Raw genomic sequence first — 144,179 nt, 5'->3', positions numbered from 1 at the left:
TTTTTTCTCAATTTAGGATTTTTTAAACTGTGTTCATTATTATTGTAACTATATATTTTAGTATTGTGAGATTTTATGTTTCTTTGCTTGTTTTATCTTTCTGGATCAATAATATACTTACATATAAAGGTGTAAAACTATCTTCAGTTGCATCAGTGGCAGAATTTAGTCTGATATTGATGAGGGACCACAGTATGCAAGGAGAAAAATGACCCTGGTTAGCAGGAGCCACAGAAGAACAAAATATTCTCACCAATAAAAAAAAAAACAGAGAGCAAGAAAGGAGAAAGGAAATGAAATAAAAAAGTAAATGGCTGAACCCAATTACTCATGAGTCAGCTGTTACTCTCATATATAAAAGCTCAGTGAGATTTCTAAGTTCAAGCAAACCTGTAGATATCTGCATGAACACTCAAGCCCACAGAAGGCAGACAAGCTGCAAATAATATCTATTTCAGATTAAGAATGCTCCTCCTTTGCCCTTGCTGATAATCTTTATATCCATTGTGTATTCACAAGCAAGTAGATTAGGTTCCTTAGTCCTCTAACACATCAGATATCAACCTTCTGCAAGGCTGGTTTAATTAATCATTTTCTCTCCTGGTCATAACTTCCAGCATAAAAAGCCTATCCTCACTTTTTTCTATAGACTAAATGAGACAAAGTCTTACTAATAATTGCTTCTCCCCCAAGACTCTCTGCATATAGTACAGATTCTATGGCTGTAGCAGCTAAAAATGAGTGAATGAGCCTATGTCTCCTATAAAAAGTTCTTGTGGAAACACAAGTCCTCAATTTTTTTTGAGTTTTTGGGGGTATCAATGGGGTCTGATTTACAATGTAACCAGGACTATAAGAATTGCCAAAGAGAAGGGCAAGCATATAATTCCAGCTATTTTGGATGCACTCACTCATTGCCACTCTTTCACGGACTTCCTTTCCAATACTTCTTTATTCATCTTATTAGGGGATTTTTCCCTTGAAATGAATAGTGCCTGTCCATGTTCTATGATATGAGGGAACTTTGATGTAAGGTTCCTGATTTTGGTGTTAAGAGGTCTGCCACCCTGCCCCAGTGTTTTGTGTTTCTTTTCTTTTTTTTTTGGTAGACTTAAAAGCATTTTCTTAATCATTGTGTCTGCAGTGTGTGAATTATTTTAATCTGAAACTTCCCCACTCTCTGCACATGGCGGAGACGTCTATTAGTAATTACGACCCAAAATAAGATTTTAAGTTATCTATTTTTAACAAGGATAGTAGAGAAGTGTTCTTGAATCTCCAGAGCATCTCATCTTTGCACCTCTTTAGTGAAGTGATGTCACCATGGCCGTATTTATTTCAGGTCTCATTCAAAAGAGACACATTTTCTGCCCATCAGATTATGAAGCACTCACATAGAGAGAAAAGAGATGCAACAGCTCTTAAAACATTGGCAATAATGAGCAGGTCAGGGTAAATAGGTCCTAGGTGGACATCTCTGTGGGACTGTGTACAACCTGGTGACATCCTGCCAAGCCTAAGCCACCACGGTTCCTCAGGAAGTCCAGAAAGGTACAAAGAGGTTTTGTTCTCAGCCTCTCCCAGTGAGAGGACCTCCCTCCTTATCAGATATAACTCAGCCTTACATCCCTCACCCCTCTTTTTTGTGCATTGTTTCAGAATAGCTCCAGGTCAGTGAGTTCATTACATCACCAAAACAGCGGGAGCCAGGAAGGATGCACAAGAGAAAATCAGAGAAACTGAACGAAAGCCCTAAGTTTGCAAAAGATTTGGCATTGATTAGAGACTGTGTGGGTGGACAGTATCTCTCTTTATACACCAGGAACATGGAGTAATGATTAAGCTTCTGTTTTCCCCACTTGCTTATGCTGGCTTGTTGGTACTGAACATGTGCTAAAATACTACAGTGATTAGCATGTAGTCTTGTCATGGCACAGAGAGCAGGTAACCTGAAATCACCCACTCAGAGTGCACAACCAGCTGAGCTAAAACAGACACTTAAAGGAGAAGGTTTTCTCTTTTTTCCTCTAGCAGAAATATTGGAAATAGCCCAGAATATTGAAGACATAGTTGATACTATGAAAACAACAGAGTGTTTTCTTAGTAATAAATTCTTCTCAGGCCATCCAGAAAAGGCTTTTATTTTAAAATGTTTCTTCAAAGAGAGCTGGGCTAGGGAAGAAGTTTGACTCTACTCACTCCCTTGAACTTTGGGCTGAGCCACAGATCTAAACCACTCCCCAGATTATGGGCTAGAGAGCCAAGAGGTGTCTATTTTCTAACCATCACTCCTCTGGACTGTGGGTAAAATCCCACAAAACCCATCCTAAGCTTTCAGCGTAGCAGAAATCTAGGAGCAAGGGTGATAAGCTTCAGAACCCCAAGAAGGGGTTTGCGAATTAACTTCTTGGCATCTTCTGAATCTTCAGATAATCTGTCTGATGCTGGAATTTACTGTATTCCTAAAGCTGACCAGAACCACCTGACGCTGGGCCTCAGATGTGTCCATGCACAGCTGGAATGTTTGGTCACAGCAGGACTCTCCTGCCTTGTTTTTCCCTGTGCAATTTTTGTTCAGTGTTATTCCAGGTTGCCATGAGAGCTGAATATTAAACAAAGGGGTTGACTTAAAATATTCAGAGCTCTTGACTGTGCTAATTTCAGCCATTTTCCCCCCTTCATCTGGGAGAACTGCTGCATCTCCATAATGGATAGGGCATCACCGTAGTCTGTGATACGAGCCAATTTTCCTAATTCCTCAGCTGGCCTCCACTCTCTGTTCTTGAGTCCTGCACACTAAATACATGCAGCCTTGCATCCAATTCTCCTTACAGGTACAGTTTGGTTGGTGGTATTGTAGCTGTGCCCATTTTTCTCAATGTTTGAGAACAGATCTTGCTGCAGGCAAAGTGGTTGTGAGAGGAATAAGGCCATTTGCATCTTTTCTGCTTAAATCACCTCATCATACCTGTTTACAGGTAGATAATAGCATTCTTTAAAATGTCAGCATTTGAGTCCAAGGAACATTTTGAGGGGCCTCCAATCTGAAAACCAATAGCTAGCTGTGCACAGAAGGAATTAATCCTGCTTTCTTTGGAACTTTGTCTTACAAGTGGTTGGTTCTGGCATGCATGAAACACAAACCCAGCTGAAGCAAGCTCTGTGTTTGGGGCATTTACAGGGGCCCTTTTCCCACGTGGCTGTTCTAGTGCCTGATGATGTGGGATACCACTCAGCAGCTTTTCCCACAGTAAGGGCATTTACAGCATCTGTATCCTCTACCCATTTGTCTATTTTCATGGCATTTGTTAATTGTCTGGGAGAGCTTTAACCCTCTGTCACATTTGGTTGAAATCTGCCACTGGAATAAAAAAAAAAAAAAGAGACAAGAGACAGACATCCAGGCAAACCCCATGCCCCTGTATAATTTATTTCCTTAAGAGAAAAACCTGGAAAACAACAACAATGCCACCAGCAACAGCAAAACCATGCAGTGACAAAACTCACACACTTTGAAAAGCAATCCTCATGATTCTTGAGTAAAGCACAGGGAAAAACTGTTGGTGCTGAAATGCCAGGCACAAGGGACCAGGGCAGCTGGTCTGGGAAGTGCATGGGAGGGCACCTGGTTTGGGAAGTGTGTGAGAGCAGCTCCATGGGACTGCTCAGCCCTGGGCTTTGGAAGGCGAGCAATTTCAACTTCCCTCTCCTCTGGCAGCCCCTTCCCAGGCTCACACCAGCTGAAGGTCTGGGCTTTCCCTGCCTCCAAACCCAGGGCTCTATCACTCACTGAACTCTACCAAGGGCATCCTGCTCTCCCAATGTGCCAAGGGCCAAAGGGAAGAGTCTTGTGCTGGACCAGGCTTTCCCTTATCAGTCCCCTTCCAGCCATGCTTCATCCACAGCAGTTCCAGTGCCCTGCAGGAGAAGACATGGGGATGGTGGCTCTCATGGATATCCCCAGAGCTTGTGGAAAAGTACAACATGTATTGGGTTGGAAATCTATAGGTTACCTAATTTTCTAAGATGTTGCATATCTGCTGAGAATCCCTTCCCTCTTCTCAGGCTAGGTTCTGAGCAGAAAAATTCCCTTTTAATTTAATTAATTCTTCAGAAATTTCCACCAATGGCTGCTTAGCTAAGGCAAGGCTGAGAGCTGTTCCTTCATTTGTTCAGGGGGCTGAGATCAGAGGAGCCCCAATGATGTCTTCCAAAGTCAGCCATTCTGTGATTCAGTGAAAATGCTTGTTAGCTACTTCAGTCTGCCTGACATGAGAGATATTAGACCAACATATATTTTTTCTTCTATTTTAGAAAAATTATTCTGTAGATATTTTCTCTTTCCTTTTGTGCCTTTCACCCATGCAGTGTGACTGTTGTCTGCAGCTTTCCTGTCGCAGGAAGTGAGATCCTTGTATTAGCACAAAGAAAAACAAGCCACCTCCCACCAGCTACAGCAGAAGTGTAAATTACCATGTTGATAGTTGAGAACTCAACATTTATGCCTATTAAAATATTAATGAAGAGTTCTATCTGATTTTTCTATTTTAAAAAGGAGGAAATTCTGTAGTACGTGATTACTGTATAATATGCAATTTTAAAAGATCTCTGTTGTTTAGTGCTCTAAATCACATACCTTTGAATATTGGTTTGGGGTTTGCTCCTTGATCTCTCTGATAGGCAGAACAAAAGATAAAAGCATAGGAAAGAAAAAGTGCAAGGCAGTCCAACTTCCCTGAAGGGATGAATTGTGTGGGTGGTAGCTATTTGTCAAGGAAGTTCATCTGGTAAATTCCCAACTGACTCCATGTCAAAGGGAATAACTGAATTTCAGCTCCATGTTAGCCAGGCAGATCAGCATTTCAGAGATAACTGGACTGCAGTAATATTTCACAGCACCCATACTTTCCTACATGGGAGAGTTATTCCAAAGAGCTCACCTGCCTGCAAATGCACTAGCTGGGCTGGAAGGGAAACAGGAAGGAAATAATGACAAAGGATTTTATAGGCTGGTTTTGTTTCTAAGGTTCTTGTTTATAAAATGCAATCAAGACAAGGAAAAATAATTTCACTGTTTCTCCACATTTACTTGTTTCCAGTCTGAACTGATAACAGCAGGTATGCACACTTGCCTTCTTCAGCTGGTGATTTGCTCTCTGATCAATAGTAAGTGTTGAGGTGTTATTGATGTGCCCTGAATGGTGCCTCCCAGCTCTGCCAGAACTCTGCAGAATGAGGCAGATCAACTGCCACATTAACTGTCACGTGCCAGAGCTTTTCTGCTTGCAGAAAGACTTTTTTCTTCTTATATTTGTATTGTTAGCTCTCAACACAAACTACTGCATCCTACACAGGCGTGTCTCCACTTGCCTTTGAGTTTTATGGAGAAAAGGAGGCAACTTCCAGGTGTGTGTAGGGGTGGTTCAGACCCCTGGCTGTAAGGACAGCCACTGAATGCTTTGCTGCTAAATGGTCACCTTGAAATATTTCTTCACTGAAGTTAGGGGAAAGTTCAAAGCAGATTACTTAGACTTACAAAATCCAAAGCAGAAACCCGATTGCAACGACACAGATTATATAGATGTAGATGACAGAAATAAAAGCAAGCTGCACTTAATCTGTTTGCACTACGGATAAACTTTAAAGACAGCTCTTTACTCCCTCCTATCCATTTGACAGGCTACAGATGTTTACCTATCCCATTTGCTAAGGAAATACATCCTTTTGCATACCTACATCTTGCACTGCAGCCTCGGAGTTCATTCTCTCTTGGAACCACGTGCTGGCTTGGGTTTTGGGTTCCTGCCTTGGTGTCCCAGCCTCCTCCACAGACTGAACACTGAATCTCATGTCAACATGGAAAATCACAGTTATGCTCTGTATAAACAGAGAACCAGTGCAGGCAGTGTATTTCTGTTTCATCACTGAAACTGAAGGCATGGACTTTACAGTGACACTGGATCTGGGGTGATGAAATCCTACTCCTCCCTGCAAGTGAAACCATGATAATGATGTATCCAAAAATCCAGCTTTGGTCTCTTAGGAATGTCTTTAGTTAGATGCTACCAGTGTTTGCAAATGAACCAATGTGTCTACAAAAAAACCCTGTACCTAGAAAAATCCAAAGACTCCGCTGCTAAGAAATATGGATTTTTGGCCACAAAATAATTCACAGGAACTATTTGAGAAGTAAGTTTAAAATTTATCCATGATTAACTGAAGCCTCCCTTTGGCATGTAACAAGAAGTGAAATCAAATCAGGGGGAACGAAAAAAAGGAAAGAAAAAAGTAAAACAGCAATTTAGAAAATCAGAACATACAAAGCAGTAACTAAGACAGCAACAGTTACAGTGGCAGAATTATCAGCAAATTGAAAGGCAATCTGTGAATTATATTTATATCATTAACAACTTCAGTTATATGGCCTTGAAAATGCAAGACTGGATCTGCAGCTCTCTACTTAGAAACCAGCTTATTAACTTCACTGGAGATCATCTCACACCAACTTAGGGTTTGCCCATGTAAGTAATGAAAAAAAAAAAAAAAGGTTAATATAGTGAAATGTAGCTTTCAGCATGAAATAGGTGATTGATTCTTGTCCTTTGGTGAAGGGTACAGAAACACTCAGATAAGGAAGGGGGAAAAAGGGAAGAAATAGGTGGCTTGATTTTGAGAAAAAGCTGTACTTAAGGGCTTTTTCCATAAATGTATCATGTTCTTTCAATGAAATTGAAAAATGCATTTTACATTAAAATCAAATGGACTAATTATTTTAAAATACTGAAGGAACAGAGGATGCCATTTTGCCTGTCTGCTCCTTTTGTGTGTTAATCATGTGAAAAATGACTGCTTCTTGCAAAATTTTGAAGCCTTGAGCTCAAAGAGACCAACTGGGGAAGAAGCTATCTAGTAAATTAAAACCATACTAAAGATGGAGATCTTACATAATTGCTTTCAGGACCTTTTACTTATTAAAAACCTAGACTTTTAGGCTAACAATGTTAGACATAAATAAGTTTCCATCTTTTTCCTAGTAGATACAAACCCAACCTTTAATACAACTATCTGAGATTTTATCTCATCTGTGGGCTGCCAGTACATGTTCCCTCACTGAAGATCATATGTGTGTGAGCAATTTTTACTTGTAAATGTATTTTCGTTGACTTCAAGTAACAATGTGGGTCCTAGCCTATGCTGAAGGGATTCCTTTTAGGAATATGTTCCCAAGGGTTGGTTCATCACACTGTAAATACCCACATTGATTTATTTTATTCAACAACATGAAGACAATTTGGGTGGTATTACTGAAATATTTGTTTATTTTTAATGGTTCTCATGCACATCTACATTTTTTAGGAGTCCACATTTTCTAAACATGGGACAAATTAACTCAAACAAAACAAACAGCTCAAAAAAACTGGCATAAGAAGCCTGCAGGTCTACACCAAAATCTTTTCTCCAGCTGTTTCCTCTGGGATATAAAGAAAAAAAATCAAATACACAAACAAAACCCTCAAATAAACCAAACAAAAACGCATCAAGAAACCAGACCCACCAATAAGCCTCCCTGGCTGTTGCATGCAGTGCTTGAAAGAGGTGCTGCCACACATATATACACAAGCACTCAATAAAATCCCTCCACAGGGAAAGCACAGAGCAGCTGGAAACCCTTTCTGTGTGCCCAGATTAGCCGCAAAACTGTTTAGCAGAGGGCTAAGCTGGCAACAGGATTCTAGTCCCAAAGACTATTTTATTCCCACATAACTTTCTTTCAGTAACAGAGATCATTCATTTCAGTCTTCGAAATAGAGAAATATATATTCTTTTCAAATGGAAATACTCAGCACTTAATTGCCCAGCAACATTCTGGTCCACACATCTTCAGTGTCATGGTATTTTTGTGATTGATTTCAAATGAGGTCAATGTCACCCCAAAGAAGAATAACCTTCTCTTCTCCCTCCTTGCTCTCTACTCCATCCCCTCCTCTCACAACTGACAATCCCCCTGGACACCTTAACCACAGTTCAATAGAGTTTGGCTGCAGTTAAAGGTCAATGAGCAATGATGAATGAGGGAGCTGCAGGAGCTCTAATTCCTGTCACAGTCATTCGGGTAAAATGGTCATCTGGTGAAGCTGCTGAAATGGAGGCATGTGTCTGAGTGGCCAATTCACTTAGTCCTTGAGCCATTAATAAAACTTTTGGGCTATTAGATCAAATAGTAGTGGCATGAAACGACAACATGATCTGAATCCCAGACAGATGCATGAGCAGACATTTGGAAGAGACAATTACATGAAATACAGAAAAATTAATATTATATGATTATACTAATTATTGAATTTAGATGTATCTAGAATCTATCTTTTCTTTGGCTGCATCCTTCATTGCTTTTGTTTGCAGCATGGATTATACATCTGGATGTTGGGGGATGGAGGAGGGGAGCACCTAGAGTATATTTTCCCCAACCTTTTATTTCACAGATGCTGGATCTAAATTAGACCTTTGCCTTTTTTTCCTGGATGGCTGTCACAGGACTTTTAGGATTACTCAAAAAGGGGGTTACCATCACTCTCATTTTTTGAGACCATTAAAAAGGCATTTTTTCATCCCCAGAAGACAGATATTGGGAGGTAGGGAAGGAATGAGAAGAAGATTCTTCAGCTTTGACTCTTGCAGTCTCACAGCAGGACTTGGAAAAATATACCTTATGTGTTTGCTTTTTTCTGCCTTACTTTTTCCTTCACTCCTCTGTCCGAGTAACCATTAGTAACCACTAAATCTCCAGAATACTGACCCCAAGTGTGTAATAAAGGCAAAATCTTGACTAAATATGACTCACTTGGTGGGATGGCAGCCAAGAAAAGAATTTAGCAGTAGTTCCACTTATCACACCTTGTGTATTGGAGGCCTATTTTTCTATTGATACTCAAGGACAGCATTTATCTCATAGGGATAAATAATTCTAAATTTGAAGATAAGTTTTTCAGGTTTTCAAACTCAGAATTAAAAGCAGATGAGGACAAGCCAAGTCTCATTAGGGAAATAGGAAAATGTAAGATAACATGGTTTGGCTTTTTTTGTTTGACATGTATTAAAACAACATTATTTTAGAAGACTAAAGGCCAAGCAGGGATTTTGCTTTCAGCTTGCATAGTTTTCCTTTTCTTATCCTTTTTCATATATGTATTTGCACATATTTTCTACTTTTACCAAAGGACAACACATGTTCCATGTACAACAGAAAAGATACTCAGTCTTAATATGCACCAGGGTAATGTTATGAATTCACTAGTGCTGTTTGAACTAAACTATTACTTTTGTGTAAAGGTATTTCCATATGTAAATTTCTGTAGCATCAATCTACATTATTCCAGTTAATAAGCTAAAAAAGAAAAGTTACTCAACCATAAACAATGAAGATGTTCTATGATTGCAAAATTTTGTGATATTCAGTACTCAAAAGCAATAAATTACTTATCTTTGAATGAATGGAACTTGTTTTTTGGTTGTTTTTTGGTTTGTTTTTTTTTTTTAAATACTGTGCTTTATTCTTTACTGTATTCCTTGCTCTTAGCACGATGTACCTCTACATGCATAACTTATATACATATATTTATGTAGAAACATAGTGGTATATGTTAGTGGAACCTGATGGAGGAAAAAAATAGCCTAATTTTTTGTTTGTGACTACCAAGAGGTTATTGATTAAGGAGAAAGAAGAATTAGACAAATGCCAATTGAAATCTTGGCTGATAAAAAGAAGGGCAGCATATTTGTAACTACTTGATTTGTAATGAAAAATCACTGTTCATTTTACATCAGGAATAACATCTGTTTTGTCTATATTTTTCCTTCTGAATTAATTAAAACAAGTGGAAACATGAAACTCGATAGGTCACTTCATATAATAATCTATATAATTATATGTGTGTATATAAAATTATATTTTATTTTGTTTTATATATAAAGGAGTTCTTATTCCACTCCAACAGATGGCAAAAGTGAGTAACCAAGGCTAAGATCTGACCCCATCCATTTCAAGAATGACTGAAAAGCAGGGTCCTAAACACTCTTACTCAGCTGTTCCCCAATGCTGCAAATGACCATACTGGGGTTTTCACTTAAATGTGCCCAGGGTACCTCAGGCAGCTCCTCTGAGCATCCTGCTCTTGCCACTGTACCTCCTCTGATCCAAGCCTCGAGGGTTCACTCTTTCATGGATCATTTTGGCACACTGTAGATAGGTCCTCAGGCTGTCAGTGTTGGGGACTCACACTCTGTAGCTCTCTGCTAGGCCTGGGCTTCAGGGTCCAGACTCCAATCAGTGGAAAAAGCTGGATGTATAAATCAGAACCTCTCCTCTCTGTGTATTCTTTAAACTTCATGCTATGCTCCATTTAGAAGCTTCAAATGTGGCCAGTTTGATGTAATACTCACAGAAACCACACCACAGAACCCACTGGGCTCATTGGGCAATTAATGGCTTCTGTGAGGGTATATGAAGATGAACAAAGTGAACTGTATTTATTCAAGAATTTCCCAATTTAGCAAGCAAAAATTGAGTAAATGGCCCCAAAAGTGCAAGTACAATAAGGCAGAAAGGTAACCATCATGTCTGAGGTGTTCTGAAAAGAAGGCAACTACTGATCCTAAATTACTCACCATCAATATTTACAAGATAATATATGCTTGGTAATGTGTGGCCCACCCCACAAAGCACACAGGGAGCATTTTCATAGTCAATGAGGTATGCAACTATTCCTATGTGATTAAATACCCAATTGTAGCATTCAGTCATGTTACTTAATTATGATGCCCAAATCTTTGTCTTTTAGAGGCATGTATGACCCATGATTTATGCAGAGAAAATTGGTAGCAGTATACAAGAACTGATTTTATTCACACATCTTCCACCCTTCTGTCTCAGTAGAAAAATTAGGTGGGACTTCACAAGGAAAACTAAAGAAATGAGGTTATAATCAAACAAGGGAAGAAACTACTTAAAAAAACCCCTGGTTTTCAAGTGTAAGCAATTTGACAGCTTCCTCTTCCCTGTTACAATGGTGCTTCAGCTCCTTCATGGTGTAGTTGCAATGTTTACTGTCACCTTAGAGAGGCTGTGTCAGACAGATGCAACACAGGTCATTTGTGTTCTCCTCATCAAAACATCTTCCCGCTGATCTGAAAACCAAGCAGGAGCCAGCAGCTGACAGAGTACACATTTTATAAACTTCCAGGTAACATATAGCCCAATGACCTCAGCACACCTTATGCATGTGATAGTGATGTGATATTAAGGCCTGGAAGTTATTTATGGTGTTTCTTATTTATTTAGTTAGTTAGTTAGTTAGTTATTTTGTGGCTGTGACTAGAGACGCTGTTCTGGATGCAACTGAAAGCTATGCTGTGCACACATGTGTTCTTTCTGGCCATTTCTTGAAACCCTTTATACCATCCCGAGCATTATATCAGCTGTGCTTTGTTGAACAGCGCCTTCCAGATAACATTTTTGTATAAGGAAATGGAATTTATCAGTTCCACTGCATTCAACATAATTTTTACTCAACATCCACTCAGATGCCTGCTTCATTCAATCCCACCACTGCCAGCAAGGAAGTAACGTTGGAGGAACAAGCCAGAGAACTTCAGTCATTTAACATAACCAGAGCCTGCTGGAGACCAATTCAAAACTTGGATGCAACTTGTACATCAATCCTAAGTAGTAGAAGAAATGGATGTGTTCAACAAATACAATTCCTCTACAATTCCTATCACAAATGGCAACAGCTACAAATTTTACAAATGTTAATACTGCCATCAGATGAAAGATGAAAAAAGGTAGAGCTTCTTGAAGAATGGCATTTGAGCTGGGTGAAAATCTCTGCTAATGATTTCTCTTGCAATTTCTTTCATAGCCAAAAAGAAGTTTTATCTTTCTCAAATGAGTGGAAAACCAAAACTTATAACTGAAAAAGGAAAGCTGCTCTTCTGCTTTTCAGGTGTTGATAAAGACATGAAATTTCCAATGTATTTTCATTGGAGCATTTCATTTTGTAGAATAAACCAATACAAAAAGCAGACTTCTTCCCGTTAGCTTTACTGTCCAGCTCAGCAAGAGGAACTTTAGTCGCTGCTCTGCTTCAGTTTCATGAGAGATCAGGTTTCTAAAATCCCAACTCTGGCTACAGCAGAATACTGATTGGAGAACTGTAGAAGAATAGAAAATGTTAATCATATGAAGTCAAGCTCCTTGTGCTGTCCAGTCACCACTCTGCAGCAAGGACCTTGGCAAGACTGCTTCATTTGCACTCTCCTCTGCCCAGGCAGTGCAGAGCACAGATCTCTGAACAGTCTGACGCCACAGAGGTATTCCCTCGAGCTCCCGGTGAATGAAAAGTGAGAAGGGTTCATGTAACAAGGGATTCCAGAAGCATCCAAGCCTGTCTGCTACTCTACCTTAACAACAATGTCCAGTCAGTCTGTGATGCTGCTGACACCTGAACTTGTTTGTCTCCTCTGGTACATGAAAACTAACGTCAAGAAGCACCAAGTCATTTGTTGTGACAGCGCCGTATTGTACCATGAGTATCCCTCTGGTGTGGCAGTCTCCAAGTGCAGCAGGATAGTGCACAAAGCACTGCTACAGAAAAATACCTCTCTGGCTGATGTGTAAATAGCTTTCTTCATCAAATGATCTTCTATTTTGAGGCTTTTCTTGAAGCTCTTTTATTATAGTTTCTGGGAACAGTGGTTTGTGTGTCAGTGTTGAAATTGAAATAATAGCTGTCGTATTTACTCTCAGTTGAGAGTCTTCATATTCATTGCTGCTATGGGGAGCTCAGCTGAGCTAGAGGCATAACTGTCAGGCTTTGCCCGTGCTGGCCACAGTCTGAGAATGCCCACCATCAATTAAAAACATGGTGCAACCCATTGCCTTTTTTGGTTTTCAGGATTTTTTGGACACCATCTTTTTAAGTATTGGTAGTCCAACATGTGCAAGCTGCCATGTTCTCATTTTGATCCAGGACAGCTCTGCACACCCTTTTACCTGGAGGATTTGGGATTCTGGTGACTTCTTCACATAGCAAACCAGTCCTGTGTCAAAGAAATATGGAGTTTACTCTGCAGACTCTGCCAAGTGACCTCCTTCCTCACTAACATGCATTAACCAGCATTTTATAAGAGTTTTGTTCAGCTTTACTCAGGGTTTTCCAGTAGTTTCTCTTAAGTTTCTCTTAAGTTTCTTCCCAGATCACATTAAGGTACATTCTGCTGTAAAACAGTCCTCAAAATTACAAGACTCCGCTTACTCTCAGCCAATCCTAGACATATGTTTTCATTTTTGCATGGAATTCAGGGTTCTGCACTACAACTTCACAGTCAGCCTCTGTTCTGCTTAACAGGAAATTATTGACTGCAACAAGCTTTGGATAACCAGCTGCTGTTAGGAACGGGGCTACCTTCAGAATTTCTTCATTCCTACTGGCACTGCCTCCTCACAAATGCAGGGAAAAGTACCTCCTGAATTTCCTTCTGTTGCCTTCCATGTTTCTGGAGAGTTCTGGCTCTGAGAAAGATCCTGAAGATCCCCATTCTGCTTAGGTTGTTTTTGGTTTTGGTAGCATGTGGTGCTCAGCAACTAATTGGAGATAAGGTGCTTCACCCATCTCTATTCCATTCAGTGTCTCTGTTCTGGCTGCCTCTGGTTTATAGCATGACGCCTTCACAGATATTATTCCGTCCATGTTTAATAGATCACTGTGGCAATTCCCTGCTCTTGTTGTGTGATTTAAGATAATACAGCTCTTGCCCACAGCTGTCGCTTCAAACCTTTTTAGCCCTTGGGCTTGCTTTTTGCAAGAATATGCAAGAAACTTCAGATTTTACAAGGCAGTTTGCCATACCAGCTTACATCTTTGCAAACAAGATCCTGAGAACTTTACTGGAAAATACAATTAAAGATGTTGGAGCCGTAGTTGAAATAAATCCAAGTTATTCAAATGGATAGCTGCAATCTTCTTTTTTGAAACACATTTTTGCAGCACAGGTTAGCACACAGCTCTTATGTTGCTCTGGGAAAAGTGAAAGAAAATACAGGGATATTTTCGACTGCAAAGATAAAAGAGAAATCCCAATGGAATTTGAATCACACATCCTTCAGGAGCTGTAAGAGCAAAGAGAAGGAAGCATCCTTAGCTGGTCCAACTGGCAAAACGACATTGAATTTTAATAGTTTTTCTTAAAAACTAGTGACCAAAGCCAGTGAAAACTATCTGCTTTTTAAAAAGTCAATGCAGTAACTACCATGAGATGAAAGCAGTGACTCCACAAATCTTCCTGCAGCGATAAAGACTGATTTCATGCAGCCTTATATCCCCTGCCAGCAGCTGAGTTGCAGGTTACATTGCATTACCCACCCGATGTGTTTACTGACAACTAGAACTTTAAGTTTTTAAAAACTGTTGAGCAATTTGAAGGGACAAAGTCTTTTAAAACTGGCAGGCTGACATAAATGTGCACTTGGGCCATGCTTGTATGCAGGTGAACATTTCAGTGCCTCCTGGCCAGCAACTGTTCTGAACTGTAAGTACGAGAATCATAAGGAGATGTCCACTGAATGTCTGGTTATCAGAGAAGACCATGACTGCTCTAATGCCAGCTCATGGATTCCCACACCAGAATATTACTAGGCAGGACTCTTAACTTCAAAAAGACAACTACAGATACCCCTGAGCAAGTTTTTTGGGACTAGTCAGAATAGGGAACTTTCCATGCACGTTTAGCTAGCAACTTCCTTTGTGAGCCCTTATATCACACTGAGTTGGATGGCATAAATATGGTCTATGCTTCATAATTGTCTTAAAGGGTTTATACTTTTCTTTTTTAATCTCCTTTTGCAATATGCCTTAATTTCCATTGTTCATAACCTAATTCATTAGTGCTACTTTATGTTTTTGTTTTATACATTGAGCCCAGTGCTCCTGTACAATGAAATTTTGGTGTTAAGTGCAGCCTTTATATTACATGTGTTACCCACTGAAAAGGCTAAAAGAAAAGGGATTAAGAGGGGCTAGATTGACTTGAAGGGGAAGTGACAAACTGCACATTGAAAATAAAGATTGCAATTACCTTGCCTGAGCTGGAAGGTAGCCATTATCAATTTTATATTCAGCTCAGCTGAATATATTCAGTATTTACGATATTCAGTAAAAATCTGGAATATCATACTATCATCTAGCCCATCTCATCCTGAGCTGGTTTGCGGTCCCAGCTCTGTCTTGAACGTAACAAAAGAAATGCTTCAGCATAAATATGTGACTATTCAGGCTGATTGATTAGAGAAACTGCTGGAAAGCACATTATCCATGTGGTCAGACCAGATTGCCCTCTTTGTACCCAAGAGCAGGTTGTTCACACTGGTTGATGGCCAAAGAGGAAGGTGGGGTAATGCTTGGTTGGTTCTTTGCCAGGACACTCTCCAGGATGGTGGTAGCAGCAGGGACAATCTCAGTGACCTGTGAGGTTTGAATAGTCTTCTCTTAGCAAGATGTAAATGGTCAAGCTGCCTCAATGAGTTTAGATTTGGTTTCCATGGGATATAAGAGGTACTGAAGCCCCTCCTTAACCTATGTAGATTTGCCACTGTGGTGGGCAAACCCCCTAATTTCTAGGGGTTTACACCTTTGCAAAACTGAGGGTATTTCTTGCTCAGCTGCTTCAAATGGTCACAAGCTTACTTAGCTGAAGCATTTTTATTTTAGCTAACAGTACAAAAGAGCTGAATGTTCTCCCCTCCCTCAAATTAAGGTTTGACCCTTTTCTCAGCCAAGTCAATAACAAAAATCCTAATGTGCTTCAGTGAGAAAAGATGGGAACCTCCCCTTGGCAAGTGAGGATCAAATCCTTTTCACTTCTGATTTGCATTCTCTCCATTCTTAAAGAATTTGGCCTCCAAAGAGAAAAAGCATTATTTCCTGATGACTTGAAATAGAGAGATATTCCCATTTTCACAGTTCTATTGACTCACTAATGCTAATAAACCCCCACAAAAAAAAATGAACTTGAGTGGAATATGCAGCATAAATTCAGAGGATTCCTGCCTAGCAGAGAGACTTAGTAGTTCAGTCACATTTTACTTCACAATGTTGTTACTTTTAGGGTATATCAATGAGAGACATCACCAAAATTGGATGGAGCCACAGAAATTGTGGCAGGATATTGTTACAAGGTCTTCTTTCCTACAAGTTTTCAATGTAATTTATTTTGGATGAAAGTCAGTGAATTTGGTACGCAGTTTATAAGAAATTATGAAATAATGGGGAAAGACAACATCCTCTCTCACTATTAAATCACGTGGAAACCTTTGGTAATGATTAAAGCTTTTGTTCATATCTTGATATCAGCTAGACTTAAATATGTTGAGAGAAATTCTGAATATAAATCATATTGAAAATCTAGGCCAAATACCTTCATTTTTCATGAAGTGGAGATTAAAAAAACACTGGGCAAAGAGTATCTGTCTATTCGTTTAAAAATGTCGCATAGAGTAAAAAAATACATCCATTTATCCCCCTGCAAGAGGCTTATAAAGAATGATGGTTTTATAACCAAAGACACATTGCCCTAAACAAAAATGGGTCAGCTACGCAGCTGCAAATTGGAGAGCTCCAGCAGAGATCTCAGAATTTCCCCTGATAATGTTAGAGCCAGCTCAAAGGAGTGTCTACCAAAGAGTTATGAGATGAGCATGTTGAGGGTTGAAAAATACAGAGTAATTACAAGTAATTTCCATGTACTGAGGCCCAGGGTCATTTGTGTGTCAGTCCTCAATACCACAGCAAATGGGTTTAGGCTATCATAATGCTGATACATTTAGAGCACTTGGCTTTCTGTTCATAAGGTGCTTGGGTGAAATGCTAGACTTTTATAAAAAGTCATCTTAAATGGGTTCACCTCAAGTACCTATTTTTGAAGGGTTACTGTAAACCATTAGGCTTGTATAGATAACCATTTGCAAGTGATGCAAATGGAAAATAAAGACAGGCATTTATAGAGAAGACTTGCATCAAAAGGGCTGAGAATAAACATTGCATCAGACATCCTAAATGTCTTCTGGAAAGATCATGCAGAACAATAGATTAATGACTTAAAATGAGCTTAATTAATTATTAGCCAGTAGGCTTCATGAAGGCTCATAACTTTCAACAGAATATAAATCATAAGTAAACTAGATGTAGGGTCTGCATTGTGCTGAGAAATAAAACCAGACTTCCTTTAGGAGCAGACAAAGCTGAAAAGACATTGCCTGCAACACCAGTTATTTAATCAGGGACAGCAACAGAGTTGAAGCTACACAAAAAGTGAAGCCCAGTGACAACGTGGCTGTAATCCAAGCTGAAAAACTTGCAGGATCCCCTTCAAAGTCTATGGCTTCTGCTTCATTGTTCACCTACAAAAACAGAGACATGGAGACTTAGCACAAGGAGAAGAAACTAAATCTCAGGCAACAAATTTCACATAATAATAACTTCATATAATAATAGCATAATAACAACTTCTGGTTGAGGCTGAAGTGTGACTGTTGGGTCACTCAGCATGTAGTGAAACTGCCACTAAGTCACTAATCCCCAGCAGTGCTGGGTTTTGTCACAAGTTGCAGTTGTGAAGATGTAAACTGCATGGCTGGTTAAGATACAGACCCTCAGGAAGCTTTCTCAGGCTCCACGTGTCAGGTCTCTTTCAGCCATGCAGGGGCTTGACTGGCATTGATATCTAAGATAATTTGGGGAAAAGTGTTGAAAATATTAAATTGTTCATCTAAGACCTGTGAATACAGCTCAAGATTCTCTTGAGAAATAGCCATGCACAATGAGAGCCAATTCAGGGAAAGAGCACTTAGTCCCTCCTTTATACAAACAGCTTGACCAACACATTAACAAAAAAAAAACCAAAAAGAAAAAAATACAGTGCATGAACCACTTTTATCCATCTTTCAGCATCAATCTCCCATTGCTAAGGAAGGTGACAGACCCAGATCCTCAGCCTCATTGCTAGGTAAAGATTGCATCAAATTCCTCTAGCTGATGCTAGCATGAGATGTGTTCCCTTTTATCCCTTTTATTTCTCAGAGGCTTTGTCTGTGCTTCAAAGGTTCTCCAGCATACATATGGGTATGTGTACTTGCCATTTTCCACTCAGATGTGAACTCCAGCTGCCTGTGCCTCTCTTTGGGCAGATGTGAAACAGCTCCAAAACAGGAGTCATGTTGCTGTGGTTAGTGCAGAGCCCAGGCTTTTGTACCTCTGGAACATATTTATTCCCAAGCTAGCTGCTGCTATGTCCTTTCTTCTTCAGAGAAGGCTCACATCGTGCCACTTGCAGGACAAATGGAGAAAAAAAAAAAATCATGATTTCCCACAAAGACCAGTGTCAGCTTTCTTTTCTTTTCCAGTTATTTCTCTCCAGCATGAAAAGAAACTGTCTTTATTCAGTGATAAATCTCACCATAGCCAATTGATAAGCAAAGAAAGCCTTGCTGCAGATGTAGGTTATCCTGATGGGTGTTCAAGTTTGCCTGGCAGCTTTCCAGCTAGCAAGGTTGGCTTCAGGGTATGTACCCTCAGGGATGGCTGTAGGCGAGCAAGATCAGCACTGTTCCAACAGGCTTCCTGCTTTGTAGGACCCAGGGCAACGTGTCCTCTCATGTGAGCCCACACTTCAGACATCTCAGTTTAGAAACTGCTGCAAATCCACCCTGACACCCCCCTTGTTGATGATGGTAAATGCTCTCCTGTGAGGTAAATCCACTAACAGGCATCACTTGGTCTGCTCAAGCAGTCTCTTAAAAGGCAAAGCAAATTTGTGTTGTTCTGCATGGCTCATCTTAAAAAGAATAAATTGAATAAATAATAAATAGCAACAGGGCTTAGAGTGCAGCTGCTCTGACTTTCCAGGTCTTGTCAGCTGTCTCTTCCTACACTGCCAGCTGACCCACTTGGTTGTAGTGCAGGTACTGTGGACATGTTTTATGAATGATGTTTTGTTTGCTTTTCTGTCATCAAACCTTGTCAGACTACAGCTGGAAGACCTGGACACAAGGTCTTCTGACTATACCCCCAGGAAATAATGGTCAGTGCAGTTCAAATAAAAGTTTTCCACAGTTGCCTCTTCTGTCCCTGCCTTTAAGTAGCTGTTTGTCTATCCACCTACTTGCCCATCCACCTATGTGGCTCCTTCCTGTGCACATGTTCCAGTGACAAACATTTGTGAGTGATCTGCACTAACACTTAGCATCAAACACCATTTTTCTATTGAAAGTATTCCACAAAAAAAAAAAAAAATCTAACAAAAAAACAAAGGGAAATGTGTCTCCGCTTGCATGCAAAATAGAGCTATTGTTGGGGGGAATTGTGTTTGCTTGCATACAAAACAGAGCTATTACAGGGTGGGGGTCGTGTTTTCCTTTTATGTAGCAAAGGAAAATGCTTTTCCATCATAATCAAAATGCTTTTCTAGAGTTATTTTCCACTGAACTTTAACCTGTATAACCCCTCTTGTCCAGTGTTTACTGTTTGCCACAGGGACAGTGGAGTGCAAACACAGAAGCCTCTCCCACCCAAGAAGCAGAAAAGGACAGCACAGACACTTAGCCCCAGACTCCCTAGACTGAGATCTTCCACAGACTTGCCAGGGATGACCTTCATGCGCCACAAAGAGTCTTCATAAATTTTGGATTCCATTCTGGGGAAAGGAATGGGAAGGACAAGACAAATTCTACTGTGTGGGAAAACTGTTTCCTTGTCAGCTCAAACAAAGGCTGACGAAATTGCATCTCTCAGGGATTAGGTCTCCCATTTGCTGGTTCTGCTTGATGGTAGTTGTGCATCTAGGCAGGTTTGAGAATGGAAGCATTGTAATAATTTATTTCATGTTTTCTCTCTCTCCCTGAATATTTTAAGTTTTCCCTGTGATTCTTACTGTCTGCAACATATAGAAGTTAGGAGAGTGATCTTTCATGACTAAACTAAACCTACCTTTTAGGTTTATCTGGGCACGTTCCTGCAAAATTATTATTTTCTGTCTCTAACTGACTTGACAGGAATATGTATGTTACCAGTAGTGGTGAAATTTCTTGACTCTGGCTATAAAATCCTGATCACAGAAACCTCGGGGGGTTTGTCCTAAACATAAAAATGAATAGCCAAAGCTTCAGTTATAATTAACTCTAAACTTCAGTTATTATTAACTCCAGCTGCTGGTTAAAGAACATATATACATATATTTATATGTATTTTTATATTAATTTCATTTTTTTTGCTAGATTTGTATCAAAATGTAATTTCTGTAAATGTCTTTGCATTCCTTTACTTCCATAGCATGGCAAATAACAGATTTGCTTTTAAGGCTAACTTAAACATAAAGGAGTGGATATTATGTCAAGCTCGCCATCTGCAAATTTGCAGCAAAATATTTTTAGTTTAATAATGAGGGCAAATGGGAGAATCTGGTCTAATCCACTTAGTATCCAGTTAAATTCAAAAAATGGTCATAATCATCTTTGTGGCTCCCTGATCTTTGCTCATTACACAGCAGGCTGGACCCGAATTTCAACTTGAAAGACATCTGAGACTGTTCCTGTATGACTTTTACTGCCGGAAGACCATTCTGGCGCCACAGGAGAGCGCACAGTACAACAGCAAGTGAGCTACTCCCTCTTTTCTATAGGTACACAAAAGGAGTCCTGAAAGAAATGGTTTAAGGCAGCTTCAAGCTTATTTTGACTCCTTAAGACCTACTGATTTAGTTGTCCTGACTGTGATTCTTGCTCTGAGGGTTCATGCTGGCTGTTGTCCTTTTTTTCTGTGCATAGCTTTTTCCAAGACATCAGCAGCGTTGAGTAGTATTTCCAGACAGCCTTTGATTTTATATTTTCAGTAACCTGGAAGCATCTTGACAAGGAATAGCCTTATCTCAATCTGTCAGACAATCACTGATCCTGTGTCAGCATGGAGCCAATGTGCTGCAGTCCCTCTATGTCCGGCAAATGCCACCAGCTGCCATAAGTCATCTTTATTCTCCCCATAGTGAATGGGGTATAGCTGAAACATATCACTGCTCACTGAAAGTAGATAATGATGTTCAAAATGGGCTCTTAACTTGACCCCTGCTCTCCCAATGCAGGTTGTTGCCTGGTGGACTTGCAGCCAAGTTGGCCCTGTGCTGGGGAGCAGCAGGAGGTCCCTTCTTTTCTTATCAAATGTGAGTGGGTGGGTCTGAAAAAAAGCCTAGAAGGAGTTACCAGCTCTCAGTAAATAGATTTTAAACTGTGGGGCCAGTTTTCCTGTTGAGCTTTGCCAGCAGCCCTGTAAGGAGTGAAGGAAGTGGATGCTAAGCACAGGCTGGCCGCAGCCCCACAGCACTGAGGTCGAAGGTGTGGGATGGCAGAGTCATAGAATCATTTGGGTTGGAGATGACCCCTCAGATCATCAAGTCAAACTGTTAACACAGCACTGCCAAGTCCACAACAGAACCATGTCCCCAGGTGCCACATCTACATGTCTTTTAAACATTTCCCAGCCTTGTGACTCCAGCACATTCCTGAGCAGTCTGTTCCAGTGCTTGACAACCCATTCAACGAAGACATCTTTCCTGAGAGCCAATCTATACCTCCCCCACTGCCACTTGAGGTCATTTCCTCTCATCCAATCATTTGGTACCTGGGAGGAGAGACTGACCCCAACATGACTACACCTGCTTTTCTGGCAGTCATAGAGAGTGATAAGGTCTCCCCTGAGCCTCCTTTTCTCCAAACTGAACACCCACAGCTCCCTCAGCCACTCCTCATGGGACCTGTGCTGCAGACTCTTCAACAGCTCCCTTGCCCTTTTCTGGACATGCTCCAGCACCTTGATGTCTTTCTTGCAGACAAGAAATTCCCTGTGAGAGAAGCAGGGCCGGGCTGAACAAGTGCATGGCCAGGGCTACTCCTTCCCCTTGCTTAGCTTGGGCTTTCACTTAGACATCTCTTTTAATCCACTAACCATCCATGCACAAAAAGCTCTTATCCAAGGTTAATTTGGTCCTTTCAGGCTAAGTTAGTTGGTTGTGCACAGCTACAGGCAAGATTTCCCCTCAGACTGTGAACATTCGCTCTGCTGAGAGGATTTAGGCTAAGTCATGCAAGTGCTGACAGACCTCCAATATTTTTACACAGTCTCCTTAAGTGCCCCAAAAGTGATTTAACTTTTCCCACTGTGGGAGGACTCATGGCTTGGTTCAATGTAGGTTGAGGACTCAGAGGCTCACAGATGTCCTCAGCACTGGCAGTGGCTGGATGCACCAACCCTGCAAGGGTCATCTCAGTGTGATTAACACTGTCATCTTCTAATGTAATGCTCTTCTCCAGCTCCTGAATGCAAAATAGCTGGGTTTGAAAAACTTCAGACCTTGGTCAAAGCCTCTGGATTGGTACCCTTTGTCAAACCTGCTTTGGAACAAAACCCACAGTTCCACTGCAATTGTCCCAGCGACTGTACAATCAAGATGTGACATGCACCACCCTGTTGCCAAGGATCCAAAAGTGTGGTCTATACTCTGTGGTGTTTTGGGATACCTTTGCTGGTAGAGGGAGTGTCTTTGAGTGCCAAATGAGCAGCTGATCTTCTGGATCTTTTTTTTTTGATGCACATCCAGCCCTGTCCTTGTGCAGGAGTGCCTTGATTCATTACTAGCTATTGAAACTAAGTGCTCAGCCTTAGCTCTGAGGCTATCCTTCAGAACATGGATTTGCCCTTACAGGTGTTGCATTTTAGCTCTTCTTTGGTCTGTAGCTGTTTCTGGTCCCCTTTCCCTCCCAGGCTCAGTGAGCAGAGGGCACAGAGCATTTGGCTGTTCGCACCAAGGGGCCTAGTGACTCAAATTCACATGGATTTCCAAAATATTTCTAGTAATTTTTGGCATCTGTGTTGAAGTCTGGATTACTTGTAAGTGTTTTAAATTCCTTGCATAACTTAGAGCAAACACAGAGCTAATGTTTCCAGGATCTGCTTTGGAAAGTTGAGGGAAACATGAGGAATGCTGCAAAAAAGTGGGAGTAATTTCAAGCTCCATAGGAGTTAAAGCCTCTACCACAGCCAGGAAATTCTTTAGGCCAGAGCCAAATTTTTTCCTGCATATCTGCTACCATATAATAATATAAATAATGTATTGAAAAAGGAAAATCAAAATCCTGTCTGGAAAACATCAAAAGAGTTGTGATGTGCAGAACAGTGCGGGACAGGCTGGAGTCTGGGACTCTGGAAGGGACTCACAGGCTGCATAAGCCACAGCAGCAGTTGCTGGTTTTTTGTCTGATCATGCCTTTACAGAAGAAGCATTGAACCCAAGTCTTCAGAGATTTCACCCCAGATTTCTGACCCTAGATTCCATCTTCCCCTACACTTGTGGAAAATAAGTGGCCAAAATCTTTTTGCGCTCTCGAGGCAACCAGATTCATTTTTACCAGCACTGCCAGGAGGTCACCCTGGGCCACCCCTAGATAAGGGTATGGGTTAATGCCTACCAGTGGGTAGAGCCATGGCCATAGCCTTTAGGGAAATAACTGGACTGAGATCCAGCTACTAATGTGACCCAAATACCATGACAAACTGGCTATTAAAGCAGTTTGCCAGCTTCAGATCTGCTGGATCGCCACAGAAAACAGTCTGGTCACAAACAGTGAGGACCCAACGCTTCAGGGATTGCCACCCTGCCACCACAAACCCTTGCACAGAAGGGATGCACAAGGCCACTGCTCAAACCAGCTGTATTTTCTACTCTGAAGTATTTTAGAGGCTGCAGAAGGCAAACTGCAGGTCAAGCTACAAAGAGGCCTTTCCCTTCATTTTTGAGGTCAGTGATGACTATGTGGTCAGAACCTGTACATTTAAATTTACCTTTTAAATGCTCTTTTGCTCATCCAGCCAGAAGCCTCTCATTCTGACATCATAAAGCACTGCTGCAGGGCACATTTTCCTGTCACAGTGGGAAGATTAGAGATGAAAGAGGGCTGTAAAAAGTAAGAATTCGATGCAAAGAGGATGAATTTTCTCTGTAACTTGAGTGATTAGGAGAGATATCTATAAGTAAGACACAGAGGTTAGGATTCTTTCTTGGACCAGGAGCAAACGAGATAAAAAAGTGGAACAGAGACAGTGGCAAATCAAGACACACATGATCACTAAATGCAAACAGGCATCCTCCCATCTTTTCCACTTCTCATTCATCTGACACAGTGGAGAGCCTTGAGTGTCACAGCTTTACTCTGCCCACCGCTTCTGCACAAATGCCTGAAACGCAGCTAAAGAGCAATGAGACTGAGCCCTAACCTTTCAGACACGGGCAAAACTCCTATTCCATAGCCTTGCCTTTGTGCCCTTTTGACTGTGCATGAGGGAATGCCTCTCCCTGTTTACCCTTCTGTTGTCATGTGAGTAGCCCTGCTGGGCTCATCACATATTTATTCAAATAAGCCTTCCTCGGTAGAAAACACATTGCACTTTATTGTTATTCTGAAGACACTTGCATAAACATTGTGTCATTTCTATAATTACACACCTAAGTAGTTAGGCTGCCTGATTGAGCAGATTGTTTACTGTTATTCTTTAAATCTTTTTATTTCAGTAGTTTTCTTTTTAGCAACATGATAATATGTGCTTTCACTCTAATACCATACAGGATGCATGCTAGGAGGAGCAGACTGTTGACTGTTGTTTTAATAAATATTTTTATTGAGCTAATTTGTGTTAAAGTGATCTCTCTACTAGCAGGGAGAAAAAAGGTTTCTAGGATGGCTAGCCAACATCAACAGACAATAATAGCCATCATTTGCAGCAGTACCTTCAAACAATTACAACTGGAAACACATGTTGTTTCACAAAAAAGCATGTATTATGAAATATAAAAATTGCATCATGTTTAAGGTATCCTGCCTACAGTACATGTTACTCAAGTCAAAGGGCACATCTGTGCTGTACTTATTCAGATGACTGTTTTATTCACTGGATGATGGCAATTTATTCATTGATTTCTGGATCCCAGATTGCCAAGAAGATATCAGATATCTGGTTGATGTTAAAGAACAGTTGGACTATTTATTTGACTCTCATTTCTTGTAGCTGTTTAAAAATGATAACTAAATATCAAGTAAATGAAAAATAACAAGGAAATGCAAATAAGCCATCATATATTGTTGAATCCACTGTGATCCCTCAGAAAGAACAATATGCACAGATTTACTCACAGGACATTTCCCACAGTCTGTAAAACTCACTTGGCCTGTGCAGAAACAGAAGTTAAGGTCTGGATCACAACGTGAAGATGTTTCAGGGGATGGTCACAATTCACATTTCTGCCTTGTGGTACCAAGGGCAGGTTGCCAGCACCTAACAAGCAAATAATAGACATGGTGGAGCCTTTATTTTATCTTGAATTTCTACCTTTTGCTGGCAGTCCAGGAGAGGGGAGGTCTCATGGTTTCCTTTGCGAGCTAAGTTCAGGAAGATCAGTGGACACATTCTGCCTGACAAACAATGTGCAAAACATGTGAGAGTTGCCAGAGCACCAGTATTTCATCCCAGTTTCACTTACAAATCTGTGGGCTAGGAAGGTGGGGAAGAACTAAGGCTGGCACTTCAACCATCACGTGCCAGTGTCCTCCTCGTCTGCTTTGCCTCTATGGCTGACTGTCACCTCCCAGGAACCATATCCAGCCACCCAACCTTGCAACCTGAGAAGCAGAGTTCCAATTACAATTTTCACCTCTGAGGGATAACAATCACAAAGGAAACAGAACTGCCCAGAAGAATAAGATCTTGTGTTTCTATGCAAAGTATTCCTTTCCTTGTGGTAGAAAACACCAATGTTTGCTCAAGCTATTTTATTCCTCTCCCTCTTGGGAAAAGACCATACAGAATTACAGCTTTTCCACCCCAAAATAATTCTTGATGGAAATATCAAAGGTAGAGGAATTGTTTCTTCTGAGGCAGCATACGACATTCTATTTACTTTTGCCTGATGAGCTCCATAGAAAATACTGGTCATGTTTAGACATACAAAGCCAAAATGGAAAATTTTTCTTTATTTTTTCTTTCCTGGCCTGTGTGGTTAGGGCAATCTCAAAGTCATAGTGGCTTGTTTCAATTAAAAGGAATGAAGACTGATATCAATCAGATAATGTGGAAAACAGTGTCGTTACCACACTCTTCCTTCTGCAAAGTCAAAGCAGCCCATTTGCCACCAATGAGTTTCCAAATATACTCACAGCTGAACAAACACGGAGGAAAACAAGGGGATGCAGGGAATCGCCAGACATCCTGGTTGGCCCCCACGTGTGCCAGCCTGTGTCATGGATACACTGCAGAGAGGAGCCCCTGGGAGAGGGGTGGCACTGAAGGGCAGAAGTAGAGGGGAACCTGCAGCTCCAGAGCAGGCAGCCTCTGCCTGCACCACTGATTAAGGGCAGAGTTGCCAGCCTCAGCCAAAAAAATTTGTTGTTTTCTCTCTCCCTCTCTCTCCCCCCTCTGTGTGTGTGTGTGTGTGTGTGTGCATGTGATTTAGCTCCTAGCTGCTCAGACCACAGCAGGCTTTGCCTTGAGTTGTGGCTTTCTCCACTACCACCACTCATTGGAGAGTTTGGCTGCCCTGAACGAAAGGTTGCTCGTTCACTTTAACCACATCTTTGACTGCTCCTAGGCATGTTTATTATAAGCCATTGTCTAAGAAGAGGGAGAAACATAAACCCCCTCCACCTCACCATGGAGGGTTTGTCAGAAGTCATAGCTACAAGTACGCAATCAGTGCTGTGCCACTATCAATGGCCTTTGCCCATTTCCCTAGGAACAGTGCAGTGATTATTAAAAACATTTACTGGAGGGGAATCTTGAGGGTGACCTATCCAAGCTCTTGTGGCTCTAGCTCGGGTCAGCCACACCTGTGCCAAGGCAAGATTTGAAAATCCCCAAGGACTTCACAGTCCCCTTGGATGCTATGATACAGTACTGGCCCCCCCTCCCAGCAAGGAGTTTAACTCTTACTAATTTCTTTCCAAAGTTAGGCAAAACAAGGTATGAAAGCTATTCCTGGCACAGCAGACACTGCCTCTTCCAGGCACTGCACATTCCTGGTGGTACCAAAAATCAAGGAAGCCAGGGCAATGACCCCTCAGGGATGTGCCAGCATCCTCCCCCTGGTGCGACTGCTGGCATGGCCAGCCCACACAGGAACAGCATAGGATGCCTTGCAGCTGCATGGTTGTGATCTTGTGAGTCTATTTGAGAGAGAGAAGAAAAAAAAATTGGCATCATACAAGGAAGAGTGTGGTAAAAGCCATAATTTGGCTGGGATTAAAGAAACCACTGGAAGTTCCTTAGTTTTAAATTTTGCACAGATGTCAACTATACTTGTTCCTACTGTCTTTAATTTAACGTCTGGAATATTGTGGTAATGTAATTCAGATGACACATGACTGGGAACCAGCCAGACCAACAGATTTGTGAAATTTTCTTTTTATGTTTAGATTTAATAAAAAAAAGATCTCTCATGTGTGGCTTTTCTACACAGCAGTGAAAGAAAATGCTTTAGAAAGCTATGAAAAGTATCTGCTAAGTGCACTTCAACATGCCTGCAGACAGACCAAAAAGCAGGGCACATCATGGCATTGCTGTTTTACCAGCTCAGCACAACATGGCACTTCCCCTGCCCACCAAAGAGAAGATGAAGAAAATACCAGCACACTCTTCATTTCCTTCAGTCCCTCAACCCATTTTTTGCCAGGAACTGAGGTGAAGAAACATATGGGCACCTACCCTTAGTTGCTCCAGCTATTTCTAAAGTGATCACCCTTGCAGAATGCTGCATGTTTTGCTCCATATTATATATAGCAAAGCAGTTTGGTAGGGTACAAATGCCCTGAATATGGTGTTCGGTGGTGGTTTCGTGAATAAAGACTCAGGGAAACTAATAGGCAGGTCAAACAACCATGATCAGATTTTTGTTTAGGAGACATGCATGAGCTAAAGTCAGGGTCATAGTTGGTGGTGCTTAGACCTGTCTGTTGAGTTTCCATAGCAAACAAGAGCTGTTGTCATCTTAACCTCATAGATATCTAAGAATTTAGCTCCCTTTATCTGCCAATACAGACAAAACAGATTCAGAGATTGCTTTTTAACAAATAAAGGTGTCTGGCAAGGACCAGTTATTTCCTAGTTCACTAGTTATTGAAAAAATACTAAATAGTTGGGGTTTTTTTTAAAAAACCCATTGTTGGAGTTACTCTACTGAGTTGTTTTTAGCCTTTTATCTTCTTCATGATGTACCACAAAATATATTTGGAGGACATTATGCTTTTGGAAAAATAATGCTAGTTTAAAAAAATCTTTCAAATTTAGTTATGATCTTTAAATTTATATCCTTCTATAAATTACTTTAAAATGCCAGGCTGGTCTCATTGTGGACGCAAGAGACTTAAATTGTTTGGGATATGTTTGCATTCTTGCATAATGCAACTACAATAATATGAATTTCTCCTCAGAAAACATCTTTGAGCCCTGCTCACATGCAGAAATAGGCTATGAGTCCTTTTCCTCAGCTTTCTGAGTTAGCGCCTCTTTCACTTTCTTTAAATGATAACTTATTGGCATATTTGTTGTCAAATCATCCTCTTTGATTTAAAAATATACAGTAAATTATATGGTTCAAAATTTAGCTGCCAAAAGAAAACCGTGGCAATCTTCATGTATCTTTCTGCTGATGGCTTTCAAGAAAATGTAACACACACAATGACCTCAGCACCTTTGAGCCTGAAACTGTTATTTCCAGAAATTTACCTCTTTACTGTATTAAAGCGCCTACAAGCGCCTACATTTTTTCACTGGAAATGTTGACTCGACTTTAATCTTGAAACATACGGATGTCATTCTCTTTTTGCTCAGAGGCACTGATGCAACTGAAGAAAGACATTAAGTTTCTGGAGGGAGGCCAAGCTGAATAGCATCAGCATAGAGTATACAGTGCTTCCATTGACATCAGATCTGGAAGCAGATCAGATGTGAATGGGAGACCCACAGTGAGTCAGGTTTGCATGTAAACCTCCAGTGAGGCTGGATTGACTCCAGCAGCAAATGTGATGTCAATGAAAGAACTGTATCCACTTTCAGATACTGCTGCTGCAAAATCAGTTTGGTTTTAGCTCATGGATTAAAGTTCAGCCAAACTTTGGGGTTAATTTTTTTTGATCCATCAAAATTTCATTAAAGGATTGTTAAGATATTAAGCAAACCAATTAAAGCTCAGAAATACATGTTTAAAGAGGCTGCTGGGTCTCTTAAAGAGCTTTAGTTAAAAATAAGAAACAAAAAAAAAGAGATATCTTGAACTGCAATACCAGTTTTACCTTTCTCCACTTGACAAATATTTATTTTCAGCAGAGGTTTCTTGTTATTATCTTTTATATCCTATTGGCAATTCCAGGTGTTTTTATTCCTTGGTTTCTGATTGATGGATTTATTAGTTCCTGAAATCCAGGAAGATTTTCATCATGGGATTAGAACAATTTTGACTGAACAAAATGTAATTCCTTCCTGAACAGCTTTCAATTATAAATATGTAGGCTCTCAAGTATTCCCCTGATTTTTAAAATCCTTTTTCTTTTATTGTTTTCTGAAATGTATATTTTATGATTAGATCAGTGCTCTTCTCCTGATCTTTGAATTCTTGCACCAAGTCCTTGAAAAAGAATAAAGCAAATGGAGAAGCCAGGAAGAAAAAAAAGTAGCTGAATTCCCAGTAATAAAGCACCACCTTGTCTTTGTTTTGTGGTAAGAAACATGCATATCATGTCATGTTCTGCAAACTCAAAGTACATAAATATAACCAGATCCTCAGTTCTACTGGAAAGTTACAGCTCTTCCTTTTTATAACCTTGCAGTCTCAGAACTTCCTCCTTACTGATTTCTTTCTGTTTCTGCTGAACATGAGGAAAGAAATATGAATCCATTCTCATTTCAGTGTGGGGTTTTAAAGGTTCTTCTTACCCACCTGGGAATAATTCCTGCTCTGCAACCCCATCCTAACACAACAAGCTGAGAGTCTGTCTGGGTATGAATGTCACATTGCAGAGCACTGTGAGCTTGATATTTGCTTTCTTGTGTGTGCTTTACTGTGTGTCAGTTACATAATATCAAGGCATTGCAAAAATCTATTACATTTCATGACATCAAGTCAAGCCCAGAATAATTTTTGTTGCCTTTGCAAGATCCCAGTACAATTTAAGTCTGGTTAATTTGGGTTATATTTGCATCCAGTACGTTAGATGAGAGCAGAAGGTACAAACTCAATTGCTTGTGCCCTAGATCAGCAGTAAGTGGGTGAATTCTACATTAGAGGATTCCTCTCTGCCAATAATTATTTATGCCACTGTAACAAAAATTTTAGGCTTACAAATAATCATAAGATCAAGCATCTCATTGAGGATGTAAGACATTTGAGGCTGTGAAGTCAGAGATATGGTTCTTTTCATCAAGACCACAAAGCCGACATATTATTCTGTCCCCTCTTCTCAAGTTTCAGGTATACTGTAGGTACCCCCTTCTGTAGGTTTATCTTGACCCCAGCTCTGGGGCGCTCCAGAGGTTTTGCTGTTTGATGTCTATGTTGTAGCATGGTGGCATCCTCAAAAGCATAGAGATACAGTATTTTATGAAAAATTTTGGTTTTCATATTTTTGTAACATGCAAAAGCTTCCAATAACAAACAGAGATGAATTCTGCCCTCAGTAGACATTCAATACCACATTCATTCAGTCACTTCTTTGTTCATCCCATGGCTATGATAGAATTGACACCCAAATATTTAAAATGTGCTAAACCCTAGCCATCATCCTGGTTTCAGAACCATGCTCATAACCTGGTACCTGAATTCTGCTGAGATCCCTGGGGAAACACCCACTTCAGACTCTTTTTGGGAATCAGCATGGCTCTCTGCTCCTTCCAGTTTGTGAATTTACTCAGTTCTTCGTTCCCATCCACCTCCTCTGTCTTCTCCAACTGTTATGGATGAACCCAAGGGATCACACCTGATGTGCCAGTTGGATGAAGCCTTCTCTTCCCTTCCTTGAGAGGGAACCTGATAAGCTCTTGTTACATGCCTGGCTGGAAAGAATTTATGGTGCTTGAATTTCCAGGCTCTCAGCAAATGCCACACCTTTTTGTCAGTACATTTGTGAAATTCAGCTTACTGGTTTCAGAACGCAGCATAGACAGTGTCTGACACTAGAGTCTTTGTATGTGTGATCTCTCTAGGTAAATGCCAGCTTGACTCATCCCATAATTAAAACTTGTCAGAAGGAGATCCCAGTCTATGTATTTGAGCAGTGTTATTGTTCAAGGGACAAGCATAAGCCATTCGTCTCAATTTGATTGAGATGGCAAAGAAATGAGTGAGAATGACGAGCAACAGATGCACTTTTGTTTTCTTTGTGCAGTGGATAAACACAACAGAAACTGAATCCCTGAGTTGTTATTTTTGTATGCATATGAAGAAAAGATATTAGACTTCAGTGAAGTTCTATCTACCCAGTACATTTCATGCATTAGCCCACTCCTTCTATGCCCTGCAGGGTAAGTGATGTCTCTCTGCAGTCATTCAGGAGCACTGTATGCAGGGAAAATGGTTACAGCTTCATGGAATCAGAGAGTGACTTGGGTTGGAAGGGAACTTCATCATTAGTTCCAACTCCCCAGTTTCCCTCTTCCCTGTGCAGGAGCCATCATTCAAATCCAAATATAGGAATGACTACCTGCTACTGATGACCATACTGCCAGAGAGGGAGTTATGAACAATAAAATTCAAGGATGGTTCTACAGCTCAAATGCTATCCTACATACACAGGAATGTCTGTGAGTACATAATCCAAAACCGGGTCCTTTTTTATCAATTTCCCTATGCACACCCTGGAATACCCTATGTGGCAAAGGAATAATGCCTTGGGAGTTACACCTTCTTTCTGTGAATTGGAAATCAGGCCACCATGTACACCCCCTGCACAAGAGGCTGATGAGTTGTATAATAACCTTCTGGCTGTGTCAGCTTTAGGGTGGGTGCAATCTGGATTACTGGTCCTTTAATGCACAGTTATTCCCATGTAGTTTTTATCCCAGAAAGTACTGGTAAAGGTGCATGTGGTCTTTTTTTCTGGGTTACTCTGAAGTAAAATATATCACAATATATCTTTCTAATACCAAAAAAACCCAAACCTGGTTGTCTAATTCAAATGCTCTGTCCCATTTTCCCTGCCTCTCCAGTGCCTCTTCTACATCCCATTTTTCTTTCAGGGAAGCAGCTACTGGACTCCTTTTTTGAGGCTCTCAGCTAAGCTCAAAAGCCAAAAAAAATACACAGAAATCTCTGAATTGGTTTATCATTTTTTTCCCCAGTGCTCTTGACCTATTGGTCTCCTCAGTCTTAAGGGTCAATCACCACAATGATTAGCTCCTACCCTGTAACCCAATTGTGACCCTGATTGTAGACAAGCTATCCCTTGTCACCATTCTGGCAAGCACACAAAAACACTTTGATATTACTTGCATAAATTCTCACATTTGTGGATGCTTATGGGGTGACAGGCTCAGGGTGGAAGGCATAGGTCCTGAATTCACCTCTCACTGCAAAGAACTTGGTCCATGAGAAGCAAAAAATTGCTTTTTATAAATGCTTCTTATGTACTCTTGATACAATGCAGTGTAAAAGCATGTCCTGGTATCACCAACTGCTGCAGCCTAAGTCAGAAAGCAGTTGTAAAAAAAAAATTGAAATGCCAGTCTGCACATAATTGGTGTGTCTCCAAACAAGTGTGTTTGTCATTAAATGAACGTATTTTCACCAGTGAAAGAGTATTAGCATATTAATTGATGATACTGGTAACATCATGCTCTTTTTCATACATGGGTGGAGCACAGAGTGACCAGGTGGCTGTTTTTGAATGGAGGTTTGTGAACACTCACAAGAATGGTGAGATTGCAACACCAGCTGTTGATTCTGTTGACTCCTCCAGGAAAAAAAAAAGGAGGAAAAAAGATGGATCCAGGCATCAGTCCCTACAAACACAGTTTAAACAATGTGATTTCACAGTTGCTTAAAAGTCACAGAGCAGCTGCGTTGAAATTTTAAAATCTGCAGTTTTATTATGCCAATGACTTTCTATTGGCCTCAGTCATAAAACAACATACTCTTCACTGAAGTTCTCTGCTAAACAAAAAACACATCCAGACTGACTAAAAAGCAAATCCAGACAAGCAAAAAACAGTTTGGCCTTCATTTCTCTGGGCCCAATTGGTCCAATAATAAACAATTTTATTTTTCTTCCTCCCTGCTACTCCTACTGATAATTACCTTTGTCCCAGTGGAGAATATAAAGCATTGAAAAGTGACTATTGCTGGGAGGAATTCAAAAAGAGTATCTTGTCCTCCTGCAGGAGTTAATGGCATGCTGAAATTCTTCTAACTTTCTCTACTACTATTTTCGCACAAATTTTAAATTTGCCGACTGGAAAAGAGGATCTGCTGAGGAGGTTTCTCTCCAGCAGAGAAGACAAGTGAGTCCTAATCATTCACTACTGCTTGGGAATTCAGGTGACTGCTTTCAAACAAATTATTGCTTCGAGAGTAATAACTATTTTTAGCCTACATCCTCTGTGCCCATGTCTGGAGTTGGAGGGTACATTAAGGTCTAGTGTACTGTTTACTTTAGGCAGAATAAAAATAGGTTCTAAATATAGCACTAACTTGAATGCAAAATAGATGTTCTGGATAATACTTCTGGCAGTGAAATTACTACGACACCGTACAGCTTATAAAGTCAGAGAAATGGAGAAAACAGCCTTTTTCATTATTTCTGTGATGACAGGTAATGTTTGATTCTCATACTTCAAAACAAAAAGGATATGGGTAGGAGTATTGCCCTTTGTTCAGTTAAAGCTGATGATCTAAATCTGATTTCTTTGTGCTTTTTAACCTCGATTTTCTTATACCACATGTAGGTTTTTTCCTCCTTTGTACCCTCTGACAGCAGTAACTTGTCAAATATTGGAAGGACTGCATGCAGGGATAGATGGGGTACAAAGTCTTCTTGAGGAGTCTGTAAACATTATAATATGACTTGCATCAAATTATACTTGTATGGGATTGAGTCTGTTAATTTTGTATTTGTAATGGCATTTACCAACCATATGACAGCATAAAAAAGAACATGATACACTGTGGCTATGATCAGAGTATCAAATATTGAATCAGCAGGAAGCCCCAAAAGACATTCTGATTATCCATTTACATTTCTTAGATTTAATTCAGACTGGTGTTATGCATACCCTTAGATTTGGAAAACAGTGAATATTAATCTTCTGAAAGTATAAATAAAATTGATCTCCATGGACATTATCTGATGACTCATTTGTTGGACTATGTAGAAATTCAGTTACTATCAAATAAATTTTATTTTTGGAACAGCTACAGCTAATGCAGTCATCATGCTGACAATGTGTACCATTTAACCTTAGGGCTTTACATTAATTTTACAGTGGAACTAAAACCAGAGACCACGATCATTTAATAGACTGCCTAGGTACACAAGCCTTGAGCTGAATCTAGATTTCTATGCACTCAAAAGGACCCTGAATTGCTACTGTTCAGCTTCCAGGGTTAGCAGCCTATTGAATGAGAAGGGGCCTTTCGTACATCTCAGAGATAAGATTTCAGATTGCTTGCAGACTCAGCGTGATCCTCTTAAATTGTTTCTGCTTTTATATTTGGATGACAATGGCAAATGGATTACCTCATTGAAGTCAGCCAAAAGGATTAAGTCTTCTGTCTACATCCCAACTTGACCTTCCACTTCAGAACTGCGAGCACTGAAAAAATCTCTGCTCTGAGACCCTTGTCACAGACAGGTTGCTCTCCACCAAGAACCAGAAACCCCTGCTGTGTAAAAAACCTGACAGCTAACAAAATTGATTTTTCTTTTTAATTACCTGATGCAAGGTGTCACATCAGTTCGCAGACAGTCCACATCTCCCAGAGCTGTTGTTTCAGGTGTGTGAAAACATGACCATGGATACATGAATTGTCTGAAAATTAATGACTAGTGCTGTTCTTCCAAAGCCAGAGTTTCCAATACCAAAGCCAACTGGGGAGAAATGCTGGTAGGGTGTACCACCATGTGTCTCCATTTGATCTCTGTACAGATGGATAAGGAAGTGATCACAAGGAGCACAGGATGATTCCTGGAAAGCTGTGATAAATCACACGCAAAAGTATTCAGAGCACTCCGGTTCTTGAAATTGATGCTTCACTGAGTTGCCTTCTGGATTCTCCATTAGCTATACAGGCAACCAAGGTTCTAATTTAAGTACCCAGGCTCTCATGTATAATATTTATATCGGGCATGCAAATTCTCTTGGGCAAAATTACCAAGCTCAGATTACACAGACCTCAATAAAAGGCATAAGGTTTACCACAATCTTTTTTTTTTCAAAATCTGTAAAACTTCCAAAACATTCTGGATGTTAAAAAACTGACAATGAAGATAATACTAAAGTATTAGTTTGATGAAAAATAATATTTTTTGAAAAACTGGGTGTTCTAAAATTTCAAAATCTATACCAGAAATGCTGTATGATTTGCCTTTCTTAAAACAAGGGACCAACATGTCTGAGCCTAATCCTGCTTCATTTTCCTTTTTTCTTTCCCAAAATATGACATTCTACAGAATTAACCTCTCTTTTGTTTTTTCATTTTTAATAATCAAAGAAAAAAGATGTCAAACAGGAATGGACTGTAAAGCAGGCTGTTATCTAACACAGTGAAACAAAATGCATGTTTTGGATTTTCTTTTGCTGATTTAAATCAGAGCTGCATTGCAAATTCCTCCTTGTCAGAGAGAATGTAAGGTCTGGGCAGCTCCAGAGTTCTAGCAAACCTGAACGTTGACCTTGCACATCTTTTCTTTCACTTTTTGAATGCTCATGAACTTAATTTGAGTGTAAATGTTTCAAGGATCAGTCTGAAACTGTGTTTTTGAACTCAGCTGGGTCATAGGAACTTTCTCAGCACTCCATTCTAATTTGCAGTTTCACTATAATAAAAGCCCCAAATATATTGCTACTGTCTAGACATTTTATCTGAAACAAGTGTCCTTTGTAGTCTCAGAGGACTTTTCTATTTTATTTCCAGTAAATCAAAGTCTGTGAAGAGCTTTGGTTCTTATTAAGACATACCCTTCACAGTCCAGCGACTGCCAACAGAGACAAGTCATTGACAGTTCATTTACATATAAGTGATGACTTCCATCAGGTAGCTGGCTCAAAAATACAATGGACATTTAGAGCATATCCAATATTTCTTGTTCTTTGATGAGCATCAAGTGCCAATTTATACATAGAAACTGACTATTGGAAGGTGAAGTCTTCTCTTCACTGACCTTACATTGCCTTTTGCAGATCTGGAGTGACATATTGTCATTCCACTAAACACCATTTAATTCCTCCAAAGAGGTGTGTAAAGCAAGCTGGTACCAATAAATAACAGAACAACTGTAAATTTCACAGGAAACATGTCCTGGCTGCAATAATTGGCAGCACAAGTCACCAGATTTACCATTAAGTAGCCAGTAAAGTTTGAATTTAGGGAAATGGGAGGAGTTGAGCCCCAGCACCTGGACCAGGCAAGGCAGAGGTGTGGGGGCTGCTGCTCCCTGAGCACAGCTGGACAGGCAGCTGTGGGCTGCAGCTGGCTGGGGATAATGCAGAACAGGGTTCAGTCCTTGATATGGCATTATTTACAAGGTCAAGTGTACAGCAGAAGAATTTTTAGAAAAAAAATTGAAATATAATAATAGAAAATTTTAGTTTGTAATAAAAATAGTAAACAACAAATATTAGAAAATAAAATAACTAAAATAATGAAAAAGGCTGGAACAGGCAACTCCTTTTAGTAGTGGAACAGAGCCAGATTATGTGACCCAGAGCAGCATCTATTCACAAAATTGAATTTTGCATTTCTTTTGAAAAGGATGGAGGAAAACAAAAAAGAAGCTTTCCAACTACCTCTTTCCACTGAGAGGAAGCAGGCAGAATCCAAGCAGCAGCAGCAGCAGCAGTGCTTCAGGTCTTCCCCAAGCTTGCCTCTGTACCCAGGTTATTCTCAAAGCTGAAGCATCAGTTATTCATATGCAGCCTGCTTGTGCCTTCAAACTGGCCAGCAGGAGGGTGGTTAACTGGTAACCTGTTGGGTCATTTTTAATCTCAGAAATGATAATCGATTGATTTCCTTCTGCCAGGTGCTTAAACATCTTGTTTTGGCAGGATGAACATGAACAGCAGGGGATGGACAGTTGGAAACTCCTAAAGGGCAAAGGATGGACACTCATCCCTCAGGAGCACATCTATTTTAGGGAGTTCCCATTGCCTCACACCTCCAGGTGGGCTGGGTGTTGAGCCAGCTGCTGGTGTGCCTGTGTGGCAGTGGGGAAACATACTCTGTGAAAACAATATCCCTTAACAATTTTCTTGCATCAGTCATGAGCTGTGCATGCAGGAAGAAACAAACTCGTCCTGCCTGCAGTGCTCAGTACTCGCCTCCATGCTGCACAGCAGACAGGCCAGTTGCAGAGACTGAGTAGAACTGCACCCATTGAGAAAAATTAGAGGTGCCATCTCCTCTTTTAGGCCACAGATTCTGAAATATTTCCTGCTTTAGCACAGAAGGATGACTGTCAGAATAAAGATTTGTCCCTTATATGACTTAAAGAAAAAAAGACCTAAGTAAAGTGATTCACTGACTTATATGTTGCTCTAGGAATTGTATATTTTCCTTAACAATTCATTATGAGAGTTTGATCTTTGACCCCAGTATGTACATTGCACACTGATTCACCCTATCATATGCAAACTGATACATATGGGGCTTTTTAAGTGCTCTAATATTTTGTAACCTGCTGGATTTTCACTTTTATTTTTATGTCCTCATTAAGCAGGTCTTCTGCATGAAGGAGTCCTGTGTCCTGCTCAGTCTCAAATATAGTATTTTTTCCCTGCAAAGAAATTTCTCTACACAGGAATTGATTTCTAAAGACTTCACCAGTTACTTTTCACACAATGGCACCAGAAATCCTGATAAGAGAGGTGATTTTCTTCTCTCACTGAAGAAGTTGATAATGCAGCTGACACTTCAGCTTTCTTTGACTTTCAACTGGAAAATGCTGTGGTAAAGAAACAATAAAAAACTTATATTAGTTAGAAGAAAATCAGAAGTTTAATAACTAGAAGTTTGACAACAAAGGTCAATAACCTTTCAAAAGCAAAACCCCAAATCCTATGTTATTTAGACAAGGTAATAAAGTTTTTTTCCCAGCTGAGATTATTTAGAAAAATCAGGATGATGCTTTGGGCTGCTTTCAATAAGATGGAGCTCATATTCTAAATAAAGAAATTATTAGCTAAATTGATGATTTGACTTCTTTTATAGAACCATGCTGTATTTGCAAGCAAATCTCATTTCCACTGGCCAAGATGTGAAATTTTTAAGTTATTCCTAGTTTCAATTACTGGATTCTTCCAGGTCAGTAAGTTGTCAGGCCATTTAGAGCTCTTTTTCAACTGTTCAAAGAGGAAATATTTCTGTTTTGAATTGCTCTTAATTCTTTATAAAACTTTTCTTTTTCACTTTATAAACACCCTAACACATCCTTAATTTGGCCATGCTATAACAATCAGTTTATTCAGTTTTAGCATTTGCTAACACAGTTGCTCTGTAATGTTATTGACTGCTTTTAGAAAAAGAAAATTGGAGTCAGACATGTAAAATGCAATCCTTACAAAGAGAAAAAGAGAACATTTTAACATTTTATGAAGCAAAATAATGAAAAAGGAAGCTATTTACCATGCGGTCCTGTAACTCCAGAAGTCTCTCTCTTTCATTTAATCTTGCCTGATGTTCAATCTTACTTTAGTGTATAGTAAAGAAATGGGAGACCTTGTGTAGGAAATATTTCACATCCTGATCAGGTCAAGGAAGAAAAATATTACCAGAACATGAAAGAGAAAAGACTTATTAGTACCCAATGAGAGGGAATAAAAAATGGGACCAAAATACAACATTGTACATCAGCGAGTCACCTACAGAATGATATTAGAGTTGACACAGATCAACTCCAAAGTGCTAACCTTTTATTTTCCTCCAACTGAACACCCTCTTCCTTATGTTTCCTGGAGAAGCACTCCTAAAATTCAAGTGGAAAGGGAGTGCTAGGGAGCCAGGTACAATCACGTTAAGTACATCAGGTCATGCTTCACACTCTTCCTCAAAAGTAGCAAGAAAATCCATATTTTTACAATTAAAAGGTAAATTTACAGCAAGAGGAGGAAGAAATACTGCTTTCTGCTTTGCATTCATAAAGCAGCCCCTTACAAACTCAGCTTGTTGCACAGAAGTGCCTCACACAGTAAATACTCACTTGAAAATAAGACCAATACCATCCAGAGCTATGTTCTTGGTATGCATTTTGGCTCACTTTAAAGTAAAATAAAATAACATATATTTAGCTTTAAAATGGCACATATTTGGCACAGTTCTAATGAATAGGAGTCTACCATGTGGATATTACTTTCTACAGAAAATAGACTATTTAAAAGGAATAACGAGAGCAGGATGCTTTCTAATATGTTCCAAAAGTAGAGAAAACAAACACACACACAGAGAGGCAAAAAAACAAACAAACAAAGGACTTCTTTCTGCAAATACTTTCAGATGTGGGAAAACAGCATTTTGCTGCCTCCATGACAGTGGTTATTTTTGCAGGAGGAAGGACCAATTCCCTTCTAACAGGACTAGCATTAGTGCCATCAGACTAACAGGTGGTCAAATGACTTTCACAGATGCAAAATAATGTAAATGAATGGGGCGGGTTTTGTTTGCTTCTTTGTTTGGGGTTTTTTGTTTGGTTTGTTTGTTGATTTGTTTGTTTATTGTGGGGGCTTCTTTCGTTTGGTTTTGGTTTTTTTACTATCTGTCATTACTGCAGCAGAGAATTCAAATGATGCACACAGGCACATGCACAGTCCTATTTCATACTTTCACCCAGTAGCACCCCGTTGGAGCAGGTTGGGCCAACAAGTCCCAAAAATCCCATGATTGCTGATGGTGATCTGTCAGGGTGAGTTTGGCAGGAGGTTTTGTGTTACAGACAGACTTTGTGCCACAGGTTAAAGGCTAAGCAGGAGACGTAGAGCCGAATAAGAAGTTTTCCCTCCTGCATCACTCATTGACACAGCCAACACCATTTTGGCGACTGTGTGACTCCTGCTGTGTCTCAATGTCAAACATGTTCCTTATGAGCCCTCTCAAAAGATTATTTGCACCTTTAACATTCTGGCTGAGCAGCACAGCTCTCTATGATGGTCTCCAACTGGAAAATACAATTGGAATTGCCGGAGAATAATTATAAAGAGTATAGAAAGAAACAATTGCCAAGAACATTTATTTTATGGTTTCAAAGTCTAAACAAGCCTCTCCTCCATCAGTAGTGAAAACAAGGAGACAGGAGGAGAATAACAACAGAAGGGATAAGAAAGAGAAGCAGCTGGAAGAAATAAGCAGGAAGCCCCAGAATGGAAAGTCTCTTGGCAGGATCTGTGGAAAATAGACCAATATCCATAGAGTTGAACTGTATAAAATAATCCCTTACCAAATAAAGATTTAAATAATACACATATTTAACTTTTCTATTACCTATTCTGCCCAATTAAAAAAAAAAAAAAAGAAAAAAAAAGAACCTTTGATAATTTGGAGAATAGTCCAAAAAAAGAAGTGTCATGTGAAAATGATTTCTTCCTCTTCAGGGTACACTTAGTCTCTTCAGATTTTGTGCATGGAGACTCTCCCATCAAAACTCCCCTTGTTGGATACTGTCCTGGTGACTTCTCAAAGTCTCATCAACACTGGGGTATGTCAGAAGTGGGGCTGGGTAGTAGGAAGCCACAGGAGGCAACAACAGAAACATTTCATTAAAGAAGACAAAACCAACAGGAACGAACATGTTATTAAATCAACAAAAGAGCTGACCACTCAAAATATTCCCAATTACTCCTCAAGGTGATTATAGAACAAATAAAGAAAAATCTGCCATTATCTCTCCAAGATAAATCCATGCTACCTAAAAATTGATTTGTAGCATTCATACACATAGCTGTACAAGAACACCACTCAGCAGAGGCAGCCATTCTACAATGGTGGCAAATTTGGATGGGATTCTGATGCCAAGTATTTTTCTTGTAGGCAAAAAATTTAGGAAAGTCTAAAACAGATCATTTATTGGTTTTGAAGTGGCCATTTCTGTGACCCATTGTTGCTTTTGCTAAATGCCTTGAATATGCTTTGTGGAGGGCAAGGTAACATTGCCTTGGTCACCTGCCTCAGTTTCCTTATCTTGAAATTTAGGATAATAATGTTTGGCAAAAGTTAATTAACTACAAAATTAAATTTAAAAAAAAATGTAATTGGTGTTAAAAGTGCAGCAGCAAATGCACATCTTGCATTTGTCAGCATCAGAGATACAGCAGCCTAACTCACCCTGATGGTTGTTACCTTAAACTAAATAAAGACATAATTGTATGACTTTGTCACACAGTCATCTGCAAACCTAACCAAAATTTGTAGCCACAAAGACAAGACAAAGAAATACAGATTATTTGTAAAGGAAAGGATTTTTAGGTAGAAACAGGAATAAAGGTATTCAGGTTTCAAACAGCCAGCCACTAAAAACTGCTGAGATTGGATATAAAATCAAGTATGACCTGGAACACTGGAAGGCAAAGCAAACAGAATCAGCTGGAATTCTTTAATGAGAAGGGAGCTGTAGGCTGAGGTCTTTAGTGATACTTGAGATTCCTGGCTAAGTCTTGTTAACATGAATGAACCATATTTGCTGCTTTTCAACTTTAAGGCATTATGTACAATACAGAAGCATAAGTCACCTTGTGTATTTAGAAGGATGCTGTTGCATCTGTTTACTGCCCTTAGACACTAAAAGAAAAGTTGAAGTCATTAAAAAGGACAATGAAGACATTTTAAACCACTGGTATTCCTGTAACTTTTTAGGATAAAAACTCTTTGTTTTTAATAAAAAATAATTTCTTGTTTGTTTGGCTTTGGGTTTTGGGGGGGGGGGTTTGGGGGTTTTGGGTCATTTTTTTTTCGTTTTGGGTTTTTTTGGGTAGTTCTTTCCCTTTTTACTTCAGGTCTTTGCAGAAGTAATGAGGATATGCGAACAGCCTCAGTCCTAGTCTGGCTCAAGGAGGCAGCAATATTGTAATGTAAGTTACTTTTGCAAAAAAATCACTAAAAGCAAGGATGACAGCTTGACTTTCAGATCACAGGCAGAGTTACAGGGCTGGCATGTAAAAAAACTATTAATAATATTCTTACTGGATATAGAATTCTCTGAGATAATAAATATGGAAAACTGTACTGACATTTTCGGTCAGTCTCCTGAATATAACTAATAACCAGATACTTTGTTGTTTCACAACCTTGGCTGCAATTTACAGCTATACATAGGCAGATTTCCCAAATCACCACACTGGCAACACAAATAAACTATGAGATATACAGAGGGATGTGAGCAGTGGGGAAAAAGCAAAGAATTCTAGTACAAAAGCAGAGGTGTGGGAACAATAGAAATCTTAGACCTTTTGTCTGCTTTTGTTAGCTAAATTTGAGGTTTAGAAGCATGAGTGTTGGGGAAAGGCTGCCAGCCCATGGAGACACAGCCTCACCTTGACTTCAGAGCAGCACCAATGACCAAAAGTTCAGGAATGTTCCCTGCCTCCAGAGAAGAAACATTCCAATACCTTCAGCATGTCGTTTAAAGTCAGTAAATCCACTGGAACAGCACTTGGAGAAAGACAGCTGAATATCTGAAAGCTCCTGAGAGACAAATACAATAATTTTAGAGGAAATTGATACTTAACACTATAAATCAATTTCAGATCCACAAAGTTTGGATATATGCATTGTTAAATGTATGTGGCATATAATGTTAGTCATTAGGATCTTCCTAAAATACGTAATGGGATCTTCCTAAAACATGATTCCCTTAAAATCCAGGCATTTGAGTACCTATACACTCACTGTACAAAGAGTTCAGTAATTACTAGGTATATAATATTGCACTGTGATCTAACAGCTTGGAAAAGCTGATGTTTCAAATAATCCATTATGATTTTAAATCCAGAAGCCCAAAATGTGAAAGAATGCAATTTTAAAGTGAGTAGAAGTGAAAAAAATCAATAAACAATAAAAGACAAACTATACTGAAATATTAGCTAAGTTACAAACTTGAAAATAATCTATTTTCTTTATATTTAATTTGAAGCAACATCATGTCTCTGTTAGCACTTCCCAGACTTAGCTACAGTATATGTATGCTGATATGGGATTATGCTCTGTGCATTATGACTGGTTACATATTTCTCAAAACTTAATCCACTCTGAAATTTATTAAGCAGTAAAACTAAAATTCTATTAACCTTAATGGTATTTACACAAGGGAATTCACACTTAATATGGATGCAACACTGACACTTAAAACTGTTGCCAGGGGAAAAAAGACAGGCTTAGTGTAGTTGAAGCAAAGCCATCACATTTTCTATTTATGTAGTCCTTCACAAGGGTAATCCTCCGTGTATTAAAGAGAGAGAAGAGAGAGCCACAGCCTGGTTGGTTTTTAAGCTCCTCAGATGCCAAGTGAGATAACTGCATTTGCCAGTTAAGGGTGGTCTTACTGTTGTGGGACCAATAAACATTGGTAAGAGGATGGGAGGGCATTATCTTTGGTTTTCTTTTGGGTCCTGAAAGTGCTATTGCTTACATTTTCTGTGGCACAATTCTGTACCATCACACTGCTGTTCAAATATGTTGCCTGTATTATAATATACATGGAATAGAATAGATACAAATTCACGTTCCCCTGTACCAGCCATTCCTCAAAACCTAGCTAAAGTAAAACTCCTCAGATTTCTCTCAAGAGAATATTGATCCTTATGGTTTCCAGGGTAAAATTCATTGTGGAGCAGCCTCTAAGTCATGTAGTGGGAGATGATTGAGTTGATTTTGAAAGGCTGAATGTTACTCGAGTATGTGATCCTGAATTCAGTTTTCCAAGAAGAAATTTACCAGACCAAATGCAAGCTTGCCGAAGAGATGAGATTTCAATGGAAAGAAGAGGAGAATCTTGAGTTTTGTTCAAAGGGATTCCTTAATGATGAGTACATCGGAATGAGGGCTGCAAAGAGAAACATAGGGTCCCTGGAACTTGATGCCTTACCTGTGTGAAGGAGGAATGGCATTTGGACACATCCAGGAGTCACAGCAGAATCAGGAGAACATTTTGGGTCCTGCAGTTACAACTGTAAGGCTCCCTCAGCTTTCAAGCTTCCCTGGCAGCCTTATATACCAGTCCCGATGAAAATATTTGTGATATTTAAGGCTAATCTTCTGCAGAACCAAGTCAAATAAAAGACCCTGAGCCAATTATGAAGGAATTAGAAAAAGAGAATGTTGTGTAAATTAATAGAAACCTCTCAGACTTCACAAGGTTCCTTATTTGGATTCCCTGATATAAAAATAACAGTCTGAAAGAAAACTACTGAAATAATACTTTAGTAAAAATAAATTGGTGCTTTTAGAATAAATCACATTGTAAATGCACTTGGGTATGTTGACATATAAATGCAGTCTGAACTGATGAAAAAGAATCTCTTCCTTTTCTATGCTACTTTTCTTTCATTAGGAATTAAATATTCACCAAATAAAGCCTTTCCTATTCTCCTAGCATCTTTGCCCTTCCTTGACAATGCAATCCTGATATTCTAGCACTAACATAAAGCTTTCTAATATAGATTTTGAGCTGGAAGTAGGTTTTGTTATTCAGTTCATGTCATTCTGCCCAGAAGGGTTTGGAAAACAACCATTTTAAAGACAGTAAAGTTGAGTTCCCCTCTTCACATCATGGTTTGCTGTGTCAACATTCTTCATTAGCTAAGACAAACTATGCAAAAATCTGAAAATGAAATTAGATGGTGCAGAGATGAATTTAATGTTAACTATCTTCTGAACACAGAGATCATTTGATTTTGGTCTTACAGTAAGCTGTCTCATACATAGAATAAGAGCCAGGCTGTGAATCTGAGCCTGGATCTTTTCTCTCCATGTGGGCAGAGGGTTCATTTGCAAGAGCATTTGCATTTGAGGATTTTGGGCTTCTGTATTTTGGATTGCATTCTCTTTTTCATCACATAATTGCAATAATAGAAGCATAACAGAAAAGGCTTCATCTTTCCTTATGCATGCCAGGAATCTTAAAAAGGGGATTGAGCTTGGTCATAGCAAGTGGTCTGGAAGAACAGGAACTACAGGAAGAAAGTCCTGAGCCCTGAAGAAATCTTGCAATAAAATGTCTGAAACTGGACAGTCAGGTACCCAAATCTTCACTTGAAATCCTCTTGATGCAGCATGAAATAGAAGAGATTCTTCCCATAAGCCCACCAAACTTAGTAGAACCTTTCCCATTCAATAACATGGATGCCTGTGGGGTGGGGGGAGTCTCCCCTCCATTGGTGCTCCCACAGAAGAGCGCTCAGGCTCCTTTAAGGTTCTTTAAATCTCAGATTAATACCTCATCCAGCGGTGGATGTGAACAGTAAGTAGTTCCCCACAGTGGTTGAACTCCTCAGCCAGGGCTTAGAAGTGGTGTCTACACACCAATCTGGTTTGAAAAGCAGATTAATCATCCCATAGAGCTTTCTCTTGAACTTTCTCACATGCAGGGTGAAAAAACTGAATGCTGCTGAATATTTATGCCATAGGCCCTTGTGGTGCACTGAACTTCATTCTAAGATCATTGAAACAAATACCACATTGCTCATCTTGTATTTCCATTTTCTGTAGTGATATTGAGGACTATTTTACATTCAAATGCTATCTGTCTTGAATTAATGAGGATAAGAAGCATGCAGTACATTGCTACATATTTTCAGTAGCCCTTATGTTGTTTTCACCCTGTGAATGTTCTTGAAGGGAAATATACCACAGGAAAAGACATATATGAAAAGAAAAAGTAGTTATACTGAGTTCTCTCTCCCTTCCTACTCATATATCTGTCATTATTCTTTCAGCAAAATATCCACATGGCTGACAGGCCACATGAGAAAGGATAGAGAGAAATATTGAGCAAGAAATAAATAAATTGAAAAGGTTTATTTCCCTTAAAAAACTGTGCATCAAGTGGACAGCAGGCACAGTACTTCTTTCCTAATATTCTAAATTCTTTATTGTCTTCAATCACATTCAGCAAGGAAACAGCCACTACATCTGTACTTCCTTGCTAATTTATTGTGCTCCAGTAACCAACTTCCCCAAATACTCAGATCAGGCATTGGCCTGGTTAAACACATATCCAGTCATGATTCCACGCTGCTAAAAATCCACATACAAGGAAATGGAGGTGCAAACAAGTTTGGGCACCTGGATGCAGAAATTAATTTATCTGACTAAGCACAGGTAGGACATCTGAAGGCTGTCTGTCCAAGATTATTTAATTTCTGCTTTATTTACTGGCTCACCACTCATACTTCTATATATAAAAATATAGAAATATATGTGTATGTGTGTAAAAACTACACATCCAGACATATATATCCACATATGTATATATGTTTTTTTTCCAGTTTGTACCTGTATTATCTTTAAATATGCAATTAAATGATTGTACATTTCACTGTATTATTTAAAATAATAATTAAAAATTTCTTTACATTTCATTGCAGTACTTGTAAAATAAATTAATGAAATTAATTTTACATAACATTGCAATTAATTTTAGTTGAACATTCAACCTTAATGTAATAATTATTTAACATATTTCTGCAATCTGTCCAAGACTGCTTGCTAACGAACAATATTATTCCTACTACTGCATTTGGAGCAAGAATTCCTTCAACTCTGAGAAACTGAGAAAGTTAGTGGTTCATAACAGAATATTACATCATGTCCTTGTACAACACTCCTGAAACATTCAAACATACCCACACATCTGGAAAGTTGTTGCTATAAAAACTCTTTCATACAAGTAATCCTTACTCAGCCTTTAGTCAAATTCCAAACATTCAACAAAGCTCATCATTTCCTGAAAAGTCAACATTTTCTTTCAGAGGAAGTGGCCGGGGAGTCAGGGGTTGAAATAAAAATGCTAAATCAAGAATTTCGGAGATAATACATTCAGCTCATTTATCTAAGATGTATTTTTCAATATTTCTTTTTATATCTGGGAGAAAAAAACTCCTGATCAATTGAGAGCCAGTACACAGGTAGCAATTAACGCATCTTTTGTCCTGTAACAATTTGCCATTTTATCTTGGTAAATCAACACTTTTTCTGTCAGAATCAACTGATCTATATGAATAACTATAGATAAAACTATTTTATGCTTTTGGGGCTCCTAAATTTTCTTATTCTCTGTATTGTCAGTTTTCACAGATACAAAACTTTACTTAGAATAACTTTGCTCTGAGAAGATGGGAAGACTAAACCCTATGATCCATAGATTCATGACATCAGACATCCACTGTCACAAAAAGGGAAACTTCTGTGCAAATTGCAGAGACTTGTGGCAATTATTTCTATCATTCTCTATCTTTCCTGAGCAATCAAAGAAATGGCAGCATGGTGCAAAGCATCCAGGGTTTTTTTCAGGAATATTATTACTAGCTGATTGAAAATTGTCTATAGAATTGCTATCATGTTTATAAGCCATGCATGATTGTAATGCAACCAAATAAAAATATATTAGATTGAGGTTCCTTGTCAAATCTTTCCTATCAATGCACTTTGTTTATTTGAGCTGACCTCAAATACCATTCCAATTACAATCTGTATTTAGCCCTTAAATAGGGTAGTTAAAATTATTTCCATGCAAAATCTGTAAAGAAAGTTAGGATCCTTCCCTATTAACAAGAAAAGCAGAAGATAATGTTATTTGAGGAAAGGGAACAGTCACTGGAAATGCAAACGGGGTAGTTACTCAGATCCCTGCTTCCATGAGTGTATTTTTACCCTCTTTATTCCTCAGTAATACTTGCTGTATCCTGGCTGTGTTCTCCAAAGGTAAAAAAGTAGACTGAGACTAGAAGCTGAGGTTTTCCGCTCATCATTATTAAAGAAGGCTCCTGAAACTTTTCGTCCACCCTGCCCAAAGTTGCAGCAGGGAACCCACTTCTTTCAGGACCATCAAAATATTTAGTAGCCTTTTCCAATTTTCTCATCAGCTCACAGAGTCATAGAGTGGCTGAGGCTGGAAAGGGCCTCTGCAGCTCTTCCTGTTGAAGCTCCCTTACAGTCATGGACACCTTCAGCAGGTGTCCAGGACCATGACTTTTGGATATCTTTGAAGGTGCAGGCTCCAAAACCTCTTGGGAAGGCTCAGGGCTCAGACAACCCACAGTAAAGAAATGGTACATGGAGTAAAGAAGAAATGGTACATGGATTTCCCAGAACAGGTCAGGAAAGAGTTCCCCATAATGATGCTTTGCAGGCATTTTCTTGCTTACATGCAAATGCTTGAGGTGACTCTGCTTAAACCCTGTTTTGTTGACTAATGTAGAATCATTTTGGTTGGAAGAGCCGTCTAAGATCACCATCTGAGTTAATGGAAGTCCATCCACTAACTCAGCACTGCCAAGTCCACCACTACACCATGTCCCCAAGCTTTTTTGGGGACCTCTACAAGCTATTTTAGTGCTTCTTGTTGGCAACTCTGCTGCTTCCCTAGTCATCCTGTTCCAATACTGTTCAACCCTTTCAGTGAAGAAATTTTTCCTAATATCCAAGGCAAATCTCCCCTGGTACAGCTTAATGCCATTTCCTCTTGTCCTGTCACTTTTTACCTGGGAGAAGAGACTGACCCTCATCTGGTTAGTCTCCTTTAAGGCAGTTGTAGAGAGTGACAAGGTTACTTTTGAGCCTCTTTTTCTCCTGGATAAACACCCCCAGCTCCCTCAGCTGCTCTTCATCAGACCTGTGCTCCAGACTCTTCCCCAACTCTGTTGCTCTTCTCTGGACATGCTCCAGGACCTCAATGTCCTTCTTGCTGTGAAGAGCTCCAAGGTGAGCACAGGATTCAAGGTGTAGCCTCACAGTTCTGTGTTCCATCACTCACATCCCTCCACGCCCTTGCAGAAGATCCAAGCAGCACAGCCCAGCCTTGTCTTTTAGCTGCTGCAGTCTTCTTTCTGCACAGGCCCTGAGTCCCAGCGTCACAAAGCCTCCGGAAAGGCTTTTGCCAAAATACTTCCAAGCTTCTCCCAAAAGTTCTTCCTTGCTACCACATTTCAGAGCTCTTCCTTGTTCACAGTAGTCACTGATTCTTTGCAATAAAATCTCCTAATACCCATATGTGGCAAGCATTTGCTGTTTACACAGCCATTAGCCAATCTTTCCAGAAGATTTCTTTCTTGCATGCTATTTTCTAATTCGGGTTACAAGAGCAAAAAACAGAGGCCTGTGGTAATATGTTTTAACAGGCAAAAACTCAAACATGAAGTCACAGCCACATTTTTTTTTTTAGATGTGCTTTTCAACGTAGTCTAAGGGCAACAGAAAAAAAAAAAGCAATATTTGTTTTCTGCTTTCATGGTAAGATTTAGTTTAGAAGATCATTTCTTCAGGCTGATATCTACATTGCAAGCAAGATTTAATCAAGAACTACATTGCTTAATACTGTTTTGCAGAGCTCTGATGGATTGATTCAGCCTTTCCTTAGTTATATGACAAGTGACTGGAATAAAGTATAAACAGTCTCCCTATCTGGTCTCTCCATGCTCCATGGTATTCACACCAGCCTTAGCAAAACTGCTTTTTAAAATCAGTCTAAAAAAAAAAGAAGTCAGAGCCTATCACAAACTACTGTATCAAAGAAATATGCAAATCTTTCCTTGTTCCATATTCTCCCTAGCCTCCCACTACAATTATTAAATTACAGGGTATTAATAGAAACTAAATTAAGCGCTCTGAAAAGATGAATTCCAAAGATGCAAAATTCAAATGCCAAATAGAGAGCATGCAATTAGGTTCTTAAATAATTCTTATCAGAGCTCGTGCTAATATTAGCACTTCCAAAAAACAATGGAAAACTGCAATATTCCCATAGACACTCCATTGAAACAGCAGTGAGGCACAGCAAAAGATTCTTGGTGAATTTCTGTATTTTCGTGCTTTGCAAAAATAACATTTATCTCCCATTGCAATAGAAAAAAAATATTTCACACTCCTAAAAGAATTCGTAATATTTATGTGGTGATACTTAGGAAAAAAAAAAGTTTTTTTTAAATCTGAACCAATGCAAAAATGAGGCTTTTCTGCCTAGATTTTTCAGAGAGCACAAATTAGCACAAACTGTTACCTAATTGGGCTCTTCAAGTAAGTATTCAGCAATGAGCATTAGTCTTTCCTCATTGCTTTTTAAAACCTTTATGTCTATCCAGGTCCCATAGCCTTACAGATTTTAATGGCCTTAATGAAGAAAAAGAGCATTGTTATTCAATTTGTCTCAAGCAGATCTCCATTCAGAATGACAATGTCTCCATTCACAATGCTATTGTTGGAATTGTGTCATCCTTTCTATTTTAAAGTTGTGTCTATCCTTTCTATTTCTATTTCTATTTCTTGTTTTTCAGGAAGTTTTAAGTTGCCAGAGAATTTTGTTCCATGAATCTCAGGCTTAGCAAATAAAGTTGATCAGTGGGTTGGTCAGTCACTCAGTCTGTCTGTCTATTATCTACACACATAATCTGAATTCCTGCAGTACACAATGCAAATAGACAGGACCATCCACCTGGTGAGTTATTCAGAATTTCACTTCATACAGCTCAAAATCACTGTTCTCCTAAAAATTAGGTTTGGCAAATTATTTCCCTTCCATACAGTCAAATTAATTTTGAATTTCTGATGAGAAAAACAATCTTTGAGTAGAATGATTCAAACGAGAAATTTACCAAAACCTGGAGTTAGATGCTATCTCAGCACAAAATGAAATATTTACTTTAGGGGACACAATTTGCAACAACACGCCAAGAACCACCAGGAACAGGAAATGGAAGTTGTGTATTAGTTGAGTATCATCAGTGGTGCAGCTACCAGAGAATAAATTATTATGGAAGAAACTATTGCTTCCTACATGCTGGACCAACTTCTATGAAGAATTGGAAGGTGAGAGGAACAGATGGTCCTTGTTCAAACCACGTCAGGCTGAGAGAAAATAAAAGGATTGAGAGAGAGAGTAGAAAAAAATAATACCAGAACTCCTTTCATTTTTCTCTGCTCCTTCACTTCTCTCATAAAAACTGAGTAATGCAAGCTTTGAATAACTAGTGTGACTGCAGAAATCACTAAAAGAGTACCACAGCCTAGAGAAGAAGCTTTCAGCCCAAGAGAACTGCACGAATGGAACCACACCAGACCCACCCAAAATGCTCAATAATGGGTTTCTGAAAGAAAAATACTGCTTATGAATTTAGGCTTAGATTCTTGCCCTAGAGATGACACCAGAGGTTAGATTACATATACCCTTCTGTATCCTCCTTTACTTATAGGTGCCTGGAATGGAGATTTAAATGATCTCTTCTTCCCTGAAAGCTATTTTTAACATCAGATCACCAATATATCAAGATAAAGTTTCTATGCACGCAGATCCAACATTACGTAGATCTATTGCTATATCAATCTGACTTGATTTTCTAATCAGAAAGTTTTTTAAACATGCTTTCTTGCTCTAAAAGGTGTTCACTTTTTTGCAGAAGAGAAAGTTTCCCCTTTGCTAGCTGGCAGTGTAGTCAGAATATGCTTAGAGCTGACTAGATGTATTATCACCTGTCAGCTATTTAGAGCTCCTATTAAGTTAGAAGATAGACCCGCACTGAGTCGGGGAAAACTACATCTGCTTCCAGACATCAAAATGACATTTCCTGGAAAGAAAACACCCCACCTGTTCACTGCAGTCTTTGGAGCTGCCAGTAGGGCAGGCAGACATTATTTTCAGGTTAACCAAGAGAAAACAGATTAAGGAACATTAAAACTTTGCCACTCCATTATTAACTCCAGTGCGTTGCTCAGGACTGGGAGCATTTTTATTAAATATGGCACCTGCTGGAGACTATTCAGGAGAAAAAAACAGATCAAGGAATTAGGCCAGTAGCAATTACTCTGGGGGAGGAGAAGGGCCCTGACACAAACAGGTTCCTATTTTTCCCAGTACTTTGACTAGAAACTGTCTTCTCATTGGTGCTTAGCAATGGGTTTTCATGTGGCCAATGTTTTATTGATTTTTGAATCTATTAATCCACGGGCCTGTTTTTATGGGATGCAGCAATGAAAATGACTCCTTGTATGGAGCTTCTTATGTGTCTGTGGACAATCTGTCATGCTCTCTAGCTATTGAGATGTCATCAGGATCTCAAACAATCTGTTCACCAAAATAATTGGTTCTAATTTCTTAATTTGAATTAGATGTCCTGAAATGTCTCCACAGCTGATAAAGGAAGGCGTTCGCTAAGCAACAGTTTCAGCATTTCTCTTTGTGATTGAAATCCTGAGAGAAGTTATAAATACTAGAAATGCCTGGGCCATAGAAGATATTCAGCAGACTGACTTGTTATATTAAAGAATTCCATTGGCAGCAAAAGAAATGAATGTAAGCAATATTTTGCCTGTAGTACCCAAAGCAAATGCAAGCAGGCTTTTTAGAAGGATTACAAAGTATGTATTCTACATTGATTTCAAAGGCAGACAAATATGTTGCATATTTTAAAATAATTTAATTTTTAAGTGTTACAGAAAAACAACATAAACATATTTATGAAAATTAGCAGACCAACTAGTTAGAACAGGGAAAAATAATACAAAGAGGTGTGTGGTAATTAAGACCAAATATGTTTCAAGAGCCAAGAGAGAATTCATAGTTTCATAGATTACCCTTTTAGGGTTTTAGAAATCAACCATGCCAATGAATTCCACATTCCAAGGACTGCAAGCATGAATCACACATTTGACAGTTCTATATTTCTTGACTGTGTGCGTGACACTGTATTTGTGTTTTGTTAACTGAATAAGTATTTCTTAAAATAAAAAACAGCCTTTCTAGTGCAATTGGGTTTCTCCCCAACACCCTCCCCACCCTTCCCATACACACTAGCCCAGTTTTCTTAATCTCATTTTCTTAAAATTATCAGGAAGATGCTAAGACTATCTCCAGACATCTATCTCAGAAGGGTAGGTGGTAATTGTGATGTTAAAAAGCATTTTGCACCTCTTGGAACTGTCTTGCTTACAGCTTCATCATTCTGAGAATTGTGTTCTTTAACTGTAATATTGCAATTTTGGTTTCTAATGGATCTGGTTTCAGGGTTACACTTGTAACCCATTCCCAGCAGTATTTTGAAATACAGCTGAAATGCAGCTCTTCTTGCTGTGGAATTTCAAAGCTTTTAAGTCATTAAAATTGCATGTCTTTGTATGTTTGCTATAGATATAATACGGTGCAGTAATTTCTTTGAGACAATTATGGTCCTCAGAAGTCAAAGCTTTGTTGTAACCACTGGAGTCCAACTTGAATGCCTTTCGGAATTTGCTCAGAATTTTCTTCCTCTACCTACCCTGAACTGAGAAAAATGTTAGCAAATCAGTTGGTTTATTGATTGCAAATCTATGCCAGTAACCACAAAAGATGAATTTTAAATTTTCCTTTCATATGTGATGCTTTAGTAGAGCGACTAAAGATAATATGGTGTTATTAGTCTACCAGCTCTTCATAAAGAACTAGATGAATTTTATTATTCTCTATGAATTATGAAACACTTACTCAAGGGAGCTCTTAAATGGTAGGCAAGAACTATAACAAGCTCCTCATATTTTGTTAGTATTTCTACTATACGTTGGACTGACCAGTACCACAATTGCCATAGTTCATAAATGGGACAGCTTCATTATCTTTTCTGTTTGGGAGAAGCAAAAGCAGAGCTTCTTAGATTAAACCAGATTTCCGTCATTCTTGCTGATGTGCAAGCAAAAATTGGTTTCACTCCTTTCATATCACAGATTTCTCCATACAACTGTTGGGTTGTAAATCGCTTCCAGAGCCTTTGCAGAGTAATACAAATATTTCTTCTTCTGCCATTAACTCATCAACAATGCTTCTCAGAACATTAAATTTTAAATTCAGGGGCAGAATTCCAGCGAGATTCATACTGCAATCCTTGGTGGTATCCTTGTAACATCCTTGCATACCTTTAAGATATTTTGGTTTCATAAACTCTCTAACAAAGTTGACTCCAGCTTTCAATTAGGTTTCATGTCTCTGGCCCACTGGATTAATAAGTAACTTCATTTAATCATAGAATTATATTTTTTTAAATAATATCTCATTTTTATACTATTTGATTATCAATACTTAGAAAGTTTTATATCTTACTTCATTATAAGCAAATCATAATCCAGTAATAAACAGTAGTTTAAAAAAGAACATACAAATAATATTGGCTGCTAGTTTGATAGTTTTAAGATTGGTCTTGGTTTACAGGGAAATAATGACACTTCAGTTAAGTAGAACTTTTAAAGAGTGACAGCTTGATTAAAATTTTTCTCCTTTATTTTGAAGGGTTTGAAATTTGTGTTTCAAATACATTGAAGGAAATTCTTAAACAAAAAAAAAAGTATCACTGAAGACTGCTGACATGTTTCACTCAAAGGATGCTGATAAAAGGGTGCTGACTATGTCAGTCAACAATAAAAATACTTTTAAAATCAGTAGCAGCACTTTCCTTAAAGAATTTGATACAGCAAAATAAATAATCATTACATATGTACAATGTTTATTTATTATATACTTATATAAAATGGATGCACAAAATATGCAATTCTCAGTATTAAAGTGCTTTGGGAAGTTTGTTCTTAGCAGATGTATCTTATCTCTATGTTGTAGCTTAGCAGATATTGTGTTTGTTGTCAAAAAAACCAAACGGAAATGCTACACAAATACCAGTCCCCACAAGTTGCAATGAATTCTGCTTCACATCTAGGAAACACTAGTTAAGTCTAGTAGATGTAGAGCAGTTCAGTAATGATCCTAAATCAAAATTTCTAGAATTCTGGATAAGCTTGGAAAAATTCAACATGGTTCAGGCTTGACACTGTGAATAGATGTCTGGAATAATTTTAATATTTAGTGGCACTTTTCCATAATTACACCTTGGCATGCCTCTACATCTTTTGAGTAAACTTCCAGGTGAACAAGCCTGAGCAATGAAAATCCTATTTGAAAGTCAACACAAAGACTTCATGTTCCATTAGATGTGTTTCAGTGGGCTCTGTTAATTAAACCAGGAAACAGGAATAGAATTTAAGGTGAGGTTTAATTGAGTAGTCCTAAACATGAGCACATGAGTTAGGATTCCTGATTTCAAACTCTGGTTTTGCAATGTGATGTATGAAATTTTAGAAAAATGCTGCCATGCCAGGACTACCTCACACATGAAATTAGACAAGCATTGACTTTACTCAAATTAATGGGTATATTTTATTGCTTGTTCATTACCAACCTGGGTACCACACTCCCAGAATCATGTGAAAATAGGACTAGAAGATATGTGACATTTCCCGTTAGCCTTTTTCTAAAAGCGATTTCAGACAATTCTGTCCACTTTTTGTGGAGAAAAAAAAAATTAAAAAATCTTCCTTTCTGGGCAGCCAAGCTGTCATTTCCAATATTTCTAAAGGACTTTTAGGCTGAATTTTACTTCAGAATCTTTTGATATCCAACACAGCTCAGGAAGCTAAGGAGTGCTCTGATGTGAAATGCCACTGTAAAAGAGCTACAGTTGTCACCTGAAGTGAGGCACTGAGATGCTGCTGCATTATCTGCACCTTCTACAAATACTTGTGTTGATGTGCAGCATTTATGTCCTGCTGCATACCCTGAAATCATTTAGAAAACAAAGACTTCGCACTGGAGAGCTTGAATTTACATTTGTGGGTCCAAAGGCTGCATTCCAACATGCTTTTTAGGGACAGCTATACAATCCTTCACACTACAGAAAGCTGTATTGCCAGGCTAAGACAGAGGAAGAAGCAGTTTTACAAAAAATGCAAAGGAAAAAAACATCAACACCCAGTAGATCTTGCTGGCCTGGCCCACTGGGCACATATTGTTGGTCACAGCATGGATCTGACACCGTGGGGTGTGTTTACAGCATGGGGTGCAGAGAGCTGCACACATAAACAATCATGAGAACAGTATATATTTTGTCTTATGTCAAATGCATTGACAATTGACCCTGTTGGGATATAAATGGGGGACTGGATTGTTGTGGAAGTTCTATTGGGTTTTTTTGTGCTTTTTAAGTGTTGAATTTTCTTTTTGAATGATCAAAAGTGTCTTTGAGTCACAACAGTCAAAGATGGCAAAGACCACATATTGCTCTAATTCTGGTCTTCAGGACATCTTGTACAGATTAATGCTTGAAAGATATTATTAGAACTTTTTATCCCTTTATCCCAAACTGACACCATATGAAACGCTTGCCATGATAGCTCTACAGTATCTTTTTTATTATTATTTTTGAAGCTATACCATGTAAATTAAACTGGTAAAATCATATCAAAGCTAAAAGAAAGAACTAATATGCACTACATACAGACTTTTAAACATCTGTCATATCCTCTGTTCCTCAGGTAATAGAATAATCACTCCACCTCTTAAAGCATCAGAGCTTCAGCCTTCCATTTTACATTGTTTCCTCTCTGCTTCTTTCTTTCTTTGCAGAATTTTTAGCCCCCTGTTTACAAAGCTGCTTCTCACAAAGAAGACCAAACAACATCATATTTCCTGTGACTGGTAGGACAGACGACTTTCAGGACCTTCTTATCACAGATTAGTCCAGCAACCAAAGGAAAGGTTGATGGAACTGTGTCTATCCTGAATATAACCAGGAAACCATCCCTGAAGAGACTCTCAACACCCATGAGACAGAGAGACTCTGGTACTAAACAGTGGGTTTCTAAATCAAAAGTTTCTCTTCAAAAACCTTTTACAACCGTACTTCTCCACTTGAACTAACCACACTTAGCCTTGTTGTACTATCAGTACTCATAATTTCAAGGTATGTCTATATTTCCAGCAAGCAAAATAACATTAAAATTTTTTGTGGCATTGCTTCCTTGTTGTAGTAAAACATTGGGAAATAAAGTCTGATTTTACAGTAAAAAAACCTCAACAAAACAAAACAAACCCAAAATCCTGCATGGTCTGGTTGCACAGAGAAAAAAGTCTTCTGTAACTGATAAAGTAAAAAATTTGTGTCATTCCTTTAACTATCAAGTCAAAATATTGTACCACAGATCTAACGAAAAACAGTCGACTCTTTGTCATCATTGATAGTGTTATACTGCTTAGTATTTCCTTCAAATTGCTCACCTGGCAAAATAAAAGTATTGATCAATCACCCATGTTATTATTTAAATAAGGAACCATGCCTTCTTCTTTCGCACAAAGGCATTTCAGAAAAGTGAATTTGAAATACTGTCCCATTTGCAAACATTGAAACTGGTGTATATGGAAAGTTGAAATGCTTGCAAAACTTATCACAGTGACAAAATTCAATGTGAGTTAAACCTTGATGTCTTGGCTCTCTAATCAGCAAAGCAATCCGAACACAAGAGCTGGCAAATAAATTGAGTGGGAAGATGCATTTTCATGGAGTCATTTTTGCCGAGGGGAAATGAATCTTATCTTTCATTTTCCAGTTAAAAAATACACTGAAGATTACTCATCCTTAAAAGAGATGTTAGCACAGTACTTACTGGTAATGTAGGAGCAATAATAGTTGATACAAGTGCAGAAGTGTTATGAAAACATGCCTTGTATATCATTGATATGAAAAAAACTATTGTATTTCAAAAAGCTTAAAAGCTTAATTCCAGCACATTTAAACATGTACAATTCTTAGATTAGAAAAAAATCCACAATCTACATATGTGGTGTAAATATATGTCTATGGAAACTTCTTGTGAATTAAATATAATCACAGCTGAAGGATTCTTTACCTTGGTTTAGATCTGTACCAAGCAGTAAAAGCCCTGCCTACAGGTGAGTTGGTAAGGGGATGTTCAATGTTTCAGGGTTACCTACTGAAAAGCTTAAGGCATCTCAGAAGCCACAAAAAAGGCACAGTAAGCAAAAATGGATGTAGGAATCTTGTGGTGTTTTATGAGTATTAGTGGTGGAACACACAATAAATGTCCAGACCTATCCAGAGCTAAAATGCTTGTTGCAAGAGGGCACTCTGAGCTACAGAAAGTCTTCCTTCAATAGACTGATCTCTTTTCAAGGCAACTACTGCATCTCTCTTGTCAACTAGCTTAATATCTGCTGTAACTCAGGAAGATGCAAGAGCCTGGTCACTGAGCAAAAAATCTCGGCAGCCTCCAGAGGCAGATCTTAGCATGTGCATCATAATCCCACTTGGAGATCTGTTCTTGTCTCCTCTGCTGTTTTTGTCGATGTCACAATCAAAATCTGTCAGGCCAATGTAATATCAAAGATCCAAATAAGCATTTTAAATGAAAAGTCAGTATCCAGAATATTGACCAGCATGAGGTGAGCTGTTAAATACTTGAAGTTTTGGCAGCCTCCAATAATCTCACATAAATGGCACCTGTCTACAAGTGTTATACACCAGCCTTGCTGCACTAAAATAAATGAATTTATGAGTACTTCCAGCAGACAGGGATCTGCCCCAAAGAATATATAATTCACCATGCCATAGCACCAGTTCAAGCATAGTTAAAGACAGTCCTAATGGTACATCAAAAACAGGAAAAGCTTTGGCAGGTTTGCCTTAGAAGTATCTTTTATGCCTGCAGATAAAAAAAAATTCTTTGACAATTCATTTCCAAATAGAGGTTTACAGCTGTTAGACTCATGAATTATTACCTATGTAAAAATAGTCACAAAAATTAACTCAAATTTTTAAACTTATTTTTAAATATGTTTAAAACATATCTGACAAGTTAAATTTCAAGTGAGATAGAAAGTTATTTTTGAATAATAATTTCTTCAGCACAGCAGCTGTCATAAGGACACTTGTAAAAAGTGATGGAGAAAGAGTCTATCTTGTTAACATATCAAAGATGAGCATAACTCTCCTAATTTCAATCCATGTCGCTTTTCATCTCAATGCAGCACAAGAACACTAAATGTCTGGAAAAAGGGTGGCTCTCCCTCTTCCTGCCATTTATTACTTCTTTCCACTAATCTTCTGACTTATACACATTTAACAAAAACCCCGTGCTTGTAGACGTAGGTGTTTTTGTTTCAGTGTCCTAAAATTCCACATTTTTGGGCAACCTGTAGAGAGAGATGGTGTTGGGCCAACATCCTAGAAATAAGTTTAGAGCAAAAATGAACAGCACGAAAATCCCATGAAGATGTGTGAGTAACCAACAAATATTTTCAGCCTGAATTTCTAACGTTAAGTTTAGCTGTTTTTAAATGACAAAGTAAGGGGGAAGGGTATAAGGAGAGTAAACCACAGACCATTTCCCATACAGATTTTATCTGATGTTTTATCTGACCCCTAACTTCTTGTAAGGAAAAATATTCTGACACTAGGGACTAAAGCCTGCTACACACTTCATAGTTTTGTGGAAGCTTTTAATGTATTTTTTTCCTTTTATTTTCCCATCCTGCCTGCTCACACAATCCCTGAGTGCATTCATCATCTACTTCTCAGTGGAATCATGCCCTGAGACAGGGTAAGTGTATCAGCTTGGGCTTTGCAGTAGCTCAGTCTGGAGGGGCTTCCTTCTCTCCTCTACCCTTTCCACCTCCTCTCTTCAGCACACACACTGTGGATTCTTTCTTCGCATCCAGAGGTAAATGTGGAGTTACTTTGTGTATGATCCTGACAGAAAAGTGCCATAAAAACTCTCCTCTGCCACTGAATCTGAACCTTCAAAGAGATGACAACACAACATGCCCTGCTTAATATTAACACACACAGAAAAACAGGTTAAGTTCCAGGTTAAGTGCAATGCTCAGTCACTGAATTAATAGGGTTTGTGTTGGAACCTACTGAAAACTAAGTATTTTATCTCATCCTGTGGAAAACCAATAGGTAAATGAACTCAGTTCTGGAAAGTACACAACAGTTTGTCAGCAGCTAGGGTGGTGATGGCAAATTTACTTGTGGAGATTTACATACCATGTACACAAGTTCCAGCAGATGACGTGGTGACAACTTCACGCCCTTCATTGCATGAATATCCTTCTGAGAGGTTGAAAATTTTACCCAATATCTTGGATCCGTCTTTTTCTGTCCATGAGAAGGTGCACCCACAGTAGCAGCACTTTAATTAGGTTCTTCAGTTTTGCAGCAAGAGAAGGAAATGTGAAAGCCATTTCAAATGCTTGATACTTTTTGATGCTTCTCATAGCAGAAGTTGAAGCTGAAGAATAGGGAAAAATGTATAATGACCAACATCTTTCATCTGATATACATATAAATGCAATTGACATTCACAGTAACAACCTGTATAGACAGGTTTATTTTTGTTACATAAATGAAACACATTAGGTGGAAATGGGAGCTTCAGCAAGTTAAAAGGTTGAGATGAATGTAGGGTTGTAAGTTGTGGTGCTACTGGACAAGATTAAAAACAGTATAAAGGTGTCTAGAATGGAGAGATTTAATTGATTACTGTTTTAATACTTCAGCTAGTTCAATATGCAGATGAGACTCACTAAATAACACAATTCAATCTTTTCTGAGTAGATTCCAGTGATAAACATGACTAAAATTTTCAATGGCATTCAGAACTTAATGGGAGATTAACGTGTAATTACTCTTCAGATCCATTGAAAATCTCAGTCTTGATATTTACTGCTTGTTGGTCACAAACTGTAACATATCTGAAGTCAGACCACCACATTATTTGATTAAATGAAATATTTGTTAAGAGTACCTTATGAAAAAAAGCAAAAAAAGACCAAAAAATATGAGAGGGAAATAAAATTACTGGTTAGGAGCTCTTATCACCACACTTTATACATTGATCCTCAATGGCTGCTGATCATGTCTTATTTCTAAAAATGGGAAGACAAAAAAAAAGGAGTCCATAAGGGACTCTGTCCCTGTAAGTGCACATTACATGTGCACTTCTGCACTTGGGACACCTGAGACCTCTGAGACCAAGGAGCTGTGGCTCTCACATAGGGAGGGCTCACTTCCCTGGAAAAAATGGCCTTGCTCTTGACCACAGGAACAGTTCATGCAAATTTTTTCATCAGCAACTAGAATAACCTCTGTAGAAGCATGTCAGAGGTGAGAGGGAAGGCATTTTTCCTGTCTAACATCCAATTGCAATACAGAGCCAAGACACTGGTACTGATGCTCAAGCACCTGAAACACACTTTGGAACGGGAGAATGAACCCAGTTCCTCATAGCACTGCACTGCTGGTGGTGCAAATCTTTAACTGGACATATCTGAACCTACATCTGGAGGAAAATGGATCTACATTACTCAAGAAATAAATTTCAAGGCCAATTCAACACTGAGCTTCCAATGTTTTGCTGTTACAGTTCAATAAAACCACTTTGCGTTACAATCATTTCTGTATAAAATAAAGTGAATGTCACACTTTTTTGTCATGTCATTTTTATTTAACAGGGTTTTTTTTCTTTATCCATTAGTTTAAAAAGTTATAACAAGGCAAATCATTTATCAAAATGAAAAATTCTCTACTCCTTGAGCAAGGAAAGGGAGTCTAAATAGAATGTCCCTGCTTTTAAATTAATGGAACCATCTTACATTTAATATTTTCTCTTAAGTAGTTATGTAAGCACTCCAAGATCATTAATGAAGAAACACAGAATCACAATTTACAGCTGAAGGGCAAAACTGCTAAAAAAGCATTTCAAAACCTTGTCATCGAGTGATATAGTCTAGGCAAATGAATGTAAGGATCATTGATCTCCAATATCATAATTAAATGTACGTAACACATGACAAGGAGAAAGGACAACAAAGTTCATTGAAACTTGACTTCAAGATAAAGATGCAGAACTAATCAAACAGATGTACTAGGGGAGGGTCAGGATTATAAACAAGAACCACTTTCATTTTGATAAAAAAATATTAAAATCTCTTTTTGGTCACTAATACGATTTTCTCCAAGAGTAATGGTTAATAGTTACTAATAATAAAGGCAATTCATATGCATACAACATCCCCAAAGGACAAATTCTGGTGAACTGATGAGGGTGGTTCTGGTTCTGCTGAGCTGATGTTGTGAAATTTTACACTTCTGTCCTTTGTAAATCCAGCTCCCTCTTTGCCATCTAGACACTAACAAACACATTCCTAGCTTTCTTCCTAAATAACCCATCAGAAGAGATTTACCCAGACTTTAAAAAGTAATGTGATAACTGATTTTTAATGCACAGAATGTTTATTGCAACAAAAGAAAATTCACAGCTATCAGATGGAATACATCCCAGAGTGCTAATGGAACTTGCAGAAATAGTGTTGCAGTCAGTGGCTGTTATTCTTCAGAGCCAGTGGAGAAAAGCCAGGCTCCCAGAGTTGGAAATCTACAAACCACATTACCTACTTTGAAGGGAAAAGCATAAAAGCCAGACAATCTACTAGAGGAATTACAGAAGAGAGACTTCAAATTTGAATTGCCAAGTCAGCTAGCAAAGTAGTCATTTTACAACCAGCTGCAAAGACATGTTGAAACATGGTGATGAACAACAGAAATAAGAATTGGCAAAGACAAAACAAGTCTACGATATAAATATTATTGAACATGGGTCTCCTGTTCTGTGCTTTTGTTATCACTCAACAATTTAAGACAGTTTCATATGTAACAGCAAGTAAAATAATCACTTTTATCGAATTTCAGAAACAACAATCTTCCAGTCTAATTCTTCATTTCTCCCCACCACTTTCACAGGAAACCTGTATTTTGTCAATGTCCCTTTATACCCTTCAAATGTTCTCAATAAACCCCCTTGCATTTGTCCAGGTTAAATTGCATGCTTAGTACACAAAAAGACTTACAACATATAATAGAAGATTTATCATAGATCCATCACACTCAGATGTGGAATGTGGAATATGGAATATTCCCGTGTAGGGATTAGGTCTTCAACAGCAACAAAAATACTTAAAGAACTGATTGTGAGGTTTTGATTTGTCATGTTTTAGGAAGGTCATGTCCCTAACAGTTGCAAGAAACTTCTCTTGTTGAAAATCCAACAATAAAAATATATTCCTCCTTCATCCCACAGGACATGGGAACCAGAAACCAGAAAACACAGAGGTACTTAGAACAGCCAGATTTATCAGGAAACACATACAAAATTTCTTCCTTCTTCAATTTAGTCCTGAAGTATTTTCATAAATACTTGGATTAATGAGTTTGTCTCTTCCAGAATATATCACAAAGTTCCAGAAAATAAATAATTTTATCAATTTTAGCAAACATTTTTGTTTGGTTTTTTGTTTAAAAAGCCAAAAGTTAAACTCCCTTAATTTTTAAATCCCCTTCTTTACATGAACATACATAGGATTTTATCATGTATCAGACAAACTATTTTAGTCTTGCTTCTTCAGTACTGATAGCCCATTTCCTGGCATAGCATATATTCCTGTGTTTGCCACAATGAAGTCCTGTATGTAGGTGCTCAATCTGGACTTGGGACTCTGATCCTAACCCTTGCCGGGATCACATATATGGTGGAAAAGCTCACATGGGGTCTAGCTTTTTAAGACTGATGGAAGGAAAAAGATTTTCTTTTTCTTCAAAGCAAGTGAGGCAGATAATTCCAGGCATGAGCAAAATCATAAACCAGAAAAAAACACTATTAAGGCCATTAAAAAGTACAAATTTAACCAAGGAGAATTATGCTGCTGCTAACTCAACATATTTCACCCCATCCCACAAGGAGTGAGTGAGTGTTCTTTTTGCAAGAACTAGAGCATTTAATTTGTAATTCTATAAAATATAAATGTTTTCTACTACTGGAATCAGGTCTATATCACCTGACTATGAAAGTCACAGAAGAATGTTTTATTCACATTACTTCTTACTGCAATTCAGAACTATTTTAGTTACTATAATTATTTTTGAAGATTTTCCCTCTGTTAGTCATCCTGTATTAAATGTACTAAAGAAGTGCAGAGATATGTATGCTTAATAATAATAAGAAGAAAAAATAAAATGTTTAATATAATACAAAATAGTTAACTAGAATTATTTGAGCTGATGAGAAAGACCAGTAGTACAAAAACCACAAGAATGCATGCCTAATTTGCTTACCATTAGTGCTGCATCTGATTTGAAAACTGTACAGTCTTGTACTGCAAAAAAAATTATCCATTATTGCTTTCTTTTTAAAGTTTTATAATTATTCTCATCCTAGATTTTAATTTTTCTTAAAATGTTATACCTTTGCTATTAGAAAGCACAGGTTTTCATCTGAATATTTTTCTGAACTCATTCCAATCACATACAAGTTATTGCCCTTTTTCATAGAATAGTTGCACTTATTCTATATGTTATTTGTTTCAGAGGCAGGAAAGAAAACCATATCTGGCACCTCAAACCACATGCCACATTGCATTTAATTTTTAAATAGGAGGAAAAAATATCCAATCAGAAAAATATATTAAAAAGAAATGCAAACAGGAATGTACTAGTGATCCAAGCTAATTCAAAAATTTTGCAAGAATGCAGGTTAGGCTGAAATCCCAAAAGTGACATTTCTCAAAGGTATACCCTGGGATTTTATTTTGCTCGACTCTGTTTCTTTTCCCTCTGTTTTTCAAGTCAAAATGTAAGCAATCTGTAGAACCAAATAGATTCTTCAGCTTATTTTAAATTACTTTTAAATGTTCATCTATGGGGCAAAACCAGGACCTTTCAAAGATTTTGTTTCAGAAATGGAGCAGCATAGGAGAACTGCTTGCCCTTCCTCATCCACTGGGCAAAGAAGCAGGAGAAATAACACTAAAATGACCCTGAATCCCACATATTAGTGCCTTCTATAAGTATTTAGAAATTCATTCAGAGATTGAAGGACTCAAAAAAAAAAAGTCCTGACAGCACTGGAACAGAAGTCTAAGGAAATCCACAGAATTTTCCAACTTCAGACCAGAACTCAATTTATGAAGAGATAGCAAGAACACAGGTAAGAGAGAGAAGACAGGGAACACAGAATTTCATACTAAAAAGGTAGATTTTCTTCCTTATGAAAATTACTCTTTAAAACTTGAACAATAATTAAAGTTTGGATTACATGTGAAATGCAATGTGCAACTAAAATACATTTTCATATTTCATACAATGAGATAGTTGGAACAGATACACAATACTCCTCTAAATGGATTGTGCTCCTGAAACTCTGGTAGAATAAACTTTGCATTTATTTTCATCAACATGGCAGACTTGTCTCATTAACAAGATTCATATTTGTTTTCCAGAGGATTTCAATTGTAAGTATTTGGTAGCCAACTCTGAAAAAAGAAAAAGTGTATTAATCACTCCCCTAATATAGACATATGAGAGCCTGGGGTGCAATAAAACTTGTAGTCCCTCTGGTTTAGGAAAACTCTATTAATAACAGGTGGCAGAGCTGTAAGTTAGATGTATGTATTTTCCCAAACAACTGTCAACCAAAACTTTGTAGAATCCTACATGTAGAACTGTGTTCTCATGTCGATACTCAGGTTCCAAGTCAAGCACTGCTCAAGCATCAGAACTCCTTTTCCATGTGCATTATGATACAGTCCTTAATTTCACAGTCCTGTCTCCTCCACTGCACCCAACTGAAGATGCTCACCTCGTGAGCAGTTACTCAGGATATTTTTTTCTCCTTTATCAGTGTTATCCTAGGGCTTGATTACCATACAGTACTCACACTCTGAGCAGAAGGCAAAATTAGCAATTTCCTACTTCTTCATGGGACTCATCACGAGAGTATCAGATGTTCAGAGACATTAAAAAATTTACCTTTGTGACAGCCTCTGGGAGGAATAGGTTTTATTACTGCCATTTTACTGCTTAGGACTTAAGGCACTGAGGATCAGATTTTTCACAGTTAAATAAGAACTCAAAAATGCATGAAAGAGCCTAATAGTTTTCCCAAAAGAGCTAAAACATTTCATTTATAGCACGAGGGTGCTTTTGTAGTTTCTTCCATGAGACTGTGCTCATCACTAGCCATGCAAATAAGTACATTTTAAAATCTGACCAAAAATATATTAAGGATGAGGGCATCAATGTATTGTGGGTTCCAGCTCTCTGACATCTCAGATCTCATCCTCAGTGTGTCTGGAATTCTACTCTTATTTTGTATGCCTGAAACACTAGCTTCAAGCTGCAGCAGAAATCTAAATATCAGTTGTAGCTCTGAATCCTCAGCATTTCTGCATATCAGTCAACATGATACCCAGTCAGGCATCCAAAAATACTGAATACCTCTGCAAACACTTTTACATAAATGAACTCTCAGCAAAAAGAAACTCTGTGGAGCTGCTGTGGGCAATTTTTGAATACTCTAACTGACTAACCATTCTCTCCCTGCAATTCTCATCATCATTTGCTGCATACCTTCCAGCTTCTGCAGCAAAATGGAGGAGTCCTGGCTGCAATCTCTTTCACTTCAAGCTGAATCTCTTGATGGTGCAGCAATTTCTCACAAAGATACACATGACTGTGCAACTGAAGACCATTACTCTATGTATATACATAGAGGCCAATTTACATTTGTAGTGCAGCTGATGTGCAAAATACAGATCACTTGCCTTTGCAACTCCAACAGGGCTCTTTTAATGCTTTGCAGACTTATTGTTGGAGGGGTTTTTGTGGCATTTCAAAAGAACATATTAGAAAGAACATACAAACAAAGGTGCCCTCATGATTTAATGCACTGTCACTCCAGAGATTTGGCAGTCAGCAAGCCGTTGCTGCCCCACAGACATGTAGGTGCCTTTGATCACAATTTCCAGGATAAGAAGGCAGAATTCAGTGTCTTGCCTTTCTGGTAGATATGCTCAAACCCAGCTTCATGATTCCACCGTCCTCAGAAGAAAACTGTCTCTTCAAGGCACTTCATTTCATCTATAAACACCAAGTAAATTCTGTTCTGTAGTTAAACAGATAGCCTTTTCTTAGGATAACCAACATTTCATTTTTTTACTACTTTATTTTCCTTGACACATATGAGTTATCCTGAAATAATGTTATATTTGTAGTAGTGATATCAAGTCAATAGATCTAGCTCTGCACATGGAATCCAATCCAAAATCCAAGACCTGCTGCAGTTTCTTAATTTATTTTTGTCTCCTCTCATATAAATGAGCTAAAATATTCCATCATACCAACTCTTATATTACACTAGAGATGTGCTGGCTTTTGAAAATTATATAAGTAGTAATTATGAAGTGTTATTTCCACTAGCTATTGCAATTATTGCATCAAACTAAGATTTATCATATAATAAGGCCTCAAAACTTGAAGGACATATGAGGACATTTTTGTTCCTGTAAAAGTAATTGCTTATCATATCAATTGCACTGACATAGATGTACAGATGAAATAATAAATGAGGAGACAAAATTGAAAGCAGTAGAGACTCCTGAACGCTCTAATAAATTTGCAGTGCAGTGGAAGGATGCTTCAATTGTTGGCTAACACAGAAACAGAGTCTAATTATAAGCATATCGCCATCAACACTGAAATATGAGTAAGGACAATAAAACTATATATATATTCTTTTGTTCAATATCTTTGATGGAGAACTATCATTTAGAAATAATACATAATAACTCTATAATGTATAATATATAATTATGTAAATAATTAGTATAATCTTCACATGAGATGAGGGCTATTAGTGGCACTGGATACTTTGAACCTTGCACATTTAGTCAAAAAGACCAATGACATCCAATCAAAGTTCCTTAAAATGAATTGCAACAAACAATGGCAGCACAGCTGCTATTAGAATTATAATTGAGTTTAGGAGGGAAACAGCAGCTGAATGCAAGGCAGATAATTAAGGAGCAAGCTTTTGTTAACACTATCAGTAGGGTCATGATTCTGCAGATTGTGAACTTATTATGGCTGAACAAGCTGGTCTCTTTTTACAACAGAGGTATATTTCAGCTTTTTAAGCCAATATAGTGTATTCTGGCTACTAGAAAACTAATGACTTATTTTTTTAAAGCTATCCATTTAGAGGATGATAAGCATTTACAGAATCAGATTACCATGGCAACGTTATTCTTAAACGCTGAGGATTATGAGGACAATTGGTTATACAATTGGATGGGTAAATAGCAAGCCTCTGAGAATGACAAAGACTGTAGCCCCAGAATTACATTAAGTAATTTCTCTCTTTCAGGCTAATATACATTTTATATTAACCCAGCTCTGAAAGGGGAGCAGTTACCTTCCATGGGCAAACTGTGAAAATAAAATCTTTATGGTATGCAGGAAAAAAATACACTGGGTTCTGTTGGGTTCCTAACATCTAACCCAGGTGTTAGGGAACTAACTAACTCAAGACTGGGAATTAGAAAAGTGATCTAGAATTTGTGTTTCCTATAATATGTTGGCTAATGTTGGAACAAAGGTAGGAAAGCCAAACAGACAATAATCATGAAAGGACCCAAGGTGACTCTGAGCTTGCGGTTGGAGCCACAGTCAGGCAAAGCAAGCTGCTTGCCCCCTCATAAACATGAGATGGGGTTCAAGAACTGGAAAGAACATTAAAATCTCAGCAACAACATTACATGCTGCAAGCAATACTGTTGTTATAATATCGTTTTTCATAATAGTACATACTCTTTAAGCAAAGTGAAGGGTCTGAAGATCTTCCAAAGATGTTTTCATTGCTGTTGTACTCTTAACCCCTGTAACTTGTATAGCTCAGACTCAAGATCTTTGGTTTAACACAATCATGCTGGCAGCCAGAGGTCATTTTACCTGTACATCTAAATTTTCTAGGCACAAATGAGTAATTCTGCTTCGGAATTTCATTGACCTCGATGTGTAAATACAGTAAGCAGAATGTGTCTGACTGGCAGCAAGCCATTACTGTGCTGTGTGCAATAAAAACACTAATATGTCAAAGGGATTTTTAAAATATGTCTTGGTATTCCAACCTGCTGAAAATTCTGTTTTTGACCCTGCAACCTCCTGAAATAATATAAGAAAAAGTTTTTAAAATATTTCAACTGTGCTTAACACTTGCACTGTAATAAAGTCATTTGCAGATTTTGTTTTCCTGATTCTGAGGTCTCATTTCGCCTGACTGCGGAGAAGGTAAGCAATAGCTTGTGCAGATTTGAAACTATTTTTATCTCTGTTTCTTTAGGAAATGCATTCACAGCATCAATATGGAAAAGCTTGATTTGGTCATTATTACCATTATCATGGAATTCAAATGTGCTTTAGTAATATGTAAGAAGGGGAACATTTCTGCCCAGTTCCTTTTAGGGGAACCTGGAAAAGAACTGGTACTAGCCAGGAATACAAACACAGCCTTCTGCTCATGTGCACAGCATGTTGTGAGCTCTACTTACAAATTAGTCTCAGATGCAAACAGAAATCTGAAACACATTTCAGATTTTATAAAAATTACTATTGATAACTTACTGAAACTTTACTCTCTTCCCATTAGCAGTGGGAGTAAAGACATGGATGTTTACCTAGAAACCTAACAGACAGAGCCAAATCGAGGTGAAACAAACTTGCAGGTTTTCAGAATCATGTTGCAATTGTGACCAGTCGAGCCAACATCTCTCAAGAGCAGAATCTCAGTATATCCTATTACTCTATTTTCAAAGGAAATTTCAAAGGGATATCTGACTATTATCTCTTATGCCCTAAATTTTCATAGCAGATTTGTTATCCTGCAGAATAAAGAACTCTGACTTAAAGTGGCCAAGAAAAATTTTCAAGATTACTACAGATAAGGACGATCTTCCAGAAAGGGTTCTAAAACCCAAATGAATTTGGCATTTTCTGTCATACTCTTGAAATTGATAGTTTTACTGATTTTTCCTTTTAAAACTGCTATATATTACAGATGAAAAGACTCCTGAATTTGAAATTTTAGGAATTCCTTATCTAGGAAGTATAAGGAATTATGAAAATAACTAATGGGCTAACATTTTTTTTCTGAACAGTTCAGAGAGTCAGTGTGATTGAGATGTGAATGAGGTAATGGCATATAAAATATGAAGTTAACATTTTTGTAAAGGCCATTAATAAATATATTTTAATCACTTCTTACTGGAAAATCTGGAAGTTTTCCTCAGCATGCTCAGATTTCATTAAGGCAACAGTGCTGGAGACCTGTAAAGCAAAGCCTGTTGTCCTAATCAACCTCTGAAGTAATCATTTGAGTTTGCCACTTCAAGGACTTGGAGCCCAACAAAAAATCAACATTATCTCCTTTTGGCAAGAATTTTTTCTGCCAATTTAAAATTAAAGACTGCTGCTATGATTGTATATGTTGTTATGATCACCAGGGAAGACAGTGATGCAGAGCAGAGAACAATCTAGAGTTGCACCATTTTCCAACTTCATTAGACATGACTCTAATGCAAGGCTGATATATTTGAACATTTAAACACTCAAAGCTCTCTAAGAGAAATATATTGCTCACCAACAAATGAAATCAGCAGCTTTTGAACATCTTTAGAATTTCTTTTCTCTCCAACTGGATATGGTTTTTACAGTTCTTCAATTATAATAATGATTTCAAATATTTTGCACAAGTTTCACTGTTGGGGTGTCTACCAGAGGCAATAAACTGCTCAAACCAAACCTCCTCATTCCTGTCACGATTTCCTAGTACCACCTCTCAAATTCTCCCACTAAAATGCCTTCTACTTTTTATATGATAGCTTGATTTAAAGTGCAAATGTTTCCTGTTTACACTGAGTACAGTTATGATAACGGAAATTCAGCATTTCAATAAGAAAGTGAGTTTCAAAAGAATAAACAGGAACACTTTTTTCCCCTATGCAAAAAGGAAAAGAATCAGCCTTTCTAACTAAATAAGCTTGTAAAACTTAATCTGATATAGCAGAAGCACGTACAGTAGCTGATGAAGGCAAAAATGTCTGGAAAAAGAATCAGCATATTGGTAGGTTCTACATAACAGCTCAGTGCCTTCCTCAGCTGGTCTGACGTCCCATCAAAGGGTAGGTGAATATCATTTGTGACACAGTTTTTTCTAATTCTTCTCTTCAATCAAGAATGTAGGTTAAGGTCTCTCATTCTTGAAGGGTCATTATTTCAACAGAAAAGAGTTAGAGTTGTGGAAAAATCTAGAAATTTAGTTCTCTTCCTGTCTTTTATTTTCCACCTTCTCTGAGGGGCCATGATTGAAAGGTCTGTCATATTGTGAATAATTTAGATCTAGAGGATACCATGTTCCTTCTTGCACAGCTGCAATGAATGTCCTAAGGGACATGCATTACCTGTTGGCACACCAACAGCAGCATCTCATCTGAATAGATATTATGAGAAAAGAATTTGGTCTTCATGATTTTCATTACGATGATTTCTAATAATACAGGAGGAATAAAACCCAAGCCTGATTTCTTTTGCTGTTGGGGAAATAAAAATAGATTTTCTGGTAAGCAGCAAAGCTTTGCTGCAAAGTACCTGACACATGATTAAACGTGGAAAACTTCCTAATGCAATGTGACAGGATGATTTCTCAGCTGAAACCTGTTTACTCCTCCCTTTACTCCTGAACAGCAGTTAACACTATTGAACTGAACAACAGGTCATATCTGCAATTTTCTTTTTATTGATGAGAGCTTTCTCTCCATAGTGATGTAGTTGCTACTCCACAGAGTGGTTAGGAGCAAAGTGTGGAATTGGAACGTCCCTGACCATTGTACCACGCTGCCACCGAGCCCTCAGTGGATGCAGAGGGCTGAAAAGCACACTCCAAGGAGAACAACCTTTGTGTGGGAGGCTTGGGAACACAGCTCAGACCGGCTGGAGTGATGAGATATAGTACAGTGAAGTAATATTTGTCACTTATTGATCACTTTATTATTTTAAAATACCTTGTGAATATTAATCAAGCAACCTCTTTAGTACCCCATGAGGTGGGATAGCAGCCACTGTTAGCAATATTGTGTTGGGTTATGTGATCTGTAAGTCCACATGTAATACATGACTTAAATAGATTTACTAAAGACTTTTAATTCTACTCAGACTTCCATTCTACCTTCAGTTGTATGGAACTGAAGCCCAGAAACTCAAATATATTTAGGTATGCAACTTCCATTGATAGCAGTGCAGGTGAGGCAGATAACCTCTGAGAATCTGAAGTCAAATACTTTCATGACATGCATTAGAGGACAGGACAAGCATTTTGTTTCCCCTTTTCCTCCTCTCAGTATTTTTTCCCAATGGGAAAATTATGTGGCTTCTTTCAAAATTATTTTTCATTTATTTATTTTATTTCTGCTGTGCTTCACATGTTTGATATTGAGGCAAGGTTAATGACATGCAGCTTGCATTTGGAATTGAAAGTAGAGATGTTTAAGGTTGTTCCTAGATCCTGTGGGTATTTGGTAGATATTGCCAGAATATACAAGAGATTAAATGATGCTTGTCAAAAATCAATGTATACTAATTTTTTCCTATCTGTGCAAATTTGCTGGGTTCACAACACAGCGGAGGTAATGCCTGCATTCCATACATACTAGCTACCCAAATTCAAGGTCAAATTCTAAATTACTTCTTGAGGCAAAACTCTCAGGTAGTTGATTAATGTTTTGGCTGTGGTAGCACGTTAGGCTTCACCTTCTGCAATGATTATATATGAGGTGTCACTGAAGTCTCGTATGGAATCAGGGATGCTTGATGGATTCTTTTAATGCCTTTAAGTTGTTTCCATTTAAAAATACTTCTGAAAACTGTAGCTGTAATTAAAGGCAGGACAATGGTTCCCTCTCTCCATAGAGATGCTTAAGATTAATAGCATCAGTGAAAAGAGACTTCAAATGCATTTGTCGCGTTTTGTGGGAGATTTGTAAACTTAATGTGTGCTAAAAAGAGATATGAGAGAAAAAAATCTGTTAACACAGTTAAACATCTGATTAGGCCACAGGGAAAACACAGTCAGAATCTGTTTCTCTTGATGATTTCTTGTGTGACTGTTGGTAAATCCCTAATTTTCCCATGCCTCCATGTTCCAGTAGAAAAACAGGCATAAACCCACATCTTTCTTCAAGGAAGTACTGCTGAATCCAACAGTGTTTATGAGGCATTCCCAAACTACAAGTTTGTAGGGGAGGGCAAATGAGGTTTTGCTTGACATTTTTTCCCCTCTCTTGACTGAGAGCCAGGCTACATCACCCAGGAAATTTATCTATGTCTGGAGGCTCTCCGAAGGCTTGATTTACACTGCGAGTGTGGCATATCTCAGATATGAAGCATATTGACCAAGGAAGTCATTGCAATTGAAGAAAGAATTAACTGCTCTGTTGGAGGGCTCCATAAACTCGTTTGTTATTACTGTTGCTCCACAGAGCCCCAAAAGTCCAGCACAATCTCCTTCTGGCTGTACAGCCTGCTGGGAGCTCCAGAACTCTCCTACTGAGCAATGAATCTTTTTGGGGTTGGGATTTTCTGAGTTTTGCGGCTTTTTTTCTATATAATAATGCACTTAAAGCAACGTGTTGGGCACTGTTATGCATTTATTTACCATGGTGGGTTAATCTAATCTGGGGAGGTATAGAAACCAAATCACAAGTGCTACAGTATATAAGCTAATTGCCAGGATAAAACCAAATGAATAATTACTTAACTTCAGAATGAGGCCTGGGGGAATTTTTCTTTAATAAAGGTTTAATTCACCAGTGATAATGAATGCAATCTCACATACTACTGAACAACACCATTAGCATAATGGCTAAGATACAAAAACTATAATTAGAACAAAACAGAAATGTTAATTACAGCCATGAAGGTACCCAAGAAAAAGGGAGTTATCCTTTACCTGTCAAATGGGTTCCTGCCTGTGTAGCTTTAGTAATCCCTGCGAATGGGTCATCAATTCTGCTCAGAATCCAGAGTGACTGACAGGCAGAAATTAAAAACTGAGGCTTGCTTTGCCTTTTGATTCCAGAGGGGACTGCCATTCACACAAGAGACTTAAACAGTTAGAAGGACAGGTGAGGGCAGTAAAGACTGCACCTCTAATCACAAAGCTTAAAAATTAAGCTCCCATGTATCCGAATCCCACCCTTCAATTCCTTTTCACACAAAAGCAGCCCCATCATGTTGGCTCAGCAACATGAGGTTTCCTCCAAGTTTAGTTGCTACCCCCAGGCGTACTTGCTGTGTCCATGTTGCTGGACAAGGAAACGTGGGAGCCTCTTGGCCAGGAGCTGCTGGGAAGTTTACTGATAACAAGCAGCTTCATTTCCGGCACTAACAACAATAACCAGAGCTCTTTGTACATACAAATTTTCACAAACTCTTATATCTCACTTAAATGAAACCTGGGAGATGTCCTCGTGGAAGGGGACTCTTTTGTGCTGTTTCTGGTCTGCATTTTCTCTAATCTCATGCTACTCAAATATTAAATTTCCAGGCTCAAGAACTCAAAATTCATAAAATATGAGAATGAATGTTGCATTTTTCCCCTCTTACAAGACTCAGTGCATAAAATGGACACTAACTGAATGGGGAGTTTTCAGTTTTTCTTTTTATCTTCATCATTCTGTGTTTGATTCCAGACCTTATTTAGCACTCATCATCAAAACCCTGCACTGAATACAAAATTACCAATTTCTCCATAGGCTTTTTTGTGGTTTTCTCAGCTTTTTTTTTTTTTTTGTGGTGCTCTCAGCTCTCACTATAATTAATCTATCCTCCCAACACCTCTAAGAAATCATATAATTGAAGCACAGAGAAGAAGGCCACTTTTCTAAAAATTCAGAAATTTGGGTGCCTGCTTTGATATAAATAAGTTGCAATTCATGCAGCAGTGCACACATTTGAAATACAGCCCCTATTCACTTGTGCTTTACACACGAGTTTTCAGCTTGTCCATAAACAGGAAATATCTGTTAAAAAATCAGTGAAAACTCTAGTTGAAAAAATCTGCATGGTGGTGAATGCAGGAGAGGAGCTCAGTTCCTCACAGTGGCATTTGGTGACCTGAACCACGAGACAACCTCTCAGCCTGCATAGTTCTGCCTCTTGCATGCTGCAGTCTTGCATGCAACAAAGGAAGAAGCGAAAAAAAAAAAAAAAAAAGGTGAGAAGAAAAAAAGAAAAATAATAAAAAAATCTGAAAAATCAGAGAAATTTTTGTTATTGTGTTTTCTGATTTCCTTGCAAAAAAATTGGAGAACCTGGAGGCAGATGTTGGTGAGAAAGACTCTTCTACTGCTCACCTAACACCATTGCCATTAAAGCTAATGAAGGCTGACTTCAGTATTTACAGCTGGACTCGATCACAGTCCAGGCAGGGAATAAACCTGCCTTGTGGTGGATGCAGCCAGTGCCTGACAGGGAGCTGAGAGTAGCTACAAACAGGACACTTTAACCAGGAGAGAGGTTAGTAAAAGTGCTCACTGCTCTGGAACAGGAAAGTGATCAAAGCTCTGATGATAAAGCATTGGCTAAACCACCTCAGAGGGAGGAGGCTCAAGGTCCATCTGTTTGAATAGATCTCTCACCACCTGGCTATTCAGGATATGATACCTTTCCTGTTTAAGCTGGACAACCTCAGAAAAATGTAGTCAAGTTTCATTAGATGAACCTGTGGAAAAAAAAAAACCAAAATCCAGCACCATGATATGATTTTTAATGCAGTAAACAGGATGCTCATGTGAGTGGTTGAGGGGTAAGAACGCTGGGTTATGTTTCTTTTTGTGTACTTTATGCAGTGACTATTTAGCATGACATGCACAATAACAATGGTTACAGTATGGACTGGAAACCCAACATCTCCTCTTCCTAGTCATTTTCTTGAAATCCCACGTTCCAGGCAAAGGAAAAACTCAAAAACCCGAAAAACGACCAATTAACCAACCAACCAAAACCAAAACCAAACAGCAACAAACAAACAAAAAAAGAAAAAACCACACAACCAAAACAAAGTATATTCTCTTGATAAAAGGAAAAACTTACAAAGACAGTCAAGGAGGGGAAGAGGCTACCCAGGAAGGTTGAGGATCTCCCCTCCCTGAAGGTTTTCAGGTTCATATTGAATTAAATGCTGACCAACCTGATGTGACCTCACAGTTCAGCCTTTATTCAGCGGGAGGTGGGACCACAGGCATCCTGGGGTTCCTTCCAACCTGAATTATTCTCTCTCACAAGAAAAGTGCTTTCACAGGAAAAGTGGTAGGCAGTCTTCCTCATGACTTAGTCTGTGGAAAAATTAACAGTTGAAGGCATGCCTTTAAGGAGGCCCTCAGGATTACCTGCTGCAGGGTAGGAATGCTCACCAGACAGAGCCCTTCACTCTTTCCCATCTGTCTCATTGTTTCACAATGTCTAGAAAAGCTATTTACAGGCAAAGTCCATGTACAGTTTTTGTAATGGATTTTTATTTTTCTCTTTTGTCTCAGTAATTCTGTTTTTGAAGACCTGTTAGCCTTACTAGACAATGAGAATATTTCTGTCTAAGCTGATTTTTACATTTCAGAAAATACTAGATTTAATTTTGGACAGAAATTACCTATTAGCCTAAACTGCCCACTCCTTCAGAATCCTGTGTAACTTTAACAGATTTCAATTCACTCTGTTTAAATTGTGATGCACAAAGCTAAACAATCTTCTCATATGAATTTGTCTTTCATGCAAAGTAAGGTTTTCTGGAAAAAAATGCTGTAAAACTAACAAAAAAGAACAAAGGAACAGCTGTAAGTCAAGAGTTCTTATGCCAACACACTGTTCAGCTGGGTTCCACATTCATTTCCATCCCCCACATCGTGCTGATTACAAACTTAGATGCAGTTCTAATGTTTTCATTTAATTCATTTTTCCATATTTTAAATTCATTGTATTTAGCGAGCATTCAGTTTGAAACATGCAATAGCAAAAGAAACCCCCACAGGTGCAGGGAATTTGAATAATCAGGTCCACATGATCCCTGAACCTCAATCCACGGAAGTCTCCCTGGGACCATTTTAAATGTGCAAAGGAAACAAATGTCCAAATTACTCCACACAATAGTGAGATAAGAGATGAAATAAGGAAGATGATTAAAATATTGATACTTTTATTACAGTAATGCCTTCAGTTCCTCACAGAGATGCTGTCTCTATTGTGCCAGGTACACAGGATAGTGCTCTGCCCAGGGAGATTTACAGTCCAAACCCTGATTTCCCATCAATATCCATCTTATAACATCAGCACAGGAATAGTCAAAATTGAGTGTTGGAAACAAATAAAAATATGAAATAGCTATTCAGGTTGCCCAGTGAGACTGTGGCAGAGTTGGGCACAATTCCCAAGGCTCTACAGCTCTGTTTTTGTGCCCCGCTTCCCAGACCTGACTGTAAACTAATCCATTTGTGTGTTCTTCTGCCATCCAGGGCAGCTCAGTGCTGGCTGGCTGCAACACATTTTCCACATTTGTAGGTGCTTCAGTTTTCCTAAGACTATTGCCATGTGTCACAAATAGTCATGTTGCAGTATTGTCTGCAATGCCCCTCAATTTTAGGATTTTTTTTACTTTCCTTTTTTTTTTCTTTTTTTTTTTTAAAAAGTTCTCAAATTCACAGTTTGACCTATTGTTAACTAGCAGAGTCCTCTAAGGCACTACTATATTCCAAAGACAAGGAACAAACGGGGATATGCAGAATGAACAATGTAGTGCACAATCTTAATAAATTCATCTTCTGTGCTCACACTGCACAATCCATTTGATGTATTGTTGAAATAGAGCCAATGACTGAATAAAGCCCAAAGAGCTGAAGGACAGCTTTCTCCTAAAAACTGGCATAGTCTGAAAAAAAAATCAAAATGAGGCATAAAGGAAAACTTGTGATCTACTTCAAAGCTTCAATTCTGTCCTTTGGCATGTTGTAGGACATCCATGCACTGCTGAAGATACAGCAGTGGAAAATCATGCATTCCTACATTACACACATGACTGACACCTGGGAAGCAGAATATTCTAGCAGTTTCTCTTGACAGCTTTATCAATGGGCCTGAAAGCACTCACAGTTTCATATCTTTCAGGAATGTACAGTCAAATCTGATTGTTTTGTGGAACAGCAGTTTCTATGTTATCTATTTACCTTCTAACTGAAAATTCCTCTTGCTGAGATGGGTGCAAAAGAGAAAGACTTTGCTACATGATAACAAATGAGATTTTGATTACTCCAAGGAATGAAGTCTTTTAGAGCAAGGACTGCTTTATTGAGGTGAAGAAATTTTATGCAACCCAATCCCTTAGTATCAGCAATCTTTACAAGCAAAAATACCAGGCAGGGATTTATTCAAACCAAATTTGAACCAAAGTCATCTGCATAATGCACACAACCTTCTATGCATCCATATCAGAGGCAAAAAATAGCAGAGATGCTGAAAAATACCTGCTGACACCCTATGTTCCTTATTTATGAGGAGAGTTTTTTAGATATGGCTAAACCACTACTTTTTATTTGGTGTTTTGTTGCAATATATCCAATGACTGAATACAGCTCACACCCAGTTTGCCTCTAATGCAACTAATAACTCTCTCTTTTTTTGCAGTGTAAGTAAGAGCCCAAACAGCTAATTTCCTTACCCTCTACCTGGAAGCCAGGATATATCTATTGGTTCCCAGCTATGTCAGGCCTTTGCCATTTTTATTCACTCAATATGCCAAAAAATCTCCATTACACAGTCTATTTTGTTGCAACTTCTCAGACTTTTACAGCACTGTTTGTTTGGAGATTCAGGGGGGAGAGTTAGGTTAGCAAGGATGTTTGGATCTGAACTATTTCATAAAAAGCAAGAATAGAAAACCATGATTCCTCTCTTATCTCTACATTTATTTTATTATACAAGACATTCTCCTTGACTCCATACTAGGCTCTTTTAAAAATCTGCTATGTTCCAATACATGGGTTTAAAAGCCTAAATTTAGGCTCTGGAATCTGCAATGTATTTGCCTGCAGGGTGCCAAAGCTCAAAATCACCCTTCATATCAGGGAGTGCAGTTTCTCTGGCTTCACTTTTACCATCAATGAATAAGTTTATTCAGTCTTGAGAATGTACTTTACCACCTGTCAACACCATTTTTGGTTCTGATGTTTTTTATAATGAAGCTTTACCACCTTCCACTATTTTCCAAGTGAACCCGACCTTCTCTTAGAACAAGCAAAAGCTAGCTGGTGTTGGTTTGTTCCTTTTCAGCAATGTATCTTGCATCTACACTGATTGCTGGGCTTTGGAAAGAGACTGAACATGTATTTATTGACTAATCAAAAATACAGTAAAAGTAGAAAGACACAGCAATATTTAAAATCTAGCTGATTACCCTTTGGTGGCAGATGACTAACAGCTTACCTCAGCAAAGCAAAAATTGCTGCCAAAGGTTTCTTCATAGAAATAATCCTTATTTATTATCCAAGTTCACAGCTGTATACACTGCAGGCAGTAACTAAAAACACTTAAAAAGCACGATGCTAAAAAAACAAACCCCAAGCTTACGTGACCATGATGCTTATTAAAGGTCCAATTCTTCCTCATTAAAACCAACTGGTGGGGCCCTGCCAATGATTTTAGTGGTAAAGGAAGTCATCTCAGGGAAAATATTCAGACAAAGTCATAAAGCTGCATTCTGCTCATTAGCAGTAAATGTGTGATTCTCTCTGGCATGAACAGGGAAAGTGCTAAAGAGCTCCAAGACTTCACACATTACTCCATAATCTCCTTTTTTAAATAATAGGACAAAAATAAAATACATTTTCTGCCCCCCATGCACACATGCTGCCCCACCGGTCCAAACCCTAGTATTTCTTTCAGAAAAAAGTGATTTTATACAGCTATTATAATAGCTCTTTTGGGGATAAGTCAGCAAACTTTACACAGAAGATTATCTTTATAAGACTTATTAAATCTCACTTATTATTACTAATCACTATTCACTTTGGTAAAATGTATGGAATAAGACCTGATGAAAAGAGTAACATTTACTAAGTAATTCAACCACTTAACATTGTTTGCTTGGAGGGAAGAATAAAAGGAAATAATCTACTATTCATCTCCTGCCATGCACTCCATCTTCACCTTACATAGTGTTATTTGTCCTTCCTGAGCCTCACTCTGTAACATTTTCATACAGTTACCAAGAGCCAAATATGAAACTGAGCAAGGCTAGGTCATAAAATATCAGCCATTGATTTGGAACAGACTGAAATGAGGGGGAATCAAACAGATTCTAACCCTTTCTTCTTGTATCACTACTGCAGGAAATAATGGCCTTCAGACAAAAAGATCTGATCCCACTTTTCCTGATATATGGTTGGTAAAGGATGCTGCAAAGGACACCCATGGCAGCTGTGTGGTTTAGCAGTGAGACCTCAGCATTGCTCCAAAGTGCGAAAGGTGGGAGCAGTAATGAATGTCCCCTGCACCCTGCACAGAGCCTGGGGCCCAGTCAGGACTGGAAAGAGGTTTGTGACACTGAAGATCCACCTGCCAGAGCCAGCAAGACAGAGAAGAACAAAAAGCTCAGGAGCCTGTATGAGCAAACGAGCCTCTGACATGAACTAAAGACCAGAAAACTTGGCAGACTGAGTATGGAAAAAAATTTAGAATAAGGAAAATGTGTTGGACACCTTTGTCAGTCCTTTGAGGTTAAAGCTGGTGAAAGCCTAAGAGCTTCTGTGCCATAAGGTCTCCCACAAAGGAGCCAAGTGAGGGCGTAGCTGATGACTCAGCCTGCTCAGAGAGCCCACAGAGACCTCTGGATGAATTAGAGGCTGACATGTCTCATGCAGCATTACCAGCTCAGCTTTCAGAAACATGATGAGATTCGTGTTAAGTCTGGACTAATTAGCCATGCCTCCAAGCAAGGCTAATTAGCCCAGGTTCCACATGTGTGCTGACATGGTGATATTGCCCTGGTTGAAGAGCTAACCCTGCAGTGCTACAAACTAAATTCCATCACAACACAAGAGCAGCCCCTAAAGTAACAAACACAAGACATTTAGAATTTTACAAGTCCAAAATACTGCTCTAATCCACACTTTAAAAACCCCAGCAATTGGTTCTGGTTATGAATGAGAGGTGCCCTGTGCTTACTCACACCACATCACTCCAATTCTCCATCAGAGAATTTATATGTAACTCTTGCTGGGATCAGGTCCCTAACCAGAAACCTTCTGGCGTCTTGGCAAAGAAGTTACTGGGATTCCTGAGGCAGTGGGAAATCTGAGGAACCAGGAATCCTTCAATCCAGTTAGCTTTCCTCCAAATTTTCTAGTTCAGGTCTTATTTTTGCATATTTTTTTCTATTCTCTTCATATGTTTATAATGGTCAAAACATCATTCAGTCCCACAACTCATCATGTTGCAGTAGCAGCTGGAATATGCTGGCCAGATGTTTATGGCCAGCTTTCAGACCTTGTGTTCATGATGAACCACAAACTTCCGTACTTTCTTGCCCAGGAAGCCACTGATGAACCCTAACAGGGGCTGGCAGTTGCCTATACAGCAGCAGTATACTTGGAAAAGTGTGAATATGCCAGGAATTTGTAACCATTCCAATCCATCCCCTAGTTATTGGAGTTGCAGTCTTGTTTTTGTACACACAGGGTAGTGATTTCTGGTGTATAAGTATTCTTCATCTAGAATATATGATTCATTTTTGTATTCAGATCTACTGTGCCTAAATCACATAATTACCGAATGGTTTGGGTTGGAAGGGACCTTAAAGATCACCTCATTCTGACCCCCCTGCCATGGGCAGGGACACCTCCCACTACACCAGCTTGCTCAGAGCCCCATCCAACCTGCCCTTGAGCACTTCCAGGCACAGGGCATGGGGCAGCCACAACCTGTGCCGTGCCTCACCACCCACCCAGAAAATAATTTCTTCCTAATATCCAGGCTAAACCTATTCTCTCATAGTTGAAAACAATTCCTCCTTGTCCTGCCACTTCTTGCCCTTGCAAATACTCTCCATCCTTCTTATAGGCTTACATCAGGTACTGGGAGGCTGATATGCAAGAGTCAGCTCACTTAAAGAATACTTTTTTATGTTGCAGGATACATACAGAAAGAAATAAAAAACAACAAATTCCTGAAGGGGAAAACAAGCCTATTAATTGTTAAAATAATTCTGAGACTGACTTTTTTCCAGTAAAATTCTACAAAGCATCTACATTGTAACTATGTTGCTTAGCAGGCATTTCAAGTATATATATTTTCTTTAAAGGTAAGTATAAACAAAAGGACTCTGTGAGAGCAAATTCATATTTGCCTATTCTCTCATTATAAATTATGTGATCTTTCCAAATAGAAGCACTAGAATAATTAAACTAATTTTCCAAAATTATTCTAGTATATTCAATTACAGATTTTAATTATTTTTGAGAAATAATTCTCAGTGTTAATGAAAGAGACACTAGTTAGAATCATGGCAGAGTATGGGTTTCATGTCTCTGCATTCCATAAGCCTTATTAGAAATGTAAATCAAATATTTGATGAATACTAAGAGTCTATTGGGACATTAAAATGAATATTACCATTGTGACTCTGAGAATCAGGTTGAAGTATAACAGAAGTCAGTTAAGGTAAGTGGATTTCGATGCCAAAGGGAACATTAGCTGTTTTATAGAGGCCTCTTGAGTATTACCCAGTATTAAATGTGAAAAAATAGATGTTTAAATAACACTCAGGTTGTGACATGAACCAACAAAACACACCAGAACTTCAAAGTTTCAGCTGTTTCTTCATATATATTGACCTCATCTCCCATGTTAAATTAACTGAGGACAGCAGGGTGATGGAAAACACATAGATGGCATAGGGGAGTTGATTCTGATTCTCCCAGGTTATTCCCTAATCATCCACTATCAGTTAATGAGAACTTTGACATGGCTTTTGAAGACAGGAAGGTCTAATGCTGGCCCTGGCATACATCTTAAAGAATGGCTTTGTATTTAATGTGCAGTAAAACCATCCAAACCTCACCATATTCTACAAAGGACATTTTGATAGCCTGAAATATTGAACAGCTTTCAGCAATTAAGCCACTTCTGCATATTTATTGTTAGTATAGTTTATAGTATTTTTAAAACTGTACAAGCTGAAATGTATTCTTTCTATAGGAAATATCACACGTTGGAGAATGGGTAAATGGGAAACAAAGATGAGCTGCCTCTCCTAAGCCTGCAGACAAAGGTTCTGTCAGGGAAACAGCTATTACACGGTTTATTCCATCTCAGCTGATCCACAAAGCATCATGTTCCACTACTTTTTGTGAACTTTTAAGTTACCTACCTCAGCTTTATGTTCATTTGAAGGGAAGAAGGAGTTACACCAGCTAGGAAAAAAAAAACAAAAATTCTGTGTGCTTGCTTTACCACAACCAAAGTAAAATTTACAAGCAAACACAACTGGTATTGTTGAGGGGAAGAGATAACTTCAAATTTGTGTATGCTATGGTGAATTCTGAAGAGAAATTGTAAATAACTGCATGTTTGTATTTGACAGAACCAAGGTTATGAAGAGTAATCCCCTAAATTTAGAGAAATTTCTACACTTGAAACTGTCAGAAGATAAGTTCCATGCCAATTTTTTCACTATTTGAATGAAATTTCTTGCAGGTGATAGTGCTTGGGAAGTTTTAATTGTATGTGGGCTGAACTTGAAAGAATAAAAGAATTTCATATTGCTCCAAATTGAACCTTTGTACATCTCGTACCACAAAATCTATTTACTTACTAGGACTCATATTCAGACAATTTTGGGTAGTTATCTCCATTTTCTGCATTTTACCCTTTCCCTGTCATTTCTATAATTATATCTGTGGCCAGTACATTTCATGATCTATTATGTTATCACTGACAATATATTTAAAAAGAGAAAATGTAGATGCAGATTTCTTTTGCATGATGTATTGCTCAAAATGCTCCATATTCAAGGGAAAGGGAGAACCAACGTAATAGGACTTTCCCCCCACCCCCCCCAGTGCTTTTAGAGAAGTTCTGGAAAAGGCATTCCTCAAACCATCAATAAAACAGAATATTGACAAAATACTTTGTCATTAGAGATTGCCAGTTTTCTCTTTGACCTAGAAATATGGATAAAAATTATAAAACCTCATAAGATAGAAGAATTTTCCAGGGACTTTACTGCAATTTTTTCTACAGAATCTAATGGAGTGCAGCATAAGTGAATCTGTGTAATGCACATGGTCCCTTTTTTTTTTCCCCCCAGGATACAGATTTTAACAAAACATTCCATTTCAAATTATTAGGGTTTTACCTAGACCCCTCCTGTTACATTCAAATAGCCTTCCACTACTGGAAAAACCAAATATCAAAAGCATTTCAGTAACCCTATTCATTCTGTTAACATAAAACTTCCAACTCAATTTTTACAGAGGTTCAATCATGAACTGTTTCAAAATAGGGATATAAGTGACTTAAGTCATTATTTAATTACTTTCACACAAATATTTAACTCAGTGTGACAGTATTATGCCAACACTTAAATGAAAGTTGCTCTCATGTCTCTAATCCTATGACTAGGACAATTAATTGGAGCGATGAGCTTAATTCAAATCAGTTTTTCTATTGATGTCACTGGCCTCTGGTTTAAGCACTACAAGCAAGGGCCTGTCTGTATATTTAGAAGACAGTACCATTTCAAAGGAAATATCTATTTGGGACTTAATCATTTAGTCTGGAATATTTTCTAACAAAAGAGCTACAGCCATTAATGCATATTCCTGGATAAAAAACTAGGATAACTTGGGTATGGGAAATAGCATTTTCTCTTTCATTTAACAAGAAACATTTCTTGATATACAAATGCAGAAAATCACCATTTCCTACAGCTTTTTAAGTGGCAAAAATACATTAACTGAAGTTTCTAGCCTATAGTGTTTGGTGACTTTCTTTAAGGATTGCAGGCTATTGATGGGTATTCTACAGTACTCAGTCATCTACCACACAGAGATTGGACACAGGTGCTGTTCTTGAACTACAGCAGAGAGACATCTTAAATCTTACCCTCCACATCTGTTCCAGAGACTTTGTTTCAAGAAATTGGATGGTTATCCCAAAGGCACCCAATGCTTGGGGTGCAGTTTCAAGTAGATTCAAAAGAAACTACCATAGATATGCAACTTTCAGCTCAATTTAAAGAAATTAGAATAATAATCCATGACCCAGAGGAGGAAACTCCAGTAATGATGGTCATGATATGAAATGTCCCCTTCTTGCTAGGTGACAGACAAAATTAGCAATAATACACTAAAACTCAATTTCAGATAGAATAGCAGAACTGAGACCACTGTAATCCTAGCAAAACAAATAATAGAAAACCTAGAAGTTATTCATCATCAAAACTGACAGCCAAGTCTGCTTTCTTTAGGAGAAACACAAACACTGATGGTAAAATCCTACATTGGTAGAAGGACTGGTAATTCTCTAGGAGAATTATAAAGACAATATTATGTGTTTATTTTGATCAAGCAGATATAGCAGTTGATAACAAGAAAACAGTATTCAATCCAATAACAGTATTCAATCTTTCTGCTGAATAGAATGCAAAACATAATTTAGAGAAAAAAGAAATTATTACTCACTATATAGAGTAAAACTAGTTCCTATAGAGTTACTACAACAGAATGCAAACAGGTCATTATCCAAAAGGAAAAAAAAAAGCTCTTGATAAGTCTTGATACACAGAATGCTTAAATGATAGAATTCATATAATTATTGGGCACTCTAATTAAGTGTTTTTGTAGCTGTATCGTTTTTAAACCAGGTGTGAAAGGGGCAGAATCTTAGCCTATGAAATATTCTTCTGGACATCAGCTTAAAGGAGATGGTTTATATAGAAATCAGTTGTTGATATCAGAAATGGTTGATTCAATGATTTTGCACATAAATTTGCTATAGGAGTTGGGTTTTGTTTTGCTTTATTTTTGAATGGTTGATCAGTGGCTTTATAGAATGCTGTTGTACAAAATAAAAAGGAAGCATAACTATGTAAATCAAATGACTGATTAATTTTATACCATATACTTAAGAGAACTTAAGGTGAATCAATGGATTATAGAAACATGAGGAAGGACATTGAAAATAGCAAAAGGCTGTTACTCAAATAACTTAAGTAGCAACATAAAGCCAAGACTTCCTTTGCTGAAGTAAGTAGAAATGTAAGGAAATGTTGCAAACAAACTGTCAAGATGACATCCTATAACAATCTTGTTATTTTAAATATAAAATTGTACAGACAAATTTTACAGTTAAAAACATTTCACTACAAACATTAGTTTTTCCATTTTACAACACGAAGGGGCTTTTTTGTCACTTCTTTCAACTGAATAAAATATCTGTGTAATAGCATAATCAGCAAAGTAATTTTAATGGGGTAAAGACCCTGTGCTCCTGCTTTTTGTAACTATGAAAAAGCTGAATGTTTTATAACTGATAGAGTGTAATTTGCCTAAAATGTGTCAAATTATCAAAATCTAACAGGAGAAAAACCCCAGTGTTAAGATTTTAGGATTCTATTAAAGAATTTAGGTAAATGCTCTACTTAGGCAAATATTTTGCTTTAAAAAAAACAAGTCAGATTTTGTTGAAAACTCTTTTAACTAAATCAACCTCTTGCACATATTCCCTATTGCAAGAAAGAATTCAAGGACTTTTTTTATTTTTTTTAATAGTATCTGCCTCAAGAGGCAGCAAGAAATTGAGAACATGTTTTAGGGAAGTTACTGGAGGAAAGGACTAAGTATGAGTATGTATGTGAATACACATGTGAAAGACATTAAAAAAATTCAGCTGCCCCTTAGAAAGCACCTATTTGTTCAGTATGGGTATAAGAACCTGTTTGAAGTCAATTTTAAGTACTTCAGCCTAAATTTCTAGCACCAATTCAAAGACAAATCAGAGACATATAACTTCAACTGTTCTTTATTTCTCCATTTAAGAAATGAGAATAATATATATACTTGTCTACAACACAGCTGTATAAGAAATATTGCACTTTCAAAGTATGGGTAAAAATTACTGAAAAAAGAGATGACACTCTATAATAATCCATGGAGTAATACATAAACTGAATATTAGAATAATCCTGTGTTCATAGTTACCAAGAAAGATGTTTAAACTCTTTTATTGCCTTCTCAAGACATCTTTGAGTATGGGAACTCATGATTATTCACATTTCCTGCTGTGTAACAAGGGATTTCTTTCATTGGATATTGTTCTGGGGTTTTTTTGTTTTTTTTTAATTTCAAGATATATTATGCAAATTTTCAAATTTTGGATTCTATATGTACTAGAAATACATATCCGTGTACCTGTGTAGATACATTGTACTGCACATATACTGAAATACAAAATACAAATGTGACAACACATAGTTTAGTAGGCATTAGGTAGTTGAATCAATTGGTATGGTCCATCTGTTTGCAGCCAGCAAGTTCTTCAAACTTTTAAAACCTAATACATATCTTTCTGACCAAGAATACTGCAGTGATCTTTCCATGTACCATTGAAGAATAAACCTTCTTGAAACATGTAAAAGACATATTTGTAGCAATAAATTGTGAGCAATAATTTCTCTCCCACATGCTGCTATTCTACTCCAAAATTTCAGAATCTCTTAACAGCTACCAAATCTTGAAGCTCATATTTTCTGCTGACTCATTTTTTCTTACTACGGGTCAAAATATCCCACTTAAAGGATGGATAAATACTTTCCTGTCAAAACTGAGGTGAAATATCAAGTGAGGTCTCACAGAGGACAGTCCTAAGTCTGGTTCTCTTCCATATTTTCATTAATGACTACCAAGATAATGTAATGGAGAAATCATTTAATAGAGCTTGTAGGTGACACCATGCTGGAAGCACTTACAAGCACTTTACAGGAGAGCAGTCAAATTCAAAATTGTCTTGATAAATTGGAGAAATGGCCCAAAGTCAATAAGAGGAAATTCAATAAAGACAAGTGCAAAGTAGTAAATTTGGAAAGAAATAATCAAATGTTCAAAAATGAGGAAAACTGACTAGGCAGCAGGAAACATTTCTGATATAGAGAACAACCATAAGAAGAGCAGTCAACAACACAACAGCAAAAAGAGCAAGTGTCATCCTGAGGTGTTTTAACTGATATGCTGCTATTCAAGTATGTGAAGTGATGAACTTGTTCCATCAGCACTGGTGAGCCCTAAAGAGAAGTTCCTCCATTTAAGGGACTAAAGTCAAAATCTACACAAAAAAAAAAATTAAAAATGCCATTAAAACACAAGTGGAATGCAAATGCAAAGGACACAAAACAGCATTATAGTTATTTGTTAACCATTTCTGCGTGGCACATATGCTAATTTATTTATTCCTTTAAAAAGCTGTTAAGATGTGTGTATTATCAAGTCAGGGGAATGAATTGCACTTACTATGCATGAAATATATCAGTAAACTGAGACATTAATGCTTATATAAAAGTAGAAATTCCCTGTAGTGACATTAATGAAAACACAAACTGCCAGGTGAAAAAGGATGTAGTGTGGTAAATCATAGAATCATAGACTGTTGGAATGGTTTGGGTTGGAAGGGACCTTTAAAGGGACATCTTCAACTGGATCAAGTAATGTGGTGACTCAACCAACCTGATCTTGTTTCCAGGGATGGGGTATCCGCCACCTCTCTGGGCAACCCATTCCAGTGTTTCACCATCCTCATTGTATAAAAAGAGCCTCTTCCTTGTATTTCATATAAATTGACCCTCTTTCTGTTAAATCCATTACTCCTTGTCCTGTCACAATACGCTCAGCACAAAGTTTGTCCCCTTCTTTCTTGTAGACTGCCTTCAAGTGCTGAAAGCTTGCAATAAGAAATCTCCTTCTGGTCATGGGAAAGGCCAAATTGCTAAAGGACAAGACAGGAAATTTGATCAAGTCACTCTATTTCAGTGACCCTAAATGGTGTCATTGGAGAAAGGAGGAAAAAAAACCCATCCTAAGCTTCAGTAAGGAGGTTACACCCCACAGATTATTTGAGATAATCCCTTGTAAGGAAAAATGCTGGTCCAAGGGAGGTCCTTTCAGCCAGATGGTCTCAGAAGAAAACTGTTCTGTTGCCACTACTGGCCTTACACTGGTGGATAAGTACTGTAAGCCTGCTGGACTTCCCACTCACAACCTGCCACTGGATTCTCTGTAAGAGGAATCATCCTTCTTGTATTTGGGGGTAGGGAGATGCAGTTGGCATAAAACAGTCAAATGTAAGGATATATACCCTATGTATAGGTGTAGAGAAGATCCATCCTTTAAATTTAAACATACCCCATTTTTCTTTAGAGTAGATTTGACACTGCAGCATTATTTGTACAATCTGTAAGTGTAAGGATAGTGCTCAGGAGCCCTAGGCACAGAATAGACCTTCAGTGCCAGATTCTAAGTTGGAGCAAAAAACCAGCACAAGATTTTATAGGTTAGGTATAGCAGGAAGAGACAGCATCAGCCTGGATGACAGGCAGCAGTGTCAGCACACTGTTAGTTCAACTCTTGTCAACTATTCTACAGACATTGTAGCAAAAGAGAATTTTAAGGAGGAAGTTTAGTTTTCAGGTGGTTGTCCTTATGAAGATTTTTAGATTAATTCTGAATGTGATACAAGATATGAACAGACCTGAAAAAAGTCTCTTCATCAGCTAAGTACGATATTTGTATTGTTTAGTCCTCAACTTATGATCAAAATATCTTAATAAGGCCATGATGATGCTTTCAAATATTATTAATAAAGCCATAATGATGCTTTGGAATATTACTACTGGCAAAAAGAAATAACATTTTAACCATCTTTAAAGCAGGGTTGGTGGCTGGACCAGAGTACTCTGGGCTGTGTGGGTAACCCAAGTTGTATTTTCTGTTTCTATTTGCCACCCCTAGGAGGAGCATAGTGATCATAAGCGAAGAGCAAAATACGCAAGCAAATTAAGTTCTTAAGCATGAATTCTATCTTGCTTTCAAAATGGAACAAAAAGAGCCACACAGGCTTTTCTTTGTATATATATGTAAGGTTTGAACAAACATTGATTAGATAGCTTTTGCATCCAGCAGGGATTCTTGCATGCTTGTTGACAAACATTCCAGATGTTGTGGGAGTTCTTTAACCTTTTAAACCCATACTAATCTGTAATTATTTTGGGAGAGGATCAGCAGTCAAGGAGAAGAGTATGCTCTGTGTATTTTACTTCCTTTTGCTGCAGTTGACAGTGAATGACCCACAGTCTTAAAGACCTGAAGGAATCATTAGATAGATTTGCATTTAGCCTTGATCCAGAAACCATTATGAAGGAAATGCAAAGCTTTAAAATAGCCCTATTAAGACATTTTATTAATGCATCTGTTCATTATCACTAGCTCTCTTGCAGAGTTCTTACACAGTGGAATTTAAATTTCTTGATGTTATATTTGGCTTAAATGGTCATAAGGATAACCTTCATCTCCCTCAGGGCTCATTATTGCATAGGTGTGGAGAACATTATTAAATAACAGTACAGTGGGAGAAACCCCTGAGTATTGTGTTCTGCCAGATGCATGAGAGCTATTACACCTTTGTTCCTACTGCAGTCTGCACCATTTTCTGCTGCTTGTCCTTTACGATTTTGTTTAATGAAAAATAAACAGTTTGAGGAGGCAATTTTCCACCAGTGATGCAGGAAGCATATTTTCCTTCAGAATGTGCAGGGTACTCAACACAGAGGGGTCCTGCTTAATAAATAAGGCTTTTCTGGCATGACTGCAAGAGAAATTGCTGTTAGGCATTGTTTATTTAACAATTTATTCATAGTTACACATGTAAACTACAGTAAGGAAGAACTGAGAGAGAAAATAACTGCAGGGTGCATTGGTGAGAGCTGCAGTCAGCCAGTGCCATTTCTGAGCTGAACCCCCAAAACCATGAGAGCTTTCCAAAAGTCCCAGCAACAAGCACCAGTTATCATGGAATTGCCAGTGGGACTGAAAACTGCTGAAGGTTCAGCATGAGTCAAGCCCTGAACCACAGGTTGTGACAAGGGACTGCTCTAATATCCTCTGTTAGCTTCATGCAAAAATCAAATCCCAGGGACCTCCTGCATCTCTCCTGCCAGTCTGCAGCTTGAGAGGGAATTGGCATTGACTTTAATGAGGATACATTGCTCCAAGATGTCTCTTAGAGATCACTGTTTTGCACTCTCATTTGTTTTTTCAGTTCAAGCCAGCCCAGTCTGCAACCTAAAAGCTCCCATGAAAACCTTGCCTCCCACTAATATGTGTGAAAATTTAAATAAATGAAAAATCTAGGCATTTCTGTGCTTAAATGAAGAGATGGTTTACTGCCTCCCTACAAATATAGAAAAACCTACAATGAGGCAACACCAATATAAATTGAGATGGCTTAAAGGCGATTATTCAAATTCTATGAAATATTGCATATTCTTAGCCTAAACACAAAATATTTTGTGTAAATACAGGACCAGTTATCAAGATCACAAACACAAAAATGAAAAAAAAATGGATTTTAGTAGAGGCAACTCCAAAGGGCCAATTGCAGGGAAAATCCTTACTGTGTTTGCATGTTATTTGAAAACAATCCAATTATCAGGATGCTGCAACTGTGAACAGTTTGCCTTCACAACATATAAACAGCTACAACTATTTCCCCAATCCAGTCCCAAACATCATTAATAGCAGTAATTTCAGTGACTGCAGAATACAGCAAATACCAAGATATTATGGCTGGACTCTTCAGCAAATAAAGAAGCAAAATAACTAGCACACCCAATACCTAACCTCCAGGCATGTATGATTCCTCTGAAAAAGTTTACCTCTATTCAGGTAAACTTTTACCCAATGTAAAAGTTAACCTGAATAGAACATGCAGCACTTTGAATCAACCAGAGGAAAAAAAAGGTATGTTTAAATATTGGCCACAATAATCATTTCCAAAAAAACCACTTTCAATAAATATTTTTCATGACAATTAGCTAGGATGTCAATGGATGCTTCAAAGAATTTGGCCAAAATAGCTTGGTTCATTACCTCTATTTTTCCTGTTGTATTCAAGCAAAGCACAGCAGTGCTGCACTGAGGCTTTCCCCTGACTGCAGAGTGCATGGCATTCTGCTTTTCAACAGCAGAATGGTGTAGCAGCACAAATTGGCTCGAAATATTATGAAATAGCATCGTTACTTGTGTATGAAATCTCAAAATCACCACACTACAACCTTAATTTTAATTGGCTTTTTCACGAAGCCAGCAGCTAAACCTCACCACTGATGGAAATTCATTCAATTATTTCTAGGTAGTTCCTAACTCCTCAGCCAGCAGTGTGCTCGGTGATAACACAGTCACTGACTTTCCCTTACACTGTGGGGAACAGGATATGTATCGATACATCTAGAGGATCATTGGTAGTTACATTCATCTGACATAAAGGAAGCTCCCTTGGTTTCCCAGAAGCTGAAAAGCAGATTTCATAAGGAAATCACAAATATGTTTGTCTGTACAAGCCTCCTTTCAGGACTCCTGAGTCCACTCCAGGTATCATTCTCCTCTTCAGTTCCTGACAGTGCCATTACTGTCGTGTGATTTGGTCAAATTGTTATACCAGCTCTGCTTGTACAAACAGAGACTCAAAACAGTGTGTTAAGTACAGCATCATATGTTCTTTTTTTTTTAATCCCATCTATTTTTCTCATGCACATTTCCCAGTATTTTTTTAACATGTTTCTTTTTTTCTTTCCTATTTTGACAGTAAGATCTTTGTTATTTAATGATGAACATCAGCATTTTGCTACAAATATTTTGGTTTTCTTTTGATAAATTTACTACCTTTGGTGTCTAAGCTTAAAAAAAAAATAAGCAGATCCTTTTTTAGTTATGAATGGTACTGATGTAATTAAAACTCATGAAAGAATATGTAAAATTAAAAATCTTCAAGTATTTCCTGTCCAAACTATCATTAGCCAAAGACAGCATTCATTTGTGACTGAAAATGGAGAATCAATAGAACATTTAACATCTCAGCACTGCTTTTTCAGTGTTGCCTAGCTTCAATTAAAACAAAAAAACCAAAGAAACAAAGGAAAAAAAAAAACAAGAAAAAAAACCCCAGCAAAACCCTCAGCAAAATCAGTAAGAGTAAAATGAGATGGGAAAATTTTCAAGAGATCAGAATTTTTTTTTTTTGACCTGCCCTCAGACTAAATAGCCACATGCTCCCTTTTCTTGTTTTAATCTTCCATGGATCAGTCCATGGCCGTGCAGGATGCAGTGTTAACCTGAAAAAGTTCAGTAACTATCTGTAGATCTCTCCACCATTCAGCCTAGACACACAAACCTCCTCTTCTTTCTCATCTTTCTACTCCTGAACAGGCAGACTGATTCTACAGAATGCTTTTGCATCAGAGTATGATTGCATCAAATCAGTATTCAGGGAATCCAAACATCCAACCAGTTGCAGTGTCTCTCCCAAGCAATTTAGCAAGGTTTCATTCTGCTCACAATCTGTCTTCAGAAATTAAGACATCTATATTGTAAAACTGAGGAAGAGAGGCACTTTGCAGATAAGTGGAATTTATTCAAAATGCTTCCATGTAACAAATCACTTTATGGGTGCCCTTTAGACTCAGGCACATCTCTATGTTTTAGCAATTATTCATCATTTACATGTTCACAATTTAGAAGAGTTTTAAAATCAAAATGCATTAGATGCCTACTCTGCCTCAAATGGTCAAACAATTCTTGATAGCACTTCACACTTAAGGGACTCTAAATAAATTAAATAATGACTAGGGAAGCATGAACCTTTCCTGGTGTGTGTGTGAACACAGTGAAAAGTAGCAATAGTCTCCCAAATCTAGGATATAAGACAAAAACCTGTCTCACAGTCACAAAATATCCTGTTACCATAGTGATGGGGACTGAGCAAATGACTAAAAATACCTGGTCTTAGTCACACTGTCTTAGGAATGTGACCTAAGTGACACGTGATAGATGATTTTCCTTGAGGAATTGATGGCATTTACAAGGAGCTAACACTGGAAAGCAAGTCCCATGTGCGGTAAGACACTCAAAGAGACCACCTTCTCAAAGATGCAGCTTGGAAAGAAAGCTCTCTGGGACAAGGCATGCAAAAAAATTATGATCAAGAGAAACCACACGTAGGTCGTTAAATAGTCAAAAGCATCAATTACACGTGGGTTTCCCTCACTAAATAAAGTTGGACTTTAAAAGCATTCTTTGGAGCTGCTAATACATAAAATTAACCACAACCTCCAAAAAAGAGCACTGTCCACAAGAATCCCCCAGCTGTGACTGTCAAAGTTAGGACAACTCATGTTTAGGCTATCTTTGGTTCACAACACCCACATATGTCAGTACAACACAAGAGGGGGCTAAGAAAGTGTGTGGCAGGAGAAGCTGCCAGTGGCATCTCCCACATCCTGTTTTGTTTACAAACAGCCATCTAAGAATGTTTTCATCTCTGAATGTTTCTAAAAGTTTCCTGCACTGAGCTGTTAAAGAGTGTTGGAAGGCAGACACCATAAACACTGCTGAGTATACAAAGGGGTTAATGTTTGCCTGGAGGCATCTGCAAGTTCAGACCTGCCACAAAAATGTTCTGCACCCTCTAAAGGATATTTAAAATAGTATGGGATTATATTCCATCATTCTTAGACACAGTGGAATTCTGAAAATACATATTTTATTTCAAGTGTAACAATAAAATGCTCAGTTTTGAAAAAGATCACCAGCATTAGGTAAGGTTTATCCTGACTATATTTCTTAGAAGTAGTTTCTTATTCATGCAAGGAAAAGGAATTAAAAACAACAACCAAAAAGCCCAAAACTTGCAGCACCTGCAGGTGAAATTTTGTACCATTGTAAAGAATTTACAAGTAACTTACCTGAACAGACCAGATGGAGGCTATACTGAATTCCAGTGGGAAGTATTGAGTACCCACAGTATCTCAAAACTTCAGACAGATCATTTCTGACCATCTTTTTGTCAAATTCTCCCTAGGAAAACACAATTTCACAATCAGAAGAAGAAAAGTTTTTGTCAGATATATCTTTACAATAAGGTATTAGGTACTGGAGGGTTTTTTAAGAAATATTTTTCTCATTTTTTAGAAATACTTCTTCAAAACCAAGTTAAGATGCTTGAAATGCTTTGTATGAAGATATAAGCCTGTGCAGAGGCTACATGATGTGGTACTTATCTTCTGACTTATTCCTACACTCAAGGGAAAGTCATACATCATCCTTGCTGATGAAAGGAGAGCAGCTGTGCTGAAACACATCTCTTTCCCATATTAGAACCTCTCAATATGAAGAGGTGATGGTCAGCAGAACTGGTAGAAAGAGGTTGAAGTAAGTGAAAAATTATTGTGGTTAATGTTGGTTTTTTACTTGGCAGATACACTCAACCTAAATCAGTATGTGAAACCTCTCCCCCTACAGTAAAAGGCAAGAGGAAAAGTCAGAGTGGAAGAAATTTTCCCCAGTATTACTGTAATGGAAATGGCCATATGTGTCTTGCCACAAATACTTAACAAAAAACCAAGGAGAACTCATAGCAGTAGGCTGTCAATAATATTCTTGAGAAATTTAATATATTAAATAATATAGTTTCAGTCAAGGAGGCTAACTCAGAGATAGGTGTTGTATGATTTATTTTGTACTATTCAGGAAAAGTACAAAATAAAAATTAAAAAAGCTTCACACTCTTCTATACCTTCATATCCATAAAACATTTCAGGTAATCTACTTCTAACTCACAGATTTTTACAGATTTGGTAAGATTCTGCAAAACATTTTCCCTGAGAGGCAGAGATTATGAGTTTAGCTGATGAACTATTGATTAACCAAACCATCAGACTTTCTGTAAGGGTTAACATCCCTAGATCATATTACACTCCGTGTTGTGCATGAGCATCTATAACATGTTTCCTTCCATCTTCAAAGCAGAGGAAATTATTAATGTCACCTTAACATTTTCGAAAAACAGCATCTGCCTTCTAAGGCAGAGTTCGTACTCTAATCTTTGAAGACCATGAAGAAAAGACAGTGGGGAAAAAAATAGACAATACATTGAGCTGCGACATCTTATCTAACAGGTACATTTTTATTTCTCTGAAATGTCTTTTTAAAGAAAATTTAAAAAAAATCAGTACATTTCTAACTCTTAGGTGTGAAAAAATGGTTACCAAAGTCCAGCTTGCAGTATTTGTTTCAATGTATAGCTGGATACTCACCAATTCTCTTTCTCTCACTTTTTTCCCATGAGGGAAGCTGTTTTCTAGTGTACACTTGACTAATCTTGCTCATATTCTGTGATGAGATGGCCACCTGTTATTCTGGAAGAGGAATTTGAAGGGCAATGGATGTGATAGAAAGGAAGTTTAGATTAAACTTTACAGTCTAAACTTTTTTATTTTCCTTAGTATCATCATATAATCCTTGAGGTGATAAGGACTACACAAACAAAAATATTCAGAAGAATGCAAGTGGGAGTAAGGAGAGCACTTGGAGCTAAAGAACAGGCAGGTTTGGTATCAGCCAACTATTTTCTCTTCTTTTAACACTTTTCTGCTTATGTATCAGGAGAAGCAGCCCATGTCTCTACTTATATATATTTCTATTCTATCAAACACACGATTTTTTTTCTTTTTTTTTTTTTAGCAATTAAGATGTAAAACAAAGTGGGAGAAGAAGAGTGCAATGAACATTCTGTTAGTTACAGGCTGTTTCTGTACCTGGAAAGCTGCAAGCCCCAGCACTGACAGTACAATATGCAGGCACACCACGACTGTCTGGAGGCAGAGGGATCAAGTGTTGCACGGGGCATTCTCCTCTAAAAACTGATACAGAGCCTTCTGGAGATGAAATGATGAGAATGGGCGCCAGCACAGCACTCAGCCTCACTGAATTCTCCCTAACACTGAAGGTGCGGAACAACCATGACAGTCAGACAAGCTGAGCATGAGATTTTTAATAGCAAAATAGCAGCATTCAAGAATTCTGACACTACTAAAATGTAAGTGCTGAGCTAATTAAACAACCAAAATAATACCTTCACCTTTACTGCCTTGAATGTGCTGTGTTCAAACCACCTTCTGATGTATCTCTGAGTGCAAACAACAGCTTTAAGTACTTCTCCATTGACAGGGTGCCTTCTACTATCTCAAGGAGCTGCAAAGACTTCCAAGTGAGATGCATTTTTCTTGTGAGTTTGAAGGTCAAGGTGTTTGTCACTAGAAGTTAAAGGACAGAAGATTCATTTTTTCAGTTTGGTGGACTATGGAAAAAAATTCTATAAGGCCAGTTGTAATGTGCACCTAAAATGATACAGAATCACGTAGAATCCTCTTATTTACATGAATAGCCTGAAAAGATTGAAAAGGAACTCTTGGTCATTTACTATCTACAATTACAGAATTAGCATCCAAATCTTCTTGCCAAGTGTTCTGCTGCAGCTGGGTAGATCTGCACAATGCCCATGCAAACTATAAGGATTAAGTTATTTTCAAAATTGTTAACATTTTAAATTCTTATTCTACTATACAGCTTTGGTCTTGTCTTGGAGGTTTTTTAATAGAATATGAAGTCAGATTTTTGTGTGCAAATACACTGTAATTTGAGTAAGACTAAAGAAATATTTTACCTGCCAGCTCTTAAAATTGAACTGGTAATACAAGCTATAGCTGAAAGACATTGAAAGATTTAAGTGTCTCTTCCATATGAATGCAAACTTTCATGGATTTTATTAATGTGTATTCATTAAACTTGCCAGGAAATTTCACACACACACTCAAAAACAAAAAAAAAAGAAAAAGAAAAAAGGAAAAAGAAAGATTTTAGTAGACAGAGAAATATATTGAAACTAATCCTTTTCATAAGAACACAGCAGGAAATTCTGTATTGGAGATTTTCCTGTCAAAACAAGATAACAGAAATACTAGAAAAGTGAGGATATTCAATATCCTGGAATATACGTGTATTTGCTACAGTAAAATTACTAAAAGTAATTTTAAAACTCTGAAAGCTCTCAATTTTATCTTGCTACAGAATGAGTAGAAAGGAGCTCTTTGTAGTTTCATCTCCAAAGTCCTCCTATGTGATTACCTTACTATGCCCCAGCTGAGGAAACAATCACAATATATATGATAAATAACAAAAAAGTTGAATTTTGCATTTCAAGCAGTGTAACTGGCAGAAATGTAAACCAAACCATAGTGGAAAATTTTCCATCAATGACATTTAGGTTTTCTTTTTGTCCTGAATATACAATTCTGAATAGAAATAGTCATTTTATGCTTAAGGTCATGAATATCTGTGTGCATAAAGTCACTTGTAATTTCACTTTATACATTCAGATTGTGCCAAGACTAAACCAATCTGCTTGAAATAGCTTTGAATTAAGAGGAAAATGGGGTTTTATGCCTGGTCTTCATTCAGCAAGGTGCCAGTAAGATAAAATTATTGAGAATGTGGAGATATGGGTATTTCTCAAAATGTTGTCTTCTGGTAGCTTTGTTTGCTTGTTTGTGAGGTTATAATAGATTGAGTTTTTTTAAATTAAAATTACTTAGATGATGAATTTCATCTGAAACTGATTATTTTCTGGCATTCTGTAGTACTTTCTCTGTGCAACCAAAAGCCTGCAGGATTTCTCATCAGACCATCTTCTTATCATTAAAAAATAGCATTTGCACTTATTCATCACTCCCCTCTATGTCACAAAGACAAATCTGTTCTATCAATCTTCATCTCTCTACTAGCTAAAAAATCTTCCAGGTATTCCATATAACCTGACGATATGGCACCACAATTGCATCATTCACTCATAATCTGGCAGTGCCTCCAACCTTTCTCACTGAACAGGGAGCTGAGCCCCCTATCAGCTTCATTCAGCTCCATATCTGCAGAGGCCGTGCATATAACACTTTCCCCAGAGAGTCTATCAGAGAAGAACGGCATTTTAATTTGTCTGTAGGGTTTCCAGGAGATTGCAGTTCCCTGGGTTGCACAGTGGGTACCGCAGTGGATCACCACAGCTCTTTCTAGAGATGCCTATGAACTGCCGGTGATGCATTTCTGCTCTAAGGCAGGAGAATGTGCCAAGCATGTGAATATTCAAGGGCTACATCTCTGGACTGATCAAACCCACGGTCTTCAAAGACCAAGAAACAACATTATATTAGAACCAGAAGGGAAAAACCTGACTCGTTATCTATATGGATATATAGAGTATACACAGCATTTCTACAGATTATTTTTTGTCAAATTTTGAGGAAAAGTTTATCCAAGGAAATTGTCTGTGTTGGGAGGGCAGAGCCCATTATTCTGTCTCGAAGGAAGAAAAGCTTGAAATGTTGTAATAAAATTGTTTTTATATTTATTTCAGATTCGACTTAAAGTTTGACTCTTTGACAAAATCCTCAAATCAATGGGTAAGTTGAGGAAGAGATAGATTGTTTAAGGAAGGAAGGGTACTTGGACAGAGGCAGAGAAAGTTTTCTGAAAATCAGCACGTTTAATTATTTCTTTTATTTAATGAAAATGTGTTTCAGAACAGTTCTGATTAGGTTACCATTACATTCTTTTGTAGATCCATGATAAAAAAAAATTATGTGAAAGATGTGGACAAGTGGCTGTTTGAAAGATCAAGTGTACAATCAAACCCTCACTTAGGTACAGCAGCTGTCTGCACTACAGATGTCTTTGTAAAATCAAATTCATGCTGCAGATCTGATGGGAATGCATTGAATGGCTCTTCCTACTGAATTATACATGGGGCAATTTTTTTTTTATAATATCACAATTTAATTTCATGCAATTTACATATTCTGATTAATAGTGCAGTGCAAAGATATATTTAATATGCTCTGGCACTGCTGTATAAATAACGTCTGATATCAATATTTTGTGCTGTTCTTTAAGATTAGACAATTTTAAGGTTGTAGTCAAGTTAACTACTCTTTCTTTTATATGCCACAAAAAATATATTCTGAACTACCTTCTGTTTAACGTAATTTCTCTCCGTTACATTATCTCTAATGAGAACTTTTACAGGAAAATATGTTGTTTTTTAATGGAACAAGATAGGGAAACAGGGTGACAAAGTGTTTTTTATTTAATAAGTGTTTAGAATATACTAAAGCAGAACAAATACCAAGCAGGATGGTTGAAAAGGAATTTCTATCAATTTATCTGCATTGATGTATATTCCATCACTTACAAATTTCAGTTCAGATAATGCTACTAATTAGTTTTGGCTGATATTGGAGTATTTTGTATGCCCCATTTATAAAAGCTGTTTGCCCATCTGTTAATAGGTTGGAAGTGATTAAAGGACACTTATTTTGGCTGTTGCAAAGGCCAAATCATTTTAAAGCTGCAAATATGTGACAAAATCAGCTAAAGGTTTGCCAAGTTCAGGACCTGATTTTCTTAAAGCATTGTGGTGTCTGCTTCCTTTCCCTCCTGCCTAAAGTGCCTCTGAGTTTTCAGTATTTAAAAGCAAAAATTCATTCTACTATGGCAGGCTACACCTTCTATCTATTTGCTTAAACTGAGGTTTTAATGAACTTTGAATGTTTTTCAGATCTCTAGCATTTCTGCTGTTTGTCTACTAGCTTTGAACCATTGCTTCTGAGAGGTTAATTAAAAGGGGGCTTACAAGAGTACTCATTATCACTGTATTTTAATACCTGCACCTATTCATTGTGTCTATTGTTTCATCAGTACGCACAAAAGAACAAGAAAGTCAGAGGAAAAAAGAAGACAAAAAATAGGATAAATAGTTTGTTTGACAAGGATAGTCATGGACAGTGAGCTGGGAATCAACAGAAAATCAAAACCTCTAACGACAGAAGATTTAAGTGTGTTTTGAACTTTGTTGGAGGAGTGCTTGTGTTAGGTTCAGCCTCAGCTTCGAGTTTGCCTGGCCATGTCATTATTGAGAGATAATTACAAACTTCAGTTCCATCCAGTGAAGAGTCATGACCTTAACTTCTATGAAGGTAAGAATTAGCCTTGTACACAGAGCTGGAATAATAAAAATGTTACCTTTGCCTTCAGGTAGGCCATAGCATTTACATCCTATGGCCTACCTGAAGGCAAAGGTAACATTTGAATTATACTCTTTTTTCTACATATATTTAACTTCATGCTTTGCAGTGTGAGGACAGAAGCTGACCCTTACTCCAGTGAAAAGTAGCAATGGAGTTGTGAAAGGAGCATTTACACAGATATTCTACCCCTGTTTTTTTTGCAAATGCCTGAATACTTTTTTCTTGACTGGGTTTGAATGTAATACCAAAGGGAAAAGACCAATAACTAACTCTAGACTTATTCTCTTCATCTGCAAATTTAATTTTATAAATGAGCAACATAAAGTGCTACCGACATACATTAAAGAAATACCACCTGCTTCAAACTGCTTTAATGGAAAATCTGTCTAGCACTTTCTTTAATGATTATATGTCTTAAAAATTCAACAAATGAAAGGATTATCACCGTAATCATATTAATCTGAAAAGGATTAACAGCCTACTGTTGAAAGACTTCATGAACTGCAGTAGGAGAGGATCTGAAATAAAAATGCAAAGAGCTTTTCTCATAAATAGTGCAGAAAGACTGTTAGAGGTTGAAGCAGCAGAAGTGAAAATGGACTGTAATGAAGAATGGGGATGTGAATCAAACACATCAGCGGTGAAAATAAAAGAAAATCACAAAAAACATTCTGTAAGCTCTAACATCCTTAACACCTGTATATGCATTTTCATTTGCAGGTTTCTGTGACTGGCTGCACTCTCATTATCATTTGTAATTTTGGACAAATTTATATACATTATTTTAAATGTCTTGTTTAAAGAATGAAAATTTTATTGAGCATTCTGAACTTGATGAAACGCTGAGAATGAAGCCTTGGCTTCCTGTGGATACAGATCTTTTGAAGGTTAGAAAGACTTCCCACAGTCTGCAAAATACTTTATCTTCGACAATACACAGTTTAGCTTCTAGAATTTCAACATATAAAAAGAATGTTTTATTTTTCTGTAATATCTTCCCTGCTTGTAGGACATTAATGGAACCGTGGCCAGGCATTTCTTGTTATTTAATGGCCAATAGAGTTCATTTCATCAAACCTCATTCAGTAGTTATTCCATATTCATGAAGACTCTTAAGGATGTGTTTGATTTTAGCTTTAGTAGGAGTTAAGGATATGTTTAAAGTTAGGCACATACTTAAAATGCTATGCTGAATTTGGATGGAGGCAATCTCATGCTTACCTGAGCTAAAGTTAAAATTAAGCGGATGCTTAAGTATTTTGCTGAATACAGATGGAGTGCAGAACTGCATCCCAGTGATTACTCATAAGTGTCAGTATGTTCTCAATCCAGAAATTATCACTTTACAAATAAAATCTGAAGATATGCATATGCATAATCAATGTATGGCTGAGTAGAATTTTGATGACCAGCTAATTACAATTCATGCAGACATAAATTAATAAGGGGATGAACACTACTCAAACTCAAACATACATCCCAAATTATTCACTTGGGTTGCACACAGAAGATAAAAATAGAACAGTAAAACAGAATGGAAGCATAAGGACAAACCATAATGACGAGCACAACAAGAGCTTTTGTTTCCAGTTGAAGACACCAATCTAAACCTCAGTGGGACCAGTTCTGTTGGTCTCAGGGCCTTGTACGAAAACTTGCCTGGTTTCCTAAGGCTGGAATTATGTTAAGGGGAGGTTAATATGAACATCAAACTCAGAAGCCAGAATCATGATTTTGAGGTTTTGCAGTTTAATGACATTGAGAATCTAAGGGTTCTACTTGGAAATAGTCTAAATGTATGACTGCAACTGGCTTATGCTTTCTAATTCCTTTGTCAGTTTTCAATATTAATTACCAAAATAAAACCACTGAAAAATACTTTTGAAAACAGCTAATTCAGTTTAATCTCATATTCCTCCTTTCTGACTTAGCATTTGATGCAGAGCTTTACTTTTAGTTGGCTTGGAAGACTACTGTAGTCTGGAAAGACAGAAAAAATACCTTGTGAATTAGATATGTAAATCCTTAGACAGCTCATGACTGAGATATATTTCAAGAACTCTACATATATTTTAAAATGTTCCAAACATAGACCAGAGTAAAAAAGTTCAGAGAAATAAATCGACCTAATCAGTAACTACAAATGCTGGGGATGAATACAGCAATAATTTGCATTAAACTTCAGTGCATAGGTTCGAAAAAGGAAAATATTGCTTTCCTGTCTCCATCTTCTCAATGACTACTCTCTATCTTGCTACCCAATAATTCTAACAGATCAGGGTGTTTGGCTTTTGCTGTGATATATTTTTGGTCTAGCTACCTCTTAAGAAGGATACATCATCTATTGGGAAAAAAATGGGAAAAAAATCCCAACAAAATGATCCAGTATATAATTGAAGAATGTCCTTGCCATTTTAATTCCTGTGCTCCCAAAGCACAGCTCTAAACAAAGCATCTTAAAAAATGGATATCTGATATCCTGATCCATTATCTCTGTTACCATCAATGGATGGTAAAACGATATTTGAGATCTGTTATCATTAAACATTATCCTACCTGATTATTCCCATTTTATCTAGTCTGTTTTATGGCAGAAACTATCCCACACCTCTGGCAATTCCATACACTACCTTCTAGATTTCTTTTCTTTTTTAGGACAGCATGAATGGCACATTGTGTTTTGTCACTAACTTATGACTGTAGCATGGCCACACCACCTAGAGGGACACAGACCTGGTGATGTTTTCTGTTCAGACCTAAATTCTTTTCCTTTCCATACCCAAACTCCTACTGTGTTTTGTACTCCTTAGGGTTAGCTGTTTCATACAATTAAACGGCAATTTTAAGCTCCTGGTTGTGTGAAAATGTCAAATTCAGGGCTTATTCAGGTGTGCATATATAGAGCAGTTCTCTCCACCAAACATTTTCATTACTTTTCAAATTACCAGCATGTTTTGATGAACAAATCTTGTTTTAAAAAGTCAGATGTGGTACATGCTAGACTAACGTAGGCAACTGCATTACAACTACAATTAACCATTCTTTCAGGCATTCCATTACCAAGTTTACCCACTGAGTCTGAATTCTAGAGGCTGATTATCATTTTTTTAATCAAAGAATGCAGGTTTTAAAGGCTGCAAAGTCAGTGCCCTGACATGTATTGCAGGTTTCCAGCAGGGAGATATGAGTTACTCAACTGTTAAACATTTTTCTCATGACGCCAAGCATGCAATTCAAGCAACTGCTATTGCAAATAGAAGACCTGGCTCTCCACAACCTTGTTCATTTTAGGATCATCAGGCACCACTGTTATCTGGTGAGAGAGCTAAACTGCATGCAGATGCTCAGGAATAGCCCTACAGAGCACCTCATTTTATAGGTATATAATTCTTGGGTCATTTATTTATGAGTTCTGTGTCACCACTGAGTAGTCCTGCCCAACTTAGTTGGCTTTTATATTAGCTAGCAAATACTGAGTTTTGCTTCTGGTTGTAATCTAGAGATTGGAGTCCTGATGTTGCTCCTCCCAGAACCAGAGTGGCTAAAGCCTATCATTTTATCAATCCCATTCATCTACTTGGATACCCTGTCAGCCGTGTAAGATATATGCTGGAAGATTATCTACATTTTAGTTCATGTGGTCTAAAGCCAAGACAATGACTAGAAAAGTCATATTTAATTTAATATGGAGATGAAATTATGCTTCTTGTGCAATTGAGAAGTGACTACTTATTTAATGAAGTCTGGATGTTAACACCAGCTGTCTGAGGAAAAAAAACATAGAAAAGGTGGACATAGAGGTGCAGTAGGCAGAGGATCTGCGTAAAAACCTCAAGAGCCATTCTCCAAAAATTTCTTTCTGGGCAAAGATCCAGCACTACAGTAAGAGACTTTTGCACGTCTGGGCATAAATGTATGAATTCAGGAAAGGATAGACACATGAAGTAACAGAGAGAGTTACTGAGTATTTTATCAATTCACATGAAATTTCCTAAATGCTATGAAGACATTGTCTGAGGTTTATATCTTCCAACTGTGCATATCATTATGATTCTGATTATGAGCTGATAATAGAAACTAAAATCCTGCCATGCAAGTGATCACATGGGCCAGATCTCTGAGGATCTCTGATATTCATGACTCAAGTTTCAAACACATAAAAATGGTGCTCATTTCAAAAATTATCATTTTGAGATGACAAAACATTGATCAGCAGATTGCCACATATAAGACTTAATACATCTGAGTGAAAATTAATTTTCACCTTACTTTCTTAAGTATTCTTTCTTTATTTAAATAAAGTATGTTGTACCTTGCTTTCCAAAATTTGACCATATAACTTGAAGTATGTCCCCTTTAAAAATAAGGAAAATCATATCATCAACCCCTGAGAAGTGGAAGTTGAGAAACACATGCAAAGGTTCTTTACAACTTGCACTGCCAGGCAATTTGATATTCTGCTGTAGCAAAGGAGTCAAATGGCTTTGTCTTCTCAGAATCTTCCATGTAAAACAGTGCAGCAAAGCGTGTGTTTAACCTGGAATGCGCTGTTCCCACTTTACACCAGGATGAGCCATTTGCCAATTGAGTTCAGTCTCCTGCCTCCCACTTGCAAAAGGAGTTTAGTTGGCTCTAACAGCAATCTGCACTCTGATAAGGTTGATGAGAGAGGCCAGAAAAAACAACAAACAAACAAAAAACAGCAACAAACCCCTTTGGTGAAGACCTTATACAGTGTATCTCTTCCATATTCCTCAGTTTGGGCTGGTCCACCACCACCCCAGTGCGCAGTGACTCTTCGAACAGCCATTCCTCCCTCTAGACTTCCAGGTTTATCCCTGGCCATGCAAAATTTCACAATTGCTTCCCTTTGCTTCCCAAACCATCTTTCAAGTCTCCAGTATGTGGTCCAATGGATTGGATATGCTTTCAAGTGAGATTACCTCCCCCTTTCAAATTCCCAGCTTAATTATGCTGGAGACAAGGGTGGCCTACAATAAAGACCTTGCTTCCACTTCACAAGCCACCTGTTATCTTCCTCGCCAACCTGTCAACTCCTCTGCTGTTTCCCAGTCCTGCTGCTCGCCAGCCCACTGTGCCATCTGCACAGCAGGAATTCAGAGATAAACTTACCAAGTGTTAGAAGTCTCAGCTTTGTCTCTGAGCCGGTGCTGCTTTGTGAGCAGAATAATTATTCTGGAATAAAAGTAAGTTTCATTTAAGTATAATGTCTGCATGGAAAGCTACTCCAGAACCAGGGATAGCAAACTAATTTATTCTGTTCTAGCTCTGTTGGTTTGCTTCCTCTTTTCTACAGGGCCCAAGACTACCTTACTCATACAAGCTCTATATGGATATAACAATTACATTAATCTACAAAAAGAATTAGAAAATTACTCAAAGTGGAATTTAAAAATTTACAGCAATTTTGCAGAGTAATATTTGAAATATTTCTGAAACTGGGGAGAAGCTGAAATGCCGAAATCTGATTACTCAGAAGACTATTAGAAGGCTTCAGAAGACTTCTTTCCCAAATGTTATTAAAAAAAAAAAAAAAAACAACAAAAATCCCCCAAACCAAACAAAAAGGAAAAAAAAAACCCTATCAACCAGAGATCAGCACAGCCTAGAAACTGGACTAAGTGCTATATGATAAACTGGAAGAGATTATTAGTTTTCAACCTGAGAAAAAAGTTCCGCTCATCTATTATGGTTAGTGGCACCTTGCCACAGAAACTCGGGACCTTAGTGTCAGTTTCTGGTGCCAGGTGCCACTGGACCATTATTGGCCCCAGTGTTGCATAATGCTGGGTATGGCCTGACTACATAAAGTATGGAACAATTACCATCCCAGAAAATTCACTGTTACAGCAAAGATCAAGAGAAACAGAATAACAGAAGATGGACATATAAAATAATACAAGGAAACTATGAAGGGGATTAATTCACATGGCACAAAGCAGTCCTTGTACACCAGGAGCTTAATGCTTGTTACTTTAGATCAGAGAGTATGGTAAATGTTAACCTTAAGAATTAGCATAAAGTGCATTAAAGAGGATGGTCTGGACCATCAAAGTGTCTCTCCCAAGCCTACAAGGCAGCACAGAAAAAAAATCACCTTAAATTCCATGCTGGAATATTGAAACTGTCATCATTCATCAATGGGAAGAATAGAAGTTGATCATTCTATTGTGAATCAGAGATGATGGAGGGGGAAAATATTTCATATTTTGTTCAATTCAGATTATTGTGGTATCTTGTCTAAACTGGTGCATTTGAACTATGCAAGCACTTTGCATGATAAACAGCAGAACTCTTTATCAGTCTTGAATCATGATGCAGAAATGGGTAATTCACAGCTAGCTTTGAAAGGGCTTTTGATTTAAATAACGATCTCCTGTTTTAGGTCAAGTGCAAAATCCTACTAAGTGCAAATCACAAGCAAACAACACTCTCTTATCTCTTAAAACATCACACATATATCTCATCCCAAAGAAAATAAATCAATAATTCAAAATACTGGCATTCTGGCAATGGAACACCTTGCCTATAATATATGCCTTTCCCCTCATGTGCCTTTTGGGGAAAGATTTTATGAAGCATATTTTAAAGTTTAACGAATCATTTTCACGTTTTTGTTTTTGCTAGTTTTACAGGAAATGCATGAAAGTAATTTTGAAACAAGAATACCCCTTGTGTGAAGATGCAAGCTAAGCTACAGAAGTCTTCTGAGCACACTCAGATTCAGAAGTTACATTATCTCTGTTGCCTTTTCTCATTAAATAAAATGCAATCACACATGACTCTGCAAGGTGATTTTCTTTCACATGTAACATTCAGTAAAAAAGATGTCTTTGTGCATGTCATGGTTTCTACTTTCCCACTTCTTATCTGCATTTTAATCCAGGTTACCTTTTCTTCTTGTTAGTTCAGACTTTGTAGCCGGCTTTAATAACATAAGAATGCCATGATGCAAGCACAAAGGTTGTGTAACTTACCTACCATGGTAGCTTACCTACCAGGAACATGGGTACTGTAAATAGCTGAGCTGGAGTTGAAAATAATTAAAAGAATGTGCACTGGGCTCAGTTGTGAAAACAACATAACTGCAGTGGCAACACAGGCCCATCATCAAATCCTCGTTAGAGCAGGTATTTAACTACACAAAGAGTACTGTCATGTCTCTGCACAACGTGTCTTTAACAGACTCACTCAAAACTTCACATGGAACTCAAGATTTTGAAGTTCAGCTTTGGTTTGCTGCAGAACAAAACCAAGATATTCCACAATTGTGGAACTGAAATGGAATAACGTATTGAATGTATAAGCAAAGAGATTTCAACCTCACTTTTTCAACACCCTAAACAACACTGCCCTGCATGCTTGGTTTCCCGAGAGGGTTTGAATTTCTGTTTTTCTCATCTAGTCTCCACAGCAGATACTACCCTAGGCCTGATAAATTCTTTTTGACAAAAATGCCATTGAAATTCATTTTGGGGGGAGGGGGGAAACATTTCAGCTGTAGAGCTTCAGGATTTGCCTAAAGTCAGCATGTATTTCTCAGTCATTTGTTCCCTGTTGAGGAAGGGGTGGCTTATATTTGCTAAAAACAGTTTTCAGTAAGAACAGCACAGTAAAGTCAGTGCACCCTGTCCTGATGAAAATGTTTGCAGTGCAGCAGGAGACACTCCAACTCCTGACATTCCATAAACTCATCCTTCTCAGCAACGTCTGCCCATGACACTTTCTTCCTTCCACAGAAGGAGTGTTGCATGCTTATCTCATCCTTAACATCAAGAAAAATTAAAAATCAAGGAACTCTTTTAAGGTCAGGCATGTAAAAGAATTTTTTTTTTTAAATGGAGTTTTAGTTTAGACTTAATGATAGGTGCCTCTCTAGGCATGAGACAACCTGATTTATCTAGGTTCCCCAGGACTTCCACTGTCAAAGATAGACAAAGTTAGATGTTTACTTTTTGAGAACAATAAAAATTTAAACAGGTTTCCAGTTTTTTCTTGCTAACCTTTTAGTCTTCACAAGTGTTTTCAAACAGGCTAAAATAAGTTTACAGTTATTTTAGTAAAGAATAGGATTTATGCAGCTCTAAGGTTTCTTAAAAGAGAAAACTTTTAGTAGATCAATTACCTCCCCCAGCTGCTTGCTACTTTAAATTGCTCTTAACATTTAATCTTACCTCTAAAAAATATAGTTTCTAAACCTTGTGTAGAGAATGTGTAAAGCTTTGTTGCATTTTTCTATTGTTTTCTGAGCTTTACCTCATTTTAACTATTTGAAATTGAGAATTTGTAATCTCTGCCCTGTCCAATATTTTTCATAAAATATTTCATAAAATTGCTATAAAGGTAGAAAAATACGTCATTTATCCAAATTATTTCATATTCTTTAATTGAACTCTTCTGATTCTCTCCCCCATCCCAGCACAGGGAGGGAGTGAGCTGCTGGCTGGGGTTAAACCACAGCACTGAGCCAGAGGTGCCTGTTCAAATGTCCTTTTTTAGTAGCTCAAGCCAGTATCCTTTTTTGAAGCTTAATTCAGGTAAATTTTGTCAAAGCCTTGGACTGCAAACAGGCCACCCTGCTGCTGCCATGTGCTTTTGGAATGCTGTGACCCAGACTGAACAATATTTCTGATGAGACTGCATTGGTTATTTGTGAAGAAGCTTCATAAATTCTTTCTGCATTGCTATATTATACTTTCTCTTTTCTGTTCACAGCATTGATATTTAATAGCACATGAGAGCTCAGCCTTCCACCCAAGCTCAACACAAATTCTGTCAAATATTCACTAATGTTAAAAGATGAAAAATGCTAGGGGAAAATGACCATGTAAAGAATTCTGTGATAAAATGCTTAAGGCTCAGACCATGCTCATCAATTTTCCTACTGTTCTGCGACCTCTGCCAGTGTAGGATTTTGCTTCATTGACTGCTAGATTCAACATTCTCTCTAATGTTACATAATCATCATTCCTGCAGGGAACTGATGGGAGTCTTATGGCTGCTACCAGGAAGATGAGCTGACTACTAAGTTACTTAGGACCAAATTACTTCCCAGAATATCTTGGGAAAAAAAAAAAAAAGAACAAATAAACAAACAAAGCACACCACAGAAAATTCTGCTCTATATTTCATAGAGCAGTCACACCATACCACTAGGAATCATGGAGATAAACAGTCTTAAGCCTCTACATGTGAGAAAGAACAGGATTTAAAGATATTTATGTCTATCACACTTTTTAATTTGTTTGATTAATCACATTTCTGTTTAGTGGGAGGGATTGTACAACTTCTAACTCTGTCTGTGAATGCCTAGCTCAGGGAATCCACTGAAAAATTCACTCACTTGAGTCACTTGTGAAAACCTTGAACATTTCAGACATACTTCAGAATGTTGGCTATTGCCTCTATTGATATTAATCCCTCCTCTAAAATGAGAAATTATATTTGAAAAATATCTGATGCAATCAGGTAGGAAAGATAAAAGAGACAGTCTACTGATCACAAGTAAATATCTTAATGTAGAGACATTCAGAATTCCCAGTATACTGGGCTCTCTGCTCCAATTGCATATTTCCACAGCTTGGCAATAAGCCTTTCCACTATACACAACATTGCTTACCATGCAGCCTGAGAAGTTAATAAATACCAAAAATAGATTGATGGGGAAAAAAAAGTTTACAAACCTTTAAAATTCCAGGGGCCAGTGAATCAAAATAAATTTTTAAAATAAGCAATTTTTTTTTTTATACCTTTTCAAGTTTTCTTACTCTTATTGGACTTTATCCATTCCAAATTAAGTTCCCTTCTGTATTGCCATTGTGTTCCATTTCTATGTCAGGCCTTTTCATCTAGCTCTTTCCCATAAAGAAGATTTCTGCAAGGTCAGCCAGGTGTGCTTTTAAACTTTTTACAGGCTGTTGCAGGAATCCCACAAAGATACATCTATGTTATCTGAAAAATCAGTGGGAAAAGCCAGAGTTTAAACCAAGTTTGTCACAGACGCCTCTTTACCAGTTATCATTGAACTCCAAAAACACTTAATTGAGGGAAGAGAAGCTGATGAAGATTCACAGCTAGCTAATGGCTTTTTTTTAAATAGGACATTCATTTTAATCTATAGTATTTACAAGCAATTATTAGCTAGAATATAGAAATAGCAATTCATAGTTTATTTGTATGTTTGCTAAATTTGTGTTAGATAATTAATTTAAAGCATTTGAATTTTATCTATAGATTCAGTCTATGGATGCTTTAAAACAGTGAACAAGAAAAATAGCAGCCAGGATCTAGAAATATAAAGCAGTCATAGAACAAGATTGAAGTTCGCATCCACTTTCATGTCTTTTATATTGCCAGGATATTTTAAATGAGGCTGTGTTTCATCCAAGCATCAAAATAGGAAAATGAACTCCGTGTCTAGATTGCAACTCTCATTACATTTATTTTAAATAAAGCTGCATAACAAGAAATAAGTATTGTCTGAGTGTCTCCAGTGGCTGAAGTGGTAACAGAATTAGGATATTTTTGTTTTGTTTGGTGAAACTTTCAAAGTATACAAAAACTTAGGTGTTTGTCTAATGGTATTTTGAGCAATCTATAAACCTTAATTCCCACATGAATAAATATAACAAATGAAACCTCAGGGGTTTTCCTAAAATACCCAGTGCTTAGACTGTGCTTTGACATGCCAAATTATTATTAAAGTCTGAGTTTTTATTTTCAGTCTTTGGTTGATTTTGTGATTACATTCATTTCATTCACCATTTTTAATGTGTAGAATGCAGACTTCCTGGGGCAGGAGCTGCCTATACTCACATGTAGGTACAGCAGCTATCTGTGCAAAAATTACTGCGTCTGTTACCAAACTCTTCCATCTCCCAGCTTCACTCTTTGTCACTTCTAATCCAGCTTTCATCCTATCCTAGCTCCTCTGGACTGCTGCAATTTTACTTTAGGTTACCTATGTAAACTAGATTTAACTAACACACCATGACAGTGCTCATCTTAATTTTCTCTTGCCGATACATACTTGGGCTACCTCAGGGCTTGTTAAGAGCTTTCAAATGCAAGAATTCTTGTTTTGTAATCAAAATAGTATAGAAATTTTTAGTCCATTTCTTTTGTTTCTACTGGTTTGTGAAATTCGTGGTTTCACTTCATTTTTATTGATTTACATGTTGCTGCAGACAAAGGATTTGGAACACTGAAATTTGTTTTCTTTTCTCAGACCTCTTTTTCTCAGCAAAAGGAGGTCTGTTACTCTTCCTAACAGTGCAACTACTGCTGATAGCAGAGTTCCAGTGCTAAGCAGCCAATGTAAGGTGCACTGATTCATGGTATAGAAATAGCTATTGAATCAGCAGTGATTGTACTTCTGGTGTCAGGTTCAACAGCAACAACAAAACCGATCCCTGCTAACCCACAGAAATGGAACTGGTCAGTGCCAGACACGGAGTCTTTTTTGGAATTCATTTGTTGTGTATCAAAGCCACATTTCTAGACCTGGTTATTTAAAATGAAAAATAGATTCTTCGCTATCTTTCATTAAAGTATTGTGAAACACTCTTCTATACTTTAAACAAAGATACCTATTTAGCAAGTAGTTTCATATCATTGGAAAACCATACATTTTGTTTACTAGAAATGTACCAGAGAGACTATGAATAGAGAAGAATAAGGCTTCTGAAGGTGCACCCACAAAGTTTTGCTTTTCAGGGTTGATATTACAAGTAATTAGCTTGACATTTAATGAATGACATTTCTAAGGACTGCTAAAGCTGGATTAACAGGCAAACAGAACAACCTTTTTCTGTTTAGAGAAGATAGTAGCATTGTTGCACATTTTATATAAAGTGATTTTGCCAACTGATGTTGAAGACATCTACATTCATTAAATACTTGAAATAAAAATTCTCTCTCTGCTAACTGAGTTTCTGGTGCTGTGGACTTAGTACAAGCTCTGATAAGAGTTGCTGTGGTAAAGATGAGCAGGCCCATATTAGACTTAGAATAAACTGACCCTCAATTAAAATTGTGTGGTTTTTCCAAGCAAGTTTAAAATCATAAACAATTTTTCTAAAGAAGGGAAAAGAAAAAAAAAAGAAAAGAAAAAGAAAAGGCAGATCTGTTGAAATTATATGTTCTTAAGCTTTTCCTAGGCTTTAGAATTTAATTTTATATTGGCAAGAAACTCTTTAGAAGGATCAGGAATGCAAGTGTTAGCCTGGTTATCCAACCCAGAGGATATGTTTGTTTACATGAAACACATTTCAAGGGCACTTAGAAAACCACAGTAATTCAAGAAATACATCTGAAATTTGGTCTCATTTCCTGCTTATATTAAGAATGAAATTAAGTGTTTATGTCATGATAGTCTCATCAGCTTTATTTTTGTGCATTAGAAATCTGGAAATCTCTTCCAAGCGCCTGTAATATCAGTCTCATTCACACAGTTCAGCTGCTGGGTTAGCACACCCACACCTCACCAGGGAAGAGAATGGAGTCTTCAAACCAAATGGAAGAAATCTGGTTATAAATAGAGTTCCCATTTAGCACCTTTTCCTTTTTTTTCTAATTTCTGATGGGTTTTATTTCACTGCTTAAACATAGATAAGGCAGAACTACAAAGTTATCCTGCTTAAAAAGAAATGTGAGCAAAGCCACCGACTCTTGACTCTTTTATTTTCCTAACCACATGAAAGCCATCAGTGATAACATGGTCTAGTGAACCAAGTGGCCCGGTCTTGAGACAGTATTAGCATGTACACAAAAGTTTGGTTTAGATCTGGAGTATGAAAGAAAAAAATGTGAAATTCTAGAATGAGTGAAAACAGTATCAAATGTCCTTTCTTCTATATTCCTAAGATTTTTGGAACAAAAGGACACATATTCCTTTTGCTCTTTCATTCCTTCCTTTACTAATTCCTTTTACAATTTAAAAGAAAAGGACAGTGACTGCCATAAATTAAAGGGAAAATAATTTTTTTTCAAAGGCAAGTGATGCTTTTCAAGAAAATTCTCATTTCTAAAAAAGATAAAATCTTAGTAAAATCAACAGCCCATAGTTCTCAGCAGTCTTGAATGAGTAGAAACACAAACTCAGATATAAATTAATACAGGGCTTTCCATTGCAGTGCACAACTAGTGCTTGCAAATAATCAAAATATGCCACTACAAGGGCTCGCCTCCACCAAAGTATGATTTGTTTTACAAAAAATAGAGGTATTATAAGCACACTCCTCAATACTTTGGTGGTCCCTGTCAATTACTGTCATTGCACTAGCATAGGGACATTGATAGAGGATAGCCCTGAAATTTCCAGTTCAGAAAAGACACTTCAAAAGTGTCTTCATTGACACTCCTTGACATCTCTCCTACTACATCTCTTGTTGGCCCCTGCTACTCTCTACATCTGACCCCACAGCTGATATTCTCCCTTCAACTCCTTGTGTAGCTGATCCCCTCTTAGCTGCTCCAGCTCATTTCCAGCCTCCCAGCAATACCTGTTTCACAGCCTTTCTTTATTTCAGTCATATAAACCTTTCCATTAAAGAACTCACATTCTGCCCACAAGGCACTTCCATGGGCCTATTTTATTGTAGTGAAAATGCAAACAACAGGGAAAAGAATCTTGTACACACATGAACGAATTATGCTCCGTCAGAAAAAGCCCTTTGAACTGTGGTTTCTCTCCCTTCTTCCCCAGCCCTTGTCACCATGGGTTATTTTTCAAATGTGCTTTCACAGCAGCTCTTCATTGAAGTGAATGGTACCACTTTTAGGACCTTGGTATTTGTGCAGTAATTACTATTGTTCAACCCTGTGTTTAATAGGCAAGTGAGAGGACTTCTAAAAATATAGCAGCCGTCATAAAGATTGCTTACAAATCCCTTCAGAAATGCAAAGCTGTGGTCCCAAACAAACCCTGTTCCATTCAGCAGTTTTCTGTTCAGCTGTAGTGCAAAAACACAAGATAAAGAAAGAAGAAGCAATACTGGGTCAGAAGAAACAGAGGAAAGGAATAAAGACTGCAGTTCAAACAACTAAGGCCTTAGATGGGAGAGTGAAAGTCTGTTTTATCACTGCTGCAAACTGTTCTCTTTTCAATTGCTTCAAAATCAAGGGAACTCTAATTTGCTCTAAACAGCTTTTGATTTTATCAACAAAGCATCAAAGGGCCTGAGCAATACAATCTTTTGTAAAGGTCAGATTGTTTTCATGTCTTAGAAAGCAAAATCTCCTCACCTTTTATTTTATGATTCGAACTTTATTTGAAAATACACCATTTACTTACAGTGCTACAGATCTTTTCTCTCCTTTTCTTTCTGCAAATCTTATTTCCAGCTAACACTGTCCTTTATGAAATGAAATAGTTTACATGTTTTCCCTTTAAAAAAAGCCCCATTGGTTCTCTATCTTCATGTTACTAAATAAATATGGGCTTTGGGGGGTTTTTTGATAGATGCATAAGCATGAACTGGATGAATAGAGAAAGAAAAATAAACAGTTCCAGAGTTTCCTGTTGTAGAATGGAAGTGAGCCATCATAAAACATAGCCCCCACAAATTGTGCTAAATGGTTTGAAATTACACTTGTAATAGTGTTAATTACCAATAGCCCAACTATTTTAGGAGAACATAATTGAAAACCAGTTATGCTGGAATCTAAAAAGGGTAACATCTCTTCATCTGACACTATTTGTCTTCTTTTTGATGGAAAAAAAAAAGTAATTTCTCTTACACAATAAGGAAGAAAATAGGTGAATGTACCTGAAGCAGACAGGACTAATTTGACTGTTTCTTAAAAACCCATTTATACTGAGGAGCCAAATTGAATCCCAGCCTTGATTTTCTCCATTCTACCCAGGTGTGATTAACTATAGGTCAGCTAAAATGGTGATGGGAAAGGGAATTAGAGCAAGACTTATGCTTCTGCTGGAGCTCAGCAACTTGCCAATGTCCCTTTGGAGAGGAAGAAAGGGTGCAGATGTTCTTATACTGAGTGAGCTCAAGAGAGAGTGTGATTCTGCAATCCCCACATTTAGTGATGAGTCTGAGCAACATGCAAAGACCTCCAGCTTTTGGCAGTCCTTCAGCTCTGAAGATCAGATTTTCAAAACCATTCAGCTGTCCTAGATAAAGCAGTACCATCCAATACTTGGCCTTTCAGCTTCTGGCCTCTATTGCACCAAGTCTTTAATTCAGAAAACAGATTTCCTATTAACATCATCTGTTAGGCCAGGGAAGGAAAACTGATTTTCATTGTAGAAGCTAATTTTCATCAAGGCATTCAGAAGTGCTAATACTAATGTATTATTTCATGTGGGACCTATCTGTAGAAAATATAGGTTTGGCACATATTGATAGATGGCTTCTGGGATTCTCTTTTCAGCACCAGATCTGTCATAGCCTAACCATGAGAATATATATATACTAACACTGACTTGGACAAACTGAATCAGGCCTTGTTGGGCAGAATGAGCCATTCTGGAGAGAGCAATACCCTCTTATTGAGTCAGGCCAATAACAGTTGAGTGGTCTTGCAAGTGTTTCCAGCATAGCATTATTTTTTTTCAAAGTATAAATCAGCTGCCTAATTTGCAGCACTTCACTCAACACTGAGATATTTCTCAACCATGCTTTTAGATAAATGGGCAACATGAGTTTTGTTACCAGCCTTTCCCATCAAAATTGGTCACTGATTTTCCTTTCTAGTACTCTGTTTCCAGCTGCTTCGAGAAACTGCAACTATTGAATCTGGCATTTTCTCTGCTGAGCAAATGTATCCTTAGGAAAAAAAAAACCACCCAACTGAGGAAATCTAAAACATCAAAAACTCAAAAACAGACTACTAGACAAAAACTGAATTCATTATTCTGCTAGAAAATCATTATTCCATATGACAGAAATAGAGGTGGGCAACAAAACCAAAAAGCTGAACTAAGTTCAAACCAGTGCCTGATTGTGACTCATCTCTCTGTTCATGAATAAGGATGAACCAAGTCAATGAAAGGTTTCTGGCATTATGTCCTTATCATCAAATATGTTTGATTTCGCACATATTTGTCATCATCTTCTTTGGCTTGGATTGTTTTTGGCTGACAGAAATAAGTTAGACCTTTGAACTAAGACACACCTTGAACTATCTCACTCACTGAAACAGAAACATTCTGTGCTCTATCACCTTCTATGAGGAATAACTCACAGCAAATAAAGAGAGAGAAACAGCCTCAAAGTTATGTTCAAAAGATTTTGCTGAGAGGAGAAAGAATGAGAACTGATCTCCAGATCAACCTGAGGACCTTTAGGCCCTTGCAGGCCACAGCTGACTGCAAGTAGTAAAGAATCAGGGCTTTTCCACAGTTTACTGAAACCAGTCTAGTCCCTCTGTATCCTCTTACTCATATGAACTTTATTCAAAAAATGGGTAGAATGCAGGAAAAGAAGCTAAAGAAACTCTTCTTCCCTCAGTCTCTCCTTGGCCTCAAGAGGGCCCCATAAGAAGGTGAGTTGTTAAACTCAGATCATTAGTGAGAATGGTTCTTCACATTATGAAAGTTTCAAAAAAAGGCAGGTTGCTATTTATTTGTCATTAACAAATAAAGAGATCATATCCATTCTCAACAATGTGTCTGTACCAACTTTGCTGTATCTATAAGGAAAATGGCTCAGTAGATCTTAGGAATCCATATTTATTTTTACTTATGTCTAGTGATAAACATATAAATATTGCTATTAACATAAAAGAATTGGTATTTGTCCACAGCCTTGGAACGATTGCTTCATGTTTTTAGTTGAGTGAATTATTTAGCTTTTTTTAACAACATATCAAGTCTCTACTACAAGAGGAATGACAATATTCATAATTTAATATGCAGTTTAGACTCAAAAGAATACAACCAAATCTGTGCAACCATTTACAGAATCAGTTTTTCTTCTCAGAGATATGGGAAAAGCTCTGATTGTTTTACTTTACAATTCAGCTGAACTAATGTCATTTGCTAGAAACATTTTAGAATTAATCCTGACATTTTTAATCAAAGAATTATTTAGTGGTTTGGAATTTTTTTACTGAAGAATAAGGTATTAAACTAGTTTGACAGGTGCTTGAATATGTTTGGAGGAATATTGGCACTAATCATTGAATATATTATTGTAAAACATATCTTTCTTGCACAGTTCCAGCCATTTTCACCCTTTTTTATCAGTTTCTAGCTCTTAATGATAAAATCCACTAATCGTAGGGAAAGAATCCCTTTTTCCTCAAAAAGAGAGATAACCTGGCATTTTGGTTTTCTTTTAGTGTATTAAAAATATTTATTTTTACACTTGCATGAACTGAGAAGTTTTAAAGGTACTAAATAGACGTAAAAAGTACTTCTTCTTTGAAATCAGCACTGTGAAGACATAATTATAAGGTCTTTTTACAAAGATATGCATATGCAACAAACATCATCTCATAGCCTGACTTCAACTTCCTCTAGCTACAGCACAAATGTATAGGCAGTACCAGTGTCAGCCATTTTGACCCAAACAGGAAAGGATAACAACTGAAAAGCAACAATGTCCTGTAAAAAGGACAGTTGCAACTAGTTTTCTTTTGCAAGGCCCTGTCACATTTCTGCTGCTCTGTGGAATGGCACCACAGCTCTGGGTGACCCCACAGAGGTTTCCCCTCCTCATCACACACACTGATGTGCACAGCATGAGTGGTGGGAGCAGGATTTGCAGCCTTGTTGCCCAGCAGATCTGGAGCAGATAGCAAGGGTAATCCTGTGTGAACAGACTGGAACAGATTGCTTGCTCCTGTAAAGAATGAGGGACCAAAGTGCAGACCATAACTGCGAGCGAGATCCCGTCTGATCTGAGCTGGGGGTGGACAACTGTAGGCTGCAGCTGAAGCAGCTGAAGGCAAGATGTCGTGTGCAATTTAATCCTGAAGAACAATCAAGCACAGGTTTTCAGAGCCTTTCTTTGTCTTTTTAAACATTATTTGCAAAAACACAATGTGGGTATAGACTAAACATTCCTGTTCATTGAGACAGAAGTATCCTATTGATAGTAGCTTAAAACAGTTCTTTCTTGTCTGCTTGCATGAAAATTTAGGTTTTGAAATGAGTAAAAAGACCTAAACAGAAGGCATTGCGAGACAGAACGGATGTTAACTCACTCTCATTACCCGATCACTTCAGAATCCACTGGCTATTCAGAGCCTTGCAGTTCCTTACATCAAGATTATGGAGTGCAGAGAAAAAAGATCAGAGCAGACAGATCATTTTGCTGTGAGCAACAGCCTATCTGGGACTTCTAAGTGCAGTGGATTAAGAAAATGTTTAGTGGCTATCATGATTCAGTTAAGCCCAGTTAAGTCTGTGAAAGCCCCAAGAAGCATTTATGGCAAACACAATTTTATTATCGTTTCTGTTTATCAATGAAAGCTTGGGTCAGATAAATGTCTTATTTTCACAGAAGTCAGACTTTTTAATCTGTTTCTCAATGCCCTTTGACTGAAACAGATGAAGCTGCGTAAGTTCCTTAGATCTCAAAAGCATTATGTCTTGAATTTTTGCATCAGCTTTTACTGCAGATCTCTTTCAGTCACAATATTTTTACTCAATTTCCATGGGAGGAGAAGAGTTCAGGCTCTCAGCTGTCCCTTATACTACAGCACTTTGGGCCAGTGAAAAGCTAATAGAAGCTAAATTTAGGATTCAAGCAGTAAATGTAAGGGGAGACTCAGCTGAGTATTACAAGATCCATCCTGCAAAATGGAGCTGTCAAACAAAGAAGGCTGGAGCAGTATTACTCTGACTGCTCAGCTGCAGGAACAAGCTGGGACAGCAGGCAGGACTGAGGGATCGGAATCCAAGAGCCGAGGTCAAGGGCTGGAGCAGATAGAAGCAGGTGTTGGGTCTCAGGATCACAGACCAGAACCACGCCCAAGTCCCTAGGGGAAACCTGGCTGATGGGAAAACCATCAGCTAAGCCTTCAACCCAATACCTAAATCCTAGGGAACAGACTGTGGCCAGGGAATCTGACTGCTGCTTGGAGTCCCCACGTTATCCAAGTCAGTTTTGGAAGGGATTTGGTTCATGCTAGAAATGGTGCTGTCAGTCAGACCTTTGCACACGCTCATGCATATGAAGAAACAGGTGTAAAAACTCACAGGAGAACAGATACCTTGCACTTTGGGTTTGAAAGGCACAGCATAAAGAGCTGTAAGCCTGCTTATCAGGAGGGCATTCGGAGATAAATATGGAGCGTTGCTCCTGAGACACATGGATTTACAAAAAAATTGTTCTGAAACTAAAAAATATATATACATATAAATTTGTCTAGCATCAGTGTTGAAAACCTTTTGAAGTTTTGCAGAACATTAGGAAGAACACATCCAACATGAGGAAATTTATAAAAATATCTCTCCCACCAAAAATCAAGATAACTTTTCTTTTCTAATACTCAAAGTTAATCATATTCTATCTATTCTCTTTACCAGAATAGAATTTATTTCTCTTTACCTTTGTGTGTGATATGAAGCCCAGGAATACCATATGGTCTAGAAGAAGCACAGAGTAGGTCCCAAGATGTGCTTTATAAAAATAAAAACAAAGCAACATTTTATTCTTATCTATCTCTACAAACTTACATTGTAAGTTAAAGTATCTTACTGTGTAAAATATTAATTCAAATTATGTTTTTAAACACTTAAAAGTCAAAAATAACCATTTAAATAAATACTAGCTCTTGGGTTTGTGACTTTTTAATGCTTAAGACTATAATTTCTCAATTAACTGTCCTGATTAATCTGCTTAAAGTTGTTACAATCTAAAAATTGCTTTGGCAGAATGGAAAATACATTGATGGCTTCCTTCTGGTTGTTCACAGACTGACTTCTGTCATTGTGGCTGCAGTCAGCTGCTGCTCGTGCTGACATTGTGGGTGTGGAAGTCCAAGAATGAAAGTAAATGAGTGTTTGCTATGGCAGCACTGTGAAACACAGATTTGTCCATTCTGATAAAGAGCACTGGGCAAGTGGCATTGCCTGTAGAGATGCTGTAGCTGTTGTGTGAATCATGGGTGTCAGTGAGATCAGGAAAAACATTTTTGTGAAGCTTCATTCTCTCTGGGATGGGTAGGAGCAGGCTGGCCTGGCTTTTGCTTCTTCACAGCCATACCAATCTATCTCCTCATCTGTTCAATTGCTGCTCTGCAGACTAATTCTGTCAGTTCCAGATGTTCCATTAATCTTACTATTAAAACAATGTGGTTTGTACCCATGGAGTTGGGTAATTTTCAGAAATAAAAAAGCATTTTCTGTTTGAAGAATCAATTCCTGAAAGCTACTCACTGTTCATGAGTACCAGTCCCATATTAGCTGAATTTTAATTCAGTCATGGAGATTGTGCTTTGGGGCTCAGTTTAATATATAAGTACATTTGATATAAATAACTTTATCTAGCATGTTTTAACCTAGCTCCTTGATAATAGGTAATTTTGCAGAAAGCTGGACACATAACACATTCTCATCTCAAGGAACAAGTTTGTGGACAGCTCCTAGAAATGTTGTGAAGTAGCTAAGAGCCACAGCAGCCTCCATGGGATAAGCACAGCTTAGTTTCAGTTCTGGCTTGGAAAAAAGACTACAGAGAAGTGTTGTAGTCAACAGTAACACAAAGAGCTTTTAAAACTGGAACACTTTTTCCCCACACCTGTTATGCAGTCATGGTCACAAGGATTCAGATATGATCAAAAGATATCAGGAAATTCACAGAGAGGAAAACACTATCACAACTCATGTATGTAATTGCACTTGGTTTTTAAGTAGGACATCTTGTAATGAATGCTTCTTTTCCCCTATTTTACTAATTTAATGACCAAAATCATGTTCATTAAGATCTAGGATACAGTATGTATAGGAAATTATCAGAGGTTTATCAGAATTCATCAGTGATAAATGTATGTAACTTCTTGCTTACATCAATACCTTGTGACACCCACTGAGGAGAGTTGTCTTCCAGAGGCATGGTGTGATATTCTGCTTATTACTGAGACATGTTACACTTCCAAAAAAACCAAAACACCAGATTATTATTTAAAGCCTGAGTTTAAATCTCACCTATTTTTCACAATGCACTCTGGAAGTGGTCAGGAGGCTGATCTCAGGTTGTTTGTGGATCCCGAGCAAGAGGGAAAGGTTATGTGAGACTCGCTGGCTGAAAAAGGTTACACTGAAAGCAACACAAGATGAATTCACAAGTATGGCTTATAGTTTATTTTTCCTTGGGAGTGTCACCAGTGGAACCTTGCATGAAGTCACAAGGATTTTGGAAGACTAAATGAGCTTTCCTGAAATTCTTGAAGAGCATTTAGACCCTGATATAAGAGAAGGTGAAAGAGAAATTCCAAAGAGTTTGTAACAGAAACTTACAAGGATTTTCAGTTACAGTATTATATCTTAAAAAAGGTTTTCACAAAGGTGCAGATAACCTCAGTGTAAACAAAAAAAGGAGCCCAAAATATCAGGATTATTGACCTCAATGCAAAATAGATTTGCATGCAGTTTCCCTCCCCTGCGGCTTTTTCTGCTTTCTGGTCGTAATTTTTTTTATTCCCTACTTCCTCCCCTCACTGTGATTCCATTTCTCTTGTTTGTCCAGTCCACACAAGAAGTGCAGGATAAAGGATAACAAACAAGGGAAACCCTTCAAACCATCAAATAAATATTTTAGCGAATTTATTAACATTTGTGCCATTTGGATGGATGGAAGCAGGGGCAAATGCAAGATCTTGCATAAACAAAAACTTTCTCTCTTTTTAAGAATATCTGGAAATAAGCAGACAAAGCTCTGTGTTAGATCTAAAATGTTTTATCTGAGTAGCCATTTCATTGTGCTCATGCAAGGCAAATATAATTACCCTGCTAAACAGATAGAATAAGTCTCTAAAACCACACACTTAAACCTCTATATTCTCCTACCGACATTTTATATCAAATTGAAATTGAAAATATTCCACTAAGAATATTCCTTCAATGGCTAGGATTCAGATGATAAAAGGAAGTTTTTGTCAAAAATTTTGAAACATTATTAAAAGGTCTTTAAAATTGTTTGAAAGGACATTTGATAAACCTTTCAAATTATCAAAAGCATAAAGGGTCAGCTTTGCAGCTGCTGTAAATTATCACCACTTAGGTCAAGACAACAGAAGATTGTGCTCTTTTTTGTAGATATGGTGGGTTATTGCATAACTGATGGTTTTAAATGGGTATTATTTCTGGAGGTATTTTTAGTTTTCTTTTCAGTAGTGTTTTACAGCACTTCAGTCATGTTTTAGTGTAGGGCCTGATCAGAGAATAAGATATGACTTTGACCACTAAAATCAATAAGAATATAAACCCCAGGAGTTTAGACTAATAAGTTTATACATATGAAAAGAGAGTTCAGTTCATCTGTAAGAATGTAAGTCTCTCAAATATGTCATTGCCAAAAAAGGTCATCCTGCATTTTTCAGTGAAATCTTGGGAATAATTTATATATTGAAGAAACAATAGTGAACTCCATAAAAACAAATGTAAAGAACCAATCTAGAAGAACACCTATTTCTAGATTTTGCAGAACATTATGATTTCTCAAAGAGTTTACAGCAAGAAATGTACAGTAAATACAACATATTGCCTGTAAAACGGCAATCAGCTTCTTATTTGGTTTTGAAAGGAAGAACAATTAATAGTCCCGCTAGTCATGCCAGGTCTTACCTGAAAGATAGGAAGCTCTCCAAAGCTCTACTCAAGAGTCAATCCCAGACAACCACTTATTCTCTCTACAAAAAAGCCAGTGATATAACAAAGATTTAAAATACTTTTATTCTGATACATAAAGGCACAGCCAATCCAAGAGACACTAAAGCATCATGTTCTTCTACAAAAGTATGAGAAGCTTCTCAGGAAAACAAATAATATATGCACATACTGCAAACACACATCTTCTCCAGTGCCAGTCTGCACTTAATTCTGAAGTCCAAACCATTATGCAAGTGGACCACACACTCCACATAGGCCTGGTTTATATTTACCAGAAGTGAGAAATCTAGACCCCTTTTAAGTACCAAAATTGCTTTAGAAAAGATCTTATTAGGAATGTACACATTCAGCAATTGTTTCAGAAGTACCAAAGATAGCAGAAACATTTAGTAGCCTTCAAATATGTACATGTAAGTACCATCTCTTTCCCATTGCTCCTTTGAGAAGCTTTCCTTAAACAATAAAATTATTGTCTCTATGCTTACTTCCTATTTATTCCCCAAAGGAACATATTCTAATTTTAGCAACGTTTTATATCTTGTCCTGTGTGATGAATTTGAAAGATTACTATTTATTTTAGTATCCACATAATCATACCATAACTACAGTATGGGCAAATTGAAATTGAAGATGCTGATTCCTATAAGCCCCATCATGCCAGTACAGCACATTGCCAGAGGAGACAAATACGGGGAAGAAAAAAAAAAGAAGCCCTTTAATTTTAGTCAAATAGTGTATGGAATACAGGTGTAACCTGTAATTTGAAGGTAAAACATATATAGCTCTTTTGCATTAAAAATGTGTTCATGTTTGCTTAACAAAGATAAAAGTTTATTTAATGACCAGTGTCATCAGTAAATTCACACATTCCCCAGGGGAAGTTAGGCAGGTTGCATATTTTTGGTCTCTATTTCTGATACTTCCTCAGGTTTTCAATCTCTTTTAAATAGAGTTACCCTAAACCCGTTCTCCTACAAGTTGTACAATTTTCAGTCTCTTAGTTCTTGTAATTAGTAACATGTCATTAGCTCCTCAATCAACAGAGAATTTTCCTTGGAGACTTTGAATTTCAAATGTGGAAATCAAGCAGAAAACTTCTTTTGTTGGCATAAACCTTTCAAGATTTCTGTATTTATCATCAAGTACATGGAAAACCCTTACAGGAAATCCAGAACTTCCCCATGATAAACTGCAGTAAATTACAATTCTGAATATCAAGTACACATCTGTTATTAGACTTAACATTAGCATTAATTCCCCGGCTTTTCCAGCCAATACTGTCTATGTAAGTACAAGCAAGAGTGGTTGCAGATTCCTTTCCAGCCATCTCCTAAAGAAGGGGTGTTTCAGGTCACTACTGGTCTCTGAGATCTGTTCTCTCCTGTTCTCACTACTTGTCTTCAAGCCAACCTTTTCTTCCCCTCTATTGCCTCTCTCCCTCTATGTCTCTTCTGCCCTCAGCCAGCCATCATATTAGATGGCAAGTTGAAATATTAATAATAATAATAATATTCTCTGTGAGAATATGCAGAGGCATTCACATCCAGAAGCATCATTGTCTCTAAGTGAAGGTAGAGAGTAAAAGGAAAGATTTGGTCATGACTTGTGGGGAAAACAAAAATTCAGTGGTGTATCAGTAACCTGTGAATGTATGCAAGTTCTAAACAAACATGTAAAACTCTGATAAAAGCAGGTCTGTTTCTGCAGCATTGCTGCTGTTCTGCTCGATTAAATATTCAATAATTGCATTCTTTCGCTTCTTGCAAAGTGCACGGACCCTGCTCTCTGAAAGTACAACCACTTAACAGCCAGAAACATTGGCCAAGGCCAACAGTAAGGCAGAGCATGAAGTCATAAACATGCACAGATGTTACTATTTGAAAACATTAAAGAGCTACTGAAGTTCCTGAGCACTTCTCAAGTTGTGTTGATTTCAGCAGTAATGAGTCATAAGGGAAGAAGACACTACTAAAATTACATGCCTGGGACACTTTTCTTTGCCACTTACATTTAGGAAAAAAACAAGTGTCTTTAGAAAATCTTAATGGGGAGGAGAGCACTATGGAAATGAATAGATCTGCTTGCTTGTATTTATGCAGTAAAACAAATACAATCCTAATGCATTACACATTTCTGATGATTTCATGGAAAGCTCAGGAGGTCCAATTTCACAAGTATCTAAAAAGGTTAGTGCTGAAGGTTATGGGAAGTTATGCAACTGATTATTTTAGGGAAAATTTTATTTCATGGAATTTGGGGCAGTTTATAAACATAGCAAAGAAAAGGAGATTACTCACATATTCTGTGCCAGTCCAGCAATGATGAATAATTGCATTGAGTCTACTGAAATATTCAGTTAGGTGAGTGAACATGCTCAGAAGGTCTTATTTTTTTAGAAGTCCCTGAACCTTTTCTGAGTTCACTTTAGTAGAAGCTCAAGCCTACTCCACCATGTAGAAACAGGGATTTCATGATGAGCATGGAAACTTACCACAGAGTGCTGATATACTTATGCTCAGGCTAACCTTTCTGTAGTTACCTCACTCTTCTATTACAGAGGAAAAGACCCTCAATTAAGAAATGCAACCTAATAACTCTGTTCACCTTGGCAAGTATAATTCAAGATTTTAGAAAGCTGTCTTTAGGGGAGAAAGCTGAATCTCTGAGAGAATCCTGGCCCATTATCTACTAAAGAACTGTAATTTTTACTGAGGCAGAGTAGAGCTAACATCATACCTTTTACATTTTTACCAGTGGAAGGATAAAGACACCCAGAAAAAGAGATAATTTAAGCTACCACTAGGTTTCTAGCTCAAGGAATAGGGTACCAAAACTGGAAGAAAGTAAAACTTCATGAAAATAGAAATTTCAGATTTTTTTCCCCCTTTGCTGTTGCCATTAAGCAATTCTTTTCTTCCCCTTTAGGAACTGTCTTTGTAGAAACAACATTGTCTTAGACACTTTCTCTCCATGAACGCTCTCATCTTGTCCTGTTCCTAGAGAGAACTACTCAAACTATGCAGTAAGTTGGCAGGTATCAGTCACCACCTCCTTGCTGGGCCCAAACTCAGCTAATGAAATGAACCAGTGCAAGTTCCACATCACCTTTTACAAAAGGATCACTTATATATTTAATTATGCATCACAGTATCAGTCTCCTCTACCCACTATTACTTGCTGAGGTTTGGCTCTAGATAGTTTGTTTTCTAAATTTAATTAAATATATTTAGTTTTATATCTAGAAATATGGAGACTTATGAAACTTATGGAGAAGCTGGATTGATTCAGATGGTTTGAAATGAGGTGGAATCCTCCAAAGAATAAAGGAAAAAGAATGCAGTTCTGTTGGTGCTTATTATTCATAAACGAATCTACACTATAGCTTATAGACCATGAAGATTATGATGTACCTCATGAGCTGCATGAATCTTTGAATGGATATGGAAAAGTACCAATGTCAAGTCACATGAGAATGTGGCCTCATGACAAAAACGGCAGCAGTGGGCAAAGAGTAAAGCACTGAATTTCCTCATGTTTAAAAACTTAAATGTGAAAGAAAAAGCCTTTCACCTCTTGGCCCACATCTGTCTGTGGAGATAGATACATGCAGGCTTGCAAACCTTGACAGGTTTCTCATGAAATGTAGGGCCGTATGTTACACAAAGTGGTCTTTCAGGTACAACTTGTACAACCATTTTTCTAACCAAGGCTCTTGCTGGAAAACTTTTTGTTCCAAAACATTTTGGTGTCACAAGGTTTGGTGTTGTTTTCCAAAACAGAGGGAGAGCTCACAACAGTTTGAGGTGATTCCCAGCCGCAGTAAGGTACAGAAAGTTGCTGGGAAGAAATGGGCCTGTTGCATTTCTGTTGATGAAGTGAATATATTTGTTATTAAGGGACTCTGTAGTTGATACTTATTTCTGTTGCACTGAATTATCTCCAAGCTCTTGATATTGAATAAGATAACAGTGAATCAAACAGCTATCTCAGAAATGTCCCAAGTCCATTATGAAAAGGAATGTCATCACCTGACTTTTTATTATTTTTATTTCCATTTATGAGAAATTGTTTACTTTATTTGTAGTGAATTATAAACATTAGCTTATTCTTATAGAAAAAAAACATGAAAAATAAAGATGTATACATTGAGCTGCAGTTTTTAGATCTTGAAGCTCCTTCTGACTACCAAATTTGTATTTATAGGGTTAGCACCCAAATATGAAAGTCTTTGTCAAGAACCCATTCATCTTTGACCCAGAACTCTGAGATTAGACTTCACACATATTTAGTGGCTGGTCACTTAACATTGGCCTATTTTATGCAAATAGTCTTCCATTTAAATAACAGTCATTTCCATTTATTAGAGTAATTCAATTTTCTAAGGACAGTCTAATCATACAGCTGCCCCATTATGCCATGGATGAATGTCGTCAAATACTTGTAATTACATTTAAAATCTGTTGCTGCTATTTAGCATTCTGTCACACCTGCAGCTCTATCAGTGGCTCACAGAGAGGAAGTACAGAGATCCCTGTCTTATCTAGAGAGCATATGGAGTACGTCCCTGTTCTAACCAGGATCACTATATTGGTGCATTTTGTAATGTTCATAAAGGGAAAATTACTAGAGCTTTGATGAAGAAAAGTTGAATTGACAATCATTTTACAGACATTATCTATAGGTAGTTCAGCAGAGGTGAATCACTGTAGTATTTGCACAGTATTTTAGAGAATCCTTCATCCATGTGAACAGTGAGCCTGGTTTTACTGCAGGCTGTTATACCACAAAAGAGGGGTGCATTTACAAGGCCTCAGTTTCTCATAGGTAGGAGAAAATATCCTAAAGGTCTTTTACAACTAAGCTCATCTGAGACCTCCCTCAAGAGGTTTTCCCTTAACTGGAATTTGTTGCAGGCTTATTGAAGCTTGTGACTTCTTCTACCACCAACACTGTTCAAGATGCAATAAGAGAGATTTTCATTCTTTTGTTGACTTCATCCCCTTGAAAGGGCCACATTCCTTCCTTTATTCCTTATTTGGGGCTCAGCTGAAAATTTTTTCAGTGGTCAGAAACAAAGTTGTCTTCTGCTTAGTAAATTACAGGTGCTGCAGTATATTTACACAAGAGCTTTGTTGGTTTACTGATGCCAAATCAATAGAATTATGTAAATCAGGAGAATCATGTGTGTTTTCAAGGATTTTAATACAAATTGCCATAACACTGCACTCTGAAGAAGGCAGCTAGAAGTTATTTGGCTGTATGTGCTAAACACAGAAAGTAATAGTACTTTAAATACTAAAATACTCTGGTGGAGTTTGTTCTTCATAAGTCAAGACAATCTTTCCTAAAAGATTATCTCCATATTGGGCTATTCACTCTCCAAACTTGTGTAGAGGTTCAATCCCAAATTCAAAGCACCTACAATCAAAGACAGGCATGAAATAGAAGGGAAAAGGGAGAAAATGCAGCCATCCTCAACTGCCTCTTCCTTGAATATTACAAATTAATTATTTATGTGAGACATTTTATTTGACACCACCTCTAGGAGGCATGTAGTAAGTCTTCCTTGTCTCAAGAAGGATATGATCTTGTCAGGCATCAGAGAGGCACAAAAGTAGCACTTACCACATTTTTTTTATTAGAGAGGCTTAAAAATCACCACTGATTTAGCTGAGATAAAAGTACATAGGACAAAAGTAGAGCTTTGGAGGAAACTTGAGGTAATGAAAAGAAACAATTTAATTTAGCAAGAAGGAAAGAGACAATAAGAGGGCTGAGGAGATCCAATAGTCTCTATAAATGATCTGGAGAGATGTAGTCGGAGGTCAGGAAAGCTGAAGACAGGAGTCCTGACAAAATGGGGATGAGAACCAAGACTCATTAGTCAGGTTGTTGCAGGAGATGGGTCAGAAATAAGTCCCCAGTATAAAATGGTCGTGGACTCACATATAGGTGGAACAGATAGAAAAAGCATATAGGAAAGCTGCAGCACTCTCAGTGTGAAAAGAAAGGTACTGAAAGAGATGCTGTAAAATTAGGCAGAGGGGTGGGCAGAAAATCAGAATAAATTTCACCAAACCATGCAAGGGATAGTATTTTGAAAGGAAAGATTGGATTGAAAGTGGAGTGGAATAGAGAGGGAAAAAGTGGAAGACATTCCAAGCAATTCCAAGATTTGGCTGGCTGAGAGGAGTTTCAGGAAAATGTTGAGACTGAAAGCTGATTAGAAGTGATTCAAGATGTAGTTACAGAAATGAATTAAATACTTCTGTTTGCAGAGCCAAAGAACTAAGATTTCTAAAAAGATAGAGCAGTGTGAATTACTGAAGGTAGGCTTGCCTGCAGCTTGGGGTATTGTGTAGGTAATTTTGTGGCCCATAACATCTATAAATTATTTAATCAGATTGAACCACTCTTTTTAGGTTTCTATGGAAAACAGCATTTATTTAATTTCTAATCATCTACCTGCAGAAAAAAATATCTGTGAATGCATGTCACTTCCCTTTGTAAATGCCTGCTACATCACACATCTCTGCAAAATTTATGTTTGCTCACCAAGCTTAGTTTTGTTGATTACAAATAAAAAATCATCATCAAGGTGGTGCCTGCATGACAAAATTAATGTGCAATACAATAAAGAATGATTTATCTCTTCTTCTTACAGCTGTTTATGCACTTGAACAATTTTTTAAGCACAAACTCCATAAGGAAATGTTGCAGTTGAGTAAATAACTTCTTCCCCTCCCATCACTGGGAGGAAGGTTTTCCAGCAGAAAACAGAGCCAGACAAGCCCAAACATTTTTTAAGACCCTGCCAGTCAAAGAACTGAAAAATTATGTGACTGAGTTTACAAAAGGGAGAGTCAAAACAGCCTAAAAAAAATTGCACAGGCTGCTAAATCAAATTTGCACTTGATGCTGACCTTCTTCAGCTCAGACCATAATTACACTGCACAGCCCAGCTGTCCAGTTTTCTGCCTCATCATCATCATCATCATCACCATCATCATCATCATCACCAGCCTCAGAGTTTTGAGGTAGTTTAAGGCCCCAGGCCAGCATTCCACAGGTGGACACTGACACAAAGCACAGAGCTCTGGGCAGTGTGAGGGACAAGGGACTGCAGCAGCTCTGTCTTGGGTCAGCTCACTCTGCTTTGGATCTGCTTCATTTGGAACAGACCAGCAAGGAGACAGAGGCACCATCACCCCCACAACCAGAATACCTGACACCATTTTCTAGTTTCTAATTTCATTTCCTACGGCCCAGCAGGGACATTATAATGCACTAATCTTCTGCAAGCTTAGAATAAACTGCTGCTTTAAAATTTAAATAACATTTTTCAGCTTATATCCTACTATTAGAAAAAAGAATTGTGAAATGTGGCTTTCTTATCTTCCCCAAAAGTTTAATTGATTTTATGGAAATGGAGGATTGTACCTTGAGCACTCTGGCTGCAAGCTTGAGAGAAGAAAATTGGTTAATATACTGTACTTACAGGACTGTAAAGCATTTGGCTTATTTCCACATTCTGAGCTACCACGTTCTTGCTGAATTCTCAGAGTGAGGAGTATTTAATACATATTTTAAAAAATTAATTGTATTAAACACAATGGGCTAAAATAGTATTTAAATAATTAAGGTTTATTTTTAAGTTATCATTTTTTTATTTGTACATTTTAAAAATTATAAATTTTTTATCATCTATAGTATAGTATCTTATTATCTATAGTATCTATCTTGATTATCTATATTCTGCATTTCTCTTCAGCTTTATAGGAGTCTATAGAAATGACTCTTTCATTAACCAGCATTTTAAACATGGACTAGCCAGCATCTAAACCTTAAGCATCATTTTCAATGATCTGGAAGAAAATACAAAGTGATATCTGGTAAAACTTGAAGAGCATGTAAAAATTGGTAGAGTGGCAAGTAATAAGGCAAATGTTCTGTCGAACAACCTGTCCCAGCTGGCTAGGTGGCTTCATTTGAACAAGATAAATTTTAATAAGGACAAATGCAAAGGCATAAATCTAGGCACAGGGAATGCAGGTCAAATTTATAGGATGGAACACTGAAAAAAATTGATTCTGAAACTGTAGGGGGGCAAGCAACTGTCTGTGAACTCCCAGGGCAATGCTGTGTCTAAATGAACTGATTTGATCCTTTGGAAAGTAAAGGGACATTGAAAAGAAGCAGATTATTTTCATTATTTCCAAATTCAACTCATGTCACCAGGGCTAGAACACTCTGTTTAGTCTGGGGTTTGAATTTTTAAAGACATATGAAGAAACTGAAAATATTTAAAAGTCAGTTAAAGCATATTTTGACACCGGAAAAATCTGCCTTAAAGCCAGATAAGATCAATATGCTTAGTTTAATCAAGAGAATGCTAGAAAATACTTCTTCATCCTGAAAGAAGCTCAGAGTTAACCAGCAGAAAGTATGGAAGGATATATATAAAAGTCTTAGGTGTTTAGAGGAACTTGTGCATGTTATGTGTGCAGAATTCATATAGATAGATGGCAAATTAAACTCATAAATAGTTCAATTCTGCAGCAGTAGAAGGTGTTTTCACTTGCTTCCTGTGAATACCAATATGAAGGATATAATTTCTCTTAGAATAAGAGATTGGAAGTGGTAATTTCCCAGAAATCAGGAAAACAGCCAACACCGGAGTTAAGGAGAAGACATTGCCTTACCACCAATCATGTTCAGACCAGACAGGAAAGACACACGTTGAATCAGCACCTGAAAACAGTATGAAGAATATATTTTCTTTTACCATCCCTTCATAAAGGAGGGACAAAGGGATATGGAGCAGCTAGTCAAAGAAGGATTAAGATAAAATCAGATCTGAATGGAGGATGAAGCTACATATGGAGATATTACATGGGGGGATAAGGCGTTGGAGGTCTGGGGTTTGGGTCTGTGGGTTTTTTTAAACCACAATGTTGGAAATAAAGAAGAATACAGAGAAAGCTGAAAGGATGATTCCTTTAGAACCACCTTGCCAAATATGGCCAATATCAATTTTCAATAAAAATTAAATGGTTTGTTTGCTTGAAAACCAGCAACACTTACTGTATTACCCCACCAAAAAAAATTTAAAAAAAACAAAACCTCTATAAACCTGGTGTGCCTACTATCAATTTCTTATCTTCTTACATACAGGAAGAGAGAAAATGTTCTGTAATATCAGGAGAAGTTTTGTGCAACAAAGCACAGTCTGTGTGAGCCTATATGAGACTTCAAATAGTAATTGTCTTTTTAATCAGACAGCAAAACCCAACATGTAGAATTAAAATGAGGTGTACTTCCTTACGCTGCAGATACCTGTTGCAAAATAAAACTCATGTGCTTGATTTTCCATAATCTGGAATCTATAAATCAAGATTCAATGTTTATCTAAAAAATGCATTTCAAAAGTACGGCATCATGCAAGAGTTTCTCAGACATGTTATGCAGGAAGCCAGTCTCCATTATTTTTCCAGCTATGAATTCAATGAATCTGTGAAAAATAGAAGCATTCCTAAATCCCACTGCAGCAGAAAAGATAAATTGAAACAGAGAGAAACAACAGACAGACTGTGTACTAAATGAATCCTCACTTCCTGGGGAAGGGTAGGTGAGCCAGCTTTCTTAAAAATATATTTTTTTAGAGAACTGGAGGCAAGGAAAACTCAGAAGGGTAAGAGGGGTATCAGAAATTAAAATGAACATCCATATGTTTTCATATTTCTTCAGACTGCATCTAATAATTCCAAGGACACTCATAATTAACCAAGGATCCATAATTTCCTTTCAAAGTGCTGTACACAGAGTGACTAATCACCTGGAAATACTTTTAATTTGTTAGGTTTTCAGCATCAGCTTCGTTTTTAAATGCTTAAATATTGCTTATTATTAGCCGGAAGTATTCTGTGTGATGTTTCCAAATAAATTCTTTTTGTATCTTTAAAACCTTCTCTGTTAGAGAGAACAGTATGAAATATTAATCTGTAGTAATTTACTTTAGATTATGCTGATTTCATTTTGTCAGATACATGGTAATATTTAGAGCAATAAATAATAATAACAATGTAGATAATTTCTGCAGGGAGAGAAAATATGTACAGATAATAAATCTATAATTATGTAAAATATAAAATGCAGTATTTTTAGTGACAGTGGGTTCCATGATAAATAGCTGGTAGGAAGCAAATTGGGAGGAAGAAAGGGAGCAAAGATAAAAATTATCAAATTATTTAGGTTTATGGCACAACCGTTTTCTTCCTGAATATCAAATTAACTTACAATTGAAAATAAGACTTTGGTCAATATCAGTGGCCCTGAATTTAAAGCTTCAGAGATTATTTTTATCAAAAATCATCTCAGAATTACAGCACGGGTGAAAATAATTTTTAAAAATACGAATGCATAAAGAAAGTTCCTCTTCAAATTTCACATTGTGGCAATTCCTACCAAAACCAGCATTACTTTCTGTGACTGCAAATTCTGCAGAGCCTTTACCTCTCCCTTTTCCCAAGGATTTTCGAAAATATAACCTGTTCACTTATTCTCCTATCTGAACAAAAAAAGAAACAGCATTTTCCTGAACATCAATTTTTACCTCTTCCATGATGATTTATAAGATTGCAGTTTCCCTTTTATTCAGTCAAACAGACATCTGTATTCTCATTGCAGCTGACCTCTGAATGCACCGTGGGAAGCAGGAAAGTTTGATACCAGCACTGCAGGGCACCCTCTCCTTACAGAAGCAATGACTGCTTGAGCAGCAGGAGACTCTGTGAGAAACGTCTTAATTCCAATCATTCAAAAGATGACTTCTTCATCAAAATGATCCTGGAGCCCCTGATCTGATTCTTGAAAATGAAAATATTGAAGGAGCAGTGTTTAGTCAAAGAAGGATTTTGTTGGAGCAGATGCAGTAAACAGGGCCTTATTTTTCTGGAATGTCTCCAAGAAATGAACCTGCAATTCTTTGTAAATTGACCACACTGTTTTTACCTCCAAACTATTATTTTAACCCAGGTTAGACTTACTCTATCTGTGCTCCCTAGTGCATTCCTATCAGTTATTAAATAAAAAGGAATAACCTTGGAGTGGTGTCATTAAAGGCATTGCTTCTCACAATATATTTGGAAGTCACACAACAGGTACACAACAATGAAATCCTACAATGAAAGCAACATTTTCTGAAAGCTTTTCTTTTCTAGTATATTAAAACAAATAATATTTTAAACTAGGAGGTTTCAGGCTTCTTTTAAAGGTTCTTCCAAGAAAACTGTGCCCAAGCATTTGGTTTGTTTTGAGGGAAGGGGGTAAGGTGGTTTGTTTGTTTTTTTGTTTTTAATGGGGAAGTAGAGGCAAGAGCACTCTGTGGCCACTGCAGGAAAGTACAGCAATGACATCACAGCAATGCTACTTTCTGCAAAGTTGCAGATCAATCCCAAAATGGTATTAGCTCTAGCAGACACTTGGGAAATAAAAATATCAGCTTGACTTACAACTGCAAATGTTAAAGGCTAAGAAAAAAAGAGGAAACTATAGGGTCAGCTGCAAATATCTGAAGCTGCTGAAGAAAGAATAGCATCATGTCAGTCTAAAGAAAAATGCATCTATGGAAAAGAAAATATAGGATAAAAACAGTACTGCAGGAAAACATCACAACAGAATAGGTACCACATCAGAGACACATTTGAGATGGAATGATGTTAGCAACAAGACACATAACTAGGAAATGTCCAGCATGAGAAGAATACAGTATGAAATATAATAGATGTGGATGACAAATGGAGGAAAAGGAAAAGCAAAGATAGTCCGAAGGAAAAAAAAACTATGAGAGATTTTAGTAGCAGCTCTGAGTATCTGTAGTTTAACCTTTCAAAACAGAACTTCTGAAGCTTTCCTAAGAGATGGTAAAAATCATCACTATTTACAGATGTGTACAGTTGTTTCTATTTGACATAGATATTTGTTAAATGCCATAGGGATATGCAGAGAACTTCTTCAAAATGAAACACCAAATTCCAGACATAACACAAAAAAGCTAAATTTAAGTTGTTCAGAAACAACATTCACACTCAAAACTTTCTGAAACTGGGTCTTTCAATATTCTGAGGTGCAGAATAATCTTCCTTTCAAAACACCAATACTGAGATAATGTTGTTTGCATCATTTTTGAAGTCAACACTTCTGTTTATCTAAATATTCTAACAAATTAAAGTTCTAAGAAGTGTGAATTTGAGATTTACAGATCAGTTCAACAAATATTTTAAGCAATATTACTTCCATAACTCTGAGAACAGAACCAGAATCTAGGATAGCATATCATGATAATAGAGAAATCCCCCCCAAGGAGTAATTTAGCTACTTTTGATCTCCAAGTTGAAGACTAACTAAGCATGTTGCTAAAAAGAGTGGAAGTTGTTACTTATAAACTTCCAGGGACAAGTAGACATCTTAAAATCTAATTCTCAAACAATGTGTAAAGAAGTCTATCTGGTTTTGGCCAGTCAGATGCCTTTAGAAGCCATTCTAAAGACCATTCATGTTGCTCTACCATAAAATGTGGAAAATCGCATTTACTTTTGTTATCAATTCTCTGGGAATCAAAATGTCTCTATGAAGCCAAAACAGCTGTAGATTCATTCTGGAGAAACCTGCATTGTTCACGTAGAAGATTCTCTAGCCTAAAACTATCTAAAGAGTGGAATACTGAAAGGCACAACATTCTTCAATTAGTTCTGGAAAGAGAGGAACAATTAAAAGGATTTGCTTTCCTGCTCATCTGTTTTACCTTTAACTGTGGTGAACTTATAATTTAAAATTACTCAGAAACAACTTATTTTTCTTTAACTTATGAAGACCTTACAACGCAACATCTCACAGCCAAATGCCATTTAAATTTGAAGACCTAAGAATTAATTCAAATATGATAAGATTTCCTTCCTCAGAACCTCTTTACAGGTTTGGTGCAATACCTGAGGGCTGGCTCTACTCACCGATAGTCCAGCTGACTATCTCCAATGGTATTTTCATGAGCTAAAATATGACCAAAGCACTACTTTTGACTGCAAGAAATAAGTTAAAAAGCACAAGCCCTCTATTAGTCATGGTCACTGATCTTCTGTACAGCCTTACAAAACAGGGACACGGCCTTATACACCCTTATCTTATGTAGCACTGCTGCCTTTTGTAGAAAATGGTACATATCTTTGCAAGGCAGCAGAGAATTTTGCAGTCTGAGATCTCAAAATAAACAAAACAGTATCTCTACACTAATATTCCATTTTTCTAGTCCCTGTAAGTCTTGTCTCCATTTATTCTACATCTACTAAACCACCAAGCATGCACCTCACTCTGTTGGTGTCATACAGGAGCTTAGTTTGCCATAAATTTTCTCTTTGCCAACAACAAAATGCATGAAAAAGACCAAAGTAGCTAGAGCACCTGTCTTCACTAAAAATGCAAGTCCTGCTCCCTTGGTGCAAGGTTATGCACCTTCCAGCTGGGGCACAGCTGGACAGATCTGTGCCTGCAAAGAGACAGAATGCAGGGACAGGTCCCAGTCCAAGGAGAAGTTGGGATTTAGAACAGAGAAGCCATGGATTTGCTACATTACAGAGATCCTTGCAATTTTTTTTATTTATACCCATAAACCAGCAACCCTTTTTCTTTCAGACCACTATTCTTCCCCACAAGGTATGAAAATACTTGGTTAAATTACTACATAAGGACCTCTGGATTCTTTGCCATTCTTTCCCAAAATGGCTGAATTTTGTGTGAGATTCTACAAGGCACTTTGAGGGATTTTTCTTAAGATAAAATGTTAAATGAACAAAAGCCTGTAGAGACTGCATGACCCTGCTTCAGCAGCTGCATTATTTGATTCACTGGAGTTGAATCAAAAATTGTCAGATCCAACAGAATGTTCACAGGCGCAGTGAGCTAAAGTTTGTAGCTGCAGTTGGAAACCTAACAAGCACTTCTTCAGCTCATTTTTATTCTTATGTTTGGCAGGAAATATCACATGTAAATGGATATGTGGCAGGGTCTTAACATTCAGAACCTTGCTGCACAGGGGACTGCACTGCATCTTCAAAGCACTGTACTAATTTTTCAAACTAAAACCAGAAATCTATATCACTAAAAATGAAAGTTACCTAAAGCTTCAGCTTTTAAATCACCAGTTGGCAAGAGATCATATATATGAAGAACATTTAAAAATATTGGCAATTCTATGGCAAATTAATGCTGAAAAGATTTAGCAGGTCATATTAACCTCTTTTCCATCTTGTTTCTGTAACTTCAGCAAGATAGTTGCTTATGATATCACCAGAACACATCACTGAAATCAGAACCTCCCAGAATAAGTCCTGGGAGATTCAAGTTAGAAGTCAAACTGAGCTTCCTAATCAGTAGATTTCTTTTTGAAAGCTACTTGGATTAATAAAAGAACAATTACTTTCACTCTCAATCTTCTTCTAAATTGTTGTAATCTTGGATATATAGAGTTGTAATGTGATCACCTTATGCTAAATTGATTTTTCTATTCTACAGAGCAAAGTGCTTTTCAGTTCAGAGCTCAGCAATACATGCAGCGAAGTTATCATGATCAAAATACTCCTTTCAGTATCGGAAATGTGAGACAGGCACAGTATATTGCTTTGCTGTGAAATTCTAATATAAATGTGGGTCACTGCTATATTCAGATTTCTAAAATGAATGTTTCGTTCCTTGCAATAAATTAATTTTTTTCCCCTTTTCACTGCAGGATTTTTCAAAACCAGATACATTGCTTTTGGAAATCACATATATCCTCATGAGACAGATAAAGTCATCTTATGTTGAATGGAAGTCAAGACCTACAAAATCTAATACATCTTTTGAATCAAATATATGCTCTACTAAATCTTAATGGTATTATGTATATTGAAAGCTAAACTGATGAATCACTGGATAAATTAGCTAGCAAATGCATGACAATATAGTATTTATTAAAATGGATCAGCGATTTTTTTCAGCTCTTACAACCTCATACATCAACTCTTGAAGAAGTCTTTAAAAATGCAGAGATTGTAGAGAAAGGCAAGAGACACAGGTAAAAAATAGACCAGAAATGGGCAATCTGTGTGTGATGATATGGTATGCTGCTGTTTTGCTGGTAGGGTGGAATCATTAGGGCTTTCAAAGAAATGCAACATCGCTATTAATCAGATGTAAGCATTTATCTGGAATTTTACAGTTAACAGGTAAAAACAAAAAGGCAACAACTTCCAAAAAATTACTTCATATTTGGAGGAAGAAAACCTAGACCTTAATGAAAGACTCAATAAAGTAGATATATTCACTCAAGAAATTAACAATAAGATACATAATGCACACAGTTTTGGTTTTAATCTCTGTAAATATTATTTAGATATGATTTTCAACAACATAATGACCATTACTAAAAATTACTCCAAAATTTCTTACAGTGAATTCTAATTAAGAGAGCATGTTTCAAAAACTCTGTTGTCACTCTACTTCCAAAATATCTGCCCTGAAAGTTCCAGAAAAGATCTGAGAGCCCATGTTCACTTAACCTCCTCTATTTTCCTGGGAAAACTGAAATCTGTGATTACACTGGAATGATAGTTTCCTTAACATCACTCCATTTGCACCATTGTGAGGATTCTAGTATTATCTGTCAGAATAAGTGGTCCAGAATTGATTCCAATTTGCACATCTGTTACATTTTTTGACTTTTAATTAAGAAAACAGGCAGATTGCAGAACCACAGAATGGGTCAGGTTGGGAGGCATCACAATCGGCCATCTGGTCCAACCTCCCTGCTCCAGCAGGGTCACCCCAGAGCACATGGCACAGGATTGTGTCCAGACTGTTCTTGAACAAGTGACTCCATGCCTTCTCTGGGCTACCTGTGCAGTGTGTGGTCCCTGCACAGTAAAGGAGTCCTTCCTCATATTCAGGTGGAACTTCCTGGGCATCAGTTTCTGCCATTGCTTCTGTCCTATTGCTGGGCACCACTGAGCAGAGCCTGGAAACCTCCTCTGATACCTCCCTGCAGGCACTGACAGAAATTGATGAGGGTCCCTCTCATTTATCTCCTCTCAAGGCTGAACAGGCCCAGCTCCCTCAGCCTTTCCTCACAAGAGAGATTCTCCAGGACTTCAAGCACCTTTCTTGTCACCTGCTGAATCCAGGAGCTCCATGTCTCTCTTGTCCTGAGGAGCCCAGGACTGGACACAGCACTCCAGGTAAGGCCTCACTGGGGCTGAGCCGAGGGGCAGGATCACCTCCCTCAGTCTGCTGGCAATGCTTCTCCTAATGTTCCCCAGGACACCATTGGCCTTCTTGGGCACAAGGACTCACTTCTGGCTCGTGGAAAGCCTGTTGTCCACCAGGACCCCCAGGTCCTTCTCCTCAGAGCTGCTTCTCAAGACGTTGGCCCCCAGCCTGTGCTGGTGCCTGGGCTTATTCCCTCCCAGGTGCAGGACACTGAATCTGAATTTCAGACAGTTCTGCTCCACCCATCTGCCCATCCTGTCAAGAGCCTTCTGATCACCAAATCCAACCCTTAACCCAGCCCCAGCATGTTCACCATCAAACCAAATCCCCAAGTGCAGCATAAGTAATACAAAACAAAAGCAAAAGGGGGGCTTGAGAGGAGTGTCACTTTAAACTTTTGAAAATGAGATAATAGAAAGACAATATACAGTGAGACAATATTGACAGCAATAGATATTCCAATTTACCAATAGATTTAAGTGCCTTAATACAACCTTCTATTTGGAAAGATCTGTAGCATATATCTATGACTTAAGAATTTTCTTTAACTCATTTGATTTTTGTGGTTCTAATATCCATATATTCATGTACATATGTGTTTATATATATATGACCTATACCTATTTATACATATATTTATGTACACATTTATATACAAAATACAGGTATTTATTACAATATATGGAAGCCAATATCCCTCCCTGCTTAGAATTCATTAACTTGTGCCTTTTTCCCTCAAAGACTGTAACAACTTGCTTACACATTTACCTAATTTAACGCTCCACTAAACATTTCTGAGTCTTTGCAAAATTTTATTCCTTTTAAATATCTTTTGTTTTATGGCTTCTACTCTCTTAAATATTATTATATTACAAATAATATTCACTGTTAGGCTTATTCTATTTCTGTTTTTTTAATGTGGCAGGTTATTTGAAAAGCATTCTGATTTCTGATAGCCAGCAAAAAATTTATATTTGCTTTGCAAATATATTGCACCCCTGCCTCAAAAAATGAAGCATACAGTGTGTTTCATTATTGCATGTTCACTATAATGTTGGGAGGTATCAGTCTATCACCCTGAAGAGCTTGCAGTTTTCATGGTCATACATGGCTAAAGCTTTTTAACATTTTATGGGAGTCTATGTCACATTTCAAAATCCAACTATGAGTATTGGAACCTGGAAGTACTGAAACTGGGAGTATTGAAGGCAAATTATATTTGCTTTCAATACATGTTAGGCTTCTTTATGCCCTTTGAAATTAGGACACTGGACACTTCTGAAAATTTTATTTCATGATCATTCTTGTTATTTCTACTGCCTAATAATTAAGGCAATTAGATTTTTTTTTTCTGCATTCCTGTGATTAGCATGCATTTGACATACACAACTGATTATTGGATATGGGACTGCTTTACATTTCTGAATTAACACCACATCATCAAAAGTAGAATGTTCCTGATGAAAGCTAACAGCAAAATTTGAGGTAGAGCAAACTGATAACACAGGTCCTTGTCACTGAATGGTAAAATTCACAATGCTCCATGAACAATGCAGCCACAAAACTGTGAGAATGTCAGCACAGTTCACGTGTTACGAAATTTTTACTTTCTTTTATACTAGGTTACAGGTTTGGAGTTTTTAAAATGAGGGTGTAAAAAATTTGCATAGGAAATAGCAACCACAGCTCAAGATAAATCTTATATTCATCACAATTTATGCTGTTAGATTACCTTTGTCATAGGTCCTCCTAGGGGCACCTTTCTAGAGGTCTATTTCTTTAAAAATCCCGTAATGCAGATAAAGTAAAACATATGCAGTAATGATTTAGCTGAGATGCTACGCTGTGTCTACAACAGAGTCCTTCTCTGACCTTGCCAAGTTTACAGACTGTGCCAATAACAGAGCTGGGATTTGAAAACTGACTGATTAAAATTTTGCTCACTAGGATAAAACACTTGAAATGAATCATCTAATTTTCCAGCATGTCCTCAGGTTGCTGCAGGCACAATAAATTACGTTCATATAATAGCAAACAAGTAAAAAAAATAGAGTTAATATATTTAATATATATTGTTACACTGTATCCTGTTTTTAAAACTCTCAATTACCTTAAATTTTGATATTCACAAAGAATGAAATAGATGACCATTATTTTTAGGGTGACATTTCAGAACCATCAGACTGATCCAAAATACACAGAACTACACCGAAGTCTTTCTCCTGACTCAGTAGACCCCAGAAAAACTCATATCTGCACATTTCTGATTAACATCAAATGCTGTGCCTGGTATCTCCACAAAGAACAGACTTGCAGAGATGCTGAATGCTCTGGGTATGACCTTGCACTCCTGTGAAATGAGCAGAATATAAATAGAAAACAGCAACAAGCAGCCACAATGTAAAATAATCAGCAGAGGTAGTAATGGATCTAATGGCTGCCAATGCCTCCTGTACCATGGCAAAGATGCCATTTATCATACGGCAGCTTTGCAAGGGGTTCCAAAGGGCTGAGATTCCCCTAAGAGGCAAATCTTTGCATTTTCTATCTGGTGGAGAGATGTACGCTCCTCCTCCAGAGGGAGATTCAGATCATCCTCTTCCTGTTTCTTTCTCAAGGAGCCATGTTATTAGCAGTGTTGTTTAGGTAAAGACTCTTAAAATTTAAATTAAATTCTCTCACATTACTAAAATTATTATTTTTTTATTCCATCTATTTGTATTGCATCCGTTACTGTAGTTCCCAAAAGTTTCAAAGCAAAATATGATGGATGCTCTATAAAGACATCAAAAAACCCCACAGTATCTCCTCACACTTGTCTTCTTTTTCTGTTCATTTGATGGCATGAGTAACTCCCACAATTACTGAAAGGTACAGGAGTTACATTTTGCACTCTGTGCATTAATTGGATTTGAAAGCACTTGAACACATATAGATGTCAGAATGCCAGCTATCAGGCAAATTGGGGAAATGCCAAACCTAAAAGAAAACTGTAAAAATGAGATCATTGCAGCAGTTCTCAGCATGCTCAAAATTTATAATAGGCTTTTGAACTGGATTTGAAAGCATATAGACACTCTTAAAAGGAGCACCATAATTTTTTAACTCCTGAAAGGCAACCTGCATTCTTCAGAATATCCTACCATTCTGCTGCACTGGGAACTTGGTACCTATGAGGCAAGGCAGATTTCTGTACCATGAAATACTGATATTGGATTTTTTTTTTTTATTGCAAATTGCATTACCATATCAAGGATTCAATATATTCCCAAAGTAATGCAAAAGTGTTAGCAAGTTAAAAATGCCCTGCTGCAGGGCTACAGCTGAAAATATTTCATTTTTCCTACTACAAATATTTGCCTTCAATTTTAAAAAATGGCAGCCATTGTTATCAACAGACAAACAACAAGTTAATCCTAAATAGCCATTTATCTCAGTAGTAATAAGGTACAAACAGATTACCTTTAAAAAATGCATTAAAAAATTAAAAAAACAACACTCCTTCATTGATTTTACTATATATAAGCTTTAATGTTTTATAAATGACTGCACAGGTGACAAA

General features: G+C 37.6%; 1 pseudogene; it reads right to left on the bottom strand.

Annotated features, from left to right (window-relative positions):
• Positions 1-60,472: 60,472 nt before the first annotated feature.
• On the bottom strand, positions 60,473-131,383 carry LOC129046669 (uncharacterized; annotated as a pseudogene).
• Between the last annotated feature and the right edge of the window lie 12,796 nt (positions 131,384-144,179).

Source organism: Molothrus ater, chromosome 4 (assembly GCF_012460135.2).
Source record: "Molothrus ater isolate BHLD 08-10-18 breed brown headed cowbird chromosome 4, BPBGC_Mater_1.1, whole genome shotgun sequence".
NCBI lineage: Eukaryota > Metazoa > Chordata > Aves > Passeriformes > Icteridae > Molothrus > Molothrus ater.
The sequence above is the reverse complement of the archived record's forward strand: the minus strand, read 5'-3'. Positions and strand labels throughout refer to the sequence as shown.